General features: G+C 51.5%; 4 protein-coding genes across 5 annotated transcripts in view; all 4 read right to left on the bottom strand.

The window, feature by feature from the left end:
• Nucleotides 1–4661, bottom strand: part of LOC140069137 (uncharacterized) — a 5632-nt gene extending 971 nt beyond the window's left edge. Inside the window, exons 1-4 of one of the 2 annotated variants that reach the window (XM_072114504.1) lie at nt 4507–4661; nt 589–747; nt 149–310; nt 1–57 (exon numbers count right to left, since the gene is read on the bottom strand). The exon at nt 1–57 is cut by the window's left edge and continues 102 nt beyond it. In XM_072114504.1, coding sequence (XP_071970605.1) covers nt 1–57; nt 149–310; nt 589–747; nt 4507–4509 — 381 coding nt within the window. In that variant the 5' untranslated portion in view covers nt 4510–4661. Of the gene's footprint in view, nt 58–148; nt 311–588; nt 748–2019; nt 2161–4506 lie in introns of those variants that run through there. The other variant, XM_072114502.1, reaches the window with a different exon arrangement.
• A 19554-nt stretch (nt 4662–24215) lies between these two features.
• On the bottom strand, nt 24216–36801 carry LOC140068875 (uncharacterized). The gene is made up of 3 exons (XM_072114242.1): nt 36771–36801; nt 36126–36284; nt 24216–29814 (listed from the first exon to the last, which is right to left on the bottom strand). Exons 2-3 carry the CDS (start codon nt 36261–36263, stop codon nt 24349–24351), a joined length of 5604 nt encoding a protein of 1867 aa, XP_071970343.1. The 5' UTR covers nt 36264–36284; nt 36771–36801; the 3' UTR covers nt 24216–24348.
• A 60699-nt stretch (nt 36802–97500) lies between these two features.
• On the bottom strand, nt 97501–101035 carry LOC140069136 (uncharacterized). The gene is made up of 3 exons (XM_072114501.1): nt 100875–101035; nt 99723–99882; nt 97501–99418 (listed from the first exon to the last, which is right to left on the bottom strand). Exons 2-3 carry the CDS (start codon nt 99858–99860, stop codon nt 97817–97819), a joined length of 1740 nt encoding a protein of 579 aa, XP_071970602.1. The 5' UTR covers nt 99861–99882; nt 100875–101035; the 3' UTR covers nt 97501–97816.
• Nucleotides 101036–114345: 13310 nt separating this feature from the next.
• On the bottom strand, nt 114346–141287 carry LOC140069135 (uncharacterized). Its single transcript, XM_072114500.1, has 4 exons — nt 141149–141287; nt 129099–129252; nt 121854–125365; nt 114346–121481 (listed from the first exon to the last, which is right to left on the bottom strand). Exons 2-4 carry the CDS (start codon nt 129234–129236, stop codon nt 114410–114412), a joined length of 10722 nt encoding a protein of 3573 aa, XP_071970601.1. The 5' UTR covers nt 129237–129252; nt 141149–141287; the 3' UTR covers nt 114346–114409.
• Between the last annotated feature and the right edge of the window lie 1768 nt (nt 141288–143055).

The raw sequence follows: 143055 nt of genomic DNA, 5'->3' as shown, positions 1-143055 counted from the left end.
GATGATGCTCTCCATGGCCGTCTCTATCTCTGTCGGGGGGGTGGCAGGTGCCGGGGACTGGAGGAGAAGAAACATGTGACCCTCGCCTGATGGAGACCATTAAAGGGGCGATGTATGGCCGCTACACGCGGCTCGCCCCAGTACCTACCTGCTTGGGTGGACACTTGGACAGCGCCTCGTGTCCGGCCACCATGATGCCTCCGATGAGGTTGAGGAACTCCTGGAAATCCAGCTCATTGTTCTTCTTTCCATCAACCCCACCGTCCACCGAGTTCATTATTTTCCGCACGATGTTTGGGTCCTTCTGGTTCTGGTGGAGAAGAAAAAGGCGCGGTACGTGAGTGGAGGCCGTCCAGGAAGTGACATCACTGTGTCATGACATCATCAGGATAATAGTGACATCACCTGTGATGACAGCACTGGATAGTGACAGCACCGGGGTGTGAGGTCATTGGATTATGACATCATCAGGCTGAGAGTGACATCACGGGAGCTTGTGGTGTGGGCCCTGGATAATGGTGGCACCAGATGAGCCGGAGATCCTGTATTCGGGGTGTTGGGGGGGGGGAAAGAGTTGGAGTCACTTACTTTGGTGAAGGAGATGAGCTCCACGTTCATGAAGTTCTCAAACTCCTTGAAGTTCATGGACCCCTGGCTGCCCTCCTTGCTGGCGAATCGCTGGAAGACGGTGATGATCTTCTCCATGGATCGCTCCATTTCGGTGGGAGGACTCGGTCTCATCTGTGCCTAAGAGCGACATCAGGAGGTTACTGCCCGCCTCATAGAGACCCCCGCAGGACCCCCCATATACACTGCCCGCCTCATAGACCCCCACAGGACCCCCCATATACACTGCCCGCCTCATAGAGACCCCCACAGGACCCCCCATATACACTGCCCGCCTCAGAGACCCCCACAGGACCCCCATACTTGGCGGGGCACCCCATATCATATAAACAGGACCCCCCGTACATGGTGGGGCACCCCATATCCTATACAGTGCCTGCCTCATAGACCCCCACAGGACCCCCCATATACACTGCCCGCCTCATAGACCCCCACAGGACCCCCCCATATACACTGCCCGCCTCATAGAGACCCCCACAGGACCCCCATACTTGGCGGGGCACCCCATATCATATAAACAGGACCCCCCGTACATGGTGGGGCACCCCATATCATATACAGTGCCTGCCTCATAGACCCCCACAGGACCCCCCATATACACTGCCCGCCTCATAGACCCCCACAGGACCCCCCCGTACATGGCAGGGCTCCCCATATCATATACACTGCCCGCCTCACAGAGACCCCACAGGACCCCCCGTACATGGCAGGGCTCCCCATATCATATACACTGCCCGCCTCACAGAGACCCCAGAGGACCCCCGTACATGGCAGGGCTCCCCATATCATATACACTGCCCGCCTCACAGAGACCCCAGAGGACCCCCGTACATGGCAGGGCTCCCCATATCATATACACTGCCCGCCTCACAGAGACCCCAGAGGACCCCCGTACATGGCAGGGCACCCCATATCATATACAGTGCCTGCCTCATAGACCCCCACAGGACCCCCCATATACACTGCCCGCCTCATAGACCCCCACATATACACTGCCCGCCTCATAGAGACCCCACAGGACCCCCCCGTACATGGCAGGGCTCCCCATATCATATACACTGCCCGCCTCACAGAGACCCCACAGGACCCCCCCGTACATGGCAGGGCTCCCCATATCATATACACTGCCCGCCTCACAGAGACCCCAGAGGACCCCCGTACATGGCAGGGCACCCCATATCATATACAGTGCCTGCCTCATAGACCCCCACAGGACCCCCCATATACACTGCCCGCCTCATAGAGACCCCCACAGGACCCCCATACTTGGCGGGGCACCCCATATCATATACACAGGACCCCCCGTACATGGCGGGGCACCCCATATCATATACAGTGCCTGCCTCATAGACCCCACAGGACCCCCCGTACATGGCGGGGCACCCCATATACCTGAGCCATATCACAGCCGCCTCCAGGGACTCGCACAGGACAATCGGACAATGATCATGTGACCCATATGTTTTGGCCGCTCCCCGCCGTCTCCCATAGTCACGGACTATAAATCACTGGAATGTCAGGACTACAGGACACGTAGCCACACGCCTGCCGCACACCTGATAGGAGGACGTCTCCTCATACCATCCAGGCCCAGACACCCAGCTTTCCCACCACCCTGATCACCTGACTACAGAGCCGCCGCAGGGAAGGAACCTGATGCAACAACAACAACCAGGATTAGTCACAGGAAGCAGCGACTACATATCCTACAGACACAGCCTGACATGGCTGATACCAGAGAGTAATAGATTGTATCCCCCCTGTACAGTCTCCTTTCCCCAGGATGTAATGGCTGATACCAGAGAGCAGTAGAGGAGATTACTTAGCAGCAGTGGGTTTCCTGGCAGGTTATACACATCATATATCATCAGCACTGCCGGGTAGCAGGATGTGTGTAATGTCTCGCTGGACAGGTCATTTTCCAGTTGGTTTCGGCCTCTCTGATGGAGTGCGGCCGTCTCTCTGCTAATCCTGGAGTGTTATCCGTCAATACTAGAAATCCTCCTTATGTGCTGTCATATGATGTCACCAAGTGGTGTCACACCTGTGACTGGAGGGTTAATGTCTGGGATGTTAATATTAAATGTTGCAGCCTGTTATCCTCTGTGCACCCCGAGGCCAATGATTGGCGGGAGCCCTCGGATATCCCGCCTGCGGGGCTCTGACGACATCACACATGGACCCGCCTGCGGGGCTCTGACGACATCACACATGGACCCGCCTGCGGGGCTCTGACGACATCACACATGGACCCGCCTGCGGGGCTCTGACGACATCACACATGGACCCGCCTGCGGGGCTCTGATGACATCACACATGGACCCGCCTGCGGGGCTCTGATGACATCACACATGGACCCGCCTGCAGGGCTCTGATGACATCACACATGGACCCGCCTGCAGGGCTCTGATGACATCACACATGGACCCGCCTGCAGGGCTCTGATGACATCACACATGGACCCGCCTGCAGGGCTCTGATGACATCACACATGGACCCGCCTGCAGGGCTCTGATGACATCACACATGGACCCGCCTGCAGGGCTCTGATGACATCACACATGGACCCGCCTGCAGGGCTCTGATGACATCACACATGGACCCGCCTGCAGGGCTCTGATGACATCACACATGGACCCACCTGCAGGGCTCTGATGACATCACACATGGACCCGCCTGCAGGGCTCTGATGACATCACACATGGACCCGCCTGCAGGGCTCTGGTGACATCACACATGGACCCGCCTGCAGGGCTCTGACGACATCGCACAGGACCCGCCTGCAGGGCTCTGACGACATCGCACAGGACCCGCCTGCAGGGCTCTGATGACATCACACATGGACCCGCCTGCAGGGCTCTGATGACATCACACATGGACCCGCCTGCGGGGCCCTGACGACATCACACATGGACCCGCCTGCAGGGCTCTGGTGACATCACACATGGACCCTCCTGCAGGGCTCTGACGACATCGCACATGGACCCGCCTGCGGGGCTCTGACGACATCACACATGGACCCGCCTGCAGGGCTCTGACGACATCACACATGGACCCGCCTGCAGGGCTCTGACGACATCACACATGGACCCGCCTGCAGGGCTCTGATGACATCACACATGGACCCGCCTGCAGGGCTCTGAGGACATCACACATGGACCCGCCTGCAGGGCTCTGGTGACATCACACATGGACCCGCCTGCAGGGCTCTGAGGACATCACACATGGACCCGCCTGCAGGGCTCTGATGACATCGCACAGGACCCGCCTGCAGGGCTCTGATGACATCACACATGGACCCGCCTGCAGGGCTCTGATGACATCACACATGGACCCGCCTGCAGGGCTCTGGTGACATCACACATGGACCCGCCTGCAGGGCTCTGATGACATCACACATGGACCCACCTGCAGGGCTCTGATGACATCACACATGGACCCGCCTGCAGGGCTCTGATGACATCACACATGGACCCGCCTGCAGGGCTCTGGTGACATCACACATGGACCCGCCTGCAGGGCTCTGATGACATCACACAGGACCCGCCTGCAGGGCTCTGATGACATCACACAGGACCCGCCTGCAGGGCTCTGGTGACATCACACATGGACCCGCCTGAAGGGCTCTGATGACATCACACAGGACCCGCCTGCAGGGCTCTGGTGACATCACACATGGACCCGCCTGAAGGGCTCTGATGACATCACACAGGACACCACAGCACGCTGCACAGGACGGCACAGCAGTGTTAGGGTCACATGTATCAGTCTCCACAACTGATGATAAAACTGATGCACAGACACAAGGAAACAAGGTGACAGATGTGACACCCCGGGAGCACGCTGGGAGTTGTAGTCCCACACGTGTAGTGCACTCACCATGGCGCTGCGCTGGAGGGGCCCTGCTGCTGCTGCTGCTGCCGTCTAGGTGCTCGTCTCTAGGAAGCCGGAGTATAAGAGGAGGGAGCCGCACCCATAGGCGAGCAGCCAACACCCTGCCCAATTCTACATTCCTCCCAATACTGATGACTAACCCCAGGGGCGGGGAGTGACCCCAGCCACGCACTGCTGAGGATCTGCTACAGTCTCATCCAGTCCAGACAATACTATCAACGTGGGCACATTGTAACAAACCCTCAGCCTGTATCCAGCCACGCACTGCTGAAGATCTGCTACAGTCTCATCCAAGTACAGACAATCCTCTGTGTATCAGCGTGGACACATTGTAACAAACGCTCAGCGTGTGTGTATCCAGCCACGCACTGCTCAGGATCTGCTACAGTCTCATCCAGTACAGACAATCCTCTATGTATCAGCGTGGACACATTGTAACAAACGCTCAGCGTATGTGTATCCAGCCACGCACTGCTGAAGATCTGCTACAGTAGTATGGCGGAATTATATATGCACAGTATGATATAACTGGGGGTCTTTATGTAGTATGGCGGTATTATATATGCACAGTATGATATAACTGGGTGTCTGTATGTAGTATGGCGGTATTATATATGCACAGTATGATATAACTGGGGTCTTTATGTAGTATGGCGGTATTATACATGCACAGTATGATATAACTGGGCGTCTTTATGTAGTATTGCGGTATTATATATGCACAGTATGATATAACTGGGGGTCTTTATGTAGCATGGCGGTATTATATATGCACAGTATGATATAACTGGGGTCTTTATGTAGTATGGCGGTATTATATATGCACAGTATGATATAACTGGGTGTCTTTCTGTAGTATGGCGGTATTATATATACACAGTATGATATAACTGGGTGTCTTTCTGTAGTATGGCGGTATTATATATGCACAGTATGATATAACTGGGGGTCTTTATGTAGTATGGCGGTATTATATATGCACAGTATGATATAACTGGGGGTCTTTATGTAGCATGGCGGTATTATATATGCACAGTATGATATAACTGGGGGTCTTTATGTAGCATGGCGGTATTATATATGCACAGTATGATATAACTGGGGGTCTTTATGTAGTATGGCGGTATTATATATGCACAGTATGATATAACTGGGGGTCTCTATGTAGTATGGCGGTATTATATATACACAGTATGATATAACTGGGCGTCTGTATGTAGTATGGCGGTATTATATATACACAGTATGATATAACTGGGGTATTTATGTAGTATGGCGGTATTATATATACACAGTATGATATAACTGGGGTCTTTATGTAGTATGGCGGTATTATATATGCACAGTATGATATAACTGGGGTCTTTATGTAGTATGGCGGTATTATATATGCACAGTATGATATAACTGGGGTCTTTATGTAGTATGGCGGTATTATACATGCACAGTATGATATAACTGGGGGTCTGTATGCAGTATGGCGGTATTATATATGCACAGTATGATATAACTGGGGTCTTTATGTAGTATGGCGGTATTATATATGCACAGTATGATATAACTGGGGGTCTGTATGTAGTATGGCGGTATTATATATGCACAGTATGATATAACTGGGGGTCTGTATGTAGTATGGCGGTATTATATATGCACAGTATGATAAAACTGGGGTCTTTATGTAGTATGGCGGTATTATATATGCACAGTATGATATAACTGGGGGTCTGTATGTAGTATGGCGGTATTATGACCTCTCTGTACTGCAGCATGATTAATAGAATGTATAATGTACATGCCGTTCCTTCCTCATACACAGGGGGAGGCCGGGGGCCATGTCTGGGCTCGTCTGATGTACCTGACGCCTGGAGCTCAGAAATGTCACAGTCTGTACAGACCTCGCCCCATATACTCACCTGCGGGTAGAGACAGGCGGAAGGACAGGTTCTGCCATATAGTGCTGACCCCATAATACCGCCACATCTATACACTGCCATATAGTGCTGACCCCATAATACCGCCACATCTATACACTGCCATATAGTGCTGACCCCATAATACCGCCACATCTATACACTGCCATATAGTGCTGACCCCATAATACCTCCACATCTATACACTGCCATATAGTGCTGACCCCATAATACCTCCACATCTATACACTGCCATATAGTGCTGACCCCATAATACCGCCACATCTATACACTGCCATATAGTGCTGACCCCATAATACCTCCACATCTATACACTGCCATATAGTGCTGACCCCATAATACCGCCACATCTATACACTGCCATATAGTGCTGACCCCATAATACCTCCACATCTATACACTGCCATATAGTGCTGACCCCATAATACCTCCACATCTATACACTGCCATATAGTGCTGACCCCATAATACCTCCACATCTATACACTGCCATATAGTGCTGACCCCATAATACCTCCACATCTATACACTGCCATATAGTGCTGACCCCATAATACCTCCACATCTATACACTGCCATATAGTGCTGACCCCATAATACCACCACATCTATACACTGCCATATAGTGCTGACCCCATAATACCGCCACATCTATACACTGCCATATAGTGCTGACCCCATAATACCGCCACATCTATACACTGCCATATAGTGCTGACCCCATAATACCGCCACATCTATACACTGCCATATAGTGCTGACCCCATAATACCTCCACATCTATACACTGCCATATAGTGCTGACCCCATAATACCTCCACATCTATACACTGCCATATAGTGCTGACCCCATAATACCTCCACATCTATACACTGCCATATAGTGCTGACCCCATAATACCTCCACATCTATACACTGCCATATAGTGCTGACCCCATAATACCTCCACATCTATACACTGCCATATAGTGCTGACCCCATAATACCACCACATCTATACACTGCCATATAGTGCTGACCCCATAATACCTCCACATCTATACACTGCCATATAGCGCTGATCCCATAATACCTCCACATCTATACACTGCCATATAGTGCTGACCCCATAATACCTCCACATCTATACACTGCCATATAGTGCTGACCCCATAATACCGCCACATCTATACACTGCCATATAGTGCTGACCCCATAATACCGCCACATCTATACACTGCCATATAGTGCTGACCCCATAATACCTCCACATCTATACACTGCCATATAGTGCTGACCCCATAATACCACCACATCTATACACTGCCATATAGCGCTGACCCCATAATACCTCCACATCTATACACTGCCATATAGCGCTGATCCCATAATACCTCCACATCTATACACTGCCATATAGTGCTGACCCCATAATACCGCCACATCTATACACTGCCATATAGTGCTGACCCCATAATACCTCCACATCTATACACTGCCATATAGTGCTGACCCCATAATACCTCCACATCTATACACTGCCATATAGTGCTGACCCCATAATACCTCCACATCTATACACTGCCATATAGTGCTGACCCCATAATACTGCCACATCTATACACTGCCATATAGTGCTGACCCCATAATACCTCCACATCTATACACTGCCATATAGTGCTGACCCCATAATACCTCCACATCTATACACTGCCATATAGCGCTGACCCCATAATACCGCCACATCTATACACTGCCATATAGTGCTGACCCCATAATACCTCCACATCTATACACTGCCATATAGTGCTGACCCCATAATACCTCCACATCTATACACTGCCATATAGTGCTGATCCCATAATACCGCCACATCTATACACTGCCATATAGTGCTGACCCCATAATACCGCCACATCTATACACTGCCATATAGTGCTGACCCCATAATACCGCCACATCTATACACTGCCATATAGTGCTGACCCCATAATACCTCCACATCTATACACTGCCATATAGTGCTGACCCCATAATACCGCCACATCTATACACTGCCATATAGTGCTGACCCCATAATACCGCCACATCTATACACTGCCATATAGTGCTGACCCCATAATACCGCCACATCTATACACTGCCATATAGTGCTGACTCCATAATACCGCCACATCTATACACTGCCATATAGTGCTGACCCCATAATACCGCCACATCTATACACTGCCATATAGTGCTGACCCCATAATACCGCCACATCTATACACTGCCATATAGTGCTGACCCCATAATACCTCCACATCTATACACTGCCATATAGTGCTGATCCCATAATACCTCCACATCTATACACTGCCATATAGTGCTGACCCCATAATACCTCCACATCTATACACTGCCATATAGTGCTGACCCCATAATACCTCCACATCTATACACTGCCATATAGTGCTGACCCCATAATACTGCCACATCTATACACTGCCATATAGTGCTGACCCCATAATACCTCCACATCTATACACTGCCATATAGTGCTGACCCCATAATACCTCCACATCTATACACTGCCATATAGTGCTGACCCCATAATACCTCCACATCTATACACTGCCATATAGCGCTGACCCCATAATACCGCCACATCTATACACTGCCATATAGTGCTGACCCCATAATACCTCCACATCTATACACTGCCATATAGTGCTGACCCCATAATACCTCCACATCTATACACTGCCATATAGTGCTGACCCCATAATACCGCCACATCTATACACTGCCATATAGCGCTGACCCCATAATACCGCCACATCTATACACTGCCATATAGCGCTGACCCCATAATACCGCCACATCTATATACTGCCATATAGTGCTGACCCCATAATACCTCCACATCTATACACTGCCATATAGTGCTGACCCCATAATACCGCCACATCTATACACTGCCATATAGTGCTGACCCCATAATACCGCCACATCTATACACTGCCATATAGTGCTGACCCCATAATACCTCCACATCTATACACTGCCATATACTGCTGACCCCATAATACCTCCACATCTATACACTGCCATATAGTGCTGACCCCATAATACCTCCACATCTATACACTGCCATATAGTGCTGACCCCATAATACTGCCACATCTATACACTGCCATATAGTGCTGACCCCATAATACCTCCACATCTATACACTGCCATATAGTGCTGACCCCATAATACAGCCACATCTATACACTGCCATATAGTGCTGACCCCATAATACCTCCACATCTATACACTGCCATATAGTGCTGACCCCATAATACCTCCACATCTATACACTGCCATATAGTGCTGACTCCATAATACCGCCACATCTATACACTGCCATATAGTGCTGACCCCATAATACTGCCACATCTATACACTGCCATATAGTGCTGACCCCATAATACTGCCACATCTATACACTGCCATATAGTGCTGACCCCATAATACCGCCACATCTATACACTGCCATATAGTGCTGACCCCATAATACTGCCACATCTATACACTGCCATATAGTGCTGACCCCATAATACCGCCACATCTATATACTGCCATATAGTGCTGACCCCATAATACCGCCACATCTATACACTGCCATATAGTGCTGACCCCATAATACTTCCACATCTATACACTGCCATATAGTGCTGACCCCATAATACCTCCACATCTATACACTGCCATATAGTGCTGACCCCATAATACCTCCACATCTATACACTGCCATATAGTGCTGACCCCATAATACCTCCACATCTATACACTGCCATATACTGCTGACCCCATAATACCTCCACATCTATACACTGCCATATAGTGCTGACCCCATAATACCTCCACATCTATACACTGCCATATAGTGCTGACCCCATAATACCGCCACATCTATACACTGCCATATAGTGCTGACCCCATAATACCTCCACATCTATACACTGCCATATAGTGCTGACCCCATAATACCGCCACATCTATACACTGCCATATAGTGCTGACCCCATAATACCTCCACATCTATACACTGCCATATAGCGCTGACCCCATAATACCTCCACATCTATACACTGCCATATAGTGCTGACCCCATAATACCGCCACATCTATACACTGCCATATAGTGCTGACCCCATAATACCTCCACATCTATACACTGCCATATAGTGCTGACCCCATAATACCTCCACATCTATACACTGCCATATAGTGCTGACCCCATAATACCGCCACATCTATACAGTGCCATATAGTGCTGACCCCATAATACCGCCACATCTATACACTGCCATATAGTGCTGACCCCATAATACCGCCACATCTATACACTGCCATATAGTGCTGACCCCATAATACCTCCACATCTATACACTGCCATATAGTGCTGACCCCATAATACCTCCACATCTATACACTGCCATATAGTGCTGACCCCATAATACCTCCACATCTATACACTGCCATATAGCTCTGACCCCATAATACCTCCACATCTATACACTGCCATATAGTGCTAATCCCATAATACCTCCACATCTATACACTGCCATATAGTGCTAATCCCATAATACCTCCACATCTATACACTGCCATATAGTGCTGATCCCATAATACCTCCACATCTATACACTGCCATATAGTGCTGACCCCATAATACCTCCACATCTATACACTGCCATATAGTGCTGACCCCATAATACCTCCACATCTATACACTGCCATATAGTGCTGACCCCATAATACCTCCACATCTATACACTGCCATATAGTGCTGACCCCATAATACCTCCACATCTATACACTGCCATATAGTGCTGACCCCATAATACCTCCACATCTATACACTGCCATATAGTGCTGACCCCATAATACCGCCACATCTATACACTGCCATATAGTGCTGACCCCATAATACCGCCACATCTATACACTGCCATATAGTGCTGACCCCATAATACCGCCACATCTATACACTGCCATATAGTGCTGACCCCATAATACCTCCACATCTATACACTGCCATATAGTGCTGATCCCATAATACCTCCACATCTATACACTGCCATATAGTGCTGACCCCATAATACCGCCACATCTATACACTGCCATATAGTGCTGACCCCATAATACCGCCACATCTATACACTGCCATATAGTGCTGACCCCATAATACCGCCACATCTATACACTGCCATATAGTGCTGACCCCATAATACCGCCACATCTATACACTGCCATATAGTGCTGACCCCATAATACCTCCACATCTATACACTGCCATATAGCGCTGACCCCATAATACCGCCACATCTATACACTGCCATATAGCGCTGACCCCATAATACCTCCACATCTATACACTGCCATATAGTGCTGACCCCATAATACCGCCACATCTATACACTGCCATATAGTGCTGACCCCATAATACCGCCACATCTATACACTGCCATATAGTGCTGACCCCATAATACCTCCACATCTATACACTGCCATATAGTGCTGACCCCATAATACCGCCACATCTATACACTGCCATATAGTGCTGACCCCATAATACCCCCACATCTATACACTGCCATATAGTGCTGACCCCATAATACCTCCACATCTATACACTGCCATATAGTACTGATCCTATAATACCTCCACATCTATACACTGCCATATAGTGCTGACCCCATAATACCTCCACATCTATACACTGCCATATAGTGCTGACCTCATAATACCTCCACATCTATACACTGCCATATAGTGCTGACCCCATAATACCGCCACATCTATACACTGCCATATAGTGCTGACCCCATAATACCGCCACATCTATACACTGCCATATAGTGCTGACCCCATAATACCGCCACATCTATACACTGCCATATAGTGCTGACCCCATAATACCTCCACATCTATACACTGCCATATAGTGCTGACCCCATAATACCGCCACATCTATACACTGCCATATAGTGCTGACCTCATAATACCTCCACATCTATACACTGCCATATAGTGCTGACCCCATAATACCGCCACATCTATACACTGCCATATAGTGCTGACCCCATAATACCTCCACATCTATACACTGCCATATAGTGCTGACCCCATAATACCGCCACATCTATACACTGCCATATAGTGCTGACCCCATAATACCGCCACATCTATACACTGCCATATAGTGCTGACCCCATAATACCTCCACATCTATACACTGCCATATAGTGCTGACCTCATAATACCTCCACATCTATACACTGCCATATAGTGCTGACCCCATAATACCTCCACATCTATACACTGCCATATAGTGCTGACCCCATAATACCTCCACATCTATACACTGCCATATAGTGCTGACCCCATAATACCTCCACATCTATACACTGCCATATAGTGCTGACCCCATAATACCGCCACATCTATACACTGCCATATAGTGCTGATCCCATAATACCTCCACATCTATACACTGCCATATAGTGCTGACCCCATAATACCTCCACATCTATACACTGCCATATAGTGCTGATCCCATAATACCGCCACATCTATACACTGCCATATAGTGCTGACCCCATAATACCTCCACATCTATACACTGCCATATAGTGCTGACCCCATAATACCTCCACATCTATACACTGCCATATAGTGCTGACCCCATAATACCTCCACATCTATACACTGCCATATAGTGCTGATCCCATAATACCTCCACATCTATACACTGCCATATAGTGCTGACCCCATAATACCGCCACATCTATACACTGCCATATAGCGCTGACCCCATAATACCTCCACATCTATACACTGCCATATAGCGCTGACCCCATAATACCCCCACATCTATACACTGCCATATAGTGCTGACCCCATAATACCGCCACATCTATACACTGCCATATAGTGCTGACCCCATAATACCGCCACATCTATACACTGCCATATAGTGCTGACCCCATAATACCGCCACATCTATACACTGCCATATAGTGCTGACCCCATAATACCGCCACATCTATACACTGCCATATAGTGCTGACCCCATAATACCGCCACATCTATACACTGCCATATAGTGCTGACCCCATAATACCGCCACATCTATACACTGCCATATAGTGCTGACCCCAACATTGTCCATTGTGACCCATATACTCATCCCCCCCCTCTATCACATAACTACCTCAAATATATAATAATAATAATAATATAAAACACAACAATTCAAAAACGACACAAATTATTGTTATTCCCACACAGCCCGGGCCAGGGAACCGGGGAAACATGTCGGGGGGCAGATAGTTCCGAGTTATAATGACAATGAATGTGTGGAATAGTGGAGCACTGATAGCCCGGGGATGGGGCAACTCTGAGCTGCAGACAGAGCTAACGGCGTAGTCGGCTTGTAAATGGCGATGACCTTAGAGCTGTATGTGATGGATGAAGAGTCAACACTGCCCCCTAGGGGGGGATTTACTTATTGTGGCGCAAGCGCGTCTGTCGGCGTCGGAGATCAGTCTCTGCAATACAGCCCGATGTGGGGCAAGGCTGTTAGTAATTACTGGGTAGACGGAACTGATCAGTCGGACGCCATAAAAATGCCGACATCAATGAGATGTGCGCCAAAATCTTACATGGACTGCGCCTTAATTTTTGCTCTCTGACCATTTTTTTCCTGGTCTATTGTGCGCCAAAAATTGCGCCTAAAAATACAGTCACCGGCCACTTTATTAGGTCCACCTGTCCAACTGCTCGTTAACACTTAATTTCTAATCAGCCAATCACATGGCGGCAGTGCATTTAGGCATGTAGACATGGTCCAGACAATCTCCTGCAGTTCTCCCGAGCATCAGTATGGGGAAGAAAGGTGATTTGTGGCCTGTGAACGTGGCATGGTTGTTGGTGCCAGAAGGGCTGGTCTGAGTATTTCAGAAACTGCTGATCAACTGGGATTTTCACGCACAACCATCTCTAGGGTTTACAGAGAATGGTCCGAAAAAGAAAAAACATCCAGTGAGCGGCAGTTCTGTGGGCGGAAATGCCTTGTTGATGCCAGAGGTCAGAGGAGAATGGGCAGACTGGTTCGAGCTGATAGAAAGGCAACAGTGACTCAAACCGCCACCCGTTACACCCAAGGTAGGCAGAAGAGCATCTCTGAACGCATAGTACGTCCAACTCTGAGGCAGATGGGCTACAGCAGCAGAAGACCACACCGGGTGCCGCTCCTTTCAGCTAAGAACAGGAAACTGAGGCTACAATTTGCACAAGCTCATGGAAATTGGACAGTAGAAGATTGGAAAAACGTTGCCTGGTCTGATGAGTCTCGATTTCTGCTGCGACATTCGGATGGTAGGGTCAGAATTTGGTACAACAACATGAAAGCATGGATCCATCCTGCCTTGTATCAGCGGGTCAGGCTGGTGGTGGTGGTGTCATGGATCCATCCTGCCTTGTATCAGCGGGTCAGGCTGGTGGTGGTGGTGTCATGGATCCATCCTGCCTTGTATCAGCGGGTCAGGCTGGTGGTGGTGGTGTCATGGATCCATCCTGCCTTGTATCAGCGGCTCAGGCTGGTGCTGGTGGTGTCATGGATCCATCCTGCCTTGTATCAGCGGCTCAGGCTGGTGCTGGTGGTGTCATGGATCCATCCTGCCTTGTATCAGCGGCTCAGGCTGGTGGTGGTGGTGTCATGGATCCATCCTGCCTTGTATCAGCGGGTCAGGCTGGTGGTGCTGGTGTCATGGATCCATCCTGCCTTGTATCAGCGGCTCAGGCTGGTGGTGGTGGTGTCATGGATCCATCCTGCCTTGTATCAGCGGCTCAGGCTGGTGGTGGTGGTGTCATGGATCCATCCTGCCTTGTATCAGCGGGTCAGGCTGGTGGTGGTGTCATGGATCCATCCTGCCTTGTATCAGCGGGTCAGGCTGGTGGTGGTGTCATGGATCCATCCTGCCTTGTATCAGCGGGTCAGGCTGGTGGTGGTGGTGTCATGGATCCATCCTGCCTTGTATCAGCGGGTCAGGCTGGTGGTGGTGGTGTCATGGATCCATCCTGCCTTGTATCAGCGGCTCAGGCTGGTGGTGGTGGTGTCATGGATCCATCCTGCCTTGTATCAGCGGGTCAGGCTGGTGGTGGTGGTGTCATGGATCCATCCTGCCTTGTATCAGCGGGTCAGGCTGGTGGTGGTGTCATGGATCCATCCTGCCTTGTATCAGCGGGTCAGGCTGGTGCTGGGGGTGTCATGGATCCATCCTGCCTTGTATCAGCGGGTCAGGCTGGTGGTGGTGGTGTCATGGATCCATCCTGCCTTGTATCAGCGGCTCAGGCTGGTGGTGGTGGTGTCATGGATCCATCCTGCCTTGTATCAGCGGCTCAGGCTGGTGGTGGTGGTGTCATGGATCCATCCTGCCTTGTATCAGCGGCTCAGGCTGGTGGTGGTGGTGTCATGGATCCATCCTGCCTTGTATCAGCGGCTCAGGCTGGTGCTGGTGTCATGGATCCATCCTGCCTTGTATCAGCGGGTCAGGCTGGTGGTGGTGGTGTCATGGATCCATCCTGCCTTGTATCAGCGGGTCAGGCTGGTGGTGGTGGTGTCATGGATCCATCCTGCCTTGTATCAGCGGCTCAGGCTGGTGGTGGTGGTGTCATGGATCCATCCTGCCTTGTATCAGCGGGTCAGGCTGGTGGTGGTGGTGTCATGGATCCATCCTGCCTTGTATCAGCGGCTCAGGCTGGTGGTGGTGTCATGGATCCATCCTGCCTTGTATCAGCGGCTCAGGCTGGTGGTGCTGGTGTCATGGATCCATCCTGCCTTGTATCAGCGGCTCAGGCTGGTGGTGGTGGTGTCATGGATCCATCCTGCCTTGTATCAGCGGCTCAGGCTGGTGGTGGTGGTGTCATGGATCCATCCTGCCTTGTATCAGCGGCTCAGGCTGGTGGTGCTGGTGTCATGGATCCATCCTGCCTTGTATCAGCGGCTCAGGCTGGTGGTGGTGGTGTCATGGATCCATCCTGCCTTGTATCAGCGGCTCAGGCTGGTGGTGGTGGTGTCATGGATCCATCCTGCCTTGTATCAGCGGCTCAGGCTGGTGGTGGTGGTGTCATGGATCCATCCTGCCTTGTATCAGCGGCTCAGGCTGGTGGTGGGGGTGTCATGGATCCATCCTGCCTTGTATCAGCGGCTCAGGCTGGTGGTGGTGGTGTCATGGATCCATCCTGCCTTGTATCAGCGGCTCAGGCTGGTGGTGGTGGTGTCATGGATCCATCCTGCCTTGTATCAGCGGCTCAGGCTGGTGGTGGTGTCATGGATCCATCCTGCCTTGTATCAGCGGCTCAGGCTGGTGGTGGTGGTGTCATGGATCCATCCTGCCTTGTATCAGCGGCTCAGGCTGGTGGTGGTGGTGTCATGGATCCATCCTGCCTTGTATCAGCGGCTCAGGCTGGTGGTGGTGGTGTCATGGATCCATCCTGCCTTGTATCAGCGGCTCAGGCTGGTGGTGGTGGTGTCATGGATCCATCCTGCCTTGTATCAGCGGCTCAGGCTGGTGGTGGTGGTGTCATGGATCCATCCTGCCTTGTATCAGCGGCTCAGGCTGGTGGTGGTGGTGTCATGGATCCATCCTGCCTTGTATCAGCGGGTCAGGCTGGTGGTGGTGGTGTCATGGATCCATCCTGCCTTGTATCAGCGGCTCAGGCTGGTGGTGGTGTCATGGATCCATCCTGCCTTGTATCAGCGGGTCAGGCTGGTGGTGGTGGTGTCATGGATCCATCCTGCCTTGTATCAGCGGGTCAGGCTGGTGGTGGTGGTGTCATGGATCCATCCTGCCTTGTATCAGCGGCTCAGGCTGGTGGTGCTGGTGTCATGGATCCATCCTGCCTTGTATCAGCGGGTCAGGCTGGTGGTGGTGGTGTCATGGATCCATCCTGCCTTGTATCAGCGGGTCAGGCTGGTGGTGCTGGTGCTGTCATGGATCCATCCTGCCTTGTATCAGCGGCTCAGGCTGGTGGTGGTGGTGTCATGGATCCATCCTGCCTTGTATCAGCGGCTCAGGCTGGTGGTGGTGGTGTCATGGATCCATCCTGCCTTGTATCAGCGGGTCAGGCTGGTGGTGGTGGTGTCATGGATCCATCCTGCCTTGTATCAGCGGCTCAGGCTGGTGGTGGTGGTGTCATGGATCCATCCTGCCTTGTATCAGCGGCTCAGGCTGGTGGTGGTGGTGTCATGGATCCATCCTGCCTTGTATCAGCGGCTCAGGCTGGTGGTGGTGGTGTCTTGGATCCATCCTGCCTTGTATCAGCGGGTCAGGCTGGTGGTGGTGGTGTCATGGATCCATCCTGCCTTGTATCAGCGGCTCAGGCTGGTGGTGGTGGTGTCATGGATCCATCCTGCCTTGTATCAGCGGGTCAGGCTGGTGGTGCTGGTGTCATGGATCCATCCTGCCTTGTATCAGCGGGTCAGGCTGGTGGTGGTGGTGGTGTCATGGATCCATTCTGCCTTGTATCAGCGGCTCAGGCTGGTGGTGGTGGTGTCATGGATCCATCCTGCCTTGTATCAGCGGCTCAGGCTGGTGGTGCTGATGTCATGGATCCATCCTGCCTTGTATCAGCGGGTCAGGCTGGTGGTGGTGGTGTCATGGATCCATCCTGCCTTGTATCAGCGGGTCAGGCTGGTGGTGGTGGTGTCATGGATCCATCCTGCCTTGTATCAGCGGCTCAGGCTGGTGGTGTCATGGATCCATCCTGCCTTGTATCAGCGGCTCAGGCTGGTGGTGCTGGTGTCATGGATCCATCCTGCCTTGTATCAGCGGGTCAGGCTGGTGGTGGTAGTGTCATGGATCCATCCTGCATTGTATCAGCGGCTCAGGCTGGTGGTGTCATGGATCCATCCTGCCTTGTATCAGCGGCTCAGGCTGGTGGTGGTGGTGTCATGGATCCATCCTGCCTTGTATCAGCGGCTCAGGCTGGTGGTGGTGGTGTCATGGATCCATCCTGCCTTGTATCAGCGGGTCAGGCTGGTGGTGGTGGTGTCATGGATCCATCGTGCCTTGTATCAGCGGGTCAGGCTGGTGCTGGTGGTGTCATGGATCCATCCTGCCTTGTATCAGCGGCTCAGGCTGGTGGTGCTGGTGTCATGGATCGATCCTGCCTTGTATCAGTGGGTCAGGCTGGTGGTGGTGGTGTCATGGATCCATCCTGCCTTGTATCAGCGGCTCAGGCTGGTGGTGGTGGTGTCATGGATCCATCCTGCCTTGTATCAGCGGGTCAGGCTGGTGGTGGTGGTGTCATGGATCCATCCTGCCTTGTATCAGCGGCTCAGGCTGGTGGTGGTGGTGTCATGGATCCATCCTGCCTTGTATCAGCGGCTCAGGCTGGTGGTGGTGGTGTCATGGATCCATCCTGCCTTGTATCAGCGGCTAAGGCTGGTGGTGCTGGTGTCATGGATCCATCCTGCCTTGTATCAGCGGCTCAGGCTGGTGGTGGTGGTGTCATGGATCCATCCTGCCTTGTATCAGCGGCTCAGGCTGGTGGTGGGGGTGTCATGGATCCATCCTGCCTTGTATCAGCGGCTCAGGCTGGTGGTGGTAGTGTCATGGATCCATCCTGCCTTGTATCAGCGGGTCAGGCTGGTGGTGGTGGTGTCATGGATCCATCCTGCCTTGTATCAGCGGGTCAGGCTGGTGGTGGTGGTGTCATGGATCCATCCTGCCTTGTATCAGCGGCTCAGGCTGGTGGTGGTGGTGTCATGGATCCATCCTGCCTTGTATCAGCGGCTCAGGCTGGTGGTGCTGGTGTCATGGATCCATCCTGCCTTGTATCAGCGGCTCAGGCTGGTGGTGGTGGTGTCATGGATCCATCCTGCCTTGTATCAGCGGCTCAGGCTGGTGGTGGTGGTGTCATGGATCCATCCTGCCTTGTATCAGCGGGTCAGGCTGGTGGTGGTGGTGTCATGGATCCATCCTGCCTTGTATCACCGGGTCAGGCTGGTGCTGGTGGTGTCATGGATCCATCCTGCCTTGTATCAGCGGCTCAGGCTGGTGGTGGTGTCATGGATCCATCCTGCCTTGTATCAGCGGGTCAGGCTGGTGGTGGTGGTGTCATGGATCCATCCTGCCTTGTATCAGCGGGTCAGGCTGGTGGTGGTGGTGTCATGGATCCATCCTGCCTTGTATCAGCGGCTCAGGCTGGTGGTGCTGGTGTCATGGATCCATCCTGCCTTGTATCAGCGGGTCAGGCTGGTGGTGGTGGTGTCATGGATCCATCCTGCCTTGTATCAGCGGGTCAGGCTGGTGGTGCTGGTGCTGTCATGGATCCATCCTGCCTTGTATCAGCGGCTCAGGCTGGTGGTGGTGGTGTCATGGATCCATCCTGCCTTGTATCAGCGGCTCAGGCTGGTGGTGGTGGTGTCATGGATCCATCCTGCCTTGTATCAGCGGCTCAGGCTGGTGGTGGTGGTGTCATGGATCCATCCTGCCTTGTATCAGCGGGTCAGGCTGGTGGTGGTGTCATGGATCCATCCTGCCTTGTATCAGCGGTCAGGCTGGTGGTGGTGGTGTCATGGATCCATCCTGCCTTGTATCAGCGGGTCAGGCTGGTGGTGCTGGTGTCATGGATCCATCCTGCCTTGTATCAGCGGGTCAGGCTGGTGGTGGTGGTGTCATGGATCCATCCTGCCTTGTATCAGCGGCTCAGGCTGGTGGTGGTGGTGTCATGGATCCATCCTGCCTTGTATCAGCGGGTCAGGCTGGTGGTGCTGGTGTCATGGATCCATCCTGCCTTGTATCAGCGGGTCAGGCTGGTGGTGGTGGTGTCATGGATCCATCCTGCCTTGTATCAGCGGGTCAGGCTGGTGGTGGTGGTGTCATGGATCCATCCTGCCTTGTATCAGCGGCTCAGGCTGGTGGTGTCATGGATCCATCCTGCCTTGTATCAGCGGCTCAGGCTGGTGGTGCTGGTGTCATGGATCCATCCTGCCTTGTATCAGCGGGTCAGGCTGGTGGTGGTAGTGTCATGGATCCATCCTGCCTTGTATCAGCGGCTCAGGCTGGTGGTGGTGGTGTCATGGATCCATCCTGCCTTGTATCAGCGGCTCAGGCTGGTGGTGGTGGTGGTGTCATGGATCCATCCTGCCTTGTATCAGCGGCTCAGGCTGGTGGTGGGGGTGTCATGGATCCATCCTGCCTTGTATCAGCGGCTCAGGCTGGTGGTGGTGGTGTCATGGATCCCTCCTGCCTTGTATCAGCGGGTCAGGCTGGTGGTGGTGGTGTCATGGATCCATCCTGCCTTGTATCAGCGGGTCAGGCTGGTGGTGGTGGTGTCATGGATCCATCCTGCCTTGTATCAGCGGGTCAGGCTGGTGGTGGTGGTGTCATGGATCCATCCTGCCTTGTATCAGCGGGTCAGGCTGGTGGTGGTGGTGTCATGGATCCATCCTGCCTTGTATCAGCGGCTCAGGCTGGTGGTGCTGGTGTCATGGATCCATCCTGCCTTGTATCAGCGGCTCAGGCTGGTGGTGGTGGTGTCATGGATCCATCCTGCCTTGTATCAGCGGCTCAGGCTGGTGGTGGTGGTGTCATGGATCCATCCTGCCTTGTATCAGCGGCTCAGGCTGGTGGTGCTGGTGTCATGGATCCATCCTGCCTTGTATCAGCGGGTCAGGCTGGTGGTGGTGGTGTCATGGATCCATCCTGCCTTGTATCAGCGGCTCAGGCTGGTGCTGGTGGTGTCATGGATCCATCCTGCCTTGTATCAGCGGCTCAGGCTGGTGGTGGTGGTGTCATGGATCCATCCTGCCTTGTATCAGCGGGTCAGGCTGGTGGTGGTGGTGTCGTGGATCCATCCTGCCTTGTATCAGCGGCTCAGGCTGGTGGTGCTGGTGTCATGGATCCATCCTGCCTTGCATCAGCGGGTCAGGCTGGTGGTGGTGGTGTCATGGATCCATCCTGCCTTGTATCAGCGGGTCAGGCTGGTGGTGGTGGTGTCATGGATCCATCCTGCCTTGCATCAGCGGCTCAGGCTGGTGGTGGTGGTGTCATGGATCCATCCTGCCTTGTATCAGCGGGTCAGGCTGGTGGTGGTGGTGTCATGGATCCATCCTGCCTTGTATCAGCGGCTCAGGCTGGTGCTGGTGGTGTCATGGATCCATCCTGCCTTGTATCAGCGGCTCAGGCTGGTGGTGGTGGTGTCATGGATCCATCCTGCCTTGTATCAGCGGGTCAGGCTGGTGGTGCTGGTGTCATGGATCCATCCTGCCTTGTATCAGCGGCTCAGGCTGGTGGTGGTGGTGTCATGGATCCATCCTGCCTTGTATCAGCGGGTCAGGCTGGTGGTGGTGGTGTCATGGATCCATCCTGCCTTGTATCAGCGGGTCAGGCTGGTGGTGGTGGTGTCATGGATCCATCCTGCCTTGTATCAGCGGGTCAGGCTGGTGGTGCTGGTGGTGTCATGGATCCATCCTGCCTTGTATCAGCGGGTCAGGCTGGTGGTGGTGGTGTCATGGATCCATCCTGCCTTGTATCAGCGGGTCAGGCTGGTGGTGGTGGTGTCATGGATCCATCCTGCCTTGTATCAGCGGGTCAGGCTGGTGCTGGTGGTGTCATGGATCCATCCTGCCTTGTATCAGTGGGTCAGGCTGGTGCTGGTGGTGGTGTCATGGATCCATCCTGCCTTGTATCAGTGGCTCAGGCTGGTGGTGGTGGTGTCATGGATCCATCCTGCCTTGTATCAGCGGGTCAGGCTGGTGGTGGTGGTGTCATGGATCCATCCTGCCTTGTATCAGCGGGTCAGGCTGGTGGTGGTGGTGTCATGGATCCATCCTGCCTTGTATCAGCGGGTCAGGCTGGTGGTGGTGGTGTCATGGATCCATCCTGCCTTGTATCAGTGGCTCAGGCTGGTGGTGGTGGTGTCATGGATCCATCCTGCCTTGTATCAGCGGGTCAGGCTGGTGCTGGTGGTGTCATGGATCCATCCTGCCTTGTATCACCGGGTCAGGCTGGTGGTGGTGTCATGGATCCATCCTGCCTTGTATCACCGGGTCAGGCTGGTGGTGGTGTCATGGTGTGGGGAATATTTTCTTGGCACTCTTTGGGCCCCTTGGTACAACGCCACAGCCTACCTGAGTATTGTTGCTGCCCATGTCCATCCCTTTATGAGCACAATGTACCCTGTAACATCTGATGGCTACTTTCAGCAGGATAATGCGCCATGTCATAAAGCTGGAATCATCTCAGACTGGTTTCTTGAACATGACAATGAGGTCACTGGACACAAATGGCCTCCACAGTCACCAGATCTCAATCCAATAGAGCATCTTTGGGATGTGGTGGAACGGGAGATTCGCATCATGGATGTGCAGCCGACAAATCTGCGGCAACTGTGTGATGCCATCATGTCAATATGGAGCAAAATCTCTGAGGAGCTTCCAGCACCTTGTTGTATCTATGCCACGAAGAATTGAGGCAGTTCTGAAGGCAAAAGGGGGTCCAACCCGTTACTAGCATGGTGTACCTAATAAAGGGGCCGGTGAGTGTAGACTAGCTGACCTGTGCCACCTCTGTCCTGCAGCGTTGTGCTCCTGTGGTATTGTGCTCCTGCAGCGTTGTGCTCCTTCTGTACATACTGTAGACTAGCTGACCTGTGCCACCTCTGTCCTGCAGCGTTGTGCTCCTGTGGTATTGTGCTCCTGCAGCGTTGTGCTCCTTCTGTACATACTGTAGACTAGCTGACCTGTGCCACCTCTGTCCTGCAGCGTTGTGCTCCTGTGGTATTGTGCTCCTGCAGCGTTGTGCTCCTGTGGTATTGTGCTCCTTCTGTACATACTGTAGACTAGCTGACCTGTGCCACCTCTGTCCTGCAGCGTTGTGCTCCTGTGGTATTGTGCTCCTGCAGCGTTGTGCTCCTGTGGTATTGTGCTCCTTCTGTACACACTGTAGACTAGCTGACCTGTGCCACCTCTGTCCTGCAGAGGACATCTCTGGGACATGGGGGATATTCTGGGAGTCTATTGAGCTCCAGTACTCAACAGCGCGGATCAAGACCTTCCACATCTGTAGCTAAACTCCCTCAGGGTTAGTGAGGAGAAGGACAAAGTCTGCCATACTGTAATGGGGGTGGTAGATCAGATGGGAACGTGCAACATGGAGGGCCTAGAGGTAGAGAAGGATTTTGGGAATTGGTTGAGTCCCAGCAAGGACCATGAGGCTTGGGCTGCTGCCTGTGAAGGCGTGGTGGTAGTCACAGTTATGGTGCCATGTAGGAGCTAGAAGATGGGATGAGTGGCCAGAACGAGACCTACACGAGACCTCAGTAATCTCTATCTATTAATAAATACTAACAGTATATAGTTACTCAATCACTAAATCTACAGGGTTATCCAAAAATCCTAAGCAGCAGCACATAGCATATAGCATTGGGGGACGTCACATCACAGCGCCCCCCCATTATATAGGTGCGATAGTGAAAGGGTCTATACTGGATCATAATCAGCACCGGGGAGATCACATATAGATGACAACGGGTTGGTCCAATATTACTGAACCAGCCTGATGATGTGGTCTGTACCGTAGCCACCTACCTCACACCTCACTACCTACTAGTCCCCGCCACCCCCTGCACTTCTGAGTATCCTGTACGATATTTGATGGTATTTAGATCTTACATTTTTTTCTTTTTAAATGTAAGAAACAAAACTACGTAAAATAATGAGACACGAGAGACGAGGCGGCTTCAGCGACAATCGAGAACTTTATTATTTTCTTCCGATCAGGCACAGATTCATCTTTAAAACATTCATAGCAAAGAAGATTTGCAGACAATTTCTGAAAGCAAAAGGCAGGAGATGACACAAGGTCTCCGGATCTAGTAATAGTATTGTGCATAGGGAGACCAGTTACAGACATAGGGGGAGAAGGAGTAGTCATGAACTTGTGGTAAAAACTGAACCTGGGGAGCTACCTGAGGCACCACTTGCTGAGGAACAGCCTGGGGAGCTACCTGAGGCACCACTTGCTGAGGAACAGCCTGAGGAGCTACCTGAGGCACCACTTGCTGAGGAACAGCCTGAGGAGCTACCTGAGGCACCACTTGCTGAGGAACAGCCTGGGGAGCTACCTGAGGCACCACTTGCTGAGGAACAGCCTGGGGAGCTACCTGAGGCACCACTTGCTGAGGAACAGCCTGGGGAGCTACCTGAGGCACCACTTGCTGAGGAACAGCCTGGGGAGCTACCTGAGGCACCACTTGCTGAGGAACAGCCTGGGGAGCTACCTGAGGCACCACTTGCTGAGGAACAGCCTGGGGAGCTACCTGAGATACCACTTGCTGAGGGACAGCCTGGGGAGCTACCTGAGGCACCACTTGCTGAGGAACAGCCTGGGGAGCTACCTGAGATACCACTTGCTGAGGGACAGCCTGGGGAGCTACCTGAGGCACCACTTGCTGAGGAACAGCCTGGGGAGCTACCTGAGGCACCACTTGCTGAGGAACAGCCTGGGGAGCTACCTGAGGCACCACTTGCTGAGGAACAGCCTGGGGAGCTACCTGAGGCACCACTTGCTGAGGAACAGCCTGGGGAGATACCTGAGACTGTTGGGGAGCTACCTGAGATACCACTTGCTGAGGAATAGCCTGAGGAGCTACCTGAGATACCACTTGCTGAGAAACAGCCTGGGGAGCTACCTGAAACACAGCTTGTGGAGCAACCAACTGGGAAGATACCTGAGACACATATTGTGGAGCAACCTGGGGAGTCACCAGATTTTGTTGAGGAACAACAGCGTATGGAGCAGCCTGTAGAGGAACTACCTGAGGTGCTACTTGTGGAGCAACTGTCTGGGTAGCCACCTGATGTCCTACTTGTGGAGCAACTGCCTGAGGAACCACCTGAGATACCATTTGTGGAGCAACAGCCTGGGGAGCTACCTGAGACACAACTTGTGGAGCAACAACCTGGGGAGCTACCTGATATTGTTGAGGAACAACAGCATAGGGAGCCACTTGTGGCGGAACGGCCTGAGGAGCTACCTGTGATTGTTGAGGAATACTAACCTGGGAAGATACCTGCGATTGTTGGGGCATAACAACCTGGGGAGCTACCTGAGACACAGCTTGATGAGAAACCTGGGGAGTCACCTGATATTGTTGAGGAACAGTGGCATAGGGAGCAACTTGAGGTACAACCTGTGATTGTTGAGGAGCAACTGCCTGAGGAACCACTTGAGATGCCACTTGTGGAACAACAACTTGGGGAGGTATCTGAGATACAGCTTGTGGAGCAGCAGCCTGAGGAACCACCTGAGGTGCTACTTGTGGAGCAACAGCCTGGGGAGCCACCTGAGGTGCTACTTGTGGAGCAACTGCCTGGGGAGCCACCTGATGTGCTACTTGTGGAGCAACAGCCTGGGGAGCCACCTGAGGTGCTACTTGTGGAGCAACAGCCTGGGGAGCCACCTGAGGTGCTACTTGTGGAGCAATAGCCTGGGGAGCCACCTGAGGTGCTACTTGTGGAGCAACAGCCTGGGGAGCCACCTGAGGTGCTACTTGTGGAGCAACAGCCTGGGGAGCCACCTGAGGTGCTACTTGTGGAGCAACAGCCTGGGGAGCCACCTGAGGTGCTACTTGTGGAGCAACTGCCTGGGGAGCCACCTGAGGTGCTACTTGTGGAGCAATAGCCTGGGGAGCCACCTGAGGTGCTACTTGTGGAGCAATAGCCTGGGGAGCCACCTGAGGTGCTACTTGTGGAGCAATAGCCTGGGGAGCCACCTGAGGTGCTACTTGTGGAGCAACAGCCTGGGGAGCCACCTGAGGTGCTACTTGTGGAGCAATAGCCTGGGGAGCCACCTGAGGTGCTACTTGTGGAGCAACAGCCTGGGGAGCCACCTGAGGTGCTACTTGTGGAGCAACAGCCTGGGGAGCCACCTGAGGTGCTACTTGTGGAGCAACTGCCTGGGGAGCCACCTGAGGTGCTACTTGTGGAGCAATAGCCTGGGGAGCCACCTGAGGTGCTACTTGTGGAGCAATAGCCTGGGGAGCCACCTGAGGTGCTACTTGTGGAGCAACTGCCTGGGGAGCCACCTGAGGTGCTACTTGTGGAGCAACAGCCTGGGGAGCCACCTGAGGTGCTACTTGTGGAGCAACTGCCTGGGGAACTGCATTATGTACAAATTGTGGAGCAGCAGCCTGAGGGGGGGCTGGCTGAGATAGTCCTTGTTGAGGACCTGTCTGGGGAGCAGGCTGTGATACCACAGTTGGTGAAACTGCTTGGGGAGCTAGCGTTACAGATGGTGATTGTAAGACTAGCCATGAGCATGTTTGAGGTGGTGCATGCACTACAGGCGGCAGTGGTACTAACTGCTGAACTGGCGCTACTTGCTGAGCGGGCACTTGAACATGGGTCTGAGATATCACTTGCTGAGGAACCATCTGAGAAGCTACCAGAGATTGTTGGGGTACAGCTTGTGGGGCAACAGCCTGAGGAGCTACCTGGGGTAACACTTGTGGGGCAACAGCCTGAGGAGCTACCTGGGGTAACACTTGTGGGGCAACAGCCTGAGGAGCTACCTGGGGTAACACTTGTGGGGCAACAGCCTGAGGAGCTACCTGGGGTAACACTTGTGGGGCAACAGCCTGAGGAGCTACCTGGGGTAACACTTGTGGGGCAACAGCCTGAGGAGCTACCTGGGGTAACACTTGTGGGGCAACAGCCTGAGGAGCTACCTGAGGTAACACTTGTGGGGCAACAGCCTGAGGAGCTACCTGAGGTAACACTTGTGGGGCAAGAGCCTGAGGATCTACCTGGGGTAACACTTGTGGGGCAACAGCCTGAGAAGCTACCTGGGGTAACACTTGTGGGGCAAAAACCTGGGGATTCACCTGTGGTACAGCTTGTGGGGCAACAGCCTGAGGAGCTACCTGAGGTAACACTTGTGGGGCAAGAGCCTGAGGAGCTACCTGGGGTAACACTTGTGGGGCAACAACCTGGGGATTCACCTGCGGTACAGCTTGTGGAGCAACTGCCTGGGTAGCTACCTGTGGTACCATTGGAGCAGGAGATTGTAATCCTAGCCAGAAGCATGAATGGCCTGATAGAAGTGGTGCTTGTGGTACTGGTGCTGGTTGCTGGACTGGCACTGATTGTGGATGAGCTCCTATTTGGGTCTGAGCTGGCACTTGCACAGGTGCTTGTGGAGCTGGCACTTGGACTGGTGCTAGTGGAGCGGGCACTTGGACTGGTGCCTGGTGAGCTGACACTTGAACTGGTGCCTGAGGAACTGGTAGTTGGACATGTGCTTGAGGAGCTGGCACCTGGACTGGCACTTGAGGAGCTGGCACCTGGACTGGCACTTGAGGAGCTGGCACCTGGACTGGCACTTGAGGAGCTGACACCTGGACTGGTGCTTGTGGAGCTGACACTTGGACTGGTGCCTGAGGAGCTGGTAGTTGGACATGTGCTTGAGGAGCTGGCACCTGGACTGGCACTTGAGGAGCTGGCACCTGGACGGGCGCTTGAGGAGCTGACACCTGGACTGGTGCCTGAGGAGCTGACACTTGAACTGGTACCTGAGGAGCCGGTAGTTGGACATGTGCTTGAGGAGCTGGCACCTGGACTGGTACTTGAGGAGCTGACACTTGGACTGGTGCCTGAGGAGCTGACACTTGAACTGGTGCCTGAGGAGCTGGCACTTGGACTGGTACCTGAGGAGCTGGTAGTTGGACATGTGCTTGAGGAGCTGGCACCTGGACTGGCACTTGAGGAGCTGACACCTGGACTGGCACTTGAGGAGCTGACACTTGGACTGGTGCTTGAGGAGCTGACACCTGGACTGGTGCTTGTGGAGCTGACACTTGAACTGGTGCTTGTGGAGCTGACACTTGAACTGGTGCTTGTGGAGCTGACACTTGAACTGGTGCTTGAGGAGCTGGCACTTGGACTGGTGCCTGAGGGGCTGGCACTTGGACTGGTGCTTGTGTAGCTGGTACTTGGACTATTGCTTGAGGAGCTGGTATCTGGACAGGTACTTGAGGAACTGGTACTAGGACTGATGTCTGTGGAGCTGGTACTTGGACTGTCGAGGACTGCAGGGGAACTGCCTGGGTAGCTACCTGTGGTACCATTGGAGCAGGTGATTGCAAAGGTAGCCAGAAGCATGAATGTCCTGATAGAAGAGGTGCTTGTACTATAGGTAGTAGCTGGACTTGCTGAGTTGGTACTTGAAATGGTACTTGGGAAGTTGGCATCTGGACTGGTGCTTGAGGAGCTGTTACTTGAACTGGTACTTGGAAAGCTGGTACTGGGATTGGTGCTTGAGGAGCTGGTAACTGGACTTGTGCTTGAGGAGCTGGCACCTGGACCATTGCTTGAGGAGCTGGTACCTGGACTGGCAGTTGAGGAGCTGGCACCTGGACTGGCACTTGAGGAGCTGGCACCTGGACTGGCACTTGATGAGCTGGCACCTGGACTGGCACTTGATGAGCTGGCACCTGGGCTGGCACTTGAGCTGGCACCTGGACTGGCACTTGAGGAGCTGGCACCTGGACTGGCACTTGAGGAGCTGGAACCTGGACTAGTGCTTGAGGAGCCGGCATCTGGACTGGCACTTGAGGAGCTGGCACCTGGACTGGTGCTTGAGGAGCTGGCACCTGGACTGGTGCTTGAGGAGCTGGCACCTGGACTGGCGCTTGAGGAGCTGGCACCTGGACTGGCGCTTGAGGAGCTGGCACCTGGACGGGCGCTTGAGGAGCTGGCACCTGGACGGGCGCTTGAGGAGCTGGCACCTGGACTGGCGCTTGAGGAGGTTGCACCTGGACTGGCGCTTGAGGAGCTGGCACCTGGACGGGCGCTTGAGGAGCTGGTAGTGTGACATGTGCTTGAGGAGCTGGCACCTGGACTGGCGCTTGAGGAGCTGGTAGTGTGACATGTGCTTGAGGAGCTGGCACCTGGACTGGCGCTTGAGGAGCTGCTAGCTGAGCAGGGATTTGACCTTGTGCAGCTGGTACTTGTGCTTGAGGTACCAGTTGTGGGTTCTGAATGGCGGCACCAGTGAACTGTTGCACTGAAGGGATGTAAAGATTGGCCTGCTGATACGTTGCGGGTATTTGATGTGGGACCTGGGCACTCCACTGTTGCGTTGGAGCTCCAGCTGTGTATTGCTGATTTGCTTGCTGGAGAAGACATTGCTGGGAGCTGCGTTCCTTGAGCGTGTGCTTGTAATAAGCCTTAGCGACGACACAAACGAGAGTGATGTATTCCTTGAAGCTGATCTCGCCATCACGGTTCCTGTCCACGGCCTTCATGACCAGGTTAATGGTTTCTGGATCTCCGGTGTTCTGCAATGCAAGCAATGACTGCATCATACATTAAAACTGTGACAAAACATTGACAAAGTTCTGCCAAAGTTCAAAGGGCCACAAAAATAATACAAGAGGATGCTGCCTACCACAAGGTCAACTCCTAAATTTGATGAGGTCCCTCCACATTCCTCCATTCCATCGGCAAACCTCCTCTCCTCTAGGTGTAGAGCAAGCCCCCTGTCTATGGTGATGGTAGAACCTCCTCTCCTCTAGGTGTAGAGGATGCCCCCTGTCTATGGTGATGGTAGAACCTCCTCTCCTCTAGGTGTAGAGGATGCCCCCTGTCTATGGTGATGGTAGAACCTCCTCTCCTCTAGGTGTAGAGGATGCCCCCTGTCTATGGTGATGGTAGAACCTCCTCTCCTCTAGGTGTAGAGGATGCCCCCTGTCTATGGTGATGGTAGAACCTCCTCTCCTCTAGATGTAGAGGATGCTCCCTGTCTATGGTGATGATAGAACCTCCTCTCCTCTAGGTGTAGAGGATGCCCCCTGTCTATGGTGATGGTAGAACCTCCTCTCCTCTAGGTGTAGAGGATGTCCCCCGTCTATGGTGATGGTAGAACCTCCTCTCCTCTAGGTGTAGAGGATGCCCCTGTCTATGGTGATGGTAGAACCTCCTCTCCGCTAGGTGTAGAGGATGCCCCCTGTCTATGGTGATGGTAGAACCTCCTCTCCTCTAGGTGTAGAGGATGCCCCCTGTCTATGGTGATGGTAGAACCTCCTCTCCTCTAGGTGTAGAGGATGCCCCTGTCTATGGTGATGGTAGAACCTCCTCTCCTCTAGGTGTAGAGGATGCCCCCTGTCTATGGTGATGGTAGAACCACCTCTCCTCTAGGTGTAGAGGATGCCCCTGTCTATGGTAATGGTAGAACCTCCTCTCCTCTAGGTGTAGAGGATGCCCCCAGTCTATGGTGATGGTATAACCTCCTCTCCTCTAGGTGTAGAGGATGTCCCCCTGTGTATGGTGATGATATAACGTCCTCTCCGCTAGGTGTAGAGGATTCCCCCTGTCTATGGTGATGGTAGAACCTCCTCTCCTCTAGGTGTAGAGGATGTCCCCTGTCTATGGTGATGGTAGAACCGCCTCTCCTCTAGGTGTAGAGGATGCCCCCTGTCTATGGTGATGATAGAACCTCCTCTCCTCTTTTATAGGTGTAGAGGATGCTCCCTGTCTATGGTGATGGTAGAACCTTCTCTCCTCTAGGTGTAGAGGATGCCCCTTGTCTATGGTGATGGTAGAACCTCCTCTCCTCTAGGTGTAGAGGATGCCCCCTGTCTATGGTGATGGTAGAACCTCCTCTCCTCTAGGTGTAGAGGATGCCCCCTGTCTATGGTGATGGTAGAACCTCCTCTCCTCTAGGTGTAGAGGATGTCCCCTGTCTATGGTGATGGTAGAACCTCCTCTCCTCTAGGTGTAGAGGATGCCCCCTGTCTATGGTGATGGTAGAACCACCTCTCCTCTAGGTGTAGAGGATGCCCCCTGTCTATGGTGATGGTAGAACCTCCTCTCCTCTAGGTGTAGAGGATGTCCCCTGTCTATGGTGATGGTAGAACCTCCTCTCCTCTAGGTGTAGAGGATGCCCCCTGTCTATGGTGATGGTAGAACCTCCTCTCCTCTAGGTGTAGAGGATTACCCCTGTCTATGGTGATGGTAGATCCTCCTCTCCTCTAGGTGTAGAGGATGTCCCCAGTCTATGGTGATGGTAGAACCTCCTCTCCTCTAGGTGTAGAGGATGTCCCCTGTCTATGGTGATGGTAGAACCTCCTCTCCTCTAGGTGTAGAGGATGCCCCTGTCTATGGTGATGGTAGAACCTCTTCTCCCCTGGTGTAGAGGATGCCACCTGTCTATGGTGATGGTAGAACCTCCTATCCTCTAGGTGTAGATGATGTCCCCTGTCTATGGTGATGGTAGAACCTCCTCTCCTCTAGGTGTGGAGGATGCCCCTGTCTATGGTGATGGTAGATCCTCCTCTCCTCTAGGTGTAGAGGATGTCCCCTGTCTATGGTGATGGTAGACCCTCCTCTCCTCTAGGTGTAGAGGATGCCCCCTGTCTATGGTGTCTATGGTGATGGCAGACCCTCCTCTCCTCTAGGTGTAGAGGATGTCCCCTGTCTATGGTGATGGTAGAACCTCCACTCCTCTAGGTGTAGAGGATGCCTCCTGTCTATGGCGATGGTAGAACCTTCTCTCCTCTAGGTGTAAAGGATGCCCCCTGTTTATGGTGATGGTAGAACCGCCTCTCCTCTAGGTGTAGAGGATGTACCCTGTCTATGGTGATGGTAGAGCCTCCTCTCCTCTAGGTGTATAGGATGCCCCCTGTCTATGGTGATGGTAGAACCTTCTCTCCTCTAGGTGTAAAGGATGCCCCCTGTCTATGGTGATGGTAGAACCTCCTCTCCTCTAGGTGTAGAGGATGTCCCCTGTTTATGGTGATGGTAGAACAGCCTCTCCTCTAGGTGTAGAGGATGTACCCTGTCTATGGTGATGGTAGAACCTCCTCCCCTCTAGGTGTAGAGGATACCCCCTGTCTATGGTGATGGTAGAACCTCCACTCCTCTAGGTGTAGAGGATGCCTCCTGTCTATGGCGATGGTAGAACCTTCTCTCCTCTAGGTGTAAAGGATGCCCCCTGTTTATGGTGATGGTAGAACCTCCTCTCCTCTATGTGTAGAGGATGCCCCCTGTCTATGGTGATGGTAGAACCTCCTCTCCTCTAGGTGTAGAGGATGCCCCTGTCTATGGTGATGGTAGAACCTCCTCTCCTCTAGGTGTAGAGGATGCCCCCTGTCTATGGTGATGGTAGAGCCTCCTCTCCTCTAGGTGTAGAGGATGCCCCCTGTCTATGGTGATGGTAGAAGCTCCTCTCCTGTAGGTGTAGAGGATGTACCCTGTCTATGGTGATGGTAGAACCTCCTCCCCTCTAGGTGTAGAGGATACCCCCTGTCTATGGTGATGGTAGAACCTCCACTCCTCTAGGTGAAGAGGATGCCCCCTGTCTATGGTGATGGTAGAACCTCCTCTCCTCTAGGTGTAGAGGATGCCCCCTGTCTATGGTGATGGTAGAACCTCCTCTCCTCTAGGTGTAGAGGATGTCCCCTGTCTATGGTGATGGTAGAACCTCCTCTCCTCTAGGTGTAGAGGATGCCCCCTGTCTATGGTGATGGTAGAACCTCCTGTCCTCTAGGTGTAGAGGATGCCCCTGTCTATGGTGATGGTAGAACCTCCTCTCCTCTAGGTGTAGAGGATGTCCCCTGTCTATGGTAATGGTAGAACCTCCTCTCCTCTAGGTGTAGAGGATGCCCCTAGTCTATGGTGATGGTATAACCTCCTCTCCTCTAGGTGTAGAGGATGCCCCTGTGTATGGTGATGATATAACGTCCTCTCCGCTAGGTGTAGAGGATGCCCCCTGTCTATGGTGATGGTAGAACCTCCTCTCCTCTAGGTGTAGAGGATGTCCCCTGTCTATGGTGATGGTAGAACCGCCTCTCCTCTAGGTGTAGAGGATGCTCCCTGTCTATGGTGATGGTAGAACCTCCTCTCCTCTAGGTGTAGAGGATGTCCCCTGTCTATGGTGATGGTAGAACCTCCTCTCCTCTAGGTGTAGAGGATGCCCCCTGTCTATGGTGATGGTAGAACCTCCTCTCCTCTAGGTGTAGAGGATGCTCCCTGTCTATGGTGATGGTAGAACCTCCTCCCCTCTAGGTGTAGAGGATGCCCCTGTCTATGGTGATGGTAGAACCTCCTCTCCTCTAGGTGTAGAGGATGTCCCATGTCTATGATTATGGTAGAATCGCCTCTCCTCTAGGTGTAGAGGTTGCCCCCTGTCTATGGTGATGGTAGAACCTCCTCTCCTCTAGGTGTAGAGGATGTCCCCTGTCTATGGTGATGGTAGAACCTCCTCTCCTCTAGGTGTAGAGGATGCCCCCTGTCTATGGTGATGGTAGAACCTCCTCTCCTCTAGGTGTGGAGGATGCCCCCTCTCTATGGTGATGGTAGAACCTCCTCTCCTCTAGGTGTAGAGGATGCCCCCTGTCTATGGTGATGGTAGAACCTCCTCTCCTCTAGGTGTAGAGGATGCCCCCTGTCTATGGTGATGGTAGAACCTCCTCTCCTCTAGGCGTAGAGGATTCCCCCTGTCTATGGTGATGGTAGAACCTCCTCTCCTCTAGGTGTAGAGGATGCCCCTGTCTATGGTGATGGTAGAACCTCCTCTCCTCTAGGTGTAGAGGATGCCCCTGTCTATGGTGATGGTAGAATCGCCTCTCCTCTAGGTGTAGAGGATGCCCCCTGTCTATGGTGATGGTAGATCCTCCTCTCCTCTAGGTGTAGTGGATGCCCCCTGTCTATGGTGATGGTAGAACCTCCTCTCCTCTAAGTGTAAAGGATGTCCCCTGTCTATGGTGATGGTAGAACCTCCTCTCCTCTAGGTGTAGAGGATGCCCCTGTCTATGGTGATGGTAGAACCTCCTCTCCTCTAGGTGTAGAGAATGCCCCCTGTCTATGGTGATGGTAGAACCTCCTCTCCTCTAGGTGTAGAGGATGCCCCCTGTCTATGGTGATGGTAGAGCCTCCTCTCCTCTAGGTGTAGAGGATGCCCCCTGTCTATGGTGATGGTAGAAGCTCCTCTCCTGTAGGTGTAGAGGATGCCCTCTGTCTATGGTGATGGTAGATCCTCCTCTCCTCTAGGTGTAGAGGATGTCCCCTGTCTATGGTGATGGTAGAACCTCCTCTCCTCTAGGTGTAGAGGATGCCCCCTGTCTATGGTGATGGTAAAACCTCCTCTCCTCTAGGTGTAGAGGATGCCCCCTGTCTATGGTGATGGTAGAACCTCCTCTCCTCTAGGTGTAGAGGATGCCCTCTGTCTATGGTGATGGTAGATCCTCCTCTCCTCTAGGTGTAGTGGATGCCCCCTGTCTATGGTGATGGTAGAACCTCCTCTCCTCTAGGTGTAGAGGATGCCCCCTGTCTATGGTGATGGTAGAACCTCCTCTCCTCTAGGTGTAGAGGATGCCCCTGTCTATGGTGATGGTAGAACCTCCTCTCCTCCAGGTGTAGAGGATGCCCCTGTCTATGGTGATGGTAGAACCTCCTCTCCTGTAGGTGTAGAGGATGCCTCCTGTCTATGGTGATGGTAGAACCTCCTCTCCTCTAGGTGTAGAGGATGCCCCCTGTCTATGGTGATGATAGAACCTCCTCTCCTCTAGGTGTAGAGGATGTCCCTGTCTATGGTGATGGTAGAACCTCCTCTCCTCTAGGTGTAGAGGATGCCCCCTGTCTATGGTGATGGTAGAACCTCCTCTCCTCTAGGTGTAGAGGATGGTAGAACCGATTGTACTGCCACCTCAGGTGTACATTGTAATGAGGTCTCCCCTTAGTCGTCTTTCTTTAAATCTGAATAACCCCAAGCATAGTAATCTATCATTGTAATTTCTGCCTGAGTATTACTTTTCCACAGTTTAGTAGCATGTGTGCAAATATTTAAACTCTACAGTGTATCTCCTTTATGAGGTCATTAATAAAAATATTAGTGGGGCCCAAAACTGACTATTGTGTCCTCACTGGTAACTTTACCCCAATCTGATGTGCCACTAATGACCCCCCTCACTGATACGTTAGATAATATACACATTCCACCAAGCCCGAGCAGTCTCATCTTCTGTTCCAACCCTTTACAGCATCAAATGCCTTGGAAAAGTCCAGATACATAACATCCACAGCCGGTGGTACTTAGGTGACCCCCTCCTAAACCTGATGACTATGCTGGGGGATTCCCCAGACCCAACGGCCCAACACAAGTTAGCACCTTCTTTCCATTGCTTGGGAGGAACCCAACTTGCATCTGGCTCTCACCCCAGTGTTGGCCATGGGCCCCCACCTAGCCACAACCTCTTTCAAGAGAGAAGCATGGGTGACAAACCTGATGAGAGCCATCGAGACCACGAAAAAGCCTTGTCGTACACAGTAACAAAACCACGTAATAAATAACAATGTGATTACAGCCCAGACTACATCCAACTGGGTCCTCAGAATGTCGTGAATGTTGTAAATAGAGATTGTCCTCAGATGTCCAACTTGGTGACCACTCCTGGGGGGATACACAAGCACCTACCTCCTATGAAGTCAATGCTCCTTAGCCAAAAAATATGCAACATGCCCTCAGCTGGGCACCTAATTGTAGGCAATGTCTGACTCTTTGTGTCCTTGGAACATGACTGCCGCTGGTACATGAAGACATACTGCAGCACCAGCACAACCACCACTCATTCCCCCAATGGAAGGCACTTACCTTGATGGCTTCAGACAGCTCCACCTGTATGAGCTGCTCCATTTCTTCAGGTTTTAGACTTTGGCCGGGACATGGGTACTGGGAATACTTCTCGTAGATCTCCACTATACGGTGGATTGCTTGCATGAGGGCAGACATGTTGCTTGATGTTGTGCAAGGCTGCAGGACAAGGACAATAGAGACATTACTGACCCCATAGACAATGACCACCAGTACAGAGGTGGCCGATATCATGGCCAATATTATTTATAACGGGGAAAAGAACTGGAGTTAACAGAAGAGAAGAAAGTCTCTCCATAATCTCCATCCTCCATACTGTACAGACCCCACTCCTATCCGAGGAATCTTGTCCAAATCCAGCGACTATCCATGTGAGTGGGCCAATACCTTATGCTCACGGATCCTTTTGACCCTCCATAACAGATCATGTCGAAGGGAAAAGAGAATTTGGCTTGTTCAGTAAAAAGTGTATGGTCCTGCCATGGGGTCTCTGCTCACCCCACTCAGAACACATACACACTCACCTATGGAGAATTAACTAGTGTCCAGGTATGACCTATAGAAGGTGCATGCCCACCTTACAAGGACCTGAATTGCAAACACTTGGGAACCAATAGGGGAGTGAGGGGGGTGAGGTGCACTTACCTGAATGTGTGTCTTGTAGCAGAGCAGAGCAGTGCAGCATACAGTACTATCTGCTGCTCCCTACATCGTATTTATAGTGCTCCTCGCAGGGTGACACACCGCAGCGATGATGTCATCATTAATGTACAGCGCTGATTATACCCTCAGGTGGCGGCATCAGCGACACCACTAATCTTCTCCATACAACCGGTCCCATAAAAAGTCAGTCTAAGCCACTCAGTCACCCTCCCATGTACTGTGCTACTGGGGATTAGCCAGGCACTGGCCAGTCACACATTGTACTGGGGCCCTGGAGTCTGGAGGGGTCAGGGGCCACACGCAGGGTTACAATCAGACATCAGGTGATAAAACGCACTGAAGATAGATACTGGACCATGGCTGTGACACTGCAAGTCCTCTACATTCTGCAACCACTTATCATCTCAGCATGACATGACCACCACTTCTCTCAGCACCTTTCATCTGACCCCTCATCCTTTCACCAATAATCATCTGACTACCACTGATGACCTCATTCTCTGACCACCACTGATGACCTCATTCTCTGACCACCACTGATGACCTCATTCTCTGACCACCACTGATGACCTCATTCTCTGACCACCACTTCTCTGATGACCTCATTCTCTGACCCCCACTTCTCTGATGACCTCATTCTCTGACCACCACTTCTCTGATGACCTCATTCTCTGACCACCACTTCTCTGATGACCTCATTCTCTGACCACCACTTCTCTGATGACCTCGTTCTCTGACCACCACTTCTCTGATGACCTCATTCTCTGACCACCACTTCTCTGATGACCTCGTTCTCTGACCACCACTTCTCTGATGACCTCATTCTCTGACCACCACTTCTCTGATGACCTCATTCTCTGACCACCACTTCTCTGATGACCTCGTTCTCTGACCACCACTTCTCTGATGACCTCATTCTCTGACCACCACTTCTCTGATGACCTCATTCTCTGACCACCACTTCTCTGATGACCTCATTCTCTGACCACCACTTCTCTGATGACCTCATTCTCTGACCACCACTTCTCTGATGACCTCGTTCTCTGACCACCACTTCTCTGATGACCTCATTCTTTGACCACCACTTCTCTGATGACCTCATTCTCTGACCACCACTTCTCTGATGACCTCATTCTCTGACCACCACTTCTCTGATGACCTCATTCTCTGACCACCACTTCTCTGATGACCTCGTTCTCTGACCACCACTTCTCTGATGACCTCGTTCTCTGACCACCACTTCTCTGATGACCTCATTCTTTGACCACCACTTCTCTGATGACCTCATTCTCTGACCACCACTTCTCTGATGACCTCATTCTCTGACCACCACTTCTCTGATGACCTCGTTCTCTGACTACCACTTCTCTGATGACCTCGTTCTCTGACTACCACTTCTCTGATGACCTCGTTCTCTGACCACCACTTCTCTGATGACCTCGTTCTCCGACCACCACTTCTCTGATGACCTCGTTCTCTGACCACCACTTCTCTGATGACCTCGTTCTCTGACCACCACTTCTCTGATGACCTCGTTCTCTGACCACCACTTCTCTGATGACCTCGTTCTCTGACCACCAATACTCTCACCTTCTCCAACCACTGCATCTTTTGCCACCATATTCCCTGGCCACCTCTTCTCTGATCCCCTCATTCTTTGTACATATTACCAGACCATCTCACAAACCCTACTCAGAGACTTCTGTCAAATAAATACAATCACATTCTTTGACCACAACACTCTCTGACCAGGACTGCTCTCACCATCATGTTTCTGATTACCACATTCACTCCACGACCGCTTCTCTGACCACAGCTTCTCTGCTAAGTACATTCTCTGATCATTAGAATCTCTGACCACCATATTCTCTGACATTCATTCTCTGTCATCCATATTCTTTGACCACTTCTCTGACCACTAGACCACCTTATTGGTACACCACAGTTGCTGACCACCAGCCTCTTTGACCACTTCTCTGACCATCATCATTTCTTGCCACCATATTCTCTGACTACTTTATTCCTTTACAATTTCTCTGATGGCCTGATCACCACTTCTCTGACCACCACATAACCCAATCCTTCTTAGACCACACCATTCTCTGACCACCACTTCACCTTCTCTGAGCACCTCTCCTCTTACTACTTCATCTGTAACATCTTATTTTCTGACCACCACTTCTCTCATGACATCACTAACTTCTCTGACCACCACACAAACCCTACTCAGAGACTTTTGACTTTGTTCCAGACAAATATATGCAATTACGCTATTTGACCCCTACATCTCTGACCTACGCTTTTCTGATGACCACGTTGTTTTACCACTTCTTTGACCATCATCATTTCTGACCTCCACTTTCACCCACCACAACTTCTTTGACCACATGGTGCCTGAAAATATCTCCATTGAGGAGCTGAAATGGTGAAGCTTTTGCCACGGGTGAATAAAACGCATCAACTATCACATTCCTGCACATTGGTTTTGTAGGAGACCTGCTGAGATCTTTGACTACTTCTCTGACTTATTCTCTCACCACCATTTCTCCGATCATCACATTTTTTACCATTCTCTGATGTGGTCATCTCCTGGTGACCACATTCGTTGTGTTCTTCTGGCTATTTATTCCTCAGACCTCCACTTTTCTGACCACCACCACCGTATTTTGGTTTCTGTGACCACCATTAATATCTGATGACCACATCTCTGACCATTGTGTTCTTTGACTATTTATGGGACAATCAGATTCTCAGATCCTCATTCTCCGACCACATAACCCATCAGCTTCTTTCTGACTGTCAATGTTTGCTAATCGCTGTTCTCTGACCACCACTGACTACTACTCATAGAACTACTGTGACTACCCCCCTGAGCACCATCAGAAGGCCCCATCTCTGGAATCTCATCTCCTTCTTTGACCCCCACACTGTAGGCTGACAAGATGATGATGATGTTCTTGGTCGTCTCTGACGCCCTCCTCTGGTCACCTATCACCACCGCACTCAGTTGACCCTATTGACCTCCTTACATATTTGGGGCAGAGCAGGATCGGGGCGGATTCCATCTCCATTACAGATCCCGGGCCATTACCGATACAATGTTAATGATATATTATGTAAATGTCACCGGCTCAGGATGACAAGTCCCTGCACCGCTCATTACTCTAATTGTTATAATCAGCGGGTCACAGCGCGGGCGGCTTCACCGGCACATGGGGGTCAGCAGCGCACGGTGTACAGGACGTATGGGGCCATTATATGCACTATATGGCAGTGTTACATGGGATCAGATACACAGCTCAGCGGTATCACACAGGAGAGGATTAGATACACAGCTCAGCAGTATCACACAGGAGAGCATTAGATACACGGCTCAGCAGTATCACACAGGAGAGGATTAGATACACAGCTCAGCAGTATCACACAGGAGAGGATTAGATACACAGCTCAGCAGTATCACACAGGAGAGGATTAGATACACAGCTCAGAAGTATCACACAGGAGAGGATTAGATACACAGCTCAGAAGTATCACACAGGAGAGGATTAGATACACAGTTCAGCGGTATCACACATGATAGGATTAGATACACAGCTCAGAAGTATCACACAGGAGAGGATTAGATACACAGCTCAGCGGTATCACACAGGAGAGGATTAGATACAAAGCGCAGCAGTCAGTATCACACAGGAGAGGATTAGATACACAGCTCAGCAGTATCACACAGGATAGGATCAGATACTCAGCTCAGCAGTATCACACAGGATAGGATTAGATACACAGACCAGCAGGCAGTATCACACAGGAGAGGATTAGATACACAGCTCAGCAGTATCACACAAGATAGGATTAGATACACCGCTCAGCAGTCAGTATCACACAGCAGAGGATTAGATACAGAGCTCAGCAGTATCACACAGGAGAGGATTAGATACACAGCTCAGCACAGTATCACACATGATAGGATTAGATACACAGCTCAGTCAGTATCACACATGATAGCATTATATACACAGCTCAGCAGTATCACACAGGATATGATTAGATACACAGCTCAGCAGACAGTATCACACAGGAGAGGATTAGATACACAGCTCAGCAGTCAGTATCACACAGGAGAGGATTAGATACACAGCTCAGCAGTATCACAAAGGAGAGGATTAGATACACGGCTCAGCAGTATCACACAGGAGAGGATTAGATACACAGCTCAGCATTCAGTATCACACAGGAGAGGATTAGATACACAGCTCAGTCAGTATCACACAGGGTAGGATTAGATACACCGCTCAGCAGTATCACGCAGGGTAGGATTAGGTACACAGCTCAGCAGTCAGTATCACACATGATAGGATTAGATACACAGCGCAGTCAGTATCACGCAGGATAGGATTAGATACACAGCTTAGCAGACTGTATCACATCGGATAGGATTAGATACACAGCTCAGCAGACAGTATCACACAGGAGAGGATTAGATACACAGCTCAGCAGTATCACACAGGATAGGATTAGATACACAGCTCAGCAGACAGCATCACACAGGATGGGATTAGATACACAGCTCAGCAGACAGTATCACACAGGATGGGATTAGATACACAGCTCAGCAGCCAGTATCACACAGGATGGGATTAGATACACAGCTCAGTATCACAGGTGTTCTGCACATACATGACACACTCCTGGCAGGATTAACCATCTCCCTGCCGGAGCGCAGTCATACGGTGGTAATTAGCGCTGCCGGTAATGGTCGGGTTGCACGTTGCTCCTCACCCACATTCTCCTGAGCCCCTAATTACACACGCAGCCGCCCGTCACTAGATTTGGGTTAAGGGATCACAGGGAGGAGCTCAGGGAGAATTAAGGCACCTGTAAAGGAGATTACTACCTGCTGACTGCCCAGGTTTAGGGACACCACCAAATAATCCAGGCACCACGTCCATCCACCCGCTGGGTACAAAGGGTCACTCCCAGGGGGCGGTCAGTTCCCCCATAGACGATGCTCTAGGGTTTCGAGATGAAGACCAGATCTCACAATACTTCTTCTAGGAGTTGCGCTCTACTTTCGACTCTGTAGACTTGTTCCAAATTTGTGACTGCCTTGTTGTCTCACTTTGTAGGTCACGTCTGGCCTGAGGTCCCCCATTGGATGGGCAAATGTCATCTACCACATGGGGCAGTACCTAACCCTGGTGGCTCTTGTTGAGTATTGCTTACCCCTGCTCTGGTCAAGAACCAATTAGTAATTAGTAGTGATTATTGTGAGTGTCTTGTCTCCCATACAGCAAATAGAGACAGGATTTTAGAAGATTGATGGTCCATCTGTCCATGAAAGGTGACAACGTAGTGTCCACAAGGATTGCCCATGTGGCTTCCCCTTGAGTGACTGTGGCGTAACGTCCTACATACCTTTGGGTAGGTGTGGGTAAAAACTAACACTCACTTTGGGTACAACAGTTTTGGACCTATTGTAACATCTTGTACCTTTGCTCTGGTCAGTGATCAACCTAACGATGCAATGGATCTGCTGGAATATGTCACTCTCCGTGTCTGGTCAAAGATCAACCCAACTGTGGTGGAGAATCTCCTTCCCTGAGGGTGGTCAAAGATCCACAAACTGTGACGGAGAATCTCCTTCCCTGAGGGTGGTCAAAGATCCACAAACTGTGACGGAGAATCTCCTTCCCTGAGGGTGGTCAAAGATCCACAAACTGTGACGGAGAATCTCCTTCCCTGAGGGTGGTCAAAGATCCACAAACTGTGACGGAGAATCTCCTTCCCTGAGGGTGGTCAAAGATCCACAAACTGTGACGGAGAATCTCCTTCCCTGAGGGTGGTCAAAGATCCACAAACTGTGACGGAGAATCTCCTTCCCTGAGGGTGGTCAAAGATCCACAAACTGTGACGGAGAATCTCCTTCCCTGAGGGTGGTCAAAGATCCACAAACTGTGACGGAGAGAATCTCCTTCCCTGAGGGTGGTCAAAGATCAACCCAACCAAGGTGGATCTGCTGGAGTATCTCACACTACAGATATGATCCACCAAGATGTGTTGGATCTGCTGGAGCATCTTCTTCCCCAAGTCTGGTCAAAGATCACTTCAACTTTGATGGACCTATTGATCTGTGTGAGCTTTTCCCCTTATTATTAAGTTTTTAAACGTTTGTGGAGTAACTCCGGTGTAGTGTTGGCCTTGAGGGTGGATGTCGGCCATACATATGTATCCCTGAACAAAGCATCGGTATATATTAGCGATACATGAGAAACACTTAATGTAATGAGCCGCCTCGCCCCGGCCTCTGTGTGATCTCTACATCCCGCACTTATCCCAATTATAAATATCATTAAATTCAGATCTTTATTTGGAAGCTTCACACCTAGACCATAAATCATTGACATGGGTTCAGCTATGAAAAGTGGACATTCAGGATGAACGAGGAGCACAGAGTCCAAAGAACAGGTACATGTCAGGGGAGTCATCCGGAACCATGATCTATGGTCTCTCCAGGATCTGATGGTGGGTCATGATATATCCGGAACCATGATGTGTGGTCTCCCCAGGATCTGATGGTGGGTCATGATATATCTGGTACCATGATGTGTGGTCTCTCCAGGATCTGATGGTGGGTCATGATATATCCAGTACCATGATCTATGGTCTCTCCAGGATCTGATGGTGGGTCATGATATATCCGGTACCATGATCTATGGTCTCTCCAGGATCTGATGGTGGGTCATGATATATCCGGAACCATGATCTATGGTCTGACCAGGATCTGATGGTGGGTCATGATATATCCGGTACCATGATGTGTGGTCTCTCCAGGATCTGATGGTGGGTCATGATATATCCGGTACCATGATCTATGGTCTCTCCAGGATCTGATGGTGGGTCATGATATATCCGGTACCATGATCTATGGTCTCTCCAGGATCTGATGGTGGGTCATGATATATCCGGTACCATGATGTGTGGTCTCTCCAGGATCTGATGGTGGGTCATGATATATCCAGTACCATGATCTCTGGTCTCTCCAGGATCCGATGGTGGGTCATGATATATCCGGTACCATGATGTGTGGTCTCCCCAGGATCTGATGGTGGGTCATGATATATCCGGAACCATGATCTATGGTCTCTCCAGGATCTGATGGTGGGTCATGATATATCCAGTACCATGATCTCTGGTCTCTCCAGGATCTGATGGTGGGTCATGATATATCCGGTACCATGATGTGTGGTCTCTCCCGGATCTGATGGTGGGTCATGATATATCTGGTACCATGATGTGTGGTCTCTCCAGGATCTGATGGTGGGTCATGATATATCCGGTACCATGATCTATGGTCTCTCCAGGATCTGATGGTGGGTCATGATATATCTGGTACCATGATCTATGGTCTCTCTAGGATCTGATGGTGGGTCATGATATATCTGGTACCATGATGTGTGGTCTCTCCAGGATCTGATGGTGGGTCATGATATATCTGGTACCATGATGTATGGTCTCTCCAGGATCTGATGGTGGGTCATGATATATCTGGTACCATGATCTATGGTCTCTCCAGGATCTGATGGTGGGTCATGATATATCTGGTACCATGATCTATGGTCTCTCCAGGATCTGATGGTGGGTCATGATATATCTGGTACCATGATGTGTGGTCTCTCCAGGATCTGATGGTGGGTCATGATATATCTGGTACCATGATGTGTGGTCTCTCCAGGATCTGATGGTGGGTCATGATATATCCGGTACCATGATCTATGGTCTCTCCAGGATCTGATGGTGGGTCATGATATATCCGGTACCATGATCTATGGTCTCTCCGGGATCTGATGGTGGGTCATGATATATCCGGTACCATGATCTATGGTCTCTCCAGGATCTGATGGTGGGTCATGATATATCTGGTACCATGATCTATGGTCTCTCCAGGATCTGATGGTGGGTCATGATATATCTGGTACCATGATGTGTGGTCTCTCCAGGATCTGATGGTGGGTCATGATATATCTGGTACCATGATGTGTGGTCTCTCCAGGATCTGATGGTGGGTCATGATATATCCGGTACCATGATGTGTGGTCTCTCCAGGATCTGATGGTGGGTCATGATATATCTGGTACCATGATCTATGGTCTCTCCAGGATCTGATGGTGGGTCATGATATATCCGGTACCATGATCTATGGTCTCTCCAGGATCCGATGGTGGGTCTTGATATATCCGGTACCATGATCTATGGTCTCTCCAGGATCTGATGGTGGGTCATGATATATCCAGTACCATGATCTATGGTCTCTCCAGGATCTGATGGTGGGTCATGATATATCTGGTACCATGATGTATGGTCTCTCCAGGATCTGATGGTGGGTCATGATATATCTGGTACCATGATCTATGGTCTCTCCAGGATCTGATGGTGGGTCATGATATATCCGGTACCATGATCTATGGTCTCTCCAGGATCTGATGGTGGGTCATGATATATCCGGTACCATGATGTGTGGTCTCTCCAGGATCTGATGGTGGGTCATGATATATCCGGTACCATGATGTGTGGTCTCTCCAGGATCTGATGGTGGGTCATGATATATCCGGTACCATGATCTATGGTCTCTCCAGGATCTGATGGTGGGTCATGATATATCCGGTACCATGATGTGTGGTCTCTCCAGGATCTGATGGCAGGGTCATGATATATCTGGTTGTCTCTTCAGGAGCAGAAGACATCTGTATAACATCTGGGGTTAATGATGACTCAAGGGCACCCATAGAGGAAGGACACCCCAATAATAACACATCCAGGTGCTGGACACAAAAATGTTAAATTTATGGGAGAGATTTTTCAGGAATTGGTCAGTTCTTTGGTAGAAGAATCTCATAGAAGAAGCTCCCCATGAAGACCACATCTGATAAGACTTCACTAGGTGGTTGTATTCAAGGACCAACAAGACATCATCATGGACATATATAGAAAAGCAGAAATGGACAATAATAAACGCCAGCCCGTGGTGATGGACCGCCTTGTCACACTATGCTAATATGAGAAGGGAGGTCTTAGCCCATGAAGCCATTCCCACCACAATTCCCATTCCTTACAGCAGGAGGACCATCAGCATCTTTGGCTGTTCCCCCGAGTCCCCTTCTCTCTTAAGATCTATATATATATATATATATATATATATATATATATATATATATATATATATATATACATATATGTATGTCCTGTGTTTGTAACATCCCCAGAATTTTTAGGTGCCCATTTAAAAGTTGATAAAGATGAATAAGTTCCACTTGGAAAAAAAAGTCTGTCGTGTGTAGTTTTCAGCCAAAAGATCTCTTCTCCATGAAGATCTTCCATGAAGGAACACTACTAGAAAAATGATGAATGATTATGATGAAGAATGACCATGGACTAAATTGTTAAGTGATATTATCTTCATTCATCAGTCTAATATCTGTGGCCAACTTTCGCCATGAGGAAAGGAAGAATATCCAAAGTTGTTGAGCTCATACCTCCCACTGGGACGAAGATGGAGCCTACTTGAGCTTCCAGAGTCCTGGAAGATGAAGCTACATCTATGGCATGGGCAGGCTCCTCTCCAGCCATAACATTTCAAGAGGACATGTAGATGCTGTGTGGTACCCCTACACTTACTCTAAGTTAGTCATGTCGGTCCCATAGAGGTAAGTTTTTATTTCCTTGTTCTGTGATGGTTTGAAGGCATCTCCAGTAGGTTCCTTCCATACTTAGCTCTGAGCTATGTATGAGGCCCATGCTTGTACACAAGTGTCTTCCATTGTCTTGTGTTTAACATCAAGTCTTGATCTATAGTTGATTCTGTTACTCTAATAGTACAATGATCCCTAGACTAGGGCCAATCGTCTGCTTCAATCGCAACATGTCACTTATTACTGATCCTTGAGGGTCTTACTCTTGCTGATGGTTATTTTTCATACTTTTCAGGCTGGGGGTCAGTACCAGAAGCAGAACCAGATGACAACATCCAACAGGGAAGGCCAGATTGAAATCCAGGGGTAAGACTAAGGTTAGGATGATGGTCTGGAATAGAAAACATTAGTTATTCAACAAATATGAGCATAAATCTACAGATTACTTCAAAAAGGGCACCAGGCCTGATGTGATCATAGACCCCTGGTCTTCAGCAAGATGGTGGGACTGATAGGATCAATGAGATGCGGCTACTAGAGCAGCTGCAGAGGTGGTGAAGGAGAAGGCTTCTGGTTGTCCACAAGGATCCACCACCATCTATCGAGCAGCATACAATGTCCATAGTGAGGGCTAGTCTGTATGGTGGCTCTCTTCTATGACTAGTAGAGCAGAGCCCCACTAAGAAGACCCCTCTGTTACCACTGTATACCATGATAAGACAAATGGAAAGAGGCTGTCCAAAATAAATGACCTCTGTAACGGGGGAAATAAATGTTGTATTGTCAAGGGTCATCTTAAGTAATAGTCACCAAGGACCAGGACCAGCAGCTTCATCCTTTCATTGTGTGAGGGAGGATTTAGTCAAGAACGAGATCTGAGATCTCTCCATAGACATGAAAGACGTGAGGGAAGAGACAGCAGCCAGGAGAACATCTCTGACACCCGGCTCTGATGTGTCATGACTGCTGTTTGATCCTGGAGGACATCAGGCTGAGGTCACCTGGGATGGTTACATCTGTGATTTGACCTTTGAAGTCCCGTGTGAAGAATAGTGTCTAATGATGGACTATTAGCAGAGGAGCTTGGTGTGTTCAGGACATCCCTCACCATTATCCTGCATGGTCTGTGATCATACCAGGAGATGAGATCCACAACAGTGGTAGTGCTCCGGCCAGCAGAGGGGATATGGGTGCACTGGAGTACATGGGGACCTGGATATGGGTGGACTGGAGTACATGGGGACCTGGATATGGGTGGACTGGAGTACATGGGGACCTGGATATGGGTGGACTGGAGTACATGGGGACCCGGATATGGGTGGATTGGAGTACATGGGGATCTGCATATGGGTGGACTGGAGTACATGGGGATCCCGGATATGGGTGGATTAGAGTACATGGGGATCCCGGATATGGGTGGATTAGAGTACATGGGGATCCCGGATATGGGTGGATTGGAGTACATGGGGCTCAGGATATGGGTGGACCGGAGTATATGGGGATCCCGGATATGGGTGGACTGGAGTACATGGGGACCCGGATATGGGTGGACTGGAGTACATGGGGACCCGGATATGGGTGGACTGGAGTACATGGGGATCTGGATATGGGTGGAGTAGAGTACATGGGGACCCTGATATGGGTTGACTGGAGTACATGGGGACCCTGATATGGGTGGACTGGAGTACATGGGGACCCGGATATGGGTGGCCTGGAGTACATGGGGCTCAGGATATGGGTGGCCTGGAGTACATGGGGCTCAGGATATGGGTGGACTAAAGTACATGGGGATCCGGATATGGGTGGACTGGAGTGCGTGGGGCTCAGGATATAGGTCGACTGGAGTACATAAGGATTCGGATATGGGTGGATTGGAGTACATGGGGATCTGGATATGGGTGGATTGGAGTACATGGGGATCTGGGTGGACTGGAGTACATGGGGACCCGGATATGGGTGGATTAGAGTACATGGGGCTCAGGATATGGGTGGACTGGAGTACATGGGGACCCGGATATGGGTGGCCTGGAGTACATGGGGACCCGGATATGGGTGGCCTGGAGTACATGGGGCTCAGGATATGGGTGGATTAGAGTCCAAACTATTAGGGGATTGAATGGTGCAGAACCTGCAGCCTGTAATACGGGGGCATCTTCTACACCTACAGGAAGCCCATATAATCATTGCTGTAGGAGCAGTGAGACTATGGAGCTCCCTACCACAAGATTGCAAAGACACATGGTACAGGGTCTCGGGGTCCGGGGTGTCAGCAATGTAACAATAGCACATGTTGGATGCATCCACAGAATCGAGATGTTCTAATACTTTGATGGTCCTTAATGAAGAACAGCACCAACATTCTCCAATGTGAAGATCATATATCGGTTACATGGGGCTTGGAGGGTTTTAGTGAAGCTGTCTCAAAGTGATCTCTCCCAATCTGAAGGGGTCGATAAGGAGGGCCATGGTGTGGTCAGGTGAATTTTCCACCCTCTCAGTGGAGAAAGTAGCAACAGTAACCAAGAAGCAAGATGATCTGGAATAGTGATGGTCCATAATGAAGAACATCACCAATGCTCTCCAATGTGAGGACCATATCTCAGCCTACATTCAATGTGACACGGTGGAAGGTTAGTATTTGGGTTTTGTTTGGGACCCCCTTGACAGTTGACCTTTTGGCCAGGTGGCAGATCCTCAGACATTGGATCTTCTGCAGTTCCCATCCGCTGAAGATTCGTGAAGTTCTCTAATCTCAGGAGATCCTCAGATTACAGGGTCAGCTGTTTGGAGACTTACTTTCTTGTATATGGAAGTAGTAATGTCATGTCAGAGGCCACCACATATGGGCTGAACAATGGCGCTAAGCTGTGCAGGAATCCGCAACATCCTCTCTAATCCCTGCCAAAGCACTCCACGCTCTATTAAAGGTAATCTCTCCATAAAGACACAGGCAGGTTAGACAAGGTCCAAACCCTCTAAAGTCTCCATAGTCAGGACACAGGCTTATCTTGTACTGATCCTTATTTCTACTCTAGTCACATCTAAAGCTGCATGTACAGTGGAAGGGGATGTCCAGAAGAAGGAGTGAAGGCTCTGACTCCCAGACACTTCTAGTTGTGGTTTGGTCTGGGTCATGTTTATTAGTGGATTGGGTTTGGCAATGGGCAGAATCGTGAACGCTGATCGTGTGCGGAGACGGACGAGCTGTAATGATTATTTATCCAGTGATGATACGATCATCTGGTGACATGCACTCATTAATACTTACCTTGATGAACATTATAACTGCTTGTGCTTATGAGTCACTCATGGTGCAGTGAAGTTCTCGAATGTTGTTGGAATTCTGAAGGACAGGTCCATCATTACTGGATGTGGGGAGGGGGGACGGTTTTTGCATCAAAACATGGATGATGGTCAACGTGGTGCACACTATGGCTCTAGTCACTGCACCAGAGATGTCATCATTACTTATATAGCGTCCACCATCCTGATGATGGGTCATCTGTCATGGGTTGTCCATAGCCATCAGTAGAAGCCTTTCCCTGATTTCCAGAGGCTTCACCTCTATCTATGAGGGATTCTGATGGGAAGCCAAGGCAGGACATAGCCATCCCCTAGAAGAGAAGGAAGGTCCTGCAGCCTGGCACAAGGCAAGTCCTAGGATGTCCACCATGGGATGGAGACCTGGAAAAGCTATTGTCCTCCCAGAAGTAGGACTAGTAATGGCATCTGTATGGATTCTGTATCTAATCTTTTCTCTCACAAATTAACATGATCCAATATTTTGTAAGCAATTAATAAAAGGGGTTCACAAACTTTTATTTCACGAGAGTCATACATTGAAATGGGCAATTATGGTTTATGGCAGCAATTATGACATGACGGCTCGTTAATGTCACCGCCTGATGAATTTATATGACTTTCCAGTTCTGCAGCAATCTCTGCTCGTGATGGTGGACCGGCGGCCACCCTGTCCATGACACCCTGTCCATGACACGCTCGCTGCACACGTCACCCCTTCCCCCCAAACTATTAGTTTTATAAAATTGCTGGAACACTTCAGAGGATGAGGAAAAATTAAGCAAATCAGAATCCACCAGGTTAATCGTATACAATATTATACAATGTGCAGGATCTGTGTGAGCATGTGCAATGACCCCTTCCAGACCCATGACTTTCCCAGCCGGCAGAAGGACACCTTAAAGGATGGTTCATGGGCCATGAGGGAGGACATCCATACTCGGCGGTCCTGTCTTCACCATCGTCTGGACTATGGACTCGCACCTGGTATGGGGCCCAAGGCCTGTAGGATGCTGCCTTGAAGGATGTTTCATGTGCCACAAGAGGACAACGTGACCTTCTCCTTCAACTAGACGTTGGATCCAAGTCTAGTATGAGATCCAGAACCTGCTTGGTCTGTGGGGAGACCTTTTAAAAGATGGTTGACTAGCTGTGAGAGGACATTCTGACCCCGGTGGTCTTGTCTTCTCCATTCTCTGACCCTAAATCCACACCTAGTATGAGGACCAGAATATTTTTGGACTGCAGAAAGACACCTTAAAGGATGGTTCATTAGACATCATAAAGGGCATCCTTACCATCCTCTGAACTATGTACCCACACCTTGTATGGGGCCCAGGACCTTAGGGATAAAGCCTTGGAAGATGGTTCATGAGAAGTACCTGGTATGAGGCCCATGACTTTCTTAGCCTGCTGGAAGACACCTTGAAGTGTGGTGCCAAGAGGGAGGCCATCCTGACCTTGGTTGCCCTGTTTTTTCATGTTCTGGAATACGTAGACCCACACCTGGTATGAAATCAAGAGCCCACGGGAAGATGCTCAGAAAGAAGTTTTGTGTGCCACGAGAGGTTCTCCTTACCCTGGTGGTCCTGTCTTCTCCGTCTTATGAACCTTTAAAGTCAGGGTATTGACCCTGGAGTCACTTGGTCTTCTGGAAAACTCTGGGGCAGATTTACTTACCCGGTCCATTCGGGATCCAGCGGCACCTTCTCTGTGGTAGATTCGGGTCTTCCGGCGAATCACTAAGGCAGTTCCTCCGCCGTCCACCAGGTGTCGCGGCTGTGATGAAGTCCGCCGAGGTCCACCGGAGTGCACGATCCATTGCCGGGTGCAAGTAAGCGCGAGTCCAGCGACACTTATTTTTTTTAAATGCGGCGATTTCTCTGAATCCGTCGGGCTTTTGTACGGCCACGCCCCCTATTTCCATCGCGTGCACGCCGGTGCGCCACAATCGGATCGCGTGCGCCAAAATCCTGGGGCAATACAGGGAAAATCGGCGCAAAACGGTAAAATTCGGTTAACCTGTCACACAAACGTGAATCTGGGCCCTTAGTAAATGACCCCCTATATGTCTTTATGTTACTCCTACTATGACTTCTCCTCTGAGGACAATCCACCCTGAGGGTGTAATGTTATAGATAATCCTCTATCTACATGTGACCTACTATCCTGACAGTCCTGTGTATGATGGATGCTTCTTACACACCCTATAAAGATAATTATCCTCTGCGGCTGCGACTGATGAAAAATATATCAAACCCATGATAACAATTAACCTCAGATGAATGATGACAGATTGGGGGCACCAATTATTACGTATAAAGCCTCAACCTGGATTATACTGAACTAATATTGGATATTATCCACAGACTAGCTATATAAGAAATGAGTAGTCACAGAGGGGTCAGAGTACCTAATCTGACCCCTGACCCCTGCTGGCTATGATAGAAAGGTGTCAGGACACACAGGACATGGCAGCTCGCTGTGTATGGGGGGTGTAGTCACAGAGGGGTCAGAGCGCCCATGCTGACCCCTGACCACTGCTGGCTATGATAGAAAGGTGTCAGGACACACAGGACATGGCAGCTCGCTGTGTATGGGGGGTGTAGTCACAGAGGGGTCAGAGCGCCCATGCTGACCCCTGACCACTGCTGGCTATGATAGAAAGTTGTCAGGACACATAGGACATGGCAGCTCGCTGTGTATGGGGGTGTAATACAGAGGGGTCAGAGCGCCCATGCTGACCCCTGACCACTGCTGGCTATGATAGAAAGGTGTCAGGACACAGGACATGGCAGCTCGCTGTGTATGGGGGGTGTAGTCACAGAGGGGTCAGAGCGCCCATGCTGACCCCTGACCACTGCTGGCTATGATAGAAAGGTGTCAGGACACACAGGACATGACAGCTCGCTGTGTATGGGGGGTGTAGTCACAGAGCGGTCAGAGCGCTCATGCTGACCCCTGACCACTGCTGGCTATGATAGAAAGGTGTCAGGACACAGGACATGGCAGATCGCTGTGTATGGGGGGTGTAGTCACAGAGCGGTCAGAGCGCTCATGCTGACCCCTGACCACTGCTGGCTATGATAGAAAGGTGTCAGGACACACAGGACATGGCAGCTCCCTGTGTATGGGGGGTGTAGTCACAGAGGGGTCAGAGCGCCCATGCTGACCCCTGACCACTGCTGGCTATGATAGAAAGGTGTCAGGACACACAGGACATGGCAGCTCGCTGTGTATGGGGGGTGTAGTCACAGAAGGGTCAGAGCACCCATGCTGACCCCTGACCACTGCTGGCTATGATAGAAAGGTGTCAGGACACACAGGACATGGCAGCTCGCTGTGTATGGGAGGTGTAGTCACAGAGGGGTCAGAGCACCCATGCTGACCCCTGACCACTGCTGGCTATGATAGAAAGGTGTCAGGACACACAGGACATGGCAGCTCCCTGTGTATGGGGGGTGTAGTCACAGAGAGGTCAGAGCACCCATGCTGACCCCTGACCACTGCTGGCTATGATAGATAGGTGTCAGGACACACAGGACATGGCAGCTCGCTGTGTATGGGGGGTGTAGTCACAGAGGGGTCAGAGCGCCCATGCTGACCCCTGACCACTGCTGGCTATGATAGAAAGGTGTCAGGACACACAGGACATGGCAGCTCGCTGTGTATGGGGGGTGTAGTCACAGAGCGGTCAGAGCGCTCATGCTGACCCCTGACCACTGCTGGCTATGATAGAAAGGTGTCAGGACACAGGACATGGCAGATCGCTGTGTATGGGGGGTGTAGTCACAGAGCGGTCAGAGCGCTCATGCTGACCCCTGACCACTGCTGGCTATGATAGAAAGGTGTCAGGACACAGGACATGGCAGATCGCTGTGTATGGGGGGTGTAGTCACAGAGCGGTCAGAGCGCTCATGCTGACCCCTGACCACTGCTGGCTATGATAGAAAGGTGTCAGGACACACAGGACATGGCAGCTCCCTGTGTATGGGGGGTGTAGTCACAGAGGGGTCAGAGCGCCCATGCTGACCCCTGACCACTGCTGGCTATGATAGAAAGGTGTCAGGACACACAGGACATGGCAGCTCGCTGTGTATGGGGGGTGTAGTCACAGAAGGGTCAGAGCACCCATGCTGACCCCTGACCACTGCTGGCTATGATAGAAAGGTGTCAGGACACACAGGACATGGCAGCTCGCTGTGTATGGGAGGTGTAGTCACAGAGGGGTCAGAGCACCCATGCTGACCCCTGACCACTGCTGGCTATGATAGAAAGGTGTCAGGACACACAGGACATGGCAGCTCCCTGTGTATGGGGGGTGTAGTCACAGAGAGGTCAGAGCACCCATGCTGACCCCTGACCACTGCTGGCTATGATAGATAGGTGTCAGGACACACAGGACATGGCAGCTCGCTGTGTATGGGGGGTGTAGTCACAGAGGGGTCAGAGCGCCCATGCTGACCCCTGACCACTGCTGGCTATGATAGAAAGGTGTCAGGACACACAGGACATGGCAGCTCGCTGTGTATGGGGGGTGTAGTCACAGAGCGGTCAGAGCGCTCATGCTGACCCCTGACCACTGCTGGCTATGATAGAAAGGTGTCAGGACACAGGACATGGCAGATCGCTGTGTATGGGGGGTGTAGTCACAGAGCGGTCAGAGCGCTCATGCTGACCCCTGACCACTGCTGGCTATGATAGAAAGGTGTCAGGACACACAGGACATGGCAGCTCCCTGTGTATGGGGGGTGTAGTCACAGAGGGGTCAGAGCGCCCATGCTGACCCCTGACCCCTGCTGGCTATGATAGAAAGGTGTCAGGACACACAGGACATGGCAGCTCGCTGTGTATGGGGGGTGTAGTCACAGAAGGGTCAGAGCACCCATGCTGACCCCTGACCACTGCTGGCTATGATAGAAAGGTGTCAGGACACACAGGACATGGCAGCTCGCTGTGTATGGGAGGTGTAGTCACAGAGGGGTCAGAGCACCCATGCTGACCCCTGACCACTGCTGGCTATGATAGAAAGGTGTCAGGACACACAGGACATGGCAGCTCCCTGTGTATGGGGGGTGTAGTCACAGAGAGGTCAGAGCACCCATGCTGACCCCTGACCACTGCTGGCTATGATAGAAAGGTGTCAGGACACAGGACATGGCAGATCGCTGTGTATGGGGGGTGTAGTCACAGAGCGGTCAGAGCGCTCATGCTGACCCCTGACCACTGCTGGCTATGATAGAAAGGTGTCAGGACACACAGGACATGGCAGCTCCCTGTGTATGGGGGGTGTAGTCACAGAGGGGTCAGAGCGCCCATGCTGACCCCTGACCACTGCTGGCTATGATAGAAAGGTGTCAGGACACACAGGACATGGCAGCTCGCTGTGTATGGGGGGTGTAGTCACAGAAGGGTCAGAGCACCCATGCTGACCCCTGACCACTGCTGGCTATGATAGAAAGGTGTCAGGACACACAGGACATGGCAGCTCGCTGTGTATGGGAGGTGTAGTCACAGAGGGGTCAGAGCACCCATGCTGACCCCTGACCACTGCTGGCTATGATAGAAAGGTGTCAGGACACACAGGACATGGCAGCTCCCTGTGTATGGGGGGTGTAGTCACAGAGAGGTCAGAGCACCCATGCTGACCCCTGACCACTGCTGGCTATGATAGATAGGTGTCAGGACACACAGGACATGGCAGCTCGCTGTGTATGGGGGGTGTAGTCACAGAGGGGTCAGAGCGCCCATGCTGACCCCTGACCACTGCTGGCTATGATAGAAAGGTGTCAGGACACACAGGACATGGCAGCTCGCTGTGTATGGGGGGTGTAGTCACAGAGCGGTCAGAGCGCTCATGCTGACCCCTGACCACTGCTGGCTATGATAGAAAGGTGTCAGGACACAGGACATGGCAGATCGCTGTGTATGGGGGGTGTAGTCACAGAGCGGTCAGAGCGCTCATGCTGACCCCTGACCACTGCTGGCTATGATAGAAAGGTGTCAGGACACAGGACATGGCAGATCGCTGTGTATGGGGGGTGTAGTCACAGAGCGGTCAGAGCGCTCATGCTGACCCCTGACCACTGCTGGCTATGATAGAAAGGTGTCAGGACACACAGGACATGGCAGCTCCCTGTGTATGGGGGGTGTAGTCACAGAGGGGTCAGAGCGCCCATGCTGACCCCTGACCACTGCTGGCTATGATAGAAAGGTGTCAGGACACACAGGACATGGCAGCTCGCTGTGTATGGGGGGTGTAGTCACAGAAGGGTCAGAGCACCCATGCTGACCCCTGACCACTGCTGGCTATGATAGAAAGGTGTCAGGACACACAGGACATGGCAGCTCGCTGTGTATGGGAGGTGTAGTCACAGAGGGGTCAGAGCACCCATGCTGACCCCTGACCACTGCTGGCTATGATAGAAAGGTGTCAGGACACACAGGACATGGCAGCTCCCTGTGTATGGGGGGTGTAGTCACAGAGAGGTCAGAGCACCCATGCTGACCCCTGACCACTGCTGGCTATGATAGATAGGTGTCAGGACACACAGGACATGGCAGCTCGCTGTGTATGGGGGGTGTAGTCACAGAGGGGTCAGAGCGCCCATGCTGACCCCTGACCACTGCTGGCTATGATAGAAAGGTGTCAGGACACACAGGACATGGCAGCTCGCTGTGTATGGGGGGTGTAGTCACAGAGCGGTCAGAGCGCTCATGCTGACCCCTGACCACTGCTGGCTATGATAGAAAGGTGTCAGGACACAGGACATGGCAGATCGCTGTGTATGGGGGGTGTAGTCACAGAGCGGTCAGAGCGCTCATGCTGACCCCTGACCACTGCTGGCTATGATAGAAAGGTGTCAGGACACACAGGACATGGCAGCTCCCTGTGTATGGGGGGTGTAGTCACAGAGGGGTCAGAGCGCCCATGCTGACCCCTGACCCCTGCTGGCTATGATAGAAAGGTGTCAGGACACACAGGACATGGCAGCTCGCTGTGTATGGGGGGTGTAGTCACAGAAGGGTCAGAGCACCCATGCTGACCCCTGACCACTGCTGGCTATGATAGAAAGGTGTCAGGACACACAGGACATGGCAGCTCGCTGTGTATGGGAGGTGTAGTCACAGAGGGGTCAGAGCACCCATGCTGACCCCTGACCACTGCTGGCTATGATAGAAAGGTGTCAGGACACACAGGACATGGCAGCTCCCTGTGTATGGGGGGTGTAGTCACAGAGAGGTCAGAGCACCCATGCTGACCCCTGACCACTGCTGGCTATGATAGATAGGTGTCAGGACACACAGGACATGGCAGCTCGCTGTGTATGGGGGGTGTAGTCACAGAGAGGTCAGAGCGCTCATGCTGACCCCTGACCACTGCTGGCTATGATAGAAAGGTGTCAGGACACACAGGACATGGCAGCTCGCTGTGTATGGGGGGTGTAGTCACAGAGGGGTCAGAGCTCCCATGCTGACCCCTGACCACTGCTGGCTATGATAGGTGTCAGGAAACACAGGACATGGCAGCTCGCTGTGTATGGGGGTGTAGTCACAGAGGGGTAAGAGCGCCCATGCTGACCCCTGACCACTGCTGGCTATGATAGAAAGGTGTCAGGACACAGGACATGGCAGCTCGCTGTGTATGGGGGGTGTAGTCACAGAGAGGTCAGAGCACCCATGCTGACCCCTGACCACTGCTGGCTATGATAGAAAGGTGTCAGGACACACAGGACATGGCAGCTCGCTGGGTATGGGGGGGTGTAGTCACAGAGGGGTCAGAGCGCCCATGCTGACCCCTGACCACTGCTGGCTATGATAGAAAGGTGTCAGGACACACAGGACATGGCAGCTCGCTGGGTATGGGGGGTGTAGTCACAGAGAGGACAGAGCGCCCATGCTGACCCCTGACCACTGCTGGCTATGATAGAAAGGTGTCAGGACACACAGGACATAGCAGCTCACTGTGTATGGGTGGTGTAGTCACAGAGGGGTCAGAGCGCCCATGCTGACCCCTGACCACTGCTGGCTATGATAGAAAGGTGTCAGGACACACAGGACATGGCAGCTCCCTGTGTATGGGGGGTGTAGTCACAGAGGGGTCAGAGCGCTCATGCTGACCCCTGACCACTGCTGGCTATGATAGAAAGGTGTCAGGACACACAGGACATGGCAGCTCGCTGTGTATGGGGGTGTAGTCACAGAGGGGTCAGAGCACCCATGCTGACCCCTGACCACTGCTGGCTATGATAGAAAGGTGTCAGGACACACAGGACATGGCAGCTCGCTGTGTATGGTGGGTGTAGTCACAGAGAGGTCAGAGCGCCCATGCTGACCCCTGACCACTGCTGGCTATGATAGAAAGGTGTCAGGACACTCAGGACATGGCAGCTCGCTGGGTATGGGGGGGTGTAGTCACAGAGGGGTCAGAGCGCCCATGCTGACCCCTGACCACTGCTGGCTATGATAGAAAGGTGTCAGGACACATAGGACATGGCAGCTCGCTGTGTATGGGGGGTGTAGTAACAGAGGAGTCAGAGCACCCATGCTGACCCCTGACCACTGCTGGCTATGATAGAAAGGTGTCAGGACACACAGGACATGGCAGCTCGCTGTGTATGGAGGTGTAGTCACAGAGGGGTCAGAGCGCCCATGGTGACCCCTGACCACTGCTGGCTATGATAGAAAGGTGTCAGGACACACAGGACATGGCAGCTCGCTGTGTATGGGGGATGTAGTCACAGAGGGGTCAGAACGCCCATGCTGACCCCTGACCACTGCTGGCTATGATAGAAAGGTGTCAGGACACAGGACATGGCAGCTCGCTGTGTATGGGGGGTGTAGTCACAGAGAGGTCAGAGCTCCCATGCTGACCCCTGACCAATGCTGGCTATGATAGAAAGGTGTCAGGACACACAGGACATGGCAGCTCGCTGTGTATGGGGGTGTAGTCACAGAGGGGTCAGAGCGCCCATGGTGACCCCTGACCACTGCTGGCTATGATAGAAAGGTGTCAGGACACACAGGACATGGCAGCTCGCTGTGTATGGGGGATGTAGTCACAGAGGGGTCAGAACGCCCATGCTGACCCCTGACCACTGCTGGCTATGATAGAAAGGTGTCAGGACACACAGGACATGGCAGCTCGCTGTGTATGGGGGGTGTAGTCACAGAGGGGTCAGAGCACCCATGCTGACCCCTGACCACTGCTGGCTATGATAGAAAGGTATCAGGGCACACAGGACATGGCAGCTCGCTATGTATGGGGGGTGTAGTCACTGAGGGGTCAGAGCGCCCAGGCTGACCCCTGACCACTGCTGGCTATGATAGAAAGTTGTCAGGACACACAGGACATGGCAGCTCGCTGTGTATGGGGGGTGTAGTCACAGAGAGGTCAGAGCACCCATGCTGACCCCTGACCACTGCTGGCTATGATAGAAAGGTGTCAGGACACACAGGACATGGCAGCTTGCTGTGTATGGGGGTGTAGTCACAGAGGGGTCAGAGCGCCCATGCTGACCCCTGACCACTGCTGGCTATGATAGAAAGGTGTCAGGACACACAGGACATGGCAGCTCGCTGTGTATGGGGGGTGTAGTCACAGAGGGGTCAGAGCGCCCATGCTGACCACTGCTGGCTATGATAGAAAGTTGTCAGGACACACAGGATATGGCAGCTCGCTGTGTATGGAAGGTGTAGTCACAAAGGGGTCAGAGCGCCCATGCTGACCCCTGACCACTGCTGGCTATGATAGAAAGGTGTCAGGACACACAGGACATGGCAGCTCGCTGTGTATGGGGGTGTAGTCACAGAGGGGTCAGAGCACCCATGCTGACCCCTGACCACTGCTGGCTATGATAGAAAGGTGTCAGGACACATAGGACATGGCAGCTCGCTGTGTATAGGGGGTGTAGTAACAGAGGAGTCAGAGCACCCATGCTGACCCCTGACCACTGCTGGCTATGATAGAAAGGTGTCAGGACACACAGGACATGGCAGCTCGCTGTGTATGGGGGTGTAGTCACAGAGGGGTCAGAGCGCCCATGCTGACCCCTGACCACTGCTGGCTATGATAGAAAGGTGTCAGGACACACAGGACATGGCAGCTCGCTGTGTATGGGGGTGTAGTCACAGAGGGGTCAGAGCGCCCATGGTGACCCCTGACCACTGCTGGCTATGATAGAAAGGTGTCAGGACACACAGGACATGGCAGCTCGCTGTGTATGGGGGATGTAGTCACAGAGGGGTCAGAACGCCCATGCTGACCCCTGACCACTGCTGGCTATGATAGAAAGGTATCAGGGCACACATACATGGCAGCTCGCTGTGTATGGGGGGTGTAGTCACTGAGGTGTCAGAGCGCCCATGCTGACCCCTGACCACTGCTGGCTATGATAGAAAGGTGTCGGGACACACAGGACATGGCAGCTCGCTGTGTATGGGGGGTGTAGTCACAGAGGGGTCAGAGCACCCATGCTGACCCCTGACCACTGCTGGCTATGATAGAAAGGTGTCAGGACACACAGGACATGGCAGCTCGCTGTGTATGGGGGTGTAGTCACAGAGGGGTCAGAGCGCCCACGCTGACCCCTGACCACTGCTGGCTATGATAGAAAGGTGTCAGGACACACAGGACATGGCAGCTCGCTGTGTATGGGGGGTGTAGTCACAGAGGGGTCAGAGCGCCCATGCTGACCACTGCTGGCTATGATAGAAAGTTGTCAGGACACAGGACATGGCAGCTCGCTGTGTATGGGGGGTGCAGTCACAGAGGGGTCAGAGCACCCATGCTGACCCCTGACCACTGCTGGCTATGATAGAAAGGTGTCAGGACACACAGGATATGGCAGCTCGCTGTGTATGGAAGGTGTAGTCACAGAGGGGTCAGAGCGCCCATGCTGACCCCTGACCACTGCTGGCTATGATAGAAAGGTGTCAGGACACACAGGACATGGCAGCTCGCTGTGTATGAGGGGTGTGGTCACAGAGAGGTCAGAGCGCCCATGCTGACCCCTGACCACTGCTGGCTATGATAGACAGGTGTCAGGACACACAGGACATGGCAGCTCGCTGTGTATGGGGGGTGTAGTCACAGAGGGGTCAGAGCGCCCATGCTGACCCCAGACCACTGCTGGCTATGATAGAAAGGTGTCAGGACACACAGGACATGGCAGCTTGCTGTGTATGGGGGGTGTAGTCACAGAGGGGTCAGAGCGCCCATGCTGACCCCTGACCACTGCTGGATATGATAGAAAGGTGTCAGGACACTCAGGACATGGCAGCTCGCTGTGTATGGGGGGTGGAGTCACAGAGCGGTCAGAGCCCCCATGCTGACCCCTGACCACTGCTGGCTATGATAGAAAGGTGTCAGGACACACAGGACATGGCAGCTCGCTGTGTATGGGGGGTGTAGTCACAGAGGAGTCAGAGCACCCATGCTGACTCCTGACCACTGCTGGCTATGATAGAAAGGTGTCAGGACACTCAGGACATGGCAGCTCGCTGTGTATGGGGGGTGGAGTCACTGAGGGGTCAGAGCCCCCATGCTGACCCCTGACCACTGCTGGCTATGATAGAAAGGTGTCAGGACATACAGGACATGGCAGCTCGCTGTGTACGGGGGGTGTCGTCACAGAGGGGTCAGAGCACCCATGCTGACCCCTGACTACTGCTGGCTATGATAGAAAGAAGTCAGGACACAGGACATGGCAGCTCGCTGTGTATGGGGGGGTGTAGTCACAGAGGGGTCAGAGCACCCATGCTGACCCCTGACCACTGCTGGCTATGATAGAAAGGTGTCAGGACACAGGACATGGCAGCTTGCTGTGTATGGGGGGTGTAGTCACAGAGGGGTCAGAGCGCCCATGCTGACCCCTGACCACTGCTGGCTATGATAAAAAGGTGTCAGGACACACAGGACATGGCAGCTTGCTGTGTATGTGGGGTGTAGTCACAGAGGGGTCAGAGCACCCATGCTGACCCCTGACCACTGCTGGCTATGATAGAAAGTTGTCAGGACACACAGGACATGGCAGCTTGCTGTGTATGTGGGGTGTAGTCACAGAGGGGTCAGAGCACCCATGCTGACCCCTGACCACTGCTGGCTATGATAGAAAGGTGTCAGGACACACAGGACATGGCAGCTTGCTGTGTATGTGGGGTGTAGTCACAGAGGGGTCAGAGCGCCCATGCTGACCCCTGACCACTGCTGGCTATGATAGAAAGGTGTCAGGACACACAGGACATGGCAGCTTGCTGTGTATGTGGGGTGTAGACACAGAGGGGTCAGAGCACACATGCTGACCCCTGACCACTGCTGGCTATGATAGAAAGGTGTCAGGACACACAGGACATGGCAGCTCGCTGTGTATGGGGGATGTAGTCACAGAGGGGTCAGAGCACCCATGCTGACCCCTGACCACTGCTGGCTATGAAAGAAAGGTGTCAGGACAAACAGGACATGGCAGCTCGCTGTGTATGGGGGGTGTAGTCACAGAGGGGTCAGAGCACCCATGCTGACCCCTGACCACTGCTGGCTATGATAGAAAGGTGTCAGGACACACAGGACATGGCAGCTCGCTGTGTATGGGGGGTGTAGTCACAGAGGGGTCAGAGCCTCCATGCTGACGCCTGACCACTGCTGGCTATGATAGAAAGGTGTCAGGACATGGCAGCTTGCTGTGTATGGGGGGTTTAGTGACAGAGGGGTCAGAGTGCCCATGCTGACCCCTGACCACTGCTGGCTATGATAGAAAGGTGTCAGGACACACAGGACATGGCAGCTCGCTGTGTATGGGGGGTGTAGTCACAGAGGGGTCAGAGCACCCATGCTGACCCCTGACCACTGCTGGCTATGATAGAAAGGTGTCAGGACACACAGGACATGGCAGCTCGCTGTGTATGGAGGATGTAGTCACAGAGAGGTCAGAGCGCCCATGCTGACCCCTGACCACTGCTGGCTATGATGGAAAGGTGTCAGGACACAGGACATGGCAGCTCGCTGTGTATGGGGATGTAGTCACAGAAAGGTCAGAGCACCCATGCTGACCCCTGACCACTGCTGGCTATGATAGAAAGGTGTCAGGACACACAGGACATGGCAGCTCGCTGTGTATGGGGGGTGTAGTCACAGAGGGGTCAGAGCTCCCATGCTGACCCCTGACCACTGCTGGCTATGATAGAAAGGTGTCAGGACACACAGGACATGGCAGCTCGCTGTGTATGGGGATGTTTTCACAGAGGGGTCAGAGCACCCATGCTGACCCCTGATCACTGCTGGCTATGATAGAAAGGTGTCAGGACACACAGGACATGGCAGCTCGCTGTGTATGGGGATGTAGTCACAGAGGGGTCAGAGCACCCATGCTGACCCCTGACCACTGCTGGCTATGATAGAAAGGTTTCAGTATACACAGGACTTGGCAGCTCGCTGTGTATGGGAGGTGTAGTCTCAGAGGGGTCAGAGCACCCACGCTGACCCCTGACCCCTGCTGGCTATGATAGAAAGGTGTCAGGACACACAGGACATGGCAGCTCGCTGTGTATGGGGGGGTGTAGTCACAGAGGGGTCAGAGCTCCCATGCTGACCCCTGACCACTGCTGGCTATGATAGAAAGGTGTCAGGACACACAGGACATGGCAGCTCACTGTGTATGGGGGTGTAGTCACAGAGGGGTCAGAGCGCCCATGCTGACCCCTGACCACTGCTGGCTATGATAGAAAGGTGTCAGGACACACAGGACATGGCAGCTCGCTGTGTATGGGGGGTGTAGTCACAGAGAGGTCAGAGCACCCATGCTGATCCCTGACCACTGCTGGCTATGATAGAAAGTTTTCAGTATACACAGGACTTGGCAGCTCGCTGTGTATGGGAGGTGTGGTCTCAGAGGGGTCAGAGCACCCACGCTGACCCCTGACCCCTGCTGGCTATGATAGAAAGGTGTCAGGACACACAGGACATGGCAGCTCGCTGTGTATGGGGGGGTGTAGTCACAGAGGGGTCAGAGCTCCCATGCTGACCCCTGACCACTGCTGGCTATGATAGAAAGGTGTCAGGACACACAGGACATGGCAGCTCACTGTGTATGGGGGTGTAGTCACAGAGGGGTCAGAGCGCCCATGCTGACCCCTGACCACTGCTGGCTATGATAGAAAGGTGTCAGGACACACAGGACATGGCAGCTCGCTGTGTATGGGGGATGTAGTCACAGAGGGGTCAGAGCACCCATGCTGACCCCTGACCACTGCTGGCTATGATAGAAAGGTGTCAGGACACATAGGACATGGCAGCTCTCTGTGTATGGGGGGGTGTAGTCACAGAGGGGTCAGAGCGCCCATGCTGACCCCTGACCACTGCTGGCTATGATAGAAAGGTGTCAGGACACAGGACATGGCAGCTCGCTGTGTATGGGGGGTGTAGTCACAGAGGGGTCAGAGCACCCATGCTGACCCCTGACCACTGCTGGCTATGATAGAAAGGTGTCAGGACACACAGGACATGGCAGCTCGCTGTGTATGGGGGGGGGGTGTAGTCACAGAGGGGTCAGAACACCCATGCTGACCCCTGACCACTGCTGGCTATGATAGAAAGGTGTCAGGACACAGGACATGGCAGCTCGCTGTGTATGGGGGGTGTAGTCACAGAGGGGTCAGAGCGCCCATGCTGACCCCTGACCACTCCTGGCTATGATAGAAAGTTGTCAGTATACACAGGACTTGGCAGCTCGCTGTGTATGGGAGGTGTAGTCGCAGAGGGGTCAGAGCACCCATGCTGACCCCTGACTACTGCTGGCTATGATAGAAAGGTGTCAGGATACACAGGACATGGCAGCTCGCTGTGTATGGGGGGTGTAGTCACAGAGGGGTCAGAACACCTACCCTGACCCCTGACCACTGCTGGCTATGATAGAAATGTGTAAGGACACACAGGACATGGCAGCTCGCTGTGTATGGGGGGTGTAGTCACAGAGGGGTCAGAGCGCCCATGCTGACCCCTGACCACTGCTGGCTATGATAGAAAGGTGTCAGGACACACAGGACATGGCAGCTCGCTGTGTATGGGGGATGTAGTCACAGAGGGGTCAGAGCGCCCATGCTGACCCCTGACCACTGCTGGCTATGATAGAAAGGTGTCAGGACACACAGGACATGGCAGCTCGCTGTGTATGGGGGGTGTAGTCACAGAGGGGTCAGAGCACCCATGCTGACCCCTGACCACTGCTGGCTGTGATAGAAAGGTGTCAGGACACACAGGGCATGGCAGCTCGCTGTGTATGGGGGGTGTAGTCACAGAGGGGTCAGAGCACCTACCCTGACCACTGCTGGCTATGATAGAAAGGTGTCAGGATACACAGGACATGGCAGCTCGCTGTGTATGGGGGGTGTAGTCACAGAGGGGTCAGAACACCTACCCTGACCCCTGACCACTGCTGGCTATGATAGAAATGTGTAAGGACACACAGGACATGGCAGCTCGCTGTGTATGGGGGGTGTAGTCACAAAGGGGTCAGAGCACCCAAGCTGACCCCTGACCACTGCTGGCTATGATAGAAAGGTGTCAGGACACACAGGACATGGCAGCTCACTGTGTATGGGGGGTGTAGACACAGAGGGGTCAGAGTGCCCATGCTGACCCCTGACCACTGCTGGCTATGATAGAAAGGTGCCAGGACACACAGGACGTGGCAGCTCACTGTGTATGGGGGATGTAGTCACAGAGAGGTCAGAGCGCCCTTGCTGACCCCTGACCACTGCTGACTATGATAGAAAGGAGTCCTAGGGTCCTAGGATAGAGGTGTAGATGGAGAAGAGTAGGGGTCCTAGGACAGAGGTGTAGATGGAGAAGAGTAAGAGTCCTAGGTCAGAGGTGTAGATGAAGAAGAGTAGGAGTCCTTGGCCAGAGGTGTAGATTGAGAAGAGTAGGAGACCTCGGCCAGAGGTGTAGATGGAGAAGAGTAGGAGTCCTAGGACAGAGGTGTAGATGGAGAAGAGTAGGGGTCCTAGGCCAGAGGTGTAGATGGAGAAGAGTATGAGTCCTAGGATAGAGATGTAGATGGAGAAGAGTAGGAGTCCTAGGCCAGAGGTGTAGATGGAGAAGAGTAGGAGTCCTAGGCCAGAGGTGTAGATGGAGAAGAGTAGGATTCCTAGGATAGAGGTGTAGATGGAGAAGAGTAGGAGTCCTAGGACAGAGGTGTAGATGGAGAAGAGTAGGAGTCCTAGGACAGAAGTGTAGATGGAGAAGAGTAGGAGTCCTAGGACAGAGGTGTAGATGGAGAAGAGTAGGAGTCCTAGGACAGAGGAGTAGATGGAGAAGAAAAGGAGTCCTAGACCAAAGGTGTAGATGGAGAAGAGTAGGAGTCTTAGGTCAGGGGTGTAGATGGAGGAGTGTAGGAGTCCTAGGCCAGTGGTGTAGATGGAGACGAGTAGGAGACCTCGGCCAGAGGTGTAGATGGAGAAGAGTAGGAGTCCTAGGACAGAGGTGTAGATGGAGAAGAGTATAAGTCCTAGGATAGAGGTGTAGATGGAGAAGAGTAGGAGTCCTATGCCAGAGGTGTAGATGGAGAAGAGTAGGAGTCCTAGGACAGAGGTGTAGATGGAGAAGAGTAGGAGTCCTAGGATAGAGGTGTAGACGGAGAAGAGTAGGAGTCCTAGGACAGAGGTGTAGATGGAGAAAATTAGGAGTCCTAGGACAGAGGTGTAGATGGAGAAGAGTAGGAGTCCTAGACCAGAGGTGTAGATTGAGAAGAGTAGGAGTCCTAGGACAGAGGTGTAGATGGAGAAGAGTAGGAGTCCTAGGACAGAGGTGTAGATGGAGAGGAGTAGGAGTCCTAGACCAGAGGTGTAGATTGAGAAGAGTAGGAGTCCTAGGACAGAGGTGTAGATGGAGAAGAGTAGGAGTCCTAGGACAGAGGTGTAGATGGAGAAAATTAGGAGTCCTAGACCAAAGGTGTAGATTGAGAAGAGTAGGAGTCTTAGGTCAGGGGTGTAGATGGAGGAGTGTAGGAGTCCTAGGCCAGTGGTGTAGATGGAGACGAGTAGGAGTCCTAGGACAGAGTTGTAGATGGAGAAGAGTATGAGTCCTAGGATAGAGGTGTAGATGGAGAAGAGTAGGAGTCCTATGCCAGAGGTGTAGATGGAGAAGAGTAGGAGTCCTAGGACAGAGGTGTAGATGGAGAAGAGTAGGAGTCCTAGGACAGAGGTGTAGATGAAGAATAGTAGGAGTCCTAGGATAGAGGTGTAGACGGAGAAGAGTAGGAGTCCTAGAACAGAGGTGTAGATGGAGAAGAGTAGGAGTCCTAGGACAGTGGTGTAGATGGAGAAGAGTAGGAGTCCTAGGCCAGTGGTGTAGATCGAGAAAATTAGGAGTCCTAGGACAGAGGTGTAGATCGAGAAAATTAGGAGTCCTAGGACAGAGGTGTAGATGGGGAAGAGTAGGAGTCCTAGACCAAAGGTGTAGATGGAGAAGAGCAGGAGTCCTAGGACAGAGGTGTAGATGGAGAAGAGTAGGAGTCCTAGACCAGAGGTGTAGATTGAGAAGAGTAGGAGTCCTAGGACAGAGGTGTAGATGGAGAAGAGTAGGAGTCCTAGGACAGAGGTGTAGATGGAGAAAATTAGGAGTCCTAGGACAGAGGTGTAGATGGAGAAGAGTAGGAGTCCTAGACCAGAGGTGTAGATGGAGAAGAGTAGGAGTCCTAGGACAGAGGTGTAGATGGAGAAGAGTAGGAGTCCTAGACCAGAGGTGTAGATTGAGAAGAGTAGGAGTCCTAGGACAGAGGTGTAGATGGAGAAGAGTAGGAGTCCTAGGCCAGAGGTGTAGATGGAGAAGAGTAAGAGTCCTAGGTCAGAGGTGTAGATGAAGAAGAGTAGGGGTCCTAGGCCAGAGGTGTAGATGGAGAAGAGTAGGAGTCCTAGGCCAGAGGTGTAGATGGATAAAAGTAGGAATTCTAGACCAAAGGTGTAGATGGAGAAGAGTAGGATTCCTAGGCCAGAGGTGTAGATGGAGAAGAGTAGGAGACCTCGGCCAGAGGTGTAGATGGAGAAGAGTAGGAGTCCTAGGCCAGAGGTGTAGATGGAGAAGAGTAAGAGACCTCTGCCAGAGGTGTAGATGTAGAAGAGTAGGAGTCCTAGACCAGAGGTGTAGATGGAGAAGAGTAAGAGTCCTAGGTCAGAGGTGTAGATAAAGAAGAGTAGGAGTCCTAGGCCAGAGGTGTAGATGGATAAAAGTAGGAATTCTAGACCAAAGCTGTAGATGGAGAAGAGTAGGAGTCCTAGGCCAGAGGTGTAGATGGAGAAGAGTAGGAGTCCTAGGCTAGAGGTGTAGATGGAGAAGAGTAGGAATTCTAGACCAAAGGTGTAGATGGAGAAGAGTAGGAGTCCTAGGCCAGAGGTGTAGATGGAAAAGAGTAGGAGACCTAAGCCAGAGGTGTAGATGGAGAAGAGTAGAAGTCCTAGGCCAGTGGTGTAGATGGAGAGGAGTAGGGGTCCTAGGCCAGAGGTGTAGATGTAGAAGAGTAAGAGACATCGGCCAGAGGTGTAGATGGAGAAGAGTAGGAGTCCTAGGCCAGAGGTGCAGATGGAGAAGAGTAAGAGTCCTAGATCAGAGGTGTAGATGAAGAAGAGTAGGAGTCCTAGGCCAGAGGTGTAGATGGATAAAAGTAGGAATTCTAGACCAAAGGTGTAGATGGAGAAGAGTAGGAGTCCTAGGCCAGAGGTGTAGATGGAGAAGAGTAGGAGACCTAAGCCAGAGGTGTAGATGGAGAAGAGTAGGAGTCCTAGGCCAGAGGTGTAGATGAAGAAGAGTAGGAGACCTAAGCCAGAGGTGTAGATGGAGAAGAGTAGAAGTCCTAGGCCAGTGGTGTAGATGGAGAAGAGTAGAAGTCCTAGGCCAGTGGTGTAGGTGGAGAGGAGTAGGGGTCCTAGGCCAGAGGTGTAGACGAAGAAGAGTAGAAGTCCTAGGCCAGAGGTGTAGGTGGAGAAGAGTAGGAGTCCTATACCAGAGGTTTAGATGGAGAAGAGTAGGAGTCCCACGCCAGAGGTGTAGATGGAGAAGAGTAGGAGTCCTATACCAGAGGTTTAGATGGAGAAGAGTAGGAGTCCCACGCCAGAGGTGTAGATGGAGAAGAGTAGGAGTCCTAGGCCAGAGGTGTAGATGGAGAAGAGTAGAAGTCCTAGGCCAGAGGTGTAGATGGAGAAGAGTAGGAGTCCTAGGTCAGAGGTGTAGATGGAGAAGAATAGGAGTCCTAGGCTACAGGTGTAGATGGAGAAGAGTAGGAGTCCTAGGCCAGAGGTGTAGATGGATAAAAGTAGGAATTCTAGACCAAAGGTGTAGATGGAGAAGAGTAGGGGTCCTAGGCCAGAGGTGTAGACGGAGAAGAGTAGAAGTCCTAGGCCAGAGGTGTAGGTGGAGAAGAGTAGGAGTCTTAGGACAGAGGTGTAGATGGAGAAGAGTAGGGGTCCTAGAACAGAGGTGTAGATGGAGAAGAGTAGGAGTCCTATACCAGAGGTTTAGATGGAGAAGAGTAGGAGTCCCAGGCCAAAGGTGTAGATGGTGAAGAGTAGGAGTCCTAGGCCAGAGGTTTAGATGGAGAAGAGTAGGAGTCCTAGGCCAGAGGTGTAGATGGAGAAGAGTAGGAGTCCTAGGCCAGAGGTGTAGATGGAGAAGAGTAGGGGTCCTAGGCCAGAGGTGTAGATGGAGAAGAGTAGGGGTCCTAGGCCAGAGGTGTAGATGGAGAAGAGTAGGAGTCCTAGGCCAGAGGTGTAGATGGAGAAGAGTAGGAGTCCTAGTCCAGAGGTGTAGATGGAGAAGAGTAGGAGTCCTAGGCCAGAGGTGTAGATGGAGAAGAGTAGGGGTCCTAGGCCAGAGGTGTAGATGGAGAAGAGTAGGAGTCCTAGGCCAGAGGTGTAGATGGAGAAGAGTAGGGGTCCTAGGCCAGAGGTGTAGACGGAGAAGAGCAGAAGTCTTAGGCCAGAGGTGTAGGTGGAGAAGAGTAGGGTTCCTATACCAGAGGTGTAGATGGAGAAGAGTAGGAGTCCTAGGACAGAGGTGTAGATGGAGAAGAGTAGGGGTCCTAGGACAGAGGTGTAGATGGAGAAGAGTAGGAGTCCTATACCAGAGGTTTAGATGGAGAAGAGTAGGAGTCCCAGGCCAAAGGTGTAGATAGAGAAGGGTAGGAGTCCTAGGCCAGAGGTGTAGATGGAGAAGAGTAGGAGTCCTAGGACAGAGGTGTAGAGGGGGAAGAGTAGGAGTCCTAGGATAGAGGTGTAGATGGAGAAGAGTAGGAGTCCTAGGCCAGAGGTGTAGATGGAGAAGAGTAGGGGTCCTAGGCCAGAGGTGTAGATGGAGAAGAGTAGGGGTCCTAGGCCAGAGGTGTAGATGGAGAAGAGTAGGAGTCTTAGGCCAGATGTGTAGATGGAGAAGAGTAGGAGTCCTAGGACAGAGGTGTAGATGGAGAAGAGTAGGAGTCCTAGGCCAGAGGTGTAGATGGAGAAGAGTAGGGGTCCTAGGCCAGAGGTGTAGATGGAGAAGAGTAGGAGTCCTAGGCCAGAGGTGTAGATGGAGAAGAGTAGGAGTCCTAGGACAGAGGTGTAGATGGAGAAGAGTAGGGGTCTTAGGATAGAAGTGTAGAGGGTGAAGAGTAGGAGTCCTAGGACAGAGGTGTAGATGGGGAAGAGTAGGAGTCCCATGCCAGAGGTGTAGATAGAGAAGAGTAGGAGTCCTAGGACAGAGGTGTAGATGGGGAAGAGTAGGAGTCCTAGGACAGAGGTGTAGATAGAGAAGAGTAGGAATCCTAGGACAGAGGTGTAGATGTAGAAGAGTAGGAATCCTAGGACAGAGGTGTAGATGTAGAAGAGTAAGAGTCCTAGGATAGAGGTGTAGATGTAGAAGAGTAGGAATCCTAGGACAGAGGTGTAGATGTAGAAGAGTAAGAGTCCTAGGCCAGAGGTGTAGATGGAGAAGAGTAGGAGTCCTAGGCCAGAGATGTAGATGGAGAAGAGTAGGAGTCCTGTACCAGAGGTGTAGATGGAGAAGAGTAGGAGTCCTAGGATAGAGGTGTAGATGGAGAAGAGTAGGAGTCCTATGACAGAGGTGTAGATGGAGAAGAGTAGGAGTCCTAGGCCAGTGGTACAGATCGAGAAAATTAGGAGTCCTAGGCCAGAGGTGTAGATGGAGAAGAGGAAGAGTCCTAGGTCAGAGGTGTAGATGAAGAAGAGTAGGAGTCCTAGGCCAGAGGTGTAGATGGAGAAGAGGAAGAGTCCTAGGTCAGAGGTGTAGATGAAGAAGAGTAGGAGTCCTAGGCCAGAGGTGTAGATATAGAAGAGTAGGAGTCCTAGGCCAGAGGTGTAGATGGAGAAGAGTAGGAGTCCTAGGCCAGAGGTGTAGATGGAGAAGAGTAGGAGTCCTAGGCCAGAGGTGTAGATGGAGAAGAGTAGGAGTCCTAGGTCAGAGGTGTAGATGGAGAAGAGTAGGAGTCCTAGGATAGAGGTGTAGATGGAGAAGAGTAGGAGTCATAGGACAGAGGTGTAGATGGTGAAGAGTAGGAGTCCTAGGACAGTGGTGTAGATGGAGAAGAGTAAGAGTCCTAGACCAGAGGTGTAGATGGAGAAGAGTAGGAGTCCTAGGACAGTGGTGTAGATGGAGAAGAGTAGGAGTCCTAGGACAGGGGTGTAGATGGAGAAAATTAGGAGTCCTAGGCCAGAGGTGTAGATGGAGAAATGTAAGAGTCCCTGGTCAGAGGTGTAGATGAAGAATAGTAGGAGTCCTAGGCCAGAGGTGTAGATTGAGAAGAGTAGGAGACCTCGGCCAGAGGTGTAGATGGAGAAGAGTAGGAGTCCTAGGCCAGAGGTGTAGATGGAGAAGAGTAAGAGTCCTAGGTCAGAGGTGTAGATGAAGAAGAGTAGGGGTCCTAGGCCAGAGGTGTAGATGGAGAAGAGTAGGAGTCCTAGGCCAGAGGTGTAGATGGATAAAAGTAGGAATTCTAGACCAAAGGTGTAGATGGAGAAGAGTAGGATTCCTAGGCCAGAGGTGTAGATGGAGAAGAGTAGGAGACCTCGGCCAGAGGTGTAGATGGAGAAGAGTAGGAGTCCTAGGCCAGAGGTGTAGATGGAGAAGAGTAAGAGACCTCTGCCAGAGGTGTAGATGTAGAAGAGTAGGAGTCCTAGACCAGAGGTGTAGATGGAGAAGAGTAAGAGTCCTAGGTCAGAGGTGTAGATGAAGAAGAGTAGGAGTCCTAGGCCAGAGGTGTAGATGGATAAAAGTAGGAATTCTAGACCAAAGCTGTAGATGGAGAAGAGTAGGAGTCCTAGGCCAGAGGTGTAGATGGAGAAGAGTAGGAGTCCTAGGCTAGAGGTGTAGATGGAGAAGAGTAGGAATTCTAGACCAAAGGTGTAGATGGAGAAGAGTAGGAGTCCTAGGCCAGAGGTGTAGATGGAAAAGAGTAGGAGACCTAAGCCAGAGGTGTAGATGGAGAAGAGTAGAAGTCCTAGGCCAGTGGTGTAGATGGAGAGGAGTAGGGGTCCTAGGCCAGAGGTGTAGATGTAGAAGAGTAAGAGACATCGGCCAGAGGTGTAGATGGAGAAGAGTAGGAGTCCTAGGCCAGAGGTGCAGATGGAGAAGAGTAAGAGTCCTAGGTCAGAGGTGTAGATGAAGAAGAGTAGGAGTCCTAGGCCAGAGGTGTAGATGGATAAAAGTAGGAATTCTAGACCAAAGGTGTAGATGGAGAAGAGTAGGAGTCCTAGGCCAGAGGTGTAGATGGAGAAGAGTAGGAGACCTAAGCCAGAGGTGTAGATGGAGAAGAGTAGGAGTCCTAGGCCAGAGGTGTAGATGGAGAAGAGTAGGAGACCTAAGCCAGAGGTGTAGATGGAGAAGAGTAGAAGTCCTAGGCCAGTGGTGTAGATGGAGAAGAGTAGAAGTCCTAGGCCAGTGGTGTAGGTGGAGAGGAGTAGGGGTCCTAGGCCAGAGGTGTAGACGAAGAAGAGTAGAAGTCCTAGGCCAGAGGTGTAGGTGGAGAAGAGTAGGAGTCCTATACCAGAGGTTTAGATGGAGAAGAGTAGGAGTCCCACGCCAGAGGTGTAGATGGAGAAGAGTAGGAGTCCTATACCAGAGGTTTAGATGGAGAAGAGTAGGAGTCCCACGCCAGAGGTGTAGATGGAGAAGAGTAGGAGTCCTAGGCCAGAGGTGTAGATGGAGAAGAGTAGAAGTCCTAGGCCAGAGGTGTAGATGGAGAAGAGTAGGAGTCCTAGGTCAGAGGTGTAGATGGAGAAGAATAGGAGTCCTAGGCTACAGGTGTAGATGGAGAAGAGTAGGAGTCCTAGGCCAGAGGTGTAGATGGATAAAAGTAGGAATTCTAGACCAAAGGTGTAGATGGAGAAGAGTAGGGGTCCTAGGCCAGAGGTGTAGACGGAGAAGAGTAGAAGTCCTAGGCCAGAGGTGTAGGTGGAGAAGAGTAGGGTTCCTATACCAGAGGTGTAGATGGAGAAGAGTAGGAGTCTTAGGACAGAGGTGAAGATGGAGAAGAGTAGGGGTCCTAGAACAGAGGTGTAGATGGAGAAGAGTAGGAGTCCTATACCAGAGGTTTAGATGGAGAAGAGTAGGAGTCCCAGGCCAAAGGTTTAGATGGTGAAGAGTAGGAGTCCTAGGCCAGAGGTTTAGATGGAGAAGAGTAGGAGTCCTAGGCCAGAGGTGTAGATGGAGAAGAGTAGGAGTCCTAGGCCAGAGGTGTAGATGGAGAAGAGTAGGGGTCCTAGGCCAGAGGTGTAGATGGAGAAGAGTAGGGGTCCTAGGCCAGAGGTGTAGATGGAGAAGAGTAGGAGTCCTAGGCCAGAGGTGTAGATGGAGAAGAGTAGGAGTCCTAGTCCAGAGGTGTAGATGGAGAAGAGTAGGAGTCCTAGGCCAGAGGTGTAGATGGAGAAGAGTAGGGGTCCTAGGCCAGAGGTGTAGATGGAGAAGAGTAGGAGTCCTAGGCCAGAGGTGTAGATGGAGAAGAGTAGGGGTCCTAGGCCAGAGGTGTAGACGGAGAAGAGCAGAAGTCTTAGGCCAGAGGTGTAGGTGGAGAAGAGTAGGGTTCCTATACCAGAGGTGTAGATGGAGAAGAGTAGGAGTCCTAGGACAGAGGTGTAGATGGAGAAGAGTAGGGGTCCTAGGACAGAGGTGTAGATGGAGAAGAGTAGGAGTCCTATACCAGAGGTTTAGATGGAGAAGAGTAGGAGTCCCAGGCCAAAGGTGTAGATAGAGAAGGGTAGGGGTCCTAGGCCAGAGGTGTAGATCGAGAAGAGTAGGAGTCCTAGGACAGAGGTGTAGAGGGGGAAGAGTAGGAGTCCTAGGATAGAGGTGTAGATGGAGAAGGGTAGGAGTCCTAGGCCAGAGGTGTAGATGGAGAAGAGTAGGGGTCCTAGGCCAGAGGTGTAGATGGAGAAGAGTAGGGGTCCTAGGCCAGAGGTGTAGATGGAGAAGAGTAGGAGTCTTAGGCCAGAGGTGTAGATGGAGAAGAGTAGGAGTCCTAGGACAGAGGTGTAGATGGAGAAGAGTAGGAGTCCTAGGCCAGAGGTGTAGATGGAGAAGAGTAGGGGTCCTAGGCCAGAGGTGTAGATGGAGAAGAGTAGGAGTCCTAGGCCAGAGGTGTAGATGGAGAAGAGTAGGAGTCCTAGGACAGAGGTGTAGATGGAGAAGAGTAGGGGTCTTAGGACAGAAGTGTAGAGGGTGAAGAGTAGGAGTCCTAGGACAGAGGTGTAGATGGGGAAGAGTAGGAGTCCCATGCCAGAGGTGTAGATAGAGAAGAGTAGGAGTCCTAGGACAGAGGTGTAGATGGGGAAGAGTAGGAGTCCTAGGCCAGAGGTGTAGATAGAGAAGAGTAGGAATCCTAGGACAGAGGTGTAGATGTAGAAGAGTAGGAATCCTAGGACAGAGGTGTAGATGTAGAAGAGTAAGAGTCCTAGGATAGAGGTGTAGATGTAGAAGAGTAGGAATCCTAGGACAGAGGTGTAGATGTAGAAGAGTAAGAGTCCTAGGCCAGAGGTGTAGATGGAGAAGAGTAGGAGTCCTAGGCCAGAGATGTAGATGGAGAAGAGTAGGAGTCCTGTACCAGAGGTGTAGATGGAGAAGAGTAGGAGTCCTAGGATAGAGGTGTAGATGGAGAAGAGTAGGAGTCCTATGACAGAGGTGTAGATGGAGAAGAGTAGGAGTCCTAGGCCAGTGGTACAGATCGAGAAAATTAGGAGTCCTAGGCCAGAGGTGTAGATGGAGAAGAGGAAGAGTCCTAGGTCAGAGGTGTAGATGAAGAAGAGTAGGAGTCCTAGGCCAGAGGTGTAGATGGAGAAGAGGAAGAGTCCTAGGTCAGAGGTGTAGATGAAGAAGAGTAGGAGTCCTAGGCCAGAGGTGTAGATATAGAAGAGTAGGAGTCCTAGGCCAGAGGTGTAGATGGAGAAGAGTAGGAGTCCTAGGCCAGAGGTGTAGATGGAGAAGAGTAGGAGTCCTAGGCCAGAGGTGTAGATGGAGAAGAGTAGGAGTCCTAGGTCAGAGGTGTAGATGGAGAAGAGTAGGAGTCCTAGGATAGAGGTGTAGATGGAGAAGAGTAGGAGTCATAGGACAGAGGTGTAGATGGTGAAGAGTAGGAGTCCTAGGACAGTGGTGTAGATGGAGAAGAGTAAGAGTCCTAGACCAGAGGTGTAGATGGAGAAGAGTAGGAGTCCTAGGACAGTGGTGTAGATGGAGAAGAGTAGGAGTCCTAGGACAGGGGTGTAGATGGAGAAAATTAGGAGTCCTAGGCCAGAGGTGTAGATGGAGAAATGTAAGAGTCCCTGGTCAGAGGTGTAGATGAAGAATAGTAGGAGTCCTAGGCCAGAGGTGTAGATTGAGAAGAGTAGGAGACCTCGGCCAGAGGTGTAGATGGAGAAGAGTAGGAGTCCTAGGCCAGAGGTGTAGATGGAGAAGAGTAAGAGTCCTAGGTCAGAGGTGTAGATGAAGAAGAGTAGGGGTCCTAGGCCAGAGGTGTAGATGGAGAAGAGTAGGAGTCCTAGGCCAGAGGTGTAGATGGATAAAAGTAGGAATTCTAGACCAAAGGTGTAGATGGAGAAGAGTAGGATTCCTAGGCCAGAGGTGTAGATGGAGAAGAGTAGGAGACCTCGGCCAGAGGTGTAGATGGAGAAGAGTAGGAGTCCTAGGCCAGAGGTGTAGATGGAGAAGAGTAAGAGACCTCTGCCAGAGGTGTAGATGTAGAAGAGTAGGAGTCCTAGACCAGAGGTGTAGATGGAGAAGAGTAAGAGTCCTAGGTCAGAGGTGTAGATGAAGAAGAGTAGGAGTCCTAGGCCAGAGGTGTAGATGGATAAAAGTAGGAATTCTAGACCAAAGCTGTAGATGGAGAAGAGTAGGAGTCCTAGGCCAGAGGTGTAGATGGAGAAGAGTAGGAGTCCTAGGCTAGAGGTGTAGATGGAGAAGAGTAGGAATTCTAGACCAAAGGTGTAGATGGAGAAGAGTAGGAGTCCTAGGCCAGAGGTGTAGATGGAAAAGAGTAGGAGACCTAAGCCAGAGGTGTAGATGGAGAAGAGTAGAAGTCCTAGGCCAGTGGTGTAGATGGAGAGGAGTAGGGGTCCTAGGCCAGAGGTGTAGATGTAGAAGAGTAAGAGACATCGGCCAGAGGTGTAGATGGAGAAGAGTAGGAGTCCTAGGCCAGAGGTGCAGATGGAGAAGAGTAAGAGTCCTAGGTCAGAGGTGTAGATGAAGAAGAGTAGGAGTCCTAGGCCAGAGGTGTAGATGGATAAAAGTAGGAATTCTAGACCAAAGGTGTAGATGGAGAAGAGTAGGAGTCCTAGGCCAGAGGTGTAGATGGAGAAGAGTAGGAGACCTAAGCCAGAGGTGTAGATGGAGAAGAGTAGGAGTCCTAGGCCAGAGGTGTAGATGGAGAAGAGTAGGAGACCTAAGCCAGAGGTGTAGATGGAGAAGAGTAGAAGTCCTAGGCCAGTGGTGTAGATGGAGAAGAGTAGAAGTCCTAGGCCAGTGGTGTAGGTGGAGAGGAGTAGGGGTCCTAGGCCAGAGGTGTAGACGAAGAAGAGTAGAAGTCCTAGGCCAGAGGTGTAGGTGGTGAAGAGTAGGAGTCCTATACCAGAGGTTTAGATGGAGAAGAGTAGGAGTCCCACGCCAGAGGTGTAGATGGAGAAGAGTAGGAGTCCTATACCAGAGGTTTAGATGGAGAAGAGTAGGAGTCCCACGCCAGAGGTGTAGATGGAGAAGAGTAGGAGTCCTAGGCCAGAGGTGTAGATGGAGAAGAGTAGAAGTCCTAGGCCAGAGGTGTAGATGGAGAAGAGTAGGAGTCCTAGGTCAGAGGTGTAGATGGAGAAGAATAGGAGTCCTAGGCTACAGGTGTAGATGGAGAAGAGTAGGAGTCCTAGGCCAGAGGTGTAGATGGATAAAAGTAGGAATTCTAGACCAAAGGTGTAGATGGAGAAGAGTAGGGGTCCTAGGCCAGAGGTGTAGACGGAGAAGAGTAGAAGTCCTAGGCCAGAGGTGTAGGTGGAGAAGAGTAGGGTTCCTATACCAGAGGTGTAGATGGAGAAGAGTAGGAGTCTTAGGACAGAGGTGTAGATGGAGAAGAGTAGGGGTCCTAGAACAGAGGTGTAGATGGAGAAGAGTAGGAGTCCTATACCAGAGGTTTAGATGGAGAAGAGTAGGAGTCCCAGGCCAAAGGTGTAGATGGTGAAGAGTAGGAGTCCTAGGCCAGAGGTTTAGATGGAGAAGAGTAGGAGTCCTAGGCCAGAGGTGTAGATGGAGAAGAGTAGGAGTCCTAGGCCAGAGGTGTAGATGGAGAAGAGTAGGGGTCCTAGGCCAGAGGTGTAGATGGAGAAGAGTAGGGGTCCTAGGCCAGAGGTGTAGATGGAGAAGAGTAGGAGTCCTAGGCCAGAGGTGTAGATGGAGAAGAGTAGGAGTCCTAGTCCAGAGGTGTAGATGGAGAAGAGTAGGAGTCCTAGGCCAGAGGTGTAGATGGAGAAGAGTAGGGGTCCTAGGCCAGAGGTGTAGATGGAGAAGAGTAGGAGTCCTAGGCCAGAGGTGTAGATGGAGAAGAGTAGGGGTCCTAGGCCAGAGGTGTAGACGGAGAAGAGCAGAAGTCTTAGGCCAGAGGTGTAGGTGGAGAAGAGTAGGGTTCCTATACCAGAGGTGTAGATGGAGAAGAGTAGGAGTCCTAGGACAGAGGTGTAGATGGAGAAGAGTAGGGGTCCTAGGACAGAGGTGTAGATGGAGAAGAGTAGGAGTCCTATACCAGAGGTTTAGATGGAGAAGAGTAGGAGTCCCAGGCCAAAGGTGTAGATAGAGAAGGGTAGGGGTCCTAGGCCAGAGGTGTAGATCGAGAAGAGTAGGAGTCCTAGGACAGAGGTGTAGAGGGGGAAGAGTAGGAGTCCTAGGATAGAGGTGTAGATGGAGAAGAGTAGGAGTCCTAGGCCAGAGGTGTAGATGGAGAAGAGTAGGGGTCCTAGGCCAGAGGTGTAGATGGAGAAGAGTAGGGGTCCTAGGCCAGAGGTGTAGATGGAGAAGAGTAGGAGTCTTAGGCCAGAGGTGTAGATGGAGAAGAGTAGGAGTCCTAGGACAGAGGTGTAGATGGAGAAGAGTAGGAGTCCTAGGCCAGAGGTGTAGATGGAGAAGAGTAGGGGTCCTAGGCCAGAGGTGTAGATGGAGAAGAGTAGGAGTCCTAGGCCAGAGGTGTAGATGGAGAAGAGTAGGAGTCCTAGGACAGAGGTGTAGATGGAGAAGAGTAGGGGTCTTAGGACAGAAGTGTAGAGGGTGAAGAGTAGGAGTCCTAGGACAGAGGTGTAGATGGGGAAGAGTAGGAGTCCCATGCCAGAGGTGTAGATAGAGAAGAGTAGGAGTCCTAGGACAGAGGTGTAGATGGGGAAGAGTAGGAGTCCTAGGCCAGAGGTGTAGATAGAGAAGAGTAGGAATCCTAGGACAGAGGTGTAGATGTAGAAGAGTAGGAATCCTAGGCCAGAGGTGTAGATGGAGAAGAGTAGGAGTCCTAGGCCAGAGGTGTAGATGTAGAAGAGTAAGAGTCCTAGGATAGAGGTGTAGATGTAGAAGAGTAGGAATCCTAGGACAGAGGTGTAGATGTAGAAGAGTAAGAGTCCTAGGCCAGAGGTGTAGATGGAGAAGAGTAGGAGTCCTAGGCCAGAGATGTAGATGGAGAAGAGTAGGAGTCCTGTACCAGAGGTGTAGATGGAGAAGAGTAGGAGTCCTAGGATAGAGGTGTAGATGGTGAAGAGTAGGAGTCCCAGGCCAGAGGTGTAGAGGGGGAAGAGTAGGAGTCCTAGGATAGAGGTGTAGAGGGGGAAGAGTAGGATTCTTAGGCCAGAGATGTAGAGGGGGAATAGTAGGAGTCCTAGGCCAGATGTGTGGAAGGAGACTAGAAGGAGTCATAGGCCAGAGGTGTAAATGGAGAAGAGTAGAAATCATTGGCCTTATGTCTAATTGGAGAAGAGTAGGGGTCCAAGGCCAGATGTGTAGATGTGTCCCCCAAGTGTCAGCGTGTCCCTGTCTTGTCCCCCTAAGTCAGTGGTGGCTATCACCAGAAATGACTCCAGATATCTTCCTGCAGTCCCAGACAGCCCAGGACTTGCTGTGCCGCTATATTTTAAAGTGACAGCTCTACCTGGGACTATTGGAGCAGTGGGAAGGTGTGGACAGATCTGGATTATCATTGTAGCTCCTGCTCCGGCTCTGACAATTCTTCCTGATTATGGTACCCTGGAGGGAAGCTACAATGATCATTCAAATTTCTTCTATTTTCTGCTTTATTGGTGCCTCAGGTGCTGGTATCAATGAAAGCTGTGACAGAGAACGGAGTATAAGTCACAAATTCAATTTCTGTGTTGGCACTTTGCGATAAATAAGTGGGTCATGGTTGTGGTTTGGGCACTCGGTCTCTAAAAGGTTCACCATCACTGCCCAATGTGCTTCTCCCCATTTTCTATAACTCCTCCCTGTAGTTGGCAGTCTCACAGTATACAGCAGTGGTGGTGAACCTATGGCACTGGTGCCAGAGGTGGCACTCAGAGCCCTTTCTGTGGGCACCCAGGCCATCACCAGAGAGGACTCCAGGTATCTTCCTGCAGTCCCAGACAGCCCAGGACTTGCTGTGCACAGAGCTTTTTAAAGTGACGGCTCTACCTGGGACTACTGGAGGAGTGGGAAGGTGTGGACAGATCTGGATTATCATTGTAGCTCCTGGTCCGGTCCTGACAATTCTTCCTGTTTATGGGACCCTGGAGGGAAGCTACAATGATCAACCAGATTTCTCCTATTTTTTGCTTTAACACCTTGCCGACCGAGGACGAACTATATTGTCCTCGCGCGGCAAGGGGATGTATGGAGAGAGCTCACGAGCTGAGCTCTCTCCATACACAGCGGGTAAAGGCTGTATAAAAAAGGCAACACCCGCCTGTCACTGCCGTGGTCGGTGCTGGCACCGATCGCGGCAGTTAACCTGTTAAGCGCCGCGGTCGGGTTCGACCGCGGCACATAACATACCGTTATATGTGTGCCGCCATCTTGTCGAAAGTCGAAAATGTCACTTTTGCCATTTTGAAAAATACTAAAAATTTTATAAAAAGTGATCAAAAGCCCATACAGTCCTCAAAACGTCATTAAAAACGTCATCAAAAGTCACAAAAAATGACACCACCCACAGCTCCGTGCACTGAAGTATGATAAAGTTATTAGTGCAAGAACATGGCAAAATTTTTCTTTGTACAGAAGGTTTTAATTTTTTTAAATGCATGAAAACATTATAAAACCTGTACAAATTTGGTATCCTCGTGATCGTACCGAACCAAAGAATAAAATAGACATGTGATTTGGGGTGCTCAGTAAAAACTGTAAAATCCAAGCCCACAAGAAAACGTCGCAAATGCGTTTTTTCATCATTTTCACTGCATTCTGAATTTTTTCCCGTTTCCCAGTACATGGCATGGAATGATAAATAACATCACTATGAAGTGCAATTTGTTACGCAGAAAACAAGCCCCAACAGAGCTCTTTACATGGAGAAATAAAAAAGTTACAGATTTTTGAAGGTGGGGAGTGAAAAATTAAAATGCAAAAACGAAAAAGGGCCATGTCCCTAAGGGGTTAATGGTGTCCTCAGGGTGCTGGTATGAATAAAAGCGGTGACAGAGCAGGGAGTATAAATCACGAATTACATTTCTGTGTTGGCACTTTGCGATAAATAAGTGGGTCTTGGTTGTAGTTTGGGCACTCGGCCTCTAAAAGGTTCACCATCGCTGGTATACAGTATATACCAGACACCTTTGTTGTTCTCAGTACATTACCGCCATCTGCTGGTGAACTAGAGAATGGTATCATGCGTGTCTCCAAGGTTAGAGGCTTATAACTAAGACTCTTCATGTTACTGTGACTCCTCCCTTGGTGCAGAGATGCCAAAAATAATCTTGTTCATGTTCTGTGCACCAGGTCCTGTCTCATTGAGCCCCCTCGTTGTTTCGCTCTGTGTCCTGCGGGCTCCTTGTTACCTCCATGTAGTCTATTGCCTCCTCATAGACTCCTTGCCTGACCTGACCCCATCCTTGTATTTTCCCTGCAGTCCATCCCAACTCCCATCTGCTGAAGTCTAATGAGCACTTCCATAACTGATAGCAGATCATGTGTACAGCTAAGAAGTCCCAAGTGTTCTCACTGCTCCCGGATATCACCTGCCGCTCCGCTCTGTGTCCTCACTGCTCCCGGATATCACCTGCCGCTCCGCTCTGTGTCCTCACTGCTCCCGGGTATCTCCTGCCGCTCTGCTCTGTGTCCTCACTGCTCCCGGGTATCTCCTGCCGCTCCGCTCTGTGTCCTCACTGCTCCTGGGTATCTCCTGCCGCTCCGCTCTGTGTCCTCACTGCTGCCGGGTATCTCCTGCCGCTCCGCTCTGTGTCCTCACTGCTCCCGGATATCACCTGCCGCTCTGCTCTGTGTCCTCACTGCTCCTGGGTATCTCCTGCCGCTCTGCTCTGTGTCCTCACTGCTCCTGGGTATCTCCTGCCGCTCCGCTCTGTGTCCTCACTGCTCCTGGGTATCTCCTGCCGCTCTGCTCTGTGTCCTCACTGCTCCCGGGTATCTCCTGCTGCTCCACTCTGTGTCCTCACTGGTCCCGGGTATCTCCTGCCACTCTGCTCTGTGTCCTCACTGGTCCCGGGTATCTCCTGCCACTCCGCTCTGTGTCCTCACTGCTCTCTCCTGCCGCTCCGCTCTGTCTCCTCACTGCTGCCGGGTATCTCCTGCTGCTCCACTCTGTGTCCTCACTGGTCCTGGGTATCTCCTGCCACTCAGCTCTGTGCCTTCAATGCTCTCTCCTGCCGCTCCGCTCTGTGTCTTCACTGCTCCCGGGTATCTCCTGCCGCTCCGCTTTGTGTCCTCACTGCTCTCTCCTGCCGCTCCGCTCTGTGTCCTCACTGCTCCTGGGTATCTCCTGCCGCTCCGCTCTGTGTCCTCACTGGTCCCGGGTATCTCCTGCCACTCAGCTCTGTGCCCTCACTGCTGCCGGGTATCTCCTGCCGCTCCGCTCTGTGTCCTCACTGGTCCCGGGTATCTCCTGCCACTCTGCTCTGTGTCCTCACTGGTCCCGGGTATCTCCTGCCACTCCGCTCTGTGTCCTCACTGCTCTCTCCTGCCGCTCCGCTCTGTGTCCTCACTGCTCCCTGGTATCTCCTGCCGCTCCGCTCTGTCTCCTCACTGCTGCCGGGTATCTCCTGCTGCTCCACTCTGTGTCCTCACTGCTGCCGGGTATCTCCTGCTGCTCCACTCTGTGTCCTCACTGGTCCCGGGTATCTCCTGCCACTCAGCTCTGTGCCCTCAATGCTCTCTCCTGCCGCTCCGCTCTGTGTCTTCACTGCTCCCGGGTATCTCCTGCCGCTCCGCTTTGTGTCCTCACTGCTCTCTCCTGCCGCTCCGCTCTGTGTCCTCACTGCTCCTGGGTATCTCCTGCCGCTCCGCTCTGTGTCCTCACTGCTCCCGGATATCACCTGCCGCTCCACTCTGTGTCCTCACTGCTCCTTGGTATCTCCTGCCGCTCCGCTCTGTGTCCTCACTGTCCTGACCGCCTCCTCGTAGCCTTCCTGAGGCCCAGTCCTGACCGCCTCCTCATAGCCTCCCTGAGGTCCAGTCCTGACCGCCTCCTCGTATCCTCCCTGAGGCCCAGTCCTGACCGACTCCTCGTATCCTCCCTGAGGCCCAGTCCTGACCGACTCCTCGTTGCCTCCCTGAGGCTCAGTCCTGACCGCCTCCTCCTGACCGCCTCCTCTTGCCTCCCTGAGCCCCAGTCCTGACCGCCTCCTCATACCCTCCCTGAGGCCCAGTCCTGACCACCTCCTAATACCCTCCCTGAGGCTTAGTCCTGACCGCCTCCTGGTAGCCTCCCTGAGGTCCAGTCCTGACCGCCTCCTCGTAGCCTCCCTGAGGTCCAGTCCTGACCGCCTCCTCGTAGCCTCCCTGAGGCCCAGTCCTGACCGCCTCCTCTTGCCTCCCTGAGCCCCAGTCCTGACCGCCTCCTCTTACCCTCCCTGAGGCCCAGTCCTGACCGCCTCCTCTTACCCTCCCTGAGGCCCAGTCCTGACCGCCTCCTAATACCCTCCCTGAGGCTCAGTCCTGACCGCCTCCTCGTACCCTCCCTGAGGCCCAGTCCTGACCGCCTCCTAATACCCTCCCTGAGGCTCAGTCCTGACCGCCTCCTCGTAGCCTCCCTGAGGCCCAGTCCTGACCGCCTCCTCATACCCTCCCTGAGGCTCAGTCCTGACCGCCTCCTCGTAGCCTCCCTGAGGCCCAGTCCTGACCGCCTCCTCGTAGCCTCCTTGAGGTCCAGTCCTGACCGCCTCCTCGTACCCTCCCTGAGGTCCAGTCCTGACCGCCTCCTCGTAGCCTCCCTGAGGTCCAGTCCTGACCGCCTCCTCGTACCCTCCCTGAGGCCCAGTCCTGACCGCCTCTGTGTCCTCTCTGCTCCTGGGTATCTCCTGCCGCTCTGCTCTGTGTCCTCACTGCTCCCGGGTATCTCCTGCTGCTCCACTCTGTGTCCTCACTGGTCCCGGGTATCTCCTGCCACTCTGCTCTGTGTCCTCACTGGTCCCGGGTATCTCCTGCCACTCCGCTCTGTGTCCTCACTGCTCTCTCCTGCCGCTCCGCTCTGTCTCCTCACTGCTGCCGGGTATCTCCTGCTGCTCCACTCTGTGTCCTCACTGGTCCTGGGTATCTCCTGCCACTCAGCTCTGTGCCTTCAATGCTCTCTCCTGCCGCTCCGCTCTGTGTCTTCACTGCTCCCGGGTATCTCCTGCCGCTCCGCTTTGTGTCCTCACTGCTCTCTCCTGCCGCTCCGCTCTGTGTCCTCACTGCTCCTGGGTATCTCCTGCCGCTCCGCTCTGTGTCCTCACTGGTCCCGGGTATCTCCTGCCACTCAGCTCTGTGCCCTCACTGCTGCCGGGTATCTCCTGCCGCTCCGCTCTGTGTCCTCACTGGTCCCGGGTATCTCCTGCCACTCCGCTCTGTGTCCTCACTGCTCTCTCCTGCCGCTCCGCTCTGTGTCCTCACTGCTCCCTGGTATCTCCTGCCGCTCCGCTCTGTCTCCTCACTGCTGCCGGGTATCTCCTGCTGCTCCACTCTGTGTCCTCACTGCTGCCGGGTATCTCCTGCTGCTCCACTCTGTGTCCTCACTGCTGCCGGGTATCTCCTGCCGCTCCGCTCTGTGTCTTCACTGCTCCCGGGTATCTCCTGCCACTCAGCTCTGTGCCCTCAATGCTCTCTCCTGCCGCTCCGCTCTGTGTCTTCACTGCTCCCGGGTATCTCCTGCCGCTCCGCTTTGTGTCCTCACTGCTCTCTCCTGCCGCTCCGCTCTGTGTCCTCACTGCTCCTGGGTATCTCCTGCCGCTCCGCTCTGTGTCCTCACTGCTCCCGGATATCACCTGCCGCTCCACTCTGTGTCCTCACTGCTCCTTGGTATCTCCTGCCGCTCCGCTCTGTGTCCTCACTGTCCTGACCGCCTCCTCGTAGCCTTCCTGAGGCCCAGTCCTGACCGCCTCCTCATAGCCTCCCTGAGGTCCAGTCCTGACCGCCTCCTCGTATCCTCCCTGAGGCCCAGTCCTGACCGACTCCTCGTATCCTCCCTGAGGCCCAGTCCTGACCGACTCCTCGTTGCCTCCCTGAGGCTCAGTCCTGACCGCCTCCTCCTGACCGCCTCCTCTTGCCTCCCTGAGCCCCAGTCCTGACCGCCTCCTCGTACCCTCCCTGAGGCCCAGTCCTGACCACCTCCTAATACCCTCCCTGAGGCTTAGTCCTGACCGCCTCCTGGTAGCCTCCCTGAGGTCCAGTCCTGACCGCCTCCTCGTAGCCTCCCTGAGGTCCAGTCCTGACCGCCTCCTCGTAGCCTCCCTGAGGCCCAGTCCTGACCGCCTCCTCTTACCCTCCCTGAGGCCCAGTCCTGACCGCCTCCTCTTACCCTCCCTGAGGCCCAGTCCTGACCGCCTCCTAATACCCTCCCTGAGGCTCAGTCCTGACCGCCTCCTCGTACCCTCCCTGAGGCCCAGTCCTGACCGCCTCCTAATACCCTCCCTGAGGCTCAGTCCTGACCGCCTCCTCGTAGCCTCCCTGAGGCCCAGTCCTGACCGCCTCCTCATACCCTCCCTGAGGCTCAGTCCTGACCGCCTCCTCGTAGCCTCCCTGAGGTCCAGTCCTGACCGCCTCCTCGTACCCTACCTGAGGCCCAGTCCTGACCGCCTCCTCGTAGCCTCCTTGAGGTCCAGTCCTGACCGCCTCCTCGTACCCTCCCTGAGGTCCAGTCCTGACCGCCTCCTCGTAGCCTCCCTGAGGTCCAGTCCTGACCGCCTCCTCGTACCCTCCCTGAGGCCCAGTCCTGACCGCCTCCTAATACCCTCCCTGAGGCTCAGTCCTGACCGCCTCCTCGTAGCCTCCCTGAGGTCCAGTCCTGACCGCCTCCTCGTACCCTACCTGAGGCCCAGTCCTGACCGCCTCCTCGTAGCCTCCCTGAGGTCCAGTCCTGACCGCCTCCTCGTAGCCTTCCTAAGGTCCAGTCCTGACCACCTCCTCATAGCCTCCCTGAGGCCCAGTCCTGACCGCCTCCACGTAGCCTCCCTGAGGTCCAGTCCTGACCGCCTCCTCGTAGCCTCCCTGAGGTCCAGTCCTGACCGCCTCCTCGTAGCCTCCCTGAGGCCCAGTCCTGACCGCCTCCTCTTGCCTCCCTGAGCCCCAGTCCTGACCGCCTCCTCTTACCCTCCCTGAGGCCCAGTCCTGACCGCCTCCTCTTACCTTTCCTGAGGCCCAGTCCTGACCGCCTCCTAATACCCTCCCTGAGGCTCAGTCCTGACCGCCTCCTCGTACCCTCCCTGAGGCCCAGTCCTGACCGCCTCCTAATACCCTCCCTGAGGCTCAGTCCTGACCGCCTCCTCGTAGCCTCCCTGAGGCCCAGTCCTGACCGCCTCCTAATACCCTCCCTGAGGCTCAGTCCTGACCGCCTCCTCGTAGCCTCCCTGAGGTCCAGTCCTGACCGCCTCCTCGTACCCTATCTGAGGCCCAGTCCTGACCGCCTCCTCGTAACCTCCCTGAGGTCCAGTCCTGACCGCCTCCTCGTACCCTCCCTGAGGTCCAGTCCTGACCGCCTCCTCGTAGCCTCCCTGAGGTCCAGTCCTGACCGCCTCCTCGTACCCTCCCTGAGGCCCAGTCCTGACCGCCTCCTAATACCCTCCCTGAGGCTCAGTCCTGACCGCCTCCTCGTAGCCTCCCTGAGGTCCAGTCCTGACCGCCTCCTCGTACCCTACCTGAGGCCCAGTCCTGACCGCCTCCTCGTAGCCTCCCTGAGGTCCAGTCCTGACCGCCTCCTCGTAGCCTTCCTAAGGTCCAGTCCTGACCACCTCCTCATAGCCTCCCTGAGGCCCAATCCTGACCGCCTCCTCGTAGCCTCCCTGAGGCCCAGTCCTGACCGCCTACTCGTTGCCTCCCTGAGGCCCAGTCCTGACCGCCTCCATGTAGCCTCCCTGAGGCCCAGTCTCCTGACCGCCTCCTCGTGGCCTCCCTGAGCCCCAGTCCTGACCGCCTCCTCGTAGCCTCCCTGAGGCCCAGTCCTGACCGCCTCCTCGTAGCCTCCCTAAGGCCCAGTCCTGACCGCCTCCTCGTAGCCTCCCTGAGGCCCAGTCCTGACCCCCTCCTTGTAGCCTCCCTGAAGTCCAGTCCTGACCGCCTCCCTGTTGCCTCCCTAAGGCCCAGTCCTGACCGCCTCCTCGTAGCCTCCCTGAGGTCCAGTCCTGACTGCCTCCTCGTTGCCTCCCTAAAGCCCAGTCCTGACGGCCTCCTCGTTGCCTCCCTGAGTCCCAGTCCTTACCGCCTCCTCGTAGCCTCCCTTAGGTCCAGTCCTGATGCCTCCTCGTAGCCTCCCTGAGGCCCAGTGCTGACCGCCTCCTCCTGACCGCCTCTTCGTAGCCTCCCTGAGGCCCAGTCCTGACCGCCTCCTCGTAGCCTCCCTGAGGTCCAGTCCTGACCTCCTCCTCGTAGCCTCTCTGAGCCCCAGTCCCGACCGCCTCCTCGTAGCCTCCCTGAGGCTCAGTCCTGACCGACTCCTCGTATCCTCCCTGAGGCCCAGTCCTGACCGCCTCCTCGTAGCCTCCCTGAGGCCCAGTCCTGACCGCCTCCTAATACCCTCCCTGAGGCTCAGTCCTGACCGCCTCCTCGTAGCCTCCCTGAGGTCCAGTCCTGACCGCCTCCTCGTACCCTACCTGAGGCCCAGTCCTGACCGCCTCCTCGTACCCTCCCTGAGGTCCAGTCCTGACCGCCTCCTCGAACCCTCCCTGAGGTCCAGTCCTGACCGCCTCCTCGTAGCCTCCCTGAGGTCCAGTCCTGACCGCCTCCTCGTACCCTCCCTGAGGCCCAGTCCTGACCGCCTCCTAATACCCTCCCTGAGGTTCAGTCCTGACCGCCTCCTCGTAGCCTCCCTGAGGTCCAGTCCTGACCGCCTCCTCGTACCCTACCTGAGGCCCAGTCCTGACCGCCTCCTCGTAGCCTCCCTGAGGTCCAGTCCTGACCGCCTCCTCGTAGCCTCCCTGAGGTCCAGTCCTGACCGCCTCCTCGTGGCCTTCCTAAGGTCCAGTCCTGACCACCTCCTCATAGCCTCCCTGAGGCCCAGTCCTGACCGCCTCCTTGTAGCCTCCCTGAGGCCCAGTCCTGACCGCCTACTCGTTGCCTCCCTGAGGCCCAGTCCTGACCGCCTCCATGTAGCCTCCCTGAGGCCCAGTCTCCTGACCGCCTCCTCGTGGCCTCCCTGAGCCCAAGTCCTGACCGCCTCCTCGTAGCCTCCCTGAGGCCCAGTCCTGACCGCCTCCTCGTAGCCTCCCTAAGGCCCAGTCCTGACCGCCTCCTCGTAGCCTCCCTAAGGCCCAGTCCTGACCCCCTCCTTGTAGCCTCCCTGAAGTCCAGTCCTGACCGCCTCCCTGTTGCCTCCCTAAGGCCCAGTCCTGACCGCCTCCTCGTAGCCTCCCTGAGGTCCAGTCCTGACCGCCTCCTCGTTGCCTCCCTAAAGCCCAGTCCTGACGGCCTCCTCGTTGCCTCCCTGAGTCCCAGTCCTGACCGCCTCCTCGTAGCCTCCCTTAGGTCCAGTCCTGATGCCTCCTCGTAGCCTCCCTGAGGCCCAGTGCTGACCGCCTCCTCCTGACCGCCTCTTCGTAGCCTCCCTGAGGCCCAGTCCTGACCGCCTCCTCGTAGCCTCCCTGAGGTCCAGTCCTGACCTCCTCCTCGTAGCCTCTCTGAGCCCCAGTCCCGACCGCCTCCTCGTAGCCTCCCTGAGGCTCAGTCCTGACCGAATCCTCGTATCCTTCCTGAGGCCCAGTCCTGACCGACTCCTCGTTGCCTCCCTGAGGCCCAGTCCTGACCGCCTCCTCCTGACCGCCTCCTCTTGCCTCCCTGAGCCCCAGTCCTGACCGCCTCCTTGTACCCTCCCTGAGGCCCAGTCCTGACCGCCTCCTAATACCCTCCCTGAGGCTCAGTCCTGACCGCCTCCTGGTAGCCTCCCTGAGGTCCAGTCCTGACCGCCTCCTCGTAGCCTCCCTGAGGTCCAGTCCTGACCGCCTCCTCGTAGCCTCCCTGAGGCCCAGTCCTGACCGCCTCCTCTTGCCTCCCTGAGCCCCAGTCCTGACCGCCTCCTCTTACCCTCCCTGAGGCGCAGTCCTGACCGCCTCCTTGTACCCTCCCTGAGGCCCAGTCCTGACCGCCTCCTAATACACTCCCTGAGGCTCAGTCCTGACTGCCTCCTCATAGCCTCCCTGAGGTCCAGTCCTGACCGCCTCCTCGTATCCTCCCTGAGGCCCAGTCCTGACCGACTCCTCGTATCCTCCCTGAGGCCCAGTCCTGACCGACTCCTCGTTGCCTCCCTGAGGCTCAGTCCTGACCGCCTCCTCCTGACCGCCTCCTCTTGCCTCCCTGAGCCCCAGTCCTGACCGCCTCCTCGTACCCTCCCTGAGGCCCAGTCCTGACCACCTCCTAATACCCTCCCTGAGGCTTAGTCCTGACCGCCTCCTGGTAGCCTCCCTGAGGTCCAGTCCTGACCGCCTCCTCGTAGCCTCCCTGAGGTCCAGTCCTGACCGCCTCCTCGTAGCCTCCCTGAGGCCCAGTCCTGACCGCCTCCTCTTGCCTCCCTGAGCCCCAGTCCTGACCGCCTCCTCTTACCCTCCCTGAGGCCCAGTCCTGACCGCCTCCTCTTACCCTCCCTGAGGCCCAGTCCTGACCGCCTCCTAATACCCTCCCTGAGGCTCAGTCCTGACCGCCTCCTCGTACCCTCCCTGAGGCCCAGTCCTGACCGCCTCCTAATACCCTCCCTGAGGCTCAGTCCTGACCGCCTCCTCGTAGCCTCCCTGAGGCCCAGTCCTGACCGCCTCCTAATACCCTCCCTGAGGCTCAGTCCTGACCGCCTCCTCGTAGCCTCCCTGAGGTCCAGTCCTGACCGCCTCCTCGTACGCTACCTGAGGCCCAGTCCTGACCGCCTCCTCGTAGCCTCCTTGAGGTCCAGTCCTGACCGCCTCCTCGTACCCTCCCTGAGGTCCAGTCCTGACCGCCTCCTCGTAGCCTCCCTGAGGTCCAGTCCTGACCGCCTCCTCGTACCCTCCCTGAGGCCCAGTCCTGACCGCCTCCTAATACCCTCCCTGAGGCTCAGTCCTGACCGCCTCCTCGTAGCCTCCCTGAGGTCCAGTCCTGACCGCCTCCTCGTACCCTCCCTAAGGCCCAGTCCTGACCGCCTCCTCGTAGCCTCCCTGAGGTCCAGTCCTGACCGCCTCCTCGTAGCCTTCCTAAGGTCCAGTCCTGACCACCTCCTCATAGCCTCCCTGAGGCCCAGTCCTGACCGCCTCCACGTAGCCTCCCTGAGGTCCAGTCCTGACCGCCTCCTCGTAGCCTCCCTGAGGTCCAGTCCTGACCGCCTCCTCGTAGCCTCCCTGAGGCCCAGTCCTGACCGCCTCCTCTTGCCTCCCTGAGCCCCAGTCCTGACCGCCTCCTCTTACCCTCCCTGAGGCCCAGTCCTGACCGCCTCCTCTTACCCTCCCTGAGGCCCAGTCCTGACCGCCTCCTAATACCCTCCCTGAGGCTCAGTCCTGACCGCCTCCTCGTACCCTCCCTGAGGCCCAGTCCTGACCGCCTCCTAATACCCTCCCTGAGGCTCAGTCCTGACCGCCTCCTCGTAGCCTCCCTGAGGCCCAGTCCTGACCGCCTCCTAATACCCTCCCTGAGGCTCAGTCCTGACCGCCTCCTCGTAGCCTCCCTGAGGTCCAGTCCTGACCGCCTCCTCGTACCCTATCTGAGTCCCAGTCCTTACCGCCTCCTCGTAGCCTCCCTTAGGTCCAGTCCTGATGCCTCCTCGTAGCCTCCCTGAGGCCCAGTGCTGACCGCCTCCTCCTGACCGCCTCTTCGTAGCCTCCCTGAGGCCCAGTCCTGACCGCCTCCTCGTAGCCTCCCTGAGGTCCAGTCCTGACCTCCTCCTCGTAGCCTCTCTGAGCCCCAGTCCCGACCGCCTCCTCGTAGCCTCCCTGAGGCTCAGTCCTGACCGACTCCTCGTATCCTCCCTGAGGCCCAGTCCTGACCGCCTCCTCGTAGCCTCCCTGAGGCCCAGTCCTGACCGCCTCCTAATACCCTCCCTGAGGCTCAGTCCTGACCGCCTCCTCGTAGCCTCCCTGAGGTCCAGTCCTGACCGCCTCCTCGTACCCTACCTGAGGCCCAGTCCTGACCGCCTCCTCGTACCCTCCCTGAGGTCCAGTCCTGACCGCCTCCTCGAACCCTCCCTGAGGTCCAGTCCTGACCGCCTCCTCGTAGCCTCCCTGAGGTCCAGTCCTGACCGCCTCCTCGTAGCCTCCCTGAGGTCCAGTCCTGACCGCCTCCTCGTACCCTCCCTGAGGCCCAGTCCTGACCGCCTCCTAATACCCTCCCTGAGGCTCAGTCCTGACCGCCTCCTCGTAGCCTCCCTGAGGTCCAGTCCTGACCGCCTCCTCGTACCCTACCTGAGGCCCAGTCCTGACCGCCTCCTCGTAGCCTCCCTGAGGTCCAGTCCTGACCGCCTCCTCGTGGCCTTCCTAAGGTCCAGTCCTGACCACCTCCTCATAGCCTCCCTGAGGCCCAGTCCTGACCGCCTCCTCGTAGCCTCCCTGAGGCCCAGTCCTGACCGCCTACTCGTTGCCTCCCTGAGGCCCAGTCCTGACCGCCTCCATGTAGCCTCCCTGAGGCCCAGTCTCCTGACCGCCTCCTCGTGGCCTCCCTGAGCCCAAGTCCTGACCGCCTCCTCGTAGCCTCCCTGAGGCCCAGTCCTGACCGCCTCCTCGTAGCCTCCCTAAGGCCCAGTCCTGACCGCCTCCTCGTAGCCTCCCTGAGGCCCAGTCCTGACCGCCTACTCGTTGCCTCCCTGAGGCCCAGTCCTGACCGCCTCCATGTAGCCTCCCTGAGGCCCAGTCTCCTGACCGCCTCCTCGTGGCCTCCCTGAGCCCAAGTCCTGACCGCCTCCTCGTAGCCTCCCTGAGGCCCAGTCCTGACCGCCTCCTCGTAGCCTCCCTAAGGCCCAGTCCTGACCGCCTCCTCGTAGCCTCCCTAAGGCCCAGTCCTGACCCCCTCCTTGTAGCCTCCCTGAAGTCCAGTCCTGACCGCCTCCCTGTTGCCTCCCTAAGGCCCAGTCCTGACCGCCTCCTCGTAGCCTCCCTGAGGTCCAGTCCTGACCGCCTCCTCGTTGCCTCCCTAAAGCCCAGTCCTGACGGCCTCCTCGTTGCCTCCCTGAGTCCCAGTCCTGACCGCCTCCTCGTAGCCTCCCTTAGGTCCAGTCCTGATGCCTCCTCGTAGCCTCCCTGAGGCCCAGTGCTGACCGCCTCCTCCTGACCGCCTCTTCGTAGCCTCCCTGAGGCCCAGTCCTGACCGCCTCCTCGTAGCCTCCCTGAGGTCCAGTCCTGACCTCCTCCTCGTAGCCTCTCTGAGCCCCAGTCCCGACCGCCTCCTCGTAGCCTCCCTGAGGCTCAGTCCTGACCGACTCCTCGTATCCTTCCTGAGGCCCAGTCCTGACCGACTCCTCGTTGCCTCCCTGAGGCCCAGTCCTGACCGCCTCCTCCTGACCGCCTCCTCTTGCCTCCCTGAGCCCCAGTCCTGACCGCCTCCTCGTACCCTCCCTGAGGCCCAGTCCTGACCGCCTCCTAATACCCTCCCTGAGGCTCAGTCCTGACCGCCTCCTGGTAGCCTCCCTGAGGTCCAGTCCTGACCGCCTCCTCGTAGCCTCCCTGAGGTCCAGTCCTGACCGCCTCCTCGTAGCCTCCCTGAGGCCCAGTCCTGACCGCCTCCTCTTGCCTCCCTGAGCCCCAGTCCTGACCGCCTCCTCTTACCCTCCCTGAGGCCCAGTCCTGACCGCCTCCTTGTACCCTCCCTGAGGCCCAGTCCTGACCGCCTCCTAATACACTCCCTGAGGCTCAGTCCTGACTGCCTCCTCGTAGCCTCCCTGAGGTCCAGTCCTGACCGCCTCCTCGTACCCTACCTGAGGCCCAGTCCTGACCGCCTCCTCGTAGCCTCCCTGAGGTCCAGTCCTGACCGCCTCCTCGTAGCCTTCCTAAGGTCCAGTCCTGACCACCTCCTCATAGCCTCCCTGAGGCCCAGTCCTGACCGCCTCCTCGTAGCCTCCCTGAGGCCCAGTCCTGACCGCCTACTCGTTGCCTCCCTGAGGCCCAGTCCTGACCGCCTCCATGTAGCCTCCCTGAGGCCCAGTCTCCTGACCGCCTCCTCGTGGCCTCCCTGAGCCCCAGTCCTGACCACCTCCTCATAGCCTCCCTGAGGCCCAGTCCTGACCGCCTCCTCGTAGCCTCCCTGAGGCCCAGTCCTGACCGCCTACTCGTTGCCTCCCTGAGGCCCAGTCCTGACCGCCTCCATGTAGCCTCCCTGAGGCCCAGTCTCCTGACCGCCTCCTCGTGGCCTCCCTGAGCCCCAGTCCTGACCGCCTACTCGTTGCCTCCCTTAGCCCCAGTCCTGACCGCCTCCTCGTAGCCTCCCTGAGGCCCAGTCCTGACCGCCTCCTCGTAGCCTCCCTAAGGCCCAGTCCTGACCGCCTCCTCGTAGCCTCCATAAGGCCCAGTCCTGACCCCCTCCTTGTAGCCTCCCTGAAGTCCAGTCCTGACCGCCTCCCTGTTGCCTCCCTAAGGCCCAGTCCTGACCGCCTCCTCGTAGCCTCCCTGAGGTCCAGTCCTGACCGCCTCCTCGTAGCCTCCCTGAGGTCCAGTCCTGACCGCCTCCTCGTAGCCTCCCTGAGGCCCAGTCCTGACCGCCTCCTCTTGCCTCCCTGAGCCCCAGTCCTGACCGCCTCCTCTTACCCTCCCTGAGGCCCAGTCCTGACCGCCTCCTTGTACCCTCCCTGAGGCCCAGTCCTGACCGCCTCCTAATACACTCCCTGAGGCTCAGTCCTGACTGCCTCCTCGTAGCCTCCCTGAGGTCCAGTCCTGACCGCCTCCTCGTACCCTACCTGAGGCCCAGTCCTGACCGCCTCCTCGTAGCCTCCCTGAGGTCCAGTCCTGACCGCCTCCTCGTAGCCTTCCTAAGGTCCAGTCCTGACCACCTCCTCATAGCCTCCCTGAGGCCCAGTCCTGACCGCCTCCTCGTAGCCTCCCTGAGGCCCAGTCCTGACCGCCTACTCGTTGCCTCCCTGAGGCCCAGTCCTGACCGCCTCCATGTAGCCTCCCTGAGGCCCAGTCTCCTGACCGCCTCCTCGTGGCCTCCCTGAGCCCCAGTCCTGACCACCTCCTCATAGCCTCCCTGAGGCCCAGTCCTGACCGCCTCCTCGTAGCCTCCCTGAGGCCCAGTCCTGACCGCCTACTCGTTGCCTCCCTGAGGCCCAGTCCTGACCGCCTCCATGTAGCCTCCCTGAGGCCCAGTCTCCTGACCGCCTCCTCGTGGCCTCCCTGAGCCCCAGTCCTGACCGCCTACTCGTTGCCTCCCTTAGCCCCAGTCCTGACCGCCTCCTCGTAGCCTCCCTGAGGCCCAGTCCTGACCGCCTCCTCGTAGCCTCCCTAAGGCCCAGTCCTGACCGCCTCCTCGTAGCCTCCCTAAGGCCCAGTCCTGACCCCCTCCTTGTAGCCTCCCTGAAGTCCAGTCCTGACCGCCTCCCTGTTGCCTCCCTAAGGCCCAGTCCTGACCGCCTCCTCGTAGCCTCCCTGAGGTCCAGTCCTGACCGCCTCCTCGTTGCCTCCCTAAAGCCCAGTCCTGACGGCCTCCTCGTTGCCTCCCTGAGGCCCAGTCCTGACCGCCTCCTCGTAGCCTCCCTTAGGTCCAGTCCTGATGCCTCCTCGTAGCCTCCCTGAGGCCCAGTGCTGACCGCCTCCTCCTGACCGCCTCTTCGTAGCCTCCCTGAGGCCCAGTCCTGACCGCCTCCTCGTAGCCTCCCTGAGGTCCAGTCCTGACCTCCTCCTCATAGCCTCTCTGAGCCCCAGTCCCGACCGCCTCCTCGTAGCCTCCCTGAGGCTCAGTCCTGACCGCCTCCTCGTTGCCTCCCTGAGGCCCAGTCCTGACCGCCTCCATGTAGCCTCCCTGAGGCCCAGTCTCCTGACCGCCTCCTCGTGGCCTCCCTGAGCCCCAGTCCTGACCGCCTTCTCGTAGCCTCCCTGATGCCAAGTCCTGACCGCCTCCTTGTACCCTCCCTGAGGCCCAGTCCTGACCGCGTCCTCGTAGCCTCCCTAAGGCCCAGTCCTGACCGCCTCCTCGTAGCCTCCCTAAGGCCCATCCTGACCGCCTCCTCGTTGCCTCCCTGAGGCCCAGTCCTGACCGCCTCCTCGTACCCTCCCTGAGGTCCAGTCCTGTCCCCCTCCTTGTAGCCTCCCTGAGGTCCAGTCCTGTCCGCCTCCTCATTGCCTCCCTAAAGCCCAGTCCTGACTGCCTCCTCGTTGCCTCCCTGAGGCCCAGTCCTGACCGCCTCCTCATAGCCTCCCTGAGGCCCAGTCCTGACCTCCTCCTCGTAGCCTCCCTGAGGTCCAGTCCTGATGCCTCCTCGTAGCCTCCCTGAGGCCCAGTGCTGACCGCCTCCTCGTGGCCTCCCTGAGGTCCAGTCCTGACCGCCTCCTCGTAGCCTCCCTAAGGCCCAGTCCTGAGTGCCTCCTCGTTGCCTCCCTGAGGCCCAGTCCTGACCGCCTCCTTGTATGCTCCCTGAGGTCCAGTCCTGATGCCTCCTCGTAGCCTCCCTAAGGCCCAGTCCTGACCGCCTCCTCGTACCCTCCCTGAGGCCCAGTCCTGACCGCCTCCTCGTACCCTCCCTGAGGTCCAGTCCTTACCGCCTCCTCGCAGCCTCCCTGAGGCCCAGTCCTGACCGCCTCCTCGTAGCCTCCCTGAGGCCGAGACCTGACTGCCTCCTCGTAGCCTCCCTGAGGCCCAGTCCTGATGCCTCCTCGTACCCTCCCTGAGGTCCAGTCCTGATGCCTCCTCGTAGCCTCCCTGAGGCCCAGTCCTGACTGCCTCCTCGTACCCTCCCTGAGGTCCAGTCCTGATGCCTCCTCGTAGCCTCCCTGAGCCCCAGTCCTGACCGCCTCCTCGTACCCTCCCTTCGGCCCAGTCCTGGGCGCCTCCTCGTACCCTCCCTGAGGTCCAGTCCTGACCCCCTCCTTGTAGCCTCCCTGAGGCCTAGTCCTGACCGCCTCCTCGTAGCCTCCCTGAGGTCCAGTCCTGACCGCCTCCTCGTAGCCTCCTTGAGGTCCAGGTTCTCCCTCTCTCACGGGTTCATCACATCTGAGCTGCTGCGCTCCATTCTGTCCCCCCTGATTATATATATCCATACTGTGCCCTCTGATTATATATATCCATTCTGTCCCCCCTGATTATATATATCCATACTGTCCCCCCTGATTATATATATATCCATTCTGTCCCCCCTGATTATATATATCCATACTGTTCCCCCTGATTATATATATCCATTCTGTCCCCCCTGATTATATATATCCATACTGTCCCCACTGATTATATATATCCATACTGTCCCCACTGATTATATATATCCATTCTGCCCCCCCCCTGATTATATATATCCATTCTGTCCCCCCTGATTATATATATCCATACTGTTCCCCCTGATTATATATATCCATACTGCCCCCCCTGATTATATATATCCATACTGCCCCCCCTGATTATATTTATCCATACTGTCCCCCCTGATTATATATATCCATTCTGTCCCCCCTGATTATATATATCCATACTGTTCCCCCTGATTATATATATCCATTCTGTCCCCCCTGATTATATATATCCATACTGTCCCCCCTGATTATATATATCCATACTGTGCCCCCTGATTATATATATCCATACTGTCCCCCCTGATTATGTATATCCATACTGTCCCCCCTGATTATATATATCCATTCTGTCCCCCTGATTATGTATATCCATACTGTCCCCCCTGATTATATATATCCATTCTGTCCCCCCTGATTATATATATCCATACTGTCCCCCCTGATTATATATATCCATACTGTTCCCCCTGATTATATATATCCATACTGTGCCCCCTGATTATATATATCCATACTGTTCCCCCTGATTATATATATCCATTCTGTCCCTCCTGATTATATATATCCATACTGTTCCCCCTGATTATATATATCCATTCTGTCCCCCCTGATTATATATATCCATTCTGTCCCCCTGATTATATATATCCATACTGTCCCCCCTGATTATATATATCCATATTGTGCTCCTGATTAAATATATATATCCATACTGTGCCCCTGATTATATATATATCCACACTGTATACCTGATTATATATATATCCATACTGTGCCCCTGATTATATATATATCCACACTGTATACCTGATTATATATATATCCATACTGTGCCCCTGATTATATATATATCCACACTGTATACCTGATTATATATATATCCATACTGTGCCCCTGATTATATATATATATATCACTACCATGTCCCGTGCATATATCTATTAATAAATGTGCGCTCGGATGATTAGTTGGGGTATGTGACGTGGTGTGAGAATCTGAGAGGTCACCACATTATAATGGGCAATGTCAGTATCAGGTCCTCATGTCCTCTTCACGTTTCCATAGATTCTGCTGTAAAGACTAATAATGACATCACCATCAGATGTTGTCAGAGAGTGATGACTTGGCATAGGTGATGATATAATGGACCTGAGCAGAAGGCCCAGGACTCCCCTGCCGCCCCCCCCCCCCCACATACCTTGAGGCAATTATATTTCATAACTTTATTAGTTTGCATATAATCACACAGTTATGTTGTAAGCAGCTACTAATAATCATTATATGAAATACCTAAATCTATAGGGTCATCACGACCTGAAGAACTTCCCACTCCAGCCTCTCCTTTCAAGAGGAATCACTTTAAAGTGTGTCCTCCTTAGACCTTCTCTTTCTCCCACCAATGAAGAACATAGTAATAACATCTAACAGAGGAAAACTGCAGGCTCAGCGGCACAAACACATCAGATTCTGGCAATAACACGTATAAAGTTGGGTAGATTGCTCGGGCCATGGAAGATCTTCTGCTCATGAGCTCTTCTTTGGGCAGGAGAAGCTCTGCTGGTATTGATAGAACGTGTTCTGTTGACATTGCTGAGACTCCTGTGGGACTTGTGGAGATGCAGGTTTAGGATCCTGTTGGGTCTGGCTGTATGAGGGTGGTTGGGATGACACATGGGCTTCGCGACCAAAGCTCTGCGCTGGAGGGATGTACAAGGGTTGTTGGTAGAACTTCTGTCCTTCCCGGGTGTCTCCTGGTTGATCAGCGGCAGGTTGAGAAGTTGCCATAGCTGATGGTGTGGTCCCTACATTGTACCTTGATGGTGAGCTGGTTGTATCTTGTGATTGTGAGCTGGTGGAGTCATAATGGCGAGATGTGGAGCTTGTGGTATTGGAATGGTCTTTGTCCTTCTCATAACTTATGGTTTGTAAGTTGGAGGTACCTTTGTCTTTACTTAGGTCGTAACCTTGAGATTGTGACCCAGTTGTATCTTGGTGAGATGTTTGGTCTTTTCCCTGGCTCTTATCTGTGCAGGAAGAAGATGTAGAGTCATGGTGAGATGTTTGGTCTTTACCTAAGCCATAATCTTTGGGTGAAGATCCTGTGTTGTCTTGGCGAGATGTCTGGTCTTTTCCATAGCCATAATCTATGGATGAAGATACAGCGGTGTCTCTGTGGGAAGTTTCTCCTTTGTCCTGGCTGTAATATGTGGATGAAGACCCTGTGGTGTCTTGACGAGATGTTTGGTCTTTGCCATAATCTTGGGATGAGGACCCAGTGGTGTCCCTGTGAGATGTTTGGTCTTTGCCATAATCTTGGGATGAAGACCCTGTTGTGTCTTGACGAGATGTTTGGTCTTTGCCATAATCTTGGGATGAGGACCCTGTGGTGTCTTGACGAGATGTTTGGTCTTTGCCATAATCTTGGGATGAAGACCCTGTTGTGTCTTGACGAGATGTTTGGTCTTTGCCATAATCTTGGGATGAGGACCCTGTGGTGTCTTGACGAGATGTTTGGTCTTTGCCATAATCTTGGGATGAGGATCCAGTGGTGTCTTGTTTAGCTGTTTGGTCTTTACCATAGCCATAGTCTTTAGATGTGATGTCCTGGTGAGATGTTTGGTCTTTGCCCTGGTTGTTATCTTTGGATAAAGATCCTGTGTTGTCTATGTGAGATGTTTGGTCTTTATCTGGTTGGGCAGTTGGGGATGTGTAAGGTGTTTCATCAATTTTAATGGTTGGCTCTTTATAAGAACTGTGATAACCACTCGTGTTTGCTCTGCTTGGGTCAGTTTGGGTTGTCTCAGCTCCGGTGTTCTGATCTTCACAACTGGCTCCTTTCTGGTCATGGTAGGTGGACTTGGCCTTCTGGGATTTTGGGTACAGCTGTTTCTGGTAAAATTTTGGTGGCTCATCAGATGTTTGTGATGTAGTGTGAGAGGTGGTTTCGATGTCTCTCTTTGGTTGGTCTTGCTGTTGGCAGGTGTCCTCCTTTTCATACACAACCTTGTAGTACGACTTTAACACCTTACACAACAGGTCACAGAACTCATTGAAGTCCACTTCTCCATCATTGTTCTCATCAAGAATCTGCAGTAAGCTGGAGATTGTATTTGGATCTTTTGGGTTCTGAAATAGATTTAGAGTTATTTAGTTATGAAGCCACCGGGAGGTCTGTAAGGTTTGAGCCCTGCCCTGATTTCCTGTATACAACTGCTACGGGGAGGACCATATGTGATGAGCTATTACCAGGGATATATTATAGTCCAGTATAGACCAGTGGTTTATAAAATGATTGGTACATATTAATTTCTATACTTAGGAACCCTTAGTTACCAAAAGTTCCACCTAACATATTACAATCTGAAACCCTCCCACAGAAGTTGTAACCTTAAATTTAGCTCCACCCCCTTGCAGCTTCTGTGCTTCTTACCTTGATGACGTCAGCAAATTCACTTTGGATGAGGAGGTTGAGCTCGTCCTTATTGAGCTTACTATGACTACAATCCTTCTCGGAATACTTCTGGAAAATTCCGATGATGTCCTGGATGGCAGGGATGAGTTTGGACATGGCTACGGATCGTTAGATGGTCCTGAATAAACCAAATGTGATGGTTATTTAAACATTGTCATGGGAGCAGGAGACTAATATAGAGAAACCGATGTCCTGATAGAAGCCTGTCATGGTACCAATGGGAGACCCACCCAATATATGAAGGGCTTTAGAAAGGGAACCTGTCAGGGGATATGGTGTTCCCAGTAGCCTTATTCTAGCTGTATCCTGGGCCACAGCCAACCCTTACCAAGAGATAAATCTATTGAGTCTTCCAAGACAACAAATAGATAATGCAATCAGGAACAAGCACATCTTCCCCTCTTCATGTCCCTGTGATGAGGGTTGCCCTCATAGTGGTGGGATTCAGTCTCGATAGGACTCTGTGGTGGACCCCCTGGTCTGGAAGTAAGATCTGGGCTCCCAACCAAAAATCATTTTTGGGGGAACCAGAAATGCCAATTCTCCATTGTCTGAGGGAGTTCATCTGGCTAATGGGGTCATACTTGGGCTCCTAGCGCCTGATGTATGATCACCTTTAGAGAAGATTTGTGCCAGGACTCGCAGGAGAAACAAAGAAATTGGTTTTGCATTGGAGCATTGGACAGCATTAGAGAAGGGCTATAAGGGACCGGTAGGTGCTTAAGTGTCCCAAATACTCCTTTTTGTAGGAACCTAGGCGTAAATCATCCATATGGATGGTCCTGCATGGGCAGAATAAGGGAGTCTGGACCAATAAGAGCTCTCTACACATCTCATCAATCGATTCCAAACTCAACCATCGCTCTCACCACCTCCCCCCAGTCAAAAGGTCACCAAATTTCTGATCTTCTAAAATACCTTGATATACACAGAAAATACAGGGAAGCAGCCCACACCTCGAAACCAGTATAAGACGGTCATCTAAACTTATCATAAAGATATAAAATATATATAACAAGACTGGAAGTACCAGGAAAGTGAGGATGAGCACTGCCGTCCTGTAACATAATGCCCAATAACATAGAATCTAGATGGTTCTCTGGTACTTACCTCCACCAGACACTGTCAGTGCACAGAGAAGAGCTGGAATGGCAAGTACAGGTCACCATTTATAGGGCGATGATGGCCTAATTATTTTCGGAAGGAGGCTGCAGTCCCAGCCCAAACCAGTCAGTCCAGCACCATCAATTATGTTGGTTCTGCCTAGAATGAGACACCTACCTACTCCCTACCTGTGGCGGTAAACACGTCGTCACAGTAGAGATGTTTTCAGGTAGAAGATCTCTACCTCCGGTCCATTGTCCATGTCCCATTAATATGGGGGGCCACGACCTCCACTAGACCCTGGTTACTCTAGGGGCTTCATAACAAGATCACATGACTTGTGATTGCTCATCCTGTTAATAATGACCTAAATAGTCATCTAGATGAATCACCCGAGAAACACGAGAGCCGCTGCCCCAGTTCTGGCACATGTCATGGCTTTAATGAACCTGTCCATCAAGTCTTTTAATTGTCCATGATGATGTCTCCTCACGCCAGCTGCCTGCATTCTGGACCATACAATCAGCTTTAAGTGTCATTCCTCAAATATCTCAGATATAATTATCTTGTAACGTTATGAAGATCCTCGGCTCCTCCCTCCAATTATAACAAGGTCCTGCAGATCTCAGGGGTTATCAGCCACCAGATCTTCTTATGGTATGGATGGAGGACAGGCTGGAGGTGAATTTGAGGAATGATCAATTCTGGAGTGACTGATCATGGTAATCAATGTGCATCACATTCTCTAAGAAAGTGTCTCATCTCCAATTATCCAATTATAAGCAGATTCCATTTCAATAATCTGTAACAATTAATGGAAGGAAATGGAATACAAATGGGGAAGGTGGAGAGTCACAGAGACGCCATACCTACCACTCTAAGGTGGCCTCTCAAAATGTCAATGAAAGATGTTCTTCTAGAAGACCCCGATATACCAGACACATACAGTACAATGATTCGTTTAGTTAGTGTGGACTTTAGAAGAGGTTTTACTATAATAGGAATTCATACTCCAATAGCAAAGTCAAAGGGTATCAAACCAACATCTTGTTGACCATAAACGTTAGAGACATTTCGGCAGTAGAGAAGAACTACACACAGGAGAACCCACTTAACGGAGTCAACAAGAAGAAGACCCCCACAGTGCTTTACTCTCAAAAAGAAGACCTAACGTTCCCTTACTGTTTACAAAATATCCGCCCCCTCCAGACCCTTCTAACCAACCTGTAGACTTCATGATCCAGAGCCCTCTGTCTCTCTCTAGACTCTTCACTAACTCCAGATGTTTCTATCACTTCCAAGCTATATAGTCCCCACCTGACTTCTCTGAGCCCTTTACACACATCTGGCAGCCTTCATACTCTGTTCCTTCCAAAACCCCTTGCCTTTTCCATGCACATTGTTCCCTCTAGTGTTCTCCGTCCATCTACAGACCCTTCTGTCTCTCCCTCAAGAGTATTATTCCCTCCATACTCCTCTTCCATCACCTATAGACACCTCTGTTTGTTCCTGTTATGCTCCTATATAAACATCACTGCCCCCTCCAAACCCCTTTTTCCTCCCCCCAGGCCCCTCTGTCTCCTCCAGACCACTTGGTCCACTTCCAGACACCTCTATCTATCTCCAGACCTTTCTGTCCTCCTACAGATTTCCTAGTCTGCTCCAGACATCTATTTCCACCTCCAGACCCCTCTGCCATCTTCCGGACCCCTCTGCCCCCTTATGACTTCTCGGTCCTCCTCTGCACCCCGATATCTGCACCTTTTCTGTACTCTGTCCTCCTCCTCCTCCAGACCCCTCTGTCCTCCTCCTCCTCCAGACTCTTCTGTCCTCCTCCTCCAGACTCCTCTGTTCTCCTCCTCCTCCAGACTCCTCTGTCCTCCTCCTCCTCCAGACCCCTCTGCCCCCTTATGACTTCTCAGTCCTCCTCTGCACCCCGGTATCTGCACCTTTGCTGTACTGGGCTCCCTCTGTCCTCCTCCTCCTCCAGACTCCTCTGTCCTCCTTCTGCAGACTCCTCTGTCCTCCTCCTCCTCCGGACCCCTCTGCCCCCTTATGACTTCTCAGTCCTCCTCTGCCCCCTTATGACTTCTACGTCCTCCGCTGCCCCTTTATGACTTCTCGGTCCTCCTCTGCACCCCGGTATCTGCTCCAGACATCTATTTCCTCCTCCGGATCCCTCTGTCCCCCTATGACTTCTCGGTCCTCCGCTGCCCCCTTATGACTTCTCGGTCCTCCTCCAGACCCCTCCTTCCTCCTCCTCCAGACCCCTCCTTCCTCCTCCTCCAGACCGCTCTGTCCTCCTCCTCCGGACCCCTCTGCCCCCTTATGACTTCTCGGTCCTCCTCTGCCCCCTTATGACTTTTCGGTCCTCCTCTGCACCCTTATGACTTCTCCGTCCTCCTCTGCCCCCTTATGACTTTTCGGTCCTCCTCTACCCCCTTATGACTTTTCGGTCCTCCTCTGCCCCCTTATGACTTCTCCGTCCTCCTCCAGATCCCTCTATCCTCCTCCTCCGGACCCCTCTGCCCCCTTATGACTTCTCGGTCCTCCTCTGCCCCCTTATGACTTTTCGGTCCTCCTCTGCCCCCTTATGACTTCTCAGTCCTCCTCTGCCCCCTTATGACTTCTCCGTCCTCCTCCAGACCCCTCTATCCTCCTCCTCCCGACCCCTCTGCCCCCTTATGACTTCTCGGTCCTCCTCTGCACCCCGGTATCTGCTCCAGACATCTATTTCCTCCTCCAGGCCCCTCTGCCCCCTTATGACTTCTCGGTCTTCCTCTGCCCCCTTATGACTTCTCCGTCCTCCTCCAGACCCCTCTATCCTCCTCCTCCGGACCCCTCTGCCCCCTTATGACTTCTACGTCCTCCTCTGCACCCCGGTATCTGCTCCAGACATCTATTTCCTCCTCCAGACCCCTCTGCCCCCTTATGACTTCTCGGTCCTCCTCTGCCTCCTTATGACTTCTCTGTCCTCCTCTGCCTCCTTATGACTTCTCCATCCTCCTCCAGACCCCTTCATCCTCCTCCTCCAGACCCCTCCATCCTCCTCCTCCAGACCCCTCTGCCCCCTTATGACTTCTCAGTCCTCCTCTGCCCCTTTATGACTTTTCGGTCCTCCTCTGCTCTCCGGTATCTGCTCCAGACATCTATTTCCTCCTCCAGACCCCTCTGCCCCCTTATGACTTCTCGGTCCTCCTCTGCCCCCTTATGACTTCTCCGTCCTCCTCCAGACCCCTCCTTCCTCCTCCTCCAGACCGCTCTGTCCTCCTCCTCCGGACCCCTCTGCCCCCTTATGACTTCTCGGTCCTCCTCTGCCCCCTTATGACTTCTCGGTCCTCCTCTGCACCCTTATGACTTCTTGGTCCTCCTCTGCCCTCTTATGACTTCTCGGTCCTCCTCTGCACCCCGGTATCTGCTCCTTTGCTGTACTGGGCTCCCTCTGTCCTGGTCTCTGGTTTATATTTCCATCTCCTGATTCCACCTTAATCCTACAGAAGCTTCATAAGATCTTGAGAGACCTGAGCGGGCGGTGGGATTACTGGAGATGTCACGTTTTATGATGGATCGGTTTTAATGAGTGAATTTATTTGGATGACACCTCATCTATGTCATTGTCTCCGATCTGCTCATCGTATTAATAGCTTCATGGATGAACAGGTTTATGGATGAGTCATGTGACTGGATCATACGGACATACAGGTGCATGATACTACAGGGGTCCTGGCACTAGAATGTACAGGGTGGTCTGGTACCTTCACTGACTAAGACTGCCGGACCCTCCCTTACATGTAAGACCCCATAACCTTGTGTAGGCAGAGGTAGTCCCCCGGGACTGCAGGGGGCAGTACTTTAGCCATCAATAATGATCTCCTGCACAGTCCTGTATACATCAGTGTATGGGGGGACAAGACCACCCTGTGCCAGTAATCTCTGAAGGAGCCCCGTGTGTATATGATCTGTATCATGTTTTAGACCCGGTGGATGGGTTGGATGTGGCAGAAACTTTTATAGAAGAAATAGGGCCACATCCCGTGTTTCAACCTCAAAACGGCATCTTCATCAGCCAAAACCAGCAGCAGGATGGACCCAGTACAGACAACGAGATGTCTCATCAATAAAAGGCTCAAACCTGTCCACCGTGTGACATATACATCTGTCTGGTCCAGAGTCCACCTATAGCTTTATCCTCACTATCACTAATACTAACACTGCGGATATGGACGCTGCAACCAACCAACCAACCAACCAACCATAGGTAGGTGCCCAGATCTCCATGGCTCCTTTATTCCCCAACAGTTCTGTATGGTGCTTGTTTGTGTTGTGTATGTATGATGTGTATGGTGTGCGTGTGTATTGTGTGTATGTATGAAGTGTAGGTATGGTGTTTGTATGTATTGTTTGTGTATGTATTGTGTGTATGTATTGTGTATGTATGATTTGTATGGTGTGTGTACGGTGTGTGTATGGTGTGTGTATGGTGTGTGTATGGTGTGTGTATGGTGTGTGTATGATTTGTATGGTGTGTGTATTGTGTGTATGGTGTGTGTATGGTGTATGTATGATTTGTATGGTGTGTGTATGGTGTGTGTATTGTGTGTATGGTGTGTGTATGTATTGTGTATGTATGATTTGTATGGTGTGTGTATGGTGTGTGTATGATTTGTATGGTGTGTGTATGGTGTGTGTATGATTTGTATGGTGTGTGTATGGTGTGTGTATGATTTGTGTGGTGTGTGTATGGTGTATGTATGATTTGTATGGCGTGTGTATTGTGTGTATGGTGTGTGTGAATTTCACATGTTTGTGTGAAAGTTCCTATAAGTATATATTATGTGTGTATATATATCATTGGGTGTGTCTAATTATAGGAGTAATATATCATCTTGTGTACATATTACTCTCTATCATTAACAGTTTATCTATGACTTCATATTTGGGCTTGGAGGACAAGACTAGAAACGAGGAGTCAGGGGGAGGACAGAGGAGTCTGGAGGAGGAGGAGGACAGAGGAGTCTGGAAGAGGAGGAGGAGTCTGTAAGAGGAGGACAGAGGAGTCTGGAGGAGGAGGACAGAGGAGTCTGGAAGAGGAGGAGGAGGACAGAGGGGTCTGGAGGAGGAGGAGGACAGAGGAGTCTGGAAGAGGAGGAGGAGGACAGAGGGGTCTGGAGGAGGAGGAGGACAGAGTAGTCTGAAGGAGGAGGACAGAAGAGTCTGGAAGAGGACAGAGGAGTCTGGAGGAGGAGGAGGAGGACAGAGGAGTCTGAAGGAGGAGGAGGACAGAGGAGTCTGGAGGAGGACAAAGGAGTCTGGAGGAGGAGGAGGAGGACAGAGGAGTCTGGAGGTGGAGGAGGATGGAGGGGTCTGGAGGAGAAGAACGACATAGGAGTCTAGAAGAGGACAGAGGGGTCTGGAGAAGGAGGAGGAGGACAGAGGGGTCTGGAGGAGGAGGACAGAGGAGTCAGGAGGAGGAGGACAGAGGAGTCTGGAGGAGGAGGAGGACAGAGGAGTCTGGAGGAGGAGCGGGACAGAGGAGTCTGGAGGAGGAGGACAGAGGAGTCTGGAGGAGAAGAAGGACAGAGGGGTCTGGAGGAGGAGGACAGAGGAGTCTGGAGGAGAAGGAGGACAGAGGAGTCTGGAGGAGGAGAAGGAGAGAGGAGTCTGGAGGAGGAGGAGGACAGAGGAGTCTGGAGGAGGAGGACAGAGGAGTCTGGAGGAGGAGAAGGAGAGAGGAGTCTGGAGGAAGAGGAGGACAGAGGAGTCTGGAGGAGCGGGACAGAGGAGTCTGGCGGAGGAGGACAGAGGAGTCTGGAGGAGAAGAAGGACAGAGGGGTCTGGAGGAGGAGGACAGAGGAGTCTGGCGGAGGAGGAGGACAAAGGAGTCTGGAGGAGGAGGACAGAGGAGTCTGGAGGAGAAGGAGGACAGAGGAGTCTGGAGGAGGAGGACAGAGGAGTCTGGAGGAGAAGGAGGACAGAGGTGTCTGGAGGAGGAGAAGGAGAGAGGAGTCTGGAGGAGGAGGAGGACAGAGGAGTCTGGAGGAGGAGGACAGAGGAGTCTGGAGGAGGAGAAGGAGAGAGGAGTCTGGAGGAAGAGGAGGACAGAGAAGTCTGGAGGAGCGGGACAGAGGAGTCTGGAGGAGGAGGAGGACAAAGGAGTCTGGAGGAGGAGGACAGAGGAGTCTGGAGGAGAAGGAGGACAGAGGAGTCTGGAGGAGGAGAAGGAGAGAGAAGTCTGGAGGAGGAGGAGGACAGAGAAGTCTGGAGGAGGAGGACAGAGAGGTCTGGAGGAGGGGGACAGAGAGGTCTGGAGGAGGAGGACAGGGGAGTCTGGAGGAGGAGGAGGACAGAGGAGTCTGGAGGAGGAGGAGGACAGAGGGGTCTGGAGGAGGAGGACAGAGAGGTCTGGAGGAGGAGGAGGACAGAGGGGTCTGGAGGAGGACAGAGAAGTCTGGAGAAGAAGGACAGAGGGGTCTGGAGGAGGAGGAGGACAGAGGAGTCTGGAGGAGGAGGAGGATAGAGGGGTCTGGAGGAGGACAGAGGGCTCTGGAGGAGGAGGACAGAGGAGTCTGGAGGAGGAGGACAGAGGAGTCTGGGAGAGGAGAAGGACAGAGGAGTCTGGAGGAGGAGGACGATAGTGGAGTCTGGAGGAGGAGGAGAGAGGCGTCTGGAGGAAGAGGAGGACAGAGGAGTCTGGAGGAGGAGGAGGACAGAGGGGTCTGGAGGAGGGGGACAGAGAGGTCTGGAGGAGGAGGACAGAGGAGTCTGGAGGGAGGAGGAGGACAGAGGAGTCTGGAGGAGGACAGAGGGCCTGGAGGAGGAGGACAGAGGAGTCTGGAGGAGGAGGAGGACAGAAGAGTCTGGAGGAGGAGGAGGACAGAGGGGTCTGGAGGAGGACAGAGGAGTCTGGAGGAGGAGGACAGAGGAGTCTGGAGGAGGACAGAGGGGTCTGGAAGAGGAGGAGGAGGACAGAGGAGTCTGGAGGAGGAGGATGGAGGAGTCTGGAGGAGGAGGACAGAGGAGTCTGGAGGAGCACAGAGGGGTCTGGAATAGGAGGAGGAGGACAGACAAGTCTGGAGGAGGAGGAGGACAGAGGAGTCTGGAGGAGGAGAAGGACAGAGGGGTCTGGAGGAGGACAGAGGAGTCTGGAGGAGGAGGAGGACAGAGGAGTCTGGAGGAGGAGAAGGACAGAGGAGTCTGGAGGAGGAGGACAGAGGAGTGTGGAGGAGGAGGAGGACAGAGGGGACTGGAGGAGGAGGAGAACAGAGGAGTCTGGAGGAGGAGGAGGACAGAGGAGTCTGGAGGAGGAGGACAGAGGAGTCTGGAGGAGGAGAAGGACAGAGGAGTCTGGAGGAGGAGAAGGACAGAGGAGTCTGGAGGAGGAGGACAGAGGAGTGTGGAGGAGGAGATGGACAGAGGGGACTGGAGGAGGCGGAGAAAAGAGGAGTCTGGAGGAGGAGAAGGACAGAGGAGTCTGGCGGAGGAGGAGGACAGAGGGGTCTGGAGGAGGAGGAGGACAGAGGGGTCTGGAGGAGGAGGAGGACAGAGGAGTCTGGAGGAGAATTAGGACAGAGGGGTCTGGAGGAGGAGGAGGACAGAGGAGTCTCGAGGAGGACAGAGGAGTACAGAGGAGTCTGGAGGAGGAGGAGGACAGAGGGGGTCTGGAGGAGGACAGAGGAGTCTGGAGGAGGAGGAGGACAGAGGAGTTTGGAGGAGGACAGAGGGGTCTGGAGGAGGAGGAGGACAGAGGAGTTTGGAGGAGGAGGAGGACAGAGGGGTCTGGAGGAGGAGGAGGACAGAGGAATCTGGATGAGGACAGAGGAGTCTGGAGGAGGACAGAGGAATCTGGAGGAGGAGGAGGACAGAGGTGTATGGAGGAGGAGGAGGACAGAGGTGTATGGAGGAGGACAGAGGAGTCTGGAGGAGGACAGAGGAGTCTGAAGGAGGAGGAGAAGGAAAGAGGAGTCTGGAGGAGGAGGAGGACAGAGGAGTCTGGAGGAGGAGGAGGACAGAGGAGTCTGTAGGAGGAGGAGGACAGAGGAGTCTGTAGGAGGAGGAGGACAGAAGAGTCTGGAGGCGGAGGACAGAGAAGTCTGGAGGAGGAGGAGGACAGAGAAGTCTGGAGGAGGAGGACAGAGGAGTCTGGAGGAGGAGGACAGAGGAGTCTGTAGGAGGAGGAGGACAGAGGAGTCTGGAGGAGGAGGAGGACAGAAGAGTCTGGAGGAGGAGGACAGAGAAGTCTGGAGGAGGAGGAGGACAGAGAAGTCTGGAGGAGGAGGAGGACATTGCATCTTTCATACTCTGCCTAAAAGTTTCTTTCTTCACTCATACTCATGTGACACTGACGTCACTTTTGCCACAGATAATTGCAGGCCATGACCCTGAGACGTGGCAGAGGCTCCTCCACCAAAGTCATGGTTATTCTTGGGTAAAATGAAGACATTTGGTGAATCTTGTGACCTTTGCAGTGGGAGGAGTTACACAGATGAGGGCGGAGTAACTAAAGCTCGGTTATAAAGTGACATCAGATCTGACCCAAATAGGAAGAGAGGAGTCAGCCCTGGGTGTGGCGGTTCCGGTCCACATTATACCTGCTGCATGGTATCTATTGTAAGGAAGGGCTGGTCACATGTTCTGTATGTATACACGGCTGCCGGCCACAGCTATGGATACAGGAGGCCACCACACCCGTGATAACGCTCCAGCTCCAGATAATCTACAAGGTGACTGGTGTGTGCGTCATCCATCACTGGTGGAGCTGGACCTATGGGGAGATGTTCCTTCACCCAATCCCAATATGTCTCTGATGGAGGGGCACAAATAATTAGCCCCCACTGCATGTTCTAATTTTGAGGGTGGTTGAAACGTTATCGTGACTACATTTGGGGGGCAGTATCACCATGGTTGTTGGCTCCGTGTCATAGTATCAGTTGATACTCCTTGACCCCTATAGAACATGTCCCCAAGGGCTCCAGCGTGGTAGTTCTGGTATTCTCACTGTTCTTCGCCTTGTGTTCTTGTTACTCTTCCTTTTAGCTGCCAATCTCCCGTTTCGACCACAAGTCCTAACCATAGACTCATTTTTATTCTCCACCTGCCCTGACCACGGATTGCACCGGACTAATCTTTCGCATAGTCCTTGATGCTCTATACCGATGTCTCTCAATCCTATTTCAACTGCCTTCTTCTTTGGGACCACGTCAAGGCGTAGCCACATGGTCACATGGGTACAAGGATGTCAACCAAAAAGCTGACTTCAACACTAAGGTCCAAACCCAAAATGATGAGGTGCCATAATTGGCCTAACCTGCTTACTGTACCATGACACTCACCATTTGATACCAGGAACCTCTAAGTCCCACCATCATCTCATCATCAGTGGTACTTTCATACTATTGCACCTTATGTCCCACAGCCACAGAACTCATTACTGACCAACCAAGATAACCAAGATCAACCTAGATAAAAATACCAACTAACCATAACTCCACTTGTGGTGGCAACTTGGAGTAGTCCCCCAGGTCTCCAGAACATGGACAATCATGTTGTCTAGTCCAATCTTAACCAAAGCTTCAACCTCAGGACCAGGACTATGAGTTGGTCTCTCAGCATTGGTTGTAACTTAACCAAAACTGGACTAAAGTCTGTAAGATACTTGATGCCTGGTCAGTCGACAGTCGTGTAAGAAGAAAACTTTGCCATTCTCTTGGTTGGCGTGTGACATAAGGTACAACCACTATCACCACTACCTAATGATGGCTGGATAGATGGACCTAAAGGTAAGTCGTATCCAATGTAGAATGATACCACAACCCATCTAGTGGTCACAGAGCCATTGGTCAAGACTTCTAAAGTGGTTGTGGAGACCCCCACAATCAACCACCACCTTGAGAGTCTTAGAGGTTTCAGAATCTCCATCCTTCGTCAGGAATCTCCAACCAATAAACAACTGTGCAAATTATGAAGCAATTATGCTAATGACCTCATTAATATTTATAGATGTCCCAGCAAATCAAGGAGCTTCACGAGCTCTGGGTGGTGGTAACATTACCAGTGATTGGACTGGTTACGCACAGTCCATTATCCTTGGGGTCTTTGTACTGGAAGTCAATGATAAGATCTCAGGGAGACACTTCCCCTACCTGGTAGATGACACTAGGCCCGTCTTGTATCCCTCACGGGCTTTACCATCTCCTTCCCTGGAGTTGATCTGGCGTTTACGCTGCAGTGGTCCTCCTGGGGTCTGTTCACCAGTGGCCAGACATAGGTCATACAGGATTGTGGATCATTGAAGGAACAAAGTACCATGGCTCTTAACCAGGAGGAACAATGGAGGGCCACAGTACAGGCAGTAAAGAGTGAATACACCCTACATAGGGGGCGCTACAATCTATGTCCAATTACTAGTATTCATACATCTTGCCCCAGGTCAGGAGAGTCGCACTGTGGATTCTGAATGTGGCTAAGGAATCCAACGCCATAGCCTCCTATAATATTGTGTGTAGGATCTTGTATGACATGTATGAGCTGCATCTCTGACTTCCCCGAATAGTCCATAGGGGCACATTTATTATGTTATTATGATGTATCAGGAGGCTTTACATCAGAGCTGCACTTGTGGGAACACTACTGCACCATACAGCCTGCCCCCGGACCGGGGCAAGAACACCCCACACCGGTCCTCTGATCTGCCAGACGCACCCCGCTACACACCTTTCTATGCCCACTTGGCGTCTAGGTGATGTAAGAGTATGGACACATGGGGGTCTCTACAGCGGTAACATTGTGGGGTCTTGTACCATTCATACAGATTGACAGTGTGGTCAGTCACAGACTGCAGGGAAGGGTTAATTCATCTTTATTGTATTCTGATACATAGTGACATTAGAATTATTATTTTATTTTAATTGTAAGGCTGTTACAGGGTTAAATATTCACAGTAATTAAACTCATTGTAATATAACAGGTAATTGTCACATGTGAGGGACTCATTAAGTCCTGTATCCCCACATAGTCATAGTCCTCTGAGTCCTGTATCCCCACATAGTCATAGTCCTCTGAGCCCTGTACCCCCACATAGTCATAGTCCTCTGAGTCCTGTATCCCCCCCATAGTCATAGTCCTCTGAGTCCTGTATCCCCACATAGTCATAGTCCTCTGAGTCCTGTATCCCCACATAGTCATAGTCCTCTGAGTCCTGTATCCCCACATAGTCATAGTCCTCTGAGTCCTGTATCCCCCCATAGTCATAGTCCTCTGAGTCCTGTATCCCCCCATAGTCATAGTCCTCTGAGTCCTGTATACTCACATAGTCATAGTACTCTGAGTCCTGTATCCCCACATAGTCATAGTCCTCTGAGTCCTGTATCCCCACATAGTCATAGTCCTCTGAGTCCTGTATCCCCACATAGTCATAGTCCTCTGAGTCCTGTATCCCCACATAGTCATAGTCCTCTGAGTCCTGTATCTCCACATAGTCATAGTCCTCTGAGTCCTGTATCCCCACATAGTCATAGTCCTCTAAGTCCTGTATCCCCACATAGTCATAGTCCTCTGAGTCCTCTATCCCCACATAGTCATAGTCCTCTGAGTCCTGTATCCCCACATAGTCATAGTCCTCTGAGTCCTGTATCTCCACATAGTCATAGTCCTCTGAGTCCTGTATCCCCACATAGTCATAGTCCTCTAAGTCCTGTATCCCCACATAGTCATAGTCCTCTGAGTCCTGTATCCCCACATAGTCATAGTCCTCTGAGTCCTGTATCCCCCATAGTCATAGTCCTCTGAGTCCTGTATCCCCACATAGTCATAGACCTCTGAGTCCTGTATCCCCACATAGTCATAGTCCTCTGAGTCCTGTATCCCCACATAGTCATAGTCCTGTGAGTCCTGTATCCCCACATAGTCATAGTCCTCTGAGTCCTGTATCCCCACATAGTCATAGTCCTCTGAGTCCTGTATCCCCACATAGTCATAGTCCTCTGAGTCCTGTATCCCCACATAGTCATAGTCCTCTGAGTCCTGTATCCCCCCCATAGTCATAGTCCTCTGAGTCCTGTATCCCCACATAGTCATAGTCCTCTGAGTCCTGTATCCCCACATAGTCATAGTACTCTGAGTCCTGTATCCCCACATAGTCATAGTCCTCTGAGTCCTGTATCCCCACATAGTCATAGTCCTCTGAGTCCTGTATACTCACATAGTCATAGACCTCTGAGTCCTGTATCCCCCCATAGTCATAGTCCTGTGAGTCCTCTATCCCCCCATAGTCATAGTCCTCTGAGTCCTGTATCCCCACATAGTCATAGACCTCTGAGTCCTGTATCCCCCCATAGTCATAGTCCTCTGAGTCCTCTATCCCCACATAGTCATAGTCCTCTGAGTCCTGTATCCCCACATAGTCATAGTTCTCTGAGTCCTGTATCCCCACATAGTCCTAGACCTCTGAGTCCTGTATCCCCACATAGTCATAGTCCTCTGAGTCCTGTATACTCACATAGTCATAGCCCTCTGAGTCCTGTATACTCACATAGTCATAGTCCTCTGAGTCCTGTATCCCCACATAGTCATAGTTCTCTGAGTCCTGTATACTCACATAGTCATAGTCCTCTGAGTCCTGTATCCCCACATAGTCATAGTCCTCTGAGTCCTGTATACTCACATAGTCATAGTCCTCTGAGTCCTGTATCCCCCATAGTCATAGTCCTCTGAGTCCTGTATCCCCACATAGTCATAGTCCTCTGAGTCCTGTATACTCACATAGTCATAGCCCTCTTAGTCCTGTATCCCCACATAGTCATAGTCCTCTGAGTCCTGTATCCCTACATAGTCCTAGTCCTCTGAGTCCTGTATCCCCACATAGTCATAGTCCTCTGAGTCCTGTATCCCCCCATAGTCATAGTCCTCTGAGTCCTGTATCCCCACATAGTCATAGTCCTGTGAGTGCTGTATCCCCACATAGTCATAGTCCTCTGAGTCCTGTATCCCACATAGTCATAGTCCTCTGAGTCCTGTATCCCCACATAGTCATAGTCCTGTGAGTCCTGTATCCCCACATAGTCATAGACCTCTGAGTCCTGTATCCCCCCCTGTGAGTCTTGCTTTGTCCACCAACTCATCGGGAGATCCAGTGAGTTCTGCTTTTCTGCCCAATAATAAAGAACACATGTGAATTGTGCCCCCTCCCACTCTTATATAAAACCAGTGAGTCCTTTTTGGTGAGCAGGACACTTGTTTTTTCCAAGGAGTTAGTGGAGGGGGAGCCTTGGGACGAGAATGTTTCGCAGACCTTCTCATAGAAGCCCACAGGTTTTCTCAAAGAGTAAGTGGATGAGGAATCATGGGAGAAGAAGGACTTCTTGATATCTTCAATGAGTTGATCTACAATGATCCTTGACCATGAAAGGCTCAAAGTGGAAGACAGTGGCTCATGTGAATGAATTAGATTAGGGGTGTGTGTGGGAAGGGGATCATGGGGGGGGGGGGGTTGATCAACGCCAGGCAAGAACATGGGATTTAGTTTTGCCTGGACCTCCCATGGTAGATTAGTGCCATGGCCATTTGAATCCTTTCTGGGATTTCTGCCTTTCTATCTTCTGTGTGGAGCTGGCTTGTGTGGAGGAGGTCGCTCCAGAAGGTGGAGGTTGTGGATGAAAAGCCTCTGGTTTAGCTGGAGGTTCTGGGTTGATGTCTGGCTGATTGGGCTCTCTGGAAATATTTTGGCCAATGCTTTGATTCCTGATAAGTTTCGGAGACTGCTGACAAAGGAGATACAGGGGATTCTGGGTTGCTACTGAATTTTTGTTTTGTTGTTCCATTTTTTGAGGTCCACCAGTAGTTACCGTTCGTTGCATTGTCAAATGTTGTCCAGACTGTGTTGGCCATGATGAGGTGATGTGTTGCACAGTGTGCTGTGTGTCTGGAGGAGTCTGTCCAGAACTAGAGGCTGAAGCTAGTCCATGCCACTGCCAGTGGTCAGCAGGCTTCTCTGCCCTTTGATACATCTCCTTGTTGTCTTCCAGGTCTGGTTCTCCGTGAAGCAGACCTGAGGTCCAGACATGGTGTGTAGGCTGCTGACGACCATGCGTGTGGTAGGAGTGATGCACCTCAGTGTTTGTGCCATGACTTTGTGGAGCATCATGAGAAAGCCCAATCCCTTGACTTGATGTCTGTTCAAAATATGAATAGTATTTATGAGGATCTTGATGGTCTTGAGCTGGAGAAGACTTGTAGATAGTATGAGGAATTGTTGGTATCTCCTGCTTCTCCTTTGTGTAAGGCATTGTATCGGCACTCCCCCTCTGCTCCAGGCCTGGGATCTGAGGTTTATCTTGCTGTAAAATAGAATCTTTGCTAGTTGTTTGTTGCTTCTGAATTGGGTCTTGTTTCTGAGTTATTTCTCGTTCCTGGGTTTTGTCGGTTTTAAGAGGTGAGTCTTGGTCCTTTAAAGTCAGATCTTCCCTATAGATTGGATCTTTCCAAAGTCCTGAATCTTGTACCCGGGTTGTAATTTTTTTATGAGTTTGATCTTCTGTTTTGATTTTTTCTTGTTTTTGAGTCGGGTCTTCATTTTTGGTTGGGTCTTTCTTCTCAGTTGGATCTTCCTTTTTGGTTGGGTCTGTTTTCTGAGTTTGATCTTCTGCTTTGATTGTTTCTTGCTTCTGATTGTGGTCTTCTGTTTTGGTTAGGTCTTTTTTCTGAACTACGTCTTCTGTTTTGGTTGTTTCTTGCTTCTGAGTTTGGTCTTCATATTTGGTTGGGTCTCGTTTCTGAGTTTGATCTTCTGTTTTGGTTGTTTCTTGTATTTGAGTCGGGTCTTCGTTTTTGGTTGGGTCTTTTTTCTCAGTTGGAACTTCATTTTTAGTTGGTTCTTTTTTATGAGCTAGATCTTGTGTTTTGGTTGTTTCTTGCTTTTGAGTTGAGTCATCTTTTTTGGTTGGGTCTTTTTTCTCAGTTGGATCTTCCTGTTTGGTTGGGTCATCTTTTTGGATTGGATCCTGCTTTAATGTCCAGTCCTGCTTCTGGGTCATATCTTGCATGAGGGCTGAACATTGCTTCTTTGTTGGATCTGGTTTCTGCTTTGGATCTTTTTGTACAGAGCATTGGTTCTGAGCTGTGTCTTCTTTCTTGCTTAGGCCCTCACTCAGAGCGGCGTCCTCTTTTTGAGATGAGTCCGGTTTTAGAGTCAGATCTTGTTTCAGGGTTGAATCTTTCAAAATGATTGGATTTTGTGTCTTGGATGGGTCTAGTTTCTGAGTTGGGTCTTCCTTGGTTGCGTCTTGTTTCTGAACTACATCTTCTGTTTTGGTAGGGTATTGTTTCTGGGTTTGGCTTTCCATTTTGATTTGGTCTTTTTTCTGAGTTTGATCTTCTGTTTTGGTTGTTTCTTGTTTTTGAGTCGGGTCTTCGTTTTTGGACGGATCTTTTTTCTCAGTTTGATCTTCTTCGTTTTTGGTTGCGTCTTTTTTCTGAGTTTGATCTTCATTTTTGGTTGGGTCTTGTTTCTGAGTTTGATCCTCTGCTTTGTTTTTTTCTTGCTTTTCAGTCAGGTCTTCGTTTTTGGTTGTATCTTTTTTCTCAGTTGGATCTTCTGCTTTGGTTGTTTCTTGCTTTTGAGTCGGGTCTTCATTTTTGGTTGGGTCTTTTTTCTGAGTTTGATCTTCTATTTTGGTTGTTTCTTGTTTCTGGGTTTGGTCTTCTTTTTTGTTTGAGTCTTTATTCTGACCTTGATTTTCCGTTTTGTTTGGGTCATCTTTTTGGGTTGGATCTTGCTTTAATGTCCAGTCCTGCTTCTGGGTCATATCTTGCATGAGGGCTGAACATTGTTTCTTTGTTGGATCTGGTTTCTGCTTTGGATCTTTTTGTACAGAGCATTGGTTCTGAGCTGTGTCTTCTTTCTTGCTTAGGTCCTCACTCAGAGAGGCGTTCTCTTTTTGAGATGAGTCCAGTTTTAGAGTCAGATCTTGTTTCAGGGTTGAATCTTTCTCAATCACAGGATATTTTGTCTTGGATGGGTCTAGTTTCTGAGTTGGGTCTTCTTTGGTTGGGTCTTGTTTCTGGATTTGGCTTTCCATTTCGATTTGGTCTTTTTTCTGTATTTGATCTTCTGTTTTGGTTGTTTCTTGCTTTTGAGTTGGGTCATCTTTTTTGGTTGGGTCTGTTTTCTGAGTTTGGTCTTCTGTGTTGGTTGTTTTTTGCTTTTGAGTTGCGTCTTCTTTTTTGGTTGGGTCTTTCTTCTCAGTTGGATCTTCCTCTTTGTTTGGGTCATCTTTTTGGATTGGATCCTGCTTTAATGTCCAGTCATGCTTCTGGGTCATATCTTGCATGAGGGCTGAACATTGTTTCTTTGTTGGATCTGGTTTCTGCTTTGGATCTTTTTGTACAGAGCATTGGTTCTGAGCTGTGTCTTCTTTCTTGCTTAGGCCCTCACTCAGAGCGGCGTCCTCTTTTTGAGATGAGTCCGGTTTTAGAGTCAGATCTTGTTTCAAGGTTGAATCTTTCAAAATGGAGGGATGCTGGGTCTTGGATGGGTCTAGTTTCTGAGTTGGGTCTTCTTTGGGTGGGTCTTGTTTCTGATCTGGTTCTTCTGTTTTGGTAGGGTATTGTTTCTGGGTTTGGCTTTCCATTTCGATTTGGTCTTTTTTCTGCGTTTGATCTTCTGTTTTGGTTGTTTCTTGCTTTTGAGTTGGGTCATCTTTTTTGGTTGGGTCTTTTTTCTCGGTTGCATTTTCCTTTTTGTTTGGGTCATCTTTTTGGATTGGATCCTGCTTTAATGTCCAGTCCTGCTTCTGGGTCATATCTTGCATGAGGGCTGAACATTGCTTCTTTGTTGGATCTGGTTTCTGCTTTGGATCTTTTTGTACAGAGCATTGGTTCTGAGCTGTGTCTTCTTTCTTGCTTAGGCCCTCACTCAGAGCGCCGACCTCTTTTTGAGATGAGTCCGGTTTTAGAGTCAGATCTCGTTTCAGGGTTGAATCTTTCTCAATCTCAAAAGGATATTTTATCTTGGATGGTTCTAGTTTCTTAGTTGGGTCTTCTTTGGTTGGGTCCTGTTTCTGAGCTGGTTCTTCTGTTTTGGTAGGGTATTGTTTCTGGGTTTTACTTTCCATTTTGATTTGGTCTTTATTCTCAGTTTTATCTTCTGTTTTGGTTGTTTCTTGCTTTTGAGTTGGGTCATCTTTTTTGGTTGGGTCTTTTTTCTCAGTTTGGTCTTCTGTTTTGGTTGTTTCTTGCTTTTGAGTTGGGTCATCTTTTTTGGTTGGGTCTTTTTTCTCAGTTTGGTCTTCTGTTTTGGTCGTTTCTTGCTTTTGAGTTGGGTCATCTTTTTTGGTCGGGTCTTTCTTCTGAATTTGATCTTCTGTTTTGGTTGTTTCTTGCGTCTGAGTTGGGTCATCTTTTTTGGTCGGGTCTTTTTTCTCACTTTGATCTTCTGTTTTGGTCGTTTCTTGCTTTTGAGTTGGGTCATCTTTTTTGGTCGGGTCTTTCTTCTGAATTTGATCTTCTGTTTTGGTTGTTTCTTGCTTTTGAGTTGGGTCATCTTTTTTGGTCGGGTCTTTCTTCTGAATTTGATCTTCTGTTTTGGTTGTTTCTTGCGTCTGAGTTGGGTCATCATTTTTGGTCGGGTCTTTTTTCTCACTTTGATCTTCTGTTGTGGTTGTTTCTTGCTTTTGAGTTGGGTTTTCTTTTTTCGTTGGGTCTTTTTTCTCAGTTGGATCTTCCTTTTTGTTTGGGTCATCTTTTTGGATTGGATCTTGTTTTAATGTCCAGTCATGCTTTTGGGTCATATCTTGCATGAGGGATGAACATTGCTTCTTTGTTGGATTTGGTTTCTGCTTTGGATCTTTTTGTACAGAGCATTGGTTCTGAGCTGTGTCTTCTTTCTTGCTTAGGCCCTCACTCAGAGCGGCGGCCTCTTTTTGAGATGGGTCCGGTTTTAGAGTTAGATCTTGTTTCAGGGTTGAATCTTTCTCAATCACAGGATATTTTATCTTGGATGGTTCTAGTTTCTTAGTTGGGTCTTCTTTGGTTGGGTCTTGTTTCTGAGCTGGTTCTTCTGTTTTGGTAGGGTATTGTTTCTGGGTTTCACTTTCCATTTTGATTTGGTCTATATTCTCAGTTTGATCTTCTGTTTTGGTTGTTTCTTGCTTTTGACTTGGGTCATCTTTTTTGGTCGGGTCTTTCTTCTGAATTTGTTCTTCTGTTTTGGTTGTTTCTTGCTTTTGAGTTGGGTCATCTTTTTTGGTCGGGTCTTTCTTCTGAATTTGATCTTCTGTTTTGGTTGTTTCTTGCTTTTGAGTTGGGTCATCTTTTTTGGTTGGGTCTTTTTTCTCAGTTTGGTCTTCTGTTTTGGTCGTTTCTTGCTTTTGAGTTGGGTCATCTTTTTTGGTTGGGTCTTTTTTCTCAGTTGGATCCTCCTTTTTGTTTGGGTCATCTTTTTGGATTGGATCTTGCTTTAATGTCCAGTCATGCTTCTGGGTCATATCTTGCATGAGGGCTGAACATTGTTTCTTTGTTGGATCTGGTTTCTGCTTTGGATCTTTTTGTACAGAGCATTGGTTCTGAGCTGGGTCTTCTTTCTTGCTTAGGCCCTCACTCAGAGCGCCGACCTCTTTTTGAGATGAGTCCGGTTTTAGAGTCAGATCTCGTTTCAGGGTTGAATCTTTCTCAATCTCAAAAGGATATTTTATCTTGGATGGTTCTAGTTTCTTAGTTGGGTCTTCTTTGGTTGGGTCCTGTTTCTGAGCTGGTTCTTCTGTTTTGGTAGGGTATTGTTTCTGGGTTTTACTTTCCATTTTGATTTGGTCTTTATTCTCAGTTTTATCTTCTGTTTTGGTTGTTTCTTGCTTTTGAGTTGGGTCATCTTTTTTGGTTGGGTCTTTTTTCTCAGTTTGGTCTTCTGTTTTGGTTGTTTCTTGCTTTTGAGTTGGGTCATCTTTTTTGGTTGGGTCTTTTTTCTCAGTTTGGTCTTCTGTTTTGGTCGTTTCTTGCTTTTGAGTTGGGTCATCTTTTTTGGTCGGGTCTTTCTTCTGAATTTGATCTTCTGTTTTGGTTGTTTCTTGCGTCTGAGTTGGGTCATCTTTTTTGGTCGGGTCTTTTTTCTCACTTTGATCTTCTGTTTTGGTCGTTTCTTGCTTTTGAGTTGGGTCATCTTTTTTGGTCGGGTCTTTCTTCTGAATTTGATCTTCTGTTTTGGTTGTTTCTTGCTTTTGAGTTGGGTCATCTTTTTTGGTCGGGTCTTTCTTCTGAATTTGATCTTCTGTTTTGGTTGTTTCTTGCGTCTGAGTTGGGTCATCATTTTTGGTCGGGTCTTTTTTCTCACTTTGATCTTCTGTTGTGGTTGTTTCTTGCTTTTGAGTTGGGTTTTCTTTTTTCGTTGGGTCTTTTTTCTCAGTTGGATCTTCCTTTTTGTTTGGGTCATCTTTTTGGATTGGATCTTGTTTTAATGTCCAGTCATGCTTTTGGGTCATATCTTGCATGAGGGATGAACATTGCTTCTTTGTTGGATTTGGTTTCTGCTTTGGATCTTTTTGTACAGAGCATTGGTTCTGAGCTGTGTCTTCTTTCTTGCTTAGGCCCTCACTCAGAGCGGCGGCCTCTTTTTGAGATGGGTCCGGTTTTAGAGTTAGATCTTGTTTCAGGGTTGAATCTTTCTCAATCACAGGATATTTTATCTTGGATGGTTCTAGTTTCTTAGTTGGGTCTTCTTTGGTTGGGTCTTGTTTCTGAGCTGGTTCTTCTGTTTTGGTAGGGTATTGTTTCTGGGTTTCACTTTCCATTTTGATTTGGTCTATATTCTCAGTTTGATCTTCTGTTTTGGTTGTTTCTTGCTTTTGACTTGGGTCATCTTTTTTGGTCGGGTCTTTCTTCTGAATTTGTTCTTCTGTTTTGGTTGTTTCTTGCTTTTGAGTTGGGTCATCTTTTTTGGTCGGGTCTTTCTTCTGAATTTGATCTTCTGTTTTGGTTGTTTCTTGCTTTTGAGTTGGGTCATCTTTTTTGGTTGGGTCTTTTTTCTCAGTTTGGTCTTCTGTTTTGGTCGTTTCTTGCTTTTGAGTTGGGTCATCTTTTTTGGTTGGGTCTTTTTTCTCAGTTGGATCCTCCTTTTTGTTTGGGTCATCTTTTTGGATTGGATCTTGCTTTAATGTCCAGTCATGCTTCTGGGTCATATCTTGCATGAGGGCTGAACATTGTTTCTTTGTTGGATCTGGTTTCTGCTTTGGATCTTTTTGTACAGAGCATTGGTTCTGAGCTGGGTCTTCTTTCTTGCTTAGGCCCTCACTCAGAGCGGCGTCCTCTTTTTGAGATGAGTTCGGTTTTAGAGTCAGATATTGTTTCAAGGTTGAATCTTTCAAAATGATGGGATGCTGGGTCTTGGATGGGTCTAGTTTCTTAGTTGGGTCTTCTTTGGTTGGGTCTTCTTTCTGATCTGGTTCTTCTGTTTTGGTAGGGTATTGTTTCTGGGTTTGGCTTTCCATTTCGATTTGGTCTTTTTTCTTAATTTGATCTTCTATTTTGGTTGTTTCTTGCTTCTGAGTTGAGTCATCTTTTTTGGTTGAGTCTTTTTTCTCAGTTGGATCTTCCTTTTTGTTTGGGTCATCTTTTTGGATTGGATCCTGCTTTAATGTCCAGTCATGCTTCTGGGTCATATCTTGCATGAGGGCTGAACATTGTTTCTTTGTTGGATCTGGTTTCTGCTTTGGATCTTTTTGTACAGAGCATTGGTTCTGAGCTGTGTCTTCTTTCTTGCTTAGGCCCTCACTCAGAGAGGCGTTCTCTTTTTGAGATGGGTCCGGTTTTAGAGTCAGATCTTGTTTCAGGGTTGAATCTTTCTCAATCACAGGATATTTTATCTTGGATGGGTCTAGTTTCTTAGTTGGGTCTTCTTTGGTTGGGTCTTGTTTCTGAGCTGGTTCTTCTGTTTTGGTAGGGTATTGTTTCTTGGTTTCACTTTCCATTTTAATTTGGTCTTTTTTCGGTATTTGATCTTCTGTTTTGGTTGTTTCTTGCTTTTGAGTTGGGTCATCTTTTTTGGTCGGGTCTTTCTTCTGAATTTGATCTTCTGTTTTGGTTGTTTCTTGCGTCTGAGTGGGGTCATCTTTTTTGGTTGGGTCTTTTTTCTGAGTTTGGTCTTCTGTTTTGGTTGTTTCTTGCTTCTGAGTTGGGTCATCTTTTTTGGTCGGGTCATTTTTCTCAGTTTTGTCTTGTGTTTTGGTTGTTTCTTGCGTCTGAGTTGAGTCATCTTTTTTGGTTGAGTCTTTTTTCTCAGTTGAATCTTCCTTTTTGTTTGGGTCATCTTTTTGGATTGGATCCTGCTTTAATGTCCAGTCATGCTTCTGGGTCATATCTTGCATGAGGGCTGAACATTGTTTCTTTGTTGGATCTGGTTTCTGCTTTGGATCTTTTTGTACAGAGCATTGGTTCTGAGCTGTGTCCTCTTTCTTGCTTAGGCCCTCACTCAGAGCGCCGACCTCTTTTTGATATGAGTCCGGTTTTAGAGTCAGATATTGTTTCAGGGTTGAATCTTTTAAAATGATGGGATGCTGGGTCTTGGATGGGTCTAGTTTCTTAGTTGGGTCTTCTTTGGTTGGGTCTTGTTTCTGATCTGGTTCTTCTGTTTTGGTAGGGTATTGTTTCTGGGTTTGGCTTTCCATTTCGATTTGGTCTTTTCTCTGAATTTGATCTTCTATTTTGGTTGTTTCTTGCTTCTGAGTGGGGTCATCTTTTTCGGTCGGGTCTTTCTTCTGAATTTGATCTTCTGTTTTGGTTGTTTCTTGCGTCTGAGTTGGGTCTTCTTTTTTGGTTGGGTCTTTTTTCTCAGTTGGATCTTCCTCTTTGTTTGGGTCATCTTTTTGGATTGGATCCTGCTTTAATGTCCAGTCCTTCTTCTGGGTCATATCTTGCATGAGGGCTGAACATTGCTTCTTTGTTGGATCTGGTTTCTGCTTTGGATCTTTTTGTACAGAGCATTGGTTCTGAGCTGTGTCTTCTTTCTTGCTTAGGCCCTCACTCAGAGCGCCGACCTCTTTTTGAGATGAGTCCGGTTTTAGAGTCAGATCTTGTTTCAGGGTTGAATCTTTCTCAATCACAGGATATTTTATCTTGGGTGGGTCTAGTTTCTTAGTTGGGTCTTCTTTGGTTGGGTCTTGCTTCTGAGCAGGTTCTTCTGTTTTGGTAGGGTATTGTTTCTTGGTTTCACTTTCCATTTTGATTTGGTCTTTATTCTCAGTTTGATCTTCTGTTTTGGTTGTTTCTTGCTTTTGAGTTGGGTCATCTTTTTTGGTCGGGTCTTTCTTCTGAATTTCATCTTCTGTTTTGGTTGTTGCTTGCGTCTGAGTGGGGTCATCTTTTTTGGTTGGGTCTTTTTTCTGAGTTTGGTCTTCTGTTTTGGTTGTTTCTTGCTTTTGAGTTGCGTCTTCTTTTTTCGTTGGGTCTTTTTTCTCAGTTGGATCTTCCTTTTTGTTTGGGTCATCTTTTTGGATTGGATCCTGCTTTAATGTCCAGTCCTGCTTCTGGGTCATATCTTGCATGAGGGCTGAACATTGTTTCTTTGTTGGATCTGGTTTCTGCTTTGGATCTTTTTGTACAGAGCATTGGTTCTGCGCTGTGTCCTCTTTCTTGCTTAGGCCCTCACTCAGAGCGCCGACCTCTTTTTGAGATGAGTTCGGTTTTAGAGTCAGATCTTGTTTCAGAGTTGAGTCTTTCAAAATGATGGGATGCTGGGTCTTGGATGGGTCTAGTTTCTGAGTTGGGTCTTCTTTGGTTGGGTCTTGTTTCTGAGCTGGTTCTTCTGTTTTGGTAGGGTATTGTTTCTGGGTTTGGCTTTCCATTTTGATTTGGTCTTTTTTCTGAATTTGATCTTCTATTTTGGTTGTTTCTTGCTTTTGAGTTGGGTCATCTTTTTTCTTTGGGTCTTTTTTCTCAGTTGGATTTTCCGTTTTGTTTGGGTCATCTTTTTGGATTGGATCCTGCTTTAATGTCCAGTCATGCTTCTGGGTCATATCTTGCATGAGGACTGAACATTGTTTCTTTGTTGGATCCGGTTTCTGCTTAGGATCTTTTTGTACAGAGCATTGGTTCTGAGCTGTGTCTTCTTTCTTGCTTAGGCCCTCACTCAGAGCTGCGTCCTCTTTTTGAGATGGGTCCGGTTTTAGAGTCAGATCTTGTTTCAGGGTTGAATCTTTCTCAATCACAGGATATTTTGTCTTGGATGGGTCTAGTTTCTGAGTTGGGTCTTCTTTGGTTGGGTCCTGTTTCTGAGCTGGTTCTTCTGTTTTGGTAGGGTATTGTTTCTGGGTTTCACTTTCCATTTTGATTTGGTCTTTATTCTCAGTTTGATCTTCTGTTTTGGTTGTTTCTTGCTTTTGAGTTGGGTCATCTTTTTTCGTTGGGTGTTTTTTCTCAGTTTGATCTTCTGTTTTGGTTGTTTCTTGCTTTTGGGTTGGGTCATCATTTTTGGTTGGGTCTTTCTTCTGAATTTGATCTTCTGTTTTGGTTGTTTCTTGCTTTTGAGTTGGGTTTTCTTTTTTCGTTGGGTCTTTTTTCTCAGTTGGATTTTCCGTTTTGTTTGGGTCATCTTTTTGGATTGGATCCTGCTTTAATGTCCAGTCCTGCTTCTGGGTCATATCTTGCATGAGGGCTGAACATTGCTTCTTTGTTGGATCTGGTTTCTGCTTTGGATCTTTTTGTACAGAGCATTGGTTCTGAGCTGTGTCTTCTTTCTTGCTTAGGCCCTTACTCAGAGCGCCGACCTCTTTTTGAGATGAGTCCGGTTTTAGAGTCAGATCTTGTTTCAGGGTTGAATCTTTCTCGGTCACAGGATATTTTGTCTTGGATGGGTCTAGTTTCTGAGTTTGGTCTTCTTTGGTTGGGTCCTGTTTCTGAGCTGGTTCTTCTGTTTTGTCAGTGTATTGTTTCTGGGTTTCGCTTTCCATTTTGATTTGGTTTTTTCTCTGAGTTTGGTCTTGTTTCTTGGTTGAGCCTTGTTCGTGGGTTGGTTCTGTTTTTTGGGTTGTGTCTTGATTCTGGGTTGGGTCTTGTTTTTGGAATGAATCAGGTTTTGGGGCTGAATCTTGTGTTTTGGTTTGATCTTTTTTGTGGATTGGGTTTTGTTTCTCTGTTGGGTCCTGTTTCAGTATTGGGTCCTTCGTCTGACTTGGGTCTTGTTTTTGGGTTAGAGCTTGTTTTTGAGTTGGCTCATTTTTCTCAGTTGGATCTTCTTTCTGGGTTTTGTCGTGTTTGAGGATTTGATCTTGGGTTGAGCCCTCTCTCTTGGATGAATCTTGTTTTGGGGTTAATTCACATGTTTTTGAGGATGTTGATGGGTGCAGCATTGAACCTTTTTGGGATGCACAGATCTGACAACCTTTCTTGGACCTCAGAGCTTCAAAATAAGCAAAAGCAACTTTTGCTACAAGTTCTAAAAATTCTTTAAAGTCAACCTCGCCATCATTGTTTTCATCAAGTGCATGCAGTATAGCTTCAATAGTGTGGGGATCTCCGGAATCCTAAGGAGACAGAAACAACAACCAAATTATGAAAATCACTCTTCAGGAGTAAAGTGTTGGTGGATACACCTGACTGATTAAGGAAGGTCCCATAGACTGGGGGCTGACATTATTAGATGCAAAAGGGTTAAAATTTGGGGTACTATTACACTTTAATAAGGTTGGTAATCATTGACTTTAAGATGTGTTCTCCCCCCTCCTTTGTTACCTTATGATGTCCTTTTCTGCTACAGGCGTGGGGGTTTGTATGGCTGATGACTCAAAATTACTCGAGCTGTCCCTCTCTCCCTCCACATGTTATTGGGATGTTATGGGTTTTTTTTGTAATGTTTTGCCTTTGTATTTTATATTTAATTTCAAGTCACAGCAGGGAAAATGGTGGAAGATTTGAGATGGTGGTTGCTCAGTTGGCCGACTTACCAGCTCGGAGTCCAGCTGGTGTGATTCTATCCCAAGTGCCTGATTTTTGGATATTATGGGTTAGTATATATATAAAAAAGTAAAACTGTGACCTAATTTTCCACCCTGCAGGAAGTGTCTGTCATATTTTGGAAGTTACTTATACTGTTAGAGTTTACTGATATTTGTAAGTGCCTTTACAGGTGGTTACATAAGGTGTTTTATCGCTCTCGAGTCTTAGGATTTAGTTTTTAGGAGACATCATGTCATGGGTATATGTAATAATTTTTTGGTCTAGAAGACGAGTCTATACATGCGTGATGTCACCGGTAGCTTACATTTACAGTTATGGGTGGTTTCTGAGAGTCTTAGCTCCAAGTCAGACCTTTGTAAAAGTTTTCAGACCATGACCCTTACCCTGACCCCATGCCCTAATGTCCCCACACAATAATACCTTCCTCCCCCTTCAGGTCAAACTGTTTTTGGCCACCCCTAGGGGCTCCCTAGAGCCCCTTCCTCTACTCCCACACTAATTCTTATTTATCACCAACCTAAACTATTGTGGCCCCCCCCTGATATTGTACAACGTTTGTGCACCCAATGCTATTAATGGCCCCATTTCATGTACCACCTTCATAACCAAAAACTAATACCACCTAGGCCCGGTAACCCCCGCAGATATATGACCTCACTGCTACCTCTGCGTGTGGCTCGGAGGGCACCCGCCACACAGTGGAATGAACCCTAAGGATTTGGACTGTTCCCTAGAGACCAGGACTATTGGGAGGTAATCCCTACATACATACATACATACACACATACATATATGGTCATGAATATGGAAACAACATATTTCTGTCCTAAAAATAGTCTTGTGGTGACCGTCCCTTCATAATGAGCCACGTTCCCGGAGTAACAGATATGTATGAAAGGTTGAACAGTTACACCCAATGTCAGCTACGCCCAACACCACCAGGAGACACCCAACCAGCTCCTGAAAACACTGAGATTTCTCATGTGAAGAGGAAGATCCATTACCATAAGGATTAACCCTTCATGTGCCGCTGCCTCGGTGTAACCACCACTGTAATATAACCATATAAGATAATATTGGGAACTGTAGGCTGTGGGTCATCTAATCTGATATTTCACTGCAGGAATAACAAAGAGCAGGTCCTCCAACCCATGTGCACATCAGCAAGTGCCTTACTTATACTTAGCTTGATACGAGTCCAATGAGGTTCATCGGACTGACATTGGAAGATCCTGTTCTGATCAGAGGCTCCCGCAGCAAGGAAGCAGGGATAATCCCAGCAGCCTCCGTGGACTACTACTGCTCCCCATCCTCCATGGACTACTACTGCTCCCCATCCTCCATGGACTACTACTGCTCCCAATCCTCCATGGACTACTACTGCTCCCCATCCTCCATGGACTACTACTGCTCCCCATCCTCCGTGGACTGCTGGGATTTCTTGTGCTGCAGGTTGTGAACACACTGTGCTATCCTACTGGTTTGGATTTGGGCCACTTACAGGCAGAAGGTGGTGTCAAGGTCAAATAGAAAGCCATATAACAAGGAGCACAGACAGGAACGGGGTCTCAGGACAAGCTGGGGTCAAACACAGGAGGCCAATAGAAGCAGGACTGGTCACACTAGGAACCTTGGCCCAGTAGCTGGGGAGCAGGACCTGCTGGGCTATACGGATGTGGGTGAGCACTAACTAATAGGCTGGACAGCCATTGCTGGTATACGCCCTGCTCCCTTAAGAGGGGTAGAGGGACAAACCCCACACCCAAAGGGAGCTGGAACACAGCTGAAGGTTAGCTTGTAACAAAGAAAGTAAGCAGCGGTGGAACCGTCACCAGTGTTACATGTTGGTGGGTAAAAGACCTCAGATGACATCACCTCGGGCACATGTCATGAAGACCGGAATGTTAAGAAGGAGCCATAGGATAAGGGGAGAAACCCCTGGACTTGACCTAGCAGGACACGTCCCCTCTGACTCACTGCTGATGTCACATAACAAAGTTGAATTATTGGGGCCTGAGGGAAACAATTCCAGTGACACCTGTATCCTGCTGCTTACCTCTTCCTATCCTGAGATACAGCCTCATATATCTATCAGCCCTATCTTTAAAATCTTCTCTGCTTATCCTGAAGTGGGCGGAACTTCCTGGTTGTGACATAAGCTTAGGACACTGAGGCCTGAGGGCATCCACATGAACGTGCACAGCCCAGCCAATCAGGACACACAATCAGGGTAACTGCTTGTACAGAGATCTAGTGCACAGCAAGGCCGGAGAGACACAGAGCTGGCAGCACAGAGCACTGGATCTCTGCATCATACAGGAATCTACTACATCACAAAGAGAACAATATATAAAAACATGTCCAACTACACTATACAACACCTACACAGGAATAACAAGATGAACACATGGCAGCATCACAGGATGTGCACATACATATACATATACATGCACAGGGAGACCTCTCCAGAAGACCACCTCCCTGAGAGGACCCATCCCTAAAGAATGGTTTTATTTTTTTTGCCATTATACCCCATGGAAGATGCAGACCACCCCAATCCTGTACAAAGAGGGGGCACTATATACTCTGTGTTGTGTGTGCAGGATTTAGAACTGATGGGTCGCCTAAGCTCTGGCGTTATTTGACTTCCACACATAAACAACTTTAATACATTCAAACTCTCAAACACAACCAGCTCTGCTACATACCTTTCATTTGGCAAAATACAAAGACTTCCTCCTTGTAATTGGATGTCCTGAAGTATATGACTAGTCACATGCTTATGACATCACTCAATGTCCTGGAATTTTTTCATGTTGCCAATAATTATCAGGATTGATATTCTCCTGCACCAAGCAGCTACAGCTCAGGGGCCCGCACCTCTGCTAGGGCCCCTCCCAACAAGATCCCACCCACCCTCCACTCCAGCTACAGATACGGATTCCCATGGCGACCATGATAACAAAGGCAGGGAGAGCAGCCAGGGGGACAAGGTAAAAGCCCTGCTAGCAGGCAAGTGGCTGCAGATGGCTAATGAGTGTAAATTAGAGAATTGCTTATTTTAGATTAATGCAGAGTCAGGCAAAAGATTTTATACTACACAGTTGTTCTGTAATCATTCCCTGAGGGGCAGGAGGCAGTAAACACAGGACCTAAGAAGTAGAGCGGACCTGTCTAGTAATAGCCACTCCCTCCCGGGTCTATCCTCCATTGTAATTCATAGAAACCCAAAAAAGACGCCTCATCTTCACGAGCAGCTCCGAAGCACAAAGTGCTGGGAACCTCCATGTAGGATCTTACCTCAATCACTTCTGCAAACTGCGTCTGGATGAGGCTCTGGAATTGCGCCTTGTCCAGTTTATCGCAAGGGCCGCTGCGGCAGCTGTAGCTGTGGAAGGTGTCGATGATCCTGCGGATGGCGCTCAGGAGATTGGCCATGGCTGCTGGATGGGAACTGGAAGAGGAAAGCAAAATTGTCAGGACCAAGGAAGGTCACAACCCAGAGATGACCTCTTCTATGGGGGGCACCATGTCCTGTGTATGGCGCCCCCAATGTCATAGTATAGGTATTACAATGGAACAAATAAAGACTGTGAGCTCCTCAGAACAGAATCTGCTGATAGCATGTTACCTGCCGGGGTGTAACGCACCATATAGAATATATATGTAGAATATGTATGTAGAATATAGCCAACTCCCGTGTAATATATAGCCAGCCCCTGTGGAATATAGCCAGTCCCCGTACAGTATGTAGCCAGCCCCCTGCAGTATATAGCTAGCCAGCCCCCATGTAATATATAGCCAGCCCTGTGTAGTATATAGTATATAGCCTGCCAGTCCCCTGTAATATATAGCCTGCCAGCCCTTGTAGTTTATAGCTTGGCAGCCCACTGTAGTATATAGCCTGCCAGCCCCTGTAGTATATAGCCAGCCAACCACTTCTAGTATGTAGCCAGCCAGCCCTTGCATTATATAGCCTGCCAGCCCCTGTAGTATATAGCCTGCCAACCCCTGTAGTGTATAGCCTGCCAGCCCCTGTAGTATATAGCCAGCCAGTCCCCTCTAGTATATAGCCTGCCAGTCCCCTGTATTATATAGCCAGCTCCTGTAGTGTATAGCCTGCCCCCTGCAGTATATAGCCAGCCAGACCTCTGTAGTACGTAGCCTGCCAGCCCCTGTAGTATATAGCCTGCCAGGCCCTGCAGGATATAGCCAGCACCTGTAGTATATAGCCTGTGTGCCCCTGTAGTATGTAGCCTGACAGCCCCTGTAGTATATGGCCAGCCAGCCCACTGTGGTATATAGCCTGCAAGCCCCTGTAGTATGTAGCCTGCCAGCCCCTGTAGTATGTAGCCTGTCTGCCCCTATAGTATATAGCCTGCCAGCCCCTATAGTATATGGCCCGCCAGCCTCATAGTGTATAGCCTGACAGCTTCCTGTAGTATATAGCCTGCCAGCCCCCTGTAGCGTATAGCCTGACAGCTCCTGTAGTATATAGCCAGCCTCTGTAGTTTCTAGCCTGCCAGCCCTTGTATTATATGGTCATCTAGTCCTATGTAGTATATAGCCTTAAAGCCCCCTGTAGTATATAGCCTGCCATGACCTGTGATAAAAGCCTGCCAGCCCTGGTATATATAGCCAACCCCCTGTAGTATATAGCCAGCCCCTGTAGTATATAGTCTGCCAGCCCCTGTAGTATATAGTCTGCCAGCCCCTGTAATATATGGCTAGCCAGCCCCATGTAGTATATAGCCTGCCAGTCCCCTGTAGTATATTGTTTGCAAGCCCCTGTAGTATGTAGCCTGCCAGCCCTCTGTAGTATTCAGCCAGCCCCCTGTAGTATTCAGCCAGCTAAGCCTTGTAGTATCTAGCCAGCCAGCCCCCTGTGATGTAAAGCCTGCAAGCCCCCTGCAGTATGTAGCCAGCCAGCTCCCTGTAGCATATAGCTTGCCAACTCCTGTAGTATCTAGCCAGCCAGCCCCCTGTAGTATATAGGCAGCCAGCCCCCTGTAGTAAATAGCCTGCCAGCCACTGTTGTATATAGCGCGCCACTGCAGTGTATAGCCAGCCCGGTGTAGTATATAGCCAGCCAGCCCCCTGTAGTATAAAGCCAGCCAGCCCCCTGTAGTATACAGCCAGCAAGTCACTGTAGTATATAGCCTGCCAGCCCCCTGTAATATATAGCCTACCAGCCCATGTAGTGTGCAGCCTGCCAGTGTATAGCCAGCCAGCACCCTGTAGTATATAGCCTGCCAGCACCTATAATATATAGACTGCCAGTACATGTAGCGTTTATCCAGCCAGCCCCCTGTAGTATTTAGCCTGCCAGCCCCTGTAGTATATAGCCAGCCAGCCCCCTGTAATGTATAACTTGCCAGCCCCCTGTAGCACATAGCCTACCAGTCCCTGTAGTATATAGCCAGGAAGACCCCTATAGCATATAGACTGCCAGTCCATGTAGCGTTTAGCCAGCCAGCCCCCTGTAGTAAATAGCCTGCCAGCCCCTGTAGTATATAGCCTGCAAGCCCCCTGTAATATATGGCCTACCAACCCTTGTAGTATCTAGCCTGCCAGTCCCTGTAGTGTATAGCCAGCCAACACCCGGTTTTATATAGCCTTTCAGTCCCTGTAGTGTATAGCCAGCCAGCACTGTGTAGTAAATAGCCTGCCAGCACCTATAGTATATAGCCTGCCAGTCCCTGTGGTGTTTAGTCTGCCAGCCCCCTGTAGTATATAGCCTGCCATCCACTATAGTATATAGCCTGCCATTCCCTTAAGTGTATAGCCAGCCAACCCCGTGTAGCATATAGCCTGTCAACTCCTGTATTATTTAACCAGCCAGCCCCCTGTATAATATAGGCAGCCAGCCCCCTGTAGTATATAGGCAGCCAGCCCCCTGTAGTAAATAGCCTGCCAGCCGCAGTAGTATATAGCGTGCCACTGCATTGTATAGCCACCCTCGTGTAGTATATAACCAACCAGCCCCCTGTATTATAAAGCCAGCCAGCCCCCTGTAGTATATAGCCTGCCAGTCCCTGTAGTATATAGCCAGACATACCTCTGTAGTATACAGCCTTCCAGTCCCCTGTAATATATAGCCTACCAGCCCATGTAGTACCTAGCCTGCCAGTCCATGTAGCGTTTATCCAGCCAGACCTCTGTAGTATATAGCCTGCCAGCTCCTGTAGTGTATAGCCAGACCCCTATAGTATACAGCCTGCCTGCCCCCAGTAATATATAACTTGCCAGCCCCTGTAGTATATTGCCTACCAGTCCCTGTACTGGATAGCCAGCCAGACCCCTATAGTATACAACCTGCTAGCCTCCTGTAATATATAGCCTACCAGCCCCTGTAGTATCTAGCCTGCCAGTCCCTGTAGTGTATAGCCAGCCAGCACCCTGTAGTACATAGCCTGCCAGTCCCTGTAGTGTTTAGCCAGCCAGCCCTTGTAGTATATAGCCTTTCAGCACCTGTAGTATATAGCCAGCAAGCCCCCTATAATGTATAGCCTGTGTGCCCCTGTAGTATATAGCCTACCAGTCCCTCTAGTGTATAGCCTGCCAGCCCCCTGTAATATATAGCCTGCCAGCCCATGTAGTATCTAGCCTGCCAGTCCCTGTAGTGTATAGCCAGCCAGCACCGTGTAGTATATAGCCTGCCAGCCCCTGTAGTATATAGCCTGCAAGCCCCCTGTAATATATAGCCTACCAGCCCTTGTAGTATCTAGCCTGCCAGTCCCTGTAGTGTATAGCCAGCCAACACCCGGTGGTATATAGCCTTCCAGTCCCTGTAGTGTATAGCAAGCCAGCACCATGTAGTATATAGCCTGCCAGCACCTATAGTATATAGCCAGCGAGTCCCTGTGTTGTTTAGCCAGCCAGCCCCCTGTAGTATATAGCCTGCCAGTCCCTTAAGTGTATAGCCAGCCAGCCCTGTGTAGCATATAGCCTGCCAACTCCTGTAGTATATAGCCTGCCAGCCCCCTGTAGTATATAGGCAGCCAGCCCCCTGTAGTAAATAGCCTGGCAGCCGCAGTAGTATATAGCATTCTACTGCAGTGTATAGCCAACCTGGTGTAGTATATAGCCAACCAGCCCCCTGTAGTATAAAGCTAGCCAGACCCCTGTAGTATACAGCCTGCCAGTCCCTGTAGTATATAGCCAGCCAGACCCCTGTAGTATACAGCCTGCCAGCCCCCTGTAATATATAGCCTACCAGCCCATGTAGTATCTAGCCTGCCAATCCCTGTAATGTATAGCCAGCCAGCACCCGGTAGTATATAGCCTTCCAGTCCCTGTAGTGTATAGCCAGCCAGCACTGTGTATTATATAGCCTGCCAGCACATATAGCATATAGACTGCCAGTCCATGTAGCATTTATCCAGCCAGCCCTCTGTAGTATATTGCCTGCCAGCCCCTGTGGTGTATAGCCAGCCAGACCCCTATAGTATACAGCCTGCCACCTCCCTGTAATATATAACTTGCCGGCCCCTGTAGTATATAGCCTACCAGTCCCTGTACTGTATAACCAGCAAGACCCCTATAGTATACAGCCTGCCAGCCGTCTTTAACACATAGCCTACCAGCCCCTGTAGTATCTAGCCTGCCAGTCCCTGTAATGTATAGCCAGCCAGCACCCAGTAGTATATAGCCTTCCAGTCCCTGTAGTGTATAGCCAGCCAGCACTGTGTATTATATAGCCTTCTAGCACCTATAGCATATAAACTGCCAGTCCATGTATCTTTTATCCAGCCAGACCCCTATAGTATACAGCCAGCCAGCAGTCTGTAACATATAGCCTACCTGTAGTATCTAGCCTGCCAGTCCCTGTAGTGTTTAGCCAGCCAGCCCCCAGTAGTATATAGCCTGCCAGCCCCTGTAGTATATAGCCAGCAAGCCCCATGTAGTATATAGCCTACCAGTCCCTCTAGTGTATAGCCAGCCAGCACCCTGTAGTATATAGCCTGCCAGTCCCCTGTAATATATAGCCTACTAGCCCATGTAGTATCTAGCCTGCCAGTCCCTGTAGTGTATAGCCAGCCAGCACTGTATAGTATATAGCCTACCAGCACCTATAGCATATAGACTGCCAGTCCATGTAGCGTTTATCAAGCCAGCTCCCTGCAGTATATAGCCTGCCAGCCCCTGTAGTATATAGCCAGCCCGCCCCCTGTAATGTATAACTTGCCAGCCCCCTGTAGTATATAGCCTACCAGTCCCTGTAGTGTATAGCCAGCCAGCCCCGTGTAGTAAAAAGCCTGCCAGTCCCTGTAGTGTATAGCCAGCCAGCACCCTGTAGTATATAGCCTGCCAGTCCCTGTAGTGTTTGGCCAGCCAGACCCCTGTAGTATATAGACTGCCAGCCCCTGTAGTATATAGCCAGCAAGCCCCCTTTAATGTATAGCCTGCTAGCCCCCTGTAGTATATAGCCTACCAGTTCCTGTAGTGTATAGCCAGCCAGCACCCTCTAGTATATAGCAGGCCAGCCTCTATAGTATATAGTATGCCAGTCCCTGTAGTGTATAGCCAGCCAGCCCGCTGTAATATACAGCCTGCCAGTCCCTGTAGTGTATAGCCAGCCAGACGCCTCTAGTATATAGCCTGCCAGCCCCTGTAGTATATAGCATGCAAGCCCCCTGTAATATATAGCCTACCAGCCCCTGTAGTATGCAGCCTGCTAGTGTATAGCCAGCCAGCATCTTGTAGTATAAAGCCTGCCAGCACCTATAGTATATAGACTGCCAGTCCATGTAGCGTTTATACAGCCAGACCCCTGTAATATATATCCTTCCAGCCTCTGTAGTATATAGCCAGCCATACCCCTGTAGTATATAGCCTACCAGTCCCTGTAGTGTATAGCCAGCCAGCCCCGTGTAGTATATAGCCTGCCAGCCCCGGTAGGATACAGCCTGCCAGACCCTTGTAGTATATAGCCTGCCAGCCACTGTTGTATATAGCCTGCCAGCCACTGTAGTATAAAGCCAGCCAGCCCCCTCTAGTATATAGCGTGCCATCCCCTGTAGTATTTAGCCTACAAGCCCCCGTAGTATATAGCCTTCCAGCCCCTGTAGTATATAGCCTTCCAGCCCCCTTTAGTATATAGCCAGCCAGCCGCATGTAATTATAGCCTGTCAGTCCCGTGTAGTATATATCCTGCCAGCCCCCGTAGGATACAGCCTGCCAGACCCCTGTAGTATATAGCCTGCCAGCCACTGTAGTATAAAGCCAGCCAGCCCCCTGTAGTATATAGCTTGCCATCCCCTGTAGTATTTAGCCTACAAGCCCCTGTAGTATATAGCCAGCCAAACCCTGTATTATATAGCCTGCCAGCCCCTGTGGTATATAGCCTACCATCCCCCTGTAATATATAGCCTTCCAGCCCCCTGTAGTATATAGCCTGCCAGACCCTGTAATATATAGCCTGCCAACACCTGTACTATATAGCCTGCAAGCCACTTTAATATATAGCCAGCCCCTGCAGTATATAGCCTGCAAGCCCCTGTAGTATATAGCCTGCAAGCCCCCTGTAGTATATAGCCTGCCAGCCCCCTGTAGTATATAGCCAGCCAGCCAGGCCACTCACCTCGTGTCTCCATCTGCCCTTCATATAGATTGTTACCTCACCTCGTCTCTCCATCTTCCCTCCATATAGATCGTAACCTCACCTTGTGTCTCCATCTACCCTCCATATAGATTGTGTCCTCACCTCATGTCTCCATCTACCCCCCATATAGATTGTGTCCTCACCTTGTGTCTCCATCTACCCTCCATATAGATTGTGACCTCACCTCTTGTCTCCAAATACTCTCCATATAGATTGTTTTCTCTCCTCGTGTCTCCATCTTCCCTCCATATAGATTGTGTCCTCACCTCGTGTCTCCATCTTCCCTCCATATAGACTGTGTCCTCACCTTGTGTCTCCATCTACCCTCCAGATAGATTGTGTCCTCACCTCGTGTCTCCATCTTTCCTCCATATAGATTGTATCCTCACCTCATGTCTCCATCTACCCCCCATATAGATTGTGTCCTCACCTCGTGTCTCCATCTACCCTCCATATAGATTGTGTCCTCACCTCGTGTCTCCATCTACCCTCCATATAGATTGTGTCCTCACCTCGTGTCTCCATCTTTCCTCCATATAGATTGTATCCTCACCTCATGTCTCCATCTACCCCCCATATAGATTGTGTCCTCACCTCATGTCTCCATCTCCCCTCCATATAGATTTTGTCCTCACCTCATGTCTCCATCTACCCTCCATATAGATTGTGTCCTCACCTCGTGTCTCCATCTACCCTCCATATAGATTGTGTCCTCCCCTCGTGTCTCCATCTACCCTCCATATAGATTGTGTCCTCACCTCGTGTCTCCATCTACCCTCCATATAGATTGTGTCCTCATCTCGTGTCTCCATCCACCCTCCATATAGATTGTGTCCTCACCTCGTGTCTCCATCTACCCTCCATATAGATTGTGACCTCACCTCGTATCTCCATCTACCCTCCATATAGATTGTATCCTCGCCTCGTGTCTCCATCTACCCTCCATATAGATTGTGTCCTCGTGTCTCCATCTACCCTCCATATAGATTGTGTCCTCGTGTCTCCATTTACCCTCCATATAGATTGTGTCCTCACCTCGTGTCTCCATCAACCCTCCATATATATTGTGTCCTCACCTCGTGTCTCCATCTACCCCCCATATAGATTGTGTCCTCACCTCATGTCTCCATCTATCCTCCATATAGATTGTGTCCTCACCTCGTGTCTCCATCTACCCTCCATATAGATTGTGTCCTCACCTCGTGTCTCCATCTACCCTCCATATAGATTGTGTCCTCGTGTCTCCATATACCCTCCATATAGATTGTGTCCTCGTGTCTCCATCTACCCTCCATATAGATTGTGTCCTCACCTCGTGTCTCCATCTACCCTCCATAAAGATTGTGTCATCGTGTCTCCATCTACCCTCCATATAGATTGTGTCCTCACCTCGTGTCTCCATCTACCCTCCATATCGATTGTGTCCTCACCTCGTGTCTCCATCTACCCTCCATATAGATTGTGTCCTCACCTCGTGTCTCCATCTACCCTCCATATAGATTGTGTCCTCACCTCGTGTCTCCATCTACCCTCCATATAGATTGTGTCCTCACCTCATGTCTCCATCTATCCTCCATATAGATTGTTACCTCACCTCGTCTCTCCATCTTCCCTCCATATAGATCGTAACCTCACCTTGTGTCTCCATCTACCCTCCATATAGATTGTATCCTCACCTCGTGTCTCCATCTACCCTCCATATAGATTGTTTTCTCTCCTCGTGTCTCCATCTTCCCTCCATATAGATTGTGTCCTCACCTCGTGTCTCCATCTTCCCTCCATATAGATTGTGTCCTCACCTTGTGTCTCCATCTACCCTCCATATAGATTGTGTCGTCACCTTGTGTCTCCATCTACCCTCCAGATAGATTGTGTCCTCACCTCGTGTCTCCATCTTTCCTCCATATAGATTGTATCCTCACCTTATGTCTCCATCTACCCCCCATATAGATTGTGTCCTCACCTCGTATCTCCATCTACCCTCCATATAGATTGTGTCCTCACGTCGTGTCTCCATCTACCCTCCATATAGATTGTGTCCTCACCTCGTGTCTCCATCTTCCCTCCATATAGATTGTGTCCTCACCTCGTGTCTCCATCTACCCTCCATATAGATTGTGTCCTCACCTCATGTCTCCATCTCCCCTCCATATAGATTGTGTCCTCACCTTGTGTCTCCATCTCCCCTCCATATAGATTGTGTCCTCACCTCATGTCTCCATCTACCCTCCATATAGATTGTGTCCTCCCCTCGTGTCTCCATCTACCCTCCATATAGATTGTGTCCTCCCCTCGTGTCTCCATCTACCCTCCATATAGATTGTGTCCTCCCCTCGTGTCTCCATCTACCCTCCATATAGATTGTGTCCTCACCTCGTGTCTCCATCTACCCTCCATATAGATTGTGTCCTCATCTCGTGTCTCCATCGACCCTCCATATAGATTGTGTCCTCACCTCGTGTCTCCATCTACCCTCCATATAGATTGTGACCTCACCTCGTATCTCCATCTACCCTCCATATAGATTGTATCCTCACCTCGTGTCTCCATCTACCCTCCATATAGATTGTGTCCTCGTGTCTCCATCTACCCTCCATATAGATTGTGTCCTCGTGTCTCCATCTACCCTCCATATAGATTGTGTCCTCACCTCGTGTCTCCATCTACCCTCCATATATATTGTGTCCTCACCTCGTGTCTCCATCTACCCCCCATATAGATTGTGTCCTCACCTCGTGTCTCCATCTACCCTCCATATAGATTGTGTCCTCACCTTATGTCTCCATCTATCCTCCATATAGATTGTGTCCTCACCTCGTGTCTCCATCTACCCTCCATATAGATTGTGTCCTCACCTCGTGTCTCCATCTACCCTCCATATAGATTGTGTCCTCGTGTCTCCATCTACCCTCCATATATATTGTGTCCTCACCTCGTGTCTCCATCTACCCTCCATATAGATTGTGTCCTCACCTCGTGTCTCCATCTACCCTCCATATAGATTGTGTCCTCACCTCGTGTCTCCATCTACCCTCCATATAGATTGTGTCCTCACCTCGTGTCTCCATCTACCCTCCATATAGATTGTGTCCGCACCTCGTGTCTCCATCTACCCTCCATATAGATTGTGTCCTCACCTCGTGTCTCCATCTACCCTCCATATAGATTGTGTCCTCACCTCGTGTCTCCATCTACCCTCCATATAGATTGTGTCCTCACCTCGTGTCTCCATCTACCCTCCATATAGATTGTGTCCTCACCTCGTGTCTCCATCTACCCTCCATATAGATTGTGTCCTCACCTTGTGTCTCCATCTACCCTCCATATAGATTGTGTCCTCACCTCGTGTCTCCATCTACCCTCCATATAGATTGTATCCTCACCTCGTGTCTCCATCTACCCTCCATATAGATTGTGTCCTCACCTCGTGTCTCCATCTACCCTCCATATAGATTGTGTCCTCACCTCGTGTCTCCATCTACCCTCCATATAGATTGTGTCCTCACCTCGTGCCTCCATCTACCCTCCATATAGATTGTGTCCTCACCTCGTGTCTCCATCTACCCTCCATATAGATTGTGTCCTCACCTCGTGTCTCCATCTACCCTCCATATAGATTGTGTCCTCACCTCGTGTCTCCATCTACCCTCCATATAGATTGTGTCCTCACCTTGTGTCTCCATCTACCCCCCCATATAGATTGTGTCCTCACCTTGTGTCTCCATCTACCCTCCATATAGATTGCGTCCTCACCTCGTGTCTCCAACTACCCTCCATATAGATTGTGTCCTCACCTCGTGTCTCCATCTACCCTCCATATAGATTGTGACCTCACCTCGTGTCTCCATCTACCCTCCATATAGATTGTGTCCTCACCTCGTGTCTCCATCTACCCCCCATATAGATTGTGTCCTCACCTAGTGTCTCCATCTACCCTCCATATAGATTGTGTCCTCACCTCATGTCTCCATCTACCCTCCATATAGATTGTGTCCTCACCTCGTGTCTCCATCTACCCTCCATATAGATTGTGTCCTCACCTCGTGTCTCCATCTACCCTCCATATAGATTGTGTCTTCACCTCGTGTCTCCATCTACCCTCCATATAGATTGTGTCCTCACCTCGTGTCTCCATCTACCCTCCATATAGATTGTATCCTCCCCTCGTGTCTCCATCTACCCTCCATATAGATTGTGTCCTCACCTTGTGTCTCCATCTACCCTCCATATAGATTGTGTCCTCACCTCGTGTCTCCATCTACCCTCCATATAGATTGTGTCCTCACCTCGTGTCTCCATCTACCCTCCATATAGATTGTATCCTCCCCTCGTGTCTCCATCTACCCTCCATATAGATTGTGTCCTCACCTCGTGTCTCCATCTACCCTCCATATAGATTGTGTCCTCACCTCATGTCTCCATCTACCCTCCATATAGATTGTGTCCTCACCTCGTGTCTCCATCTACCCTCCATATAGATTGTGTCTTCACCTCGTGTCTCCATCTACCCTCCATATAGATTGTGTCCTCACCTCGTGTCTCCATCTACCCTCCATATAGATTGTGTCCTCACCTCGTGTCTCCATCTACCCTCCATATAGATTGTGTCCTCACATTGTGTCTCCATCTACCCCCCATATAGATTGTGACCTCACCTCGTGTCTCCATCTACCCTCCATATAGATTGTGTCCTCACCTCGTGTCTCCATCTACCCTCCATATAGATTGTGACCTCACCTCGTGTCTCCATCTACCCTCCATATAGATTGTATCCTCCCCTCGTGTCTCCATCTACCCTCCATATAGATTGTGTCCTCACCTTGTGTCTCCATCTACCCTCCATATAGATTGTGTCCTCACCTCGTGTCTCCATCTACCCTCCATATATATTGTGACCTCACCTCCTGTCTCCATCTACCCTCCATATAGATTGTGACCTCACCTCCTGTCTCCATCTACCCCCCATATAGATTGTGACCTCACCTCCTGTCTCCATCTACCCCCCATATAGATTGTGTCCTCACCTCATGTCTCCATCTACCCTCCATATAGATTGTGATCTCACCTCGTGTCTCCATCTACCCTCCATATAGATTGTGACCTCACCTCCTGTCTCCATCTACCCTCCATATAGATTGTGATCTCACCTTGATGATGCAGAGGGATAGGAGATACAGGATGTGGGAGGGAGGGGAGAAAGAGATAAGATGGCGGTGTCAGGGGGCAGAGGATGCAGAGGGTCTCGATTAAGGTTCAACAAGTGATAAGATGGGGGGGTCTGGGGGAGAGGATTCAGAGGGTCTCGTTTAAGGTGGGATAAGAGATAATATGGAGGAGGGTTTCGGGTGGCAGAGGATGCAGAGAGTCTCGTTTCAGTTCGGATAAGAGATAAAATGGAGATAAGATGGAGGTGACAGAGCACGCAGAGGGTCTCAGTTAAGGTCGGATAAGAGATAATATGGGGGCTGTCGGGGGGGCAGAGGATGCAGAAGTCCTGGTTTAAGGTCGGATAAGAGATAAGATGGAGGTAAGTTGGGGGTCGGGGGTCAGAGGATGCAGAGGGTCTCGGCACTGCTCAGTGATTACAGGGGATTTTCATGATCAGTTATTATCGAGATTTTACTATGGAAAAGAATAACCAGTTGTCTCCCCGTCTGCTGCTGCAGTTTGGTGCAGATCCCTCAGCATCTATAGGTGATGTGACTGCAGCACCCCCCACCCCAGGACCGGGACATGAGCGACTTACCTGTGCAGGTATCTGCAGGTCTACGTGGAGCAGGTGAGGCAGAGGCAGCAGAGTGCTGAGCAGGGAGGGTGTCCTCATGTTATAAACACCGGAGGACCCAGGTGACACCCTGCACCTCCCCGTACTGTAGGGACCTAAGTATCAGCCGGGCCATGGGGTCACGCCCTGCCTGAATAATTCAATATCAGATCTGTAAGTCACTGCCCTCTGATCACAATGAAGAACCTCCATCCCCTGCTGCAGTCTAATCCCCGCAGCAGTGAATCATGACACAGAGTCATCAGCTTCTACCTGTGATCCCTACAAGAAGACCCTCTGACCCTCTCCTCCATGGAGCCCACCCGCTGCAGGATGGAGGACACTACTCCAACATGGAGGACCACCATGTCCTGAAAGCTGAGACTCTCGGGTCACCGGAGAACCTGTTGTGGATCCGTTGTTGTCAATTATCGGTTGTTACTGTAACGCAGGGTCTGGGAATGGACTTGTGACACCAGTGTCGGACTGAGTTTCCTTGGGCCCACCGGATAAATGATAGGGGCCCAACCTCCAAAAACTTCTAGAAAACAGACTTTAGTAGCCTCAAATGGGTTGTCTTCTGTTTCACCGCAGGGGTCCAGCCTTGGCCCACCGGAGAGTCCTCTGGTAATCTGATGATGGGCCAGTCAGATGCGGAATGACACAGACCATGGGACATAAGGACACAATCGGCGCCTCCTCAGATGCATTGCACGGACAGAGCAGTTGGATCGCAATTATGGTGAAATCCAGAAAACAACTGATGTGTTTGATGCTTCTAGTCGGACACCATCAATACTTCTGTTAAGGAGAGGTCATCAATGATCACAGAATTTTCCAAAGAAACGCAGCATAAACAATGAGGCATAAAAGGTCTATAAGATGAGATAATCCTTTATTAGTCCCACAGTGGGGAAATTCCCAATGTTCCCTATATTCTGGCCTCTTGTAACTGTCCTCCGTGCAGGTCCTCCAGGAACGTTACAAAGGGCTGGGCTGGTTGAGGAAACGTCCTCCAAGAACTTTGCCTCCCTGACATCAACTTCATGTAATCTGCCTCCGGTAAGAAGCAGGAGATCGACAGACCAGGGCCATCGCGTTCCAAAATTCCAGGATTTTTAGAGGTCCCTAAACTTGTAACTGGTTCCCTTCTGTCTACAAAACGTTTCCATAATCCGGTCCCTGTTCTCCCCTCTGCCCCGATGTCCCATGTGTTACCCCCAGATGTGGTCCTGGTGCTTGTACTACGATGCTGCCTGTGGGGTGTATGGAGGATGGTATATCACTCTACGTTCTCCTCCGTGTCGTGTGGTTGATGTATAATTGTGGGTGTATGGAGGATGGTATATCACTCTACGTTCTCCTCCGTGTCGTGTGGTTGATGTATAATTGTGGGTGGATGTGAGGATCTGGCAGTGGAGGATGATCTATCCTGTATGTGAGGCTGTAAGAGTATTACATGACATGTCCAGACAGAATGTTATCCATTGTCCTGGATCTCTGCACGGCTCCGGAGTTCTGCACTGCGATGTCTGCTGGTGCTGAGAGGTGACCACCTGCAGGGTCCTTGGTCGAGGATTAGGTACAGGCTGTACCACACTGACAGTAACACACAATGGGGCGCATTACTAAGGGTCCGCGGACTGCGATTCTGTCTGGCTTCCCAAATATTTCCTTTTTGCACGCGATCGGATTGTGGCGCATCAGCACCGGCTTGCATGCAACAGAAATCGGGGGTTGCGGCCGTCGGACAACCCAACTGATTCCGACAAACCTCAGAATTTAAAAACTAAATTGTGTTGCAAGATCAGCACTCACATGCACCAGGAAGGAAAAGGTGAACTCCGGCGGACCTCAGCGGGGAAGAGACACATGCAGGATATCGGGCG

The sequence above is a fragment of the Engystomops pustulosus genome, chromosome 7 (genome assembly GCF_040894005.1).
Source record: "Engystomops pustulosus chromosome 7, aEngPut4.maternal, whole genome shotgun sequence".
Taxonomy (NCBI): Eukaryota; Metazoa; Chordata; class Amphibia; order Anura; family Leptodactylidae; genus Engystomops; species Engystomops pustulosus.
Note: the sequence above shows the minus strand (reverse complement) of the source record. Positions and strands in the feature narration are given on the sequence as shown.

Excerpts from the sequence above, each read along its gene's own strand:
- LOC140069136 (XM_072114501.1), bottom strand. The coding sequence starts at position 99,860 with ATGTCCAAACTCATCCCTGCCATCCAGGACATCATCGGAATTTTCCAG. Across the intron at positions 99,419-99,722 it reads AATTTGCTGACGTCATCAAG|AACCCAAAAGATCCAAATAC; the intron begins GTAAGAAGCACA and ends AATCTATTTCAG.
- LOC140069135 (XM_072114500.1), bottom strand. The coding sequence starts at position 129,236 with ATGGCCAATCTCCTGAGCGCCATCCGCAGGATCATCGACACCTTCCAC. Across the intron at positions 125,366-129,098 it reads AGTTTGCAGAAGTGATTGAG|GATTCCGGAGATCCCCACAC; the intron begins GTAAGATCCTAC and ends CTGTCTCCTTAG. Across the intron at positions 121,482-121,853 it reads CAAAAGCAAGAAACAACCAA|AAAGCAGGATCCAATCCAAA; the intron begins AACAGAAGATCA and ends TGACTGGACATT.
- LOC140068875 (XM_072114242.1), bottom strand. The coding sequence starts at position 36,263 with ATGTCTGCCCTCATGCAAGCAATCCACCGTATAGTGGAGATCTACGAG. Across the intron at positions 29,815-36,125 it reads AGCTGTCTGAAGCCATCAAG|AACACCGGAGATCCAGAAAC; the intron begins GTAAGTGCCTTC and ends CTTGCATTGCAG.